At 45.3% G+C, this 144179-nt stretch overlaps 1 protein-coding gene across 1 annotated transcript; it reads right to left on the bottom strand.

The window, feature by feature from the left end:
- Positions 1-29770: 29770 nt before the first annotated feature.
- Positions 29771-109803, bottom strand: CUNH14orf132 (chromosome unknown C14orf132 homolog). The gene is made up of 2 exons (XM_088464363.1): positions 109390-109803; positions 29771-32869 (listed from the first exon to the last, which is right to left on the bottom strand). Exons 1-2 carry the CDS (start codon positions 109414-109416, stop codon positions 32645-32647), a joined length of 252 nt encoding a protein of 83 aa, XP_088320489.1. The 5' UTR covers positions 109417-109803; the 3' UTR covers positions 29771-32644.
- Between the last annotated feature and the right edge of the window lie 34376 nt (positions 109804-144179).

Below are 144179 nucleotides of genomic sequence, written 5' to 3'. Positions count from 1 at the left end.
GCGCTGTCAGCAGATCACACACATGCGCTGTCAGCAGATCACACACACGCGCTGTCAGCAGATCACACACACGCGCTGTCAGCAGGTCACACACGCGCTGTCAGCAGATCACACACACGCGCTGTCAGCAGATCACACACACGCGCTGTCAGCAGATCACACACATGCGCTGTCAGCAGATCACACATGCGCTGTCAGCAGGTCACACACGCGCTGTCAGCAGATCACACACACGCGCTGTCAGCAGATCACACACATGCGCTGTCAGCAGATCACACACGCGCTGTCAGCAGATCACACACGCGCTGTCAGCAGATCACACACGCGCTGTCAGCAGGTCACACACGCGCGCTGTCAGCAGATCACACATGCGCAGTAGCATAATGGGGAAGAGAAGTGGCTGCATCAGTGGTCACTTCACTTCTAACAAATCGCAGGGACGGGCTTCTTGTGTAGCCTCTGTCCCTGGATGTTTTTTGATACATCTGGCCGATCCTTAATTATAATTACTGGATCTAAAGACCGATAATTGAAAAATACAGTTCATCCACTTGTCTCCCTAAAGAGCTATCCTTAATTTACTATTTACAGTACAGTTCTTCCCCCCTCCTCTAGATAAATGATCTGAATTCAAAGTATTCACTAAACTGATATGATGTAAAGCTTAGCAGTATCATCTTCCAACAAACATCTGGATCCCACATCCTGATGGCAGGCAGAGGAAAGTTCTATTAGACACTGTCTGACGGTACAGATTATCCCACTGAGTAGATAGAATTGTTCTGTAGTCCAGCCGCGGTCACCTGAGTTCATCCTGCCAGCCGCGAACTTGACTCATCCAGACATTTAACCCTCTCAGTCACATACTGAACATCAGCAGACAAAACGGCATTCACCTTCTTATTGCTTAATGTTGCAAAGTGTCATTCATTTCTAAGTAGGACGCACGTTAATATTATATTCAGGACTCCCTGTCTGAAATCTATAAAGGTATTTGCACAATGACAGGCTGTTCCAGCGCATATTCAGAAATGTATTATGGATAAAGCTCGATGACCGTAATCCGCATGTGACAGCGGGTTCTCCAGAATAAATAGTTTGTAAATGGATATAATGTTATAGATGAATAAATTGTCCATCTACACATGTGAAGCTGTAAAAAGGGTTCTTTTAAATGAAAAGTAAAAATGCTAATTGTGTAAAAAATAAAATAACACTCAGAACATAATATATATTTATTTAGATTTCATGACATAAGAAACAGAAAGTACATACAGTATATACTGTAGAATGTACACGCATGACACATTAGAAGTACAGTATACTGTACATATATTGGATTGCCATATTTGGGACATACATGAATTACACAGGTTTTGTGGTTGACTGACTTTTAGAGGTATATTTACTAAAGTGAGAGTTTTTAGAATAGGAGATGTTGCCCATAGCAACCAATCAGATTCTACTAAACATTTAACTAGTACCTTCTAGAAGATAATAGCTAGAATCTGATTGGTTGCTATGGGCAACATCTCCACATCTCTGAAAACTCTCACTTTAGTAAATATACCCCCAAGTCTCCATTTCACCTGGTTTTAATCAGCCACAGAACCTGTGTAATTCGCATGTGTCCTGAAATAAAGAGATGATATGGCAAGCCTGTGTATATATATATATATTATATATACACAGTATAGATCTATTTCCAGCAGGGAGGAGGCATGGACAGCGCACACGTTAGTTGAAATAACATATAAACAACATGTTTGGAGTATATATGAAATAAAAGGACACTCACTGTTTTTCAGTGACGATTTTATCAAGATCACCAACTTCACAGCAACATCACCATGGTGAGCTAACACAAAGCCTAAACATATATACACATGTACAGTACTTACACACACTACATATTGTGAAAAGAATAGTGTTTGAGGGCAGGTATATTAGTCCCAGGTTTCTTACCTACATGGTTTAAAAACCCCAGGAAGATGTTTGTTGTTGTTAAAACAGCTGGTTGAGAGCTTTTGAGCTTTGGTAAAAGCCAGTTAAGGGTTCCTGGGGTTATGAATGGAGAGTGAGGATGGGCTCCATTAATTAGGGTCATTTTAGGTCTTTACTGCCTCTAGCCCAAGAGCAGGCTGATTAGTATTTGCACCTGTGTGAGTATGTAGAAAAGCTGCCAGGCTGGACATCCTGTCTCTCTCACTGCCTGGGGATCGGGACTGCAGAGTCTCGTGTGAGAGAAAACCTGCTACTTGATACAAGTGAGCTATACGTGCTAAAACTTGCAATGTTTTTGTAGTCAAGAACGATTTATGTCTAGTTAGTGCAGGACAAACAAGGTGTTTATTGTGAAATTGTATTATTTCTCAGCTTGCTAAAACTGGCTGAGGTCAGTTGTACCTGAAAACCTGGACTGCTGTTCACTACTTTCTACACAAGGAGATTGTACCTGTCCCCCTAACCCTGTTACATATATAGATAGATAGAGCTATTTTAATGAACTGATGAATTTGGGATGATTTTAGGCCCTCTATATGGCCGGGATGTACTAAGGTGGCGGTGACCATTCCGCCAGTCACCGCAACCTTGCTAATCGCATATGTACATATGCCTGTCATTTTACAGATGCAAAGTGATGCCAGGTGCCGAGCGCGGACAGCCGCGGGGGGGGAGGGTTTTTAGGGCTCCCGGGGGGGGGGGACTTAGGGATAGGCACCCCCCCGGGTGGTTAGGGTTAGGCTAGGGGGAGGGAGGGTTAGGGTTAGGCACCCTGGGGGGGGACTTAGCGTTAGGCAACCCCCCGGGGGACTTAGGTTCAGGCAGCGGGGAAGGGGGGGTTAGCTTTAGGCACTTAGAGGGGGGATTAGGTTTTGGCACTGGGGGGAAGGTGAGGGTTAGGCACCCCTAAGGAGGGTTAGGGTTAGGGGGGAGGTTATGTTAGTAAATACTTACCTGGGGACAATCGGGATTTTCACCCATGTCGGGCGTCCGGCGGTAATTCATACCGATTCCAGTGGATCAAGTCCAATACATTGTATTGCATACCGAAGGTTTTTAACTGTCATCTGGGGTCAGCATGCTTATCTAAGCGCTTACTGAAGAACAGGTACAAAACCACTTACCATCCCCACATGTCAGTAATTGTTTTTTTTTTTTTTTTTGAGCCATCTATTTAAGAAAGCATTCTGGGGAAATATAAAGCTTGATCAGATCACAGCACTGAATTGTATCAACTTTTATATTTTATTTGTTTGATGTTTGTTACTTTATTTTAATAAATATATTGTTTCTATAATTGTGTGGTTACTTAAACCAGCGCTCCACATCCATCTATATTATTCTATATAACTGCAAAACAGGTTGTGGTCGGGTGCACTATAACTTGCAGCTCGTTTGTCAGTCTACCCCACAGGGACAGTGCTCCCATTACCCTAGAAAATCAGAATACTGTATAAAATATAAAATGTATTAAGCATATCCTAGAAAGAGAGAGACAGAGAGAAATATAAGGGGGGAGGAGGCTCGATTCATTGGAACATTGGCACAGTTAATACATTGGGAACATTGTAATATTCAATAGCATCCTAGCATAACAGATGCATAAGAGCAGAGAGCCTCAGGCAGTTTGGGATCCTCATGGGTCAGTGAGATTCATGGCTGTCAGACCACTCCGGTGCCGAATGTGATTGCAGACCAGAATAAACCTATTTATACAACCAGGTGAATTGCATTGTGCCATTGAGGAGAATAAATACTGATGCACCGAGTAATAGATTTGTTTGCATCAGAAAATCTCCTGGTAGAGTTCCGCGTCCATGATCTCTGCTGTGCACTTGGTTCAGAGGAGTTCATGCACAATCAGGCTGCATCTGCTCCAAAATATGTGCATGGAGGAAACACAATCCCTGTTATTAAACATCTGGTGCTTAGGAAGAAACACAGATTGCATCCACGTTCAGTGAGAGATTGCTAGCTTTGTCTGATGGGCAGCAAACGGGACAAAACCATTTATGTAGTTCCCATTTATGTACAGTATTGGGACAATGATAGACTGACAGCTGCCTGAGCATGCTGTTCAATGTATCAGTTCCTGGCCTGACCCCCCTGTTTGATTATCAATAAGAACCTTTGTGTATGGATATAGCCAAAATGAACATGATCAAATTGCTACTTTTCAAATGTATTAAAATAGACAATGATTTACTATTAGAGATGTGCGCCGACCTCCCATGTCATCGCTGTGTTTTGGTTGGAATTCGAATTTGGGTTTAAAAAAAAATATATATAAAATCAGCCAAAATCATTGAATTTGGACATGTTTTTGGACCCCTAGTATTATTTATTGCAATAACAGTAATTTTAAGTCAATTCCAGTGAATTTTGACCACCTCGCAGCACCTGAAATCACGAGGGACATGCAACCCAAAACACGCCAGATCCAGTTTTTAAATCTGAGTTGTGAATTGCGCGAAGACCCGAATAAGGACTTGGTTCTACGTAAAACCCCAAAGTGATTCCGAACTGGGACTCGATTTGACCCGGAACCTCTAAGTTCAGGTGTGGTTGGTTTTCTCCAGAACCGAACTGCTGACTTCTATTTGATGTTTAACAGAAAGTGATGTCAAAAGGCAAGTGATGATTTAGGGGCATATTTATTATCAGGATGTGTGTAAAAGTTAAGTAATCGCTAATGCGAATACTCATTAAGGGCCACATGGGCCTGGGGCTGAAATGGTTCAATGGCCTATATTGAGAAGGGGAGGAGCTGTAACCAGTGCTGTGTGGGTGTGGCCAGAGCCACGTCCATGTGTACACCCCCTACACTATCAGCCCCACTGTCTCCCTAAATAGATAAAAAAGAAAGACTGCATCATTGTGTGAGTAAACTAGAAAAACAATTTTAATACTTATAATTTATGGCTGACTGTGTGACCAGCTAGGCAGCCGCACATCATCAGGCTGATGATGGGCCTATTTGTTATGTGGAGGCCTGGAGCTGGAGCTTCATTCGCCCCATTGTTAATCTGGCTTTGTGAATACTTTAATTCTGGGTTCGGAGACTTGGCCGTACTACTGTGCATCATAGGCAACAATGGCTAGCGCTTGGTAAATATATATAGAAAGAACCTGCTTTTGCAGTTGAAAACGGGGAATTGCAGCAGATAGATCCAATATCTGCTACAGTCCCCTGTGCATACAGTCAGGGGATCCTTAGTATTTGCTGGTGGCCCCTGAAAATGGGTGTTTTCCTGGGATGTCTGGCATATATGTATTGATAAATACGCCCCAAAGTGTTTAGGTAACTGTGGGGTGTAACAAATGGCCCTTGGTTAAAAATCTGAGCTGCACCATCCCTACGCACCCCGTGCGCCCTGTAGCAGCTTCTGTCTGCTCCTGTAATATACAGTATACTGAATAATGAAAGCAGCGTTGCAGGTCCATCCTTTTACAGAGATCCCGCTTTTCTTTTGCACAGCTAGTGCCATATTTGCTCCACTTCCCTACTTTTTTTTTTTGCAGGCAGCAAGGCCAAATACAATAGCCTCCAGGTTGCCGAAAGTGACGATGTTTTGGCAATTTTGCCGCAAGAGTAGCTAGAGTCCTGCTATAGCACCAGTTTATGGGGTCTAGTTACTAAGCAGTATTAGAAGAAAGTGATAAGGTACCAGCCAATCAGCTCCCAACTGTCATTTTTCAAACACAGCCTGTGCGATGACAGTTGGCAGCTGATTGGTTGGCAAATTATCACTTTCTTACACTTTTCACTCTGTCTCCTAACACTGCTTAGTAAATAGACTCCTATGGGGTCTATTTACTAAGAAGTGTTAGGAGACAGAGTGAAAAGTGATAAGAAAGTGATAAGATGCCAACCAATCAGCTGCCAACTGTCATTTTTCAAACACAGCCTGTGAGATGACAGTTAGGAGCTGATTGGCTGGCACCTTATCACTTTTCACCCTGTCTCCTAATACTGCTTAGTAAATAGACCCCTATATCTTATATGTCCATGTTTTATGTACAGTTTTCACACTGTATGGCTTTGCAGAGCATTGTTACACCTTACAAATCAATGTAGTAATGACCTATACTGTATTGTATTTTAGCCTAATCACTTGCTGATGGGCAGTACGGTCATTCTTGTCTAAATATTAAAGAATTGTCTGGTTTGGTCACCTATTACTACCCCTCCCATATTATACATTTGTACTTATATATCTGACAGTCTAGTGGTGACCTAGAAGAGGTGTACAGACACATAATAGCATTTAGCATCATCCTAAGGGATAACAGTTTTAATTCCCCTGTGGATCCACATTTCCAGCTTGTCTAATAAACTGCCCTCTGCCATATACAGTAATACATTATGGATAAATCTAGCACATTGTAGTGTTTTTATGAGAGGCGCGAGAGTCTACCGTGTGCTCACCGCTCAGTCAGCGCTGGATCCCCACATTGTGCCTCAGTGATTTTACTAATTCATAGTTAATGGCTGAAACTTGTTTTACTAACAATTAACACTAACATAGCCGGGATGTAATCAGTATCATCCCGGCTCACAGGATGCCAACTGCCAGAATACCGGCTGCGGAATCCCAATGGTCATTAGTATAACGGCTCCGGAATCCCAATGGTCATTAGTTTAACGGCTCCGGAATCCCAATGGTCATTAGTATAACGGCTCCGGAATCCAGATGGTCATTAGTATAACGGCTGCGGAATCCCAATGGTCATTAGTATAACGGCTCCGGAATCCCAATGGTCATTAGTATAACGGCTCCGGAATCCAGATGGTCATTAGTATAACGGCTCCGGAATCCAGATGGTCGGAATCCTGACAGTAAGTATTAGGTTTAGGGTTAGGTACTGGGGGAGGGTTAGGGTTAGGCTGCGGGAGGGAGAGTTAGGATTAACCTGCGGGAGGGGTGGGTTAGGTTTAGGGGGAGAGTTTGGGTAAAGGTTAGAGTACTCACCAACATGTGATGGGATGTTGACTGTCGGGATTCAGGAGCTGACATTGTCCCCATTGGGATTCTGACCTCTCTGATCATGTACGCAAACCCACATAGCTACCACCATTAAAAATGATTCACTGGGAAACATTGCCGGTGAGCTGGTGTATATAACCACGTCACTTTCTGTATTGTCTTAGTGAATGGACTTGTTATCCACTGATTGCCATTATCAGATATTTAATATGTGGTGCATTTAGTGGCACTGCAGGGGGTGCTGTGGCTACAGGGCTCTGGAGGTGAAGGTGGACCAGTGATGTCAGTCAATCTGTTGCTGAGAGTTCCGCCCCCTGATCTTCTAACCATCTGGATTTCTGAAACCTGAACATGTGCTGGTTCCTGTGTCATGCTGACAAGAGCAGAGCGGGGGCCGCAGGGGAATGGATTGCCCTTGCCGGCTTCCTGCCCCTCCAAACAAAAATTTAACTACAGTAGAGATTTTATACTTTAAGGGGCCTATTCATCATCACTTAATTTTGACAAAAGCAGGTGAAAATGAACATTGTGCGTATGTGTGACCCGTCTCTACTCAGAAAGCCGCAGTGAAAAGATTCACTGCTCCAAAAAGCCGCTCGCGGCAACAGCTGATATTGCATCGGCTGTCCCCGTGCCGGAACAATGATGAATTGCTCCGGATTCTGCGGCGAGTTAGAATGTTAATTATCGGGGTCAGTTCGGACCCCGATAATTAACATCATGAATAGGCGCCTAAGAGCCTAAATTACACTAATGATAGATATTTTGATTGTTTTGCCCTGGGCACAGAAGTTATTAGTTATGCCCCCCAAAATGTTTGTGCCACGATAACTTTTTATTTGCTATGTCACCCAAGGTCATGCCAAGTAGGAATATGTAGTTGTCATTATATAGAGATAAAAAAAGATTCTGATAATTCCAAAACTGTGTTATCACATTCATTTCTAACCCCTTCTCAGTAAGGAGGGACATCGGAAGCCCAGCATTGAATGGTTGCTGGGCCTCCAACATCAAATCCAGTGATGTGATGGCAATGAGCCATCGCATCATCACAACCATTCGATGGTTATACTTTGTGCATGCGCAGAAGCAGTCACAGCTTAGCACAGGTGCACTAGATGCAGGACATAGTGCACGCCTTCGTTGTGCATCTGAAAGGGGGCAGAGCATCTGGTAAAGGGGCAGAGCCTTGGTGCACCCCCCATACACTTCTCCAGCAGCGTTTCTAGAAAGGAGGGGGCCCATCTGCAGTCTCCGACACGGGCCCCCTCCTCTCCACCCAGCAGCCAGCAGCGCACTGAGCTGTGCATGGCCAGCGCCGGAGTTATAGACTCTGGGCACCAGAGTGTACCCAGAGTCTATAGTGTATGCACAGGGCACCAGGTAAATGGCCACGGTGGCAATTTTCCCTGTACTGCGCATGTACAAACGACAGGAAAATAGCCGCCGTGGCCATTTTTCAGTCGTTTTACAGCACTGGTCCCCCACGCCAACGTGGGGCTCCAGAGAGGTAAGTAATATTATGGGTGTAGGGTGTGCGGTGCAGGGCCCCCCTGGACCCAGGGACCCGTGTTCCCAGCACCCCCTGCACCCATTGTAGATATGCCCAGCACTCTCCTTGATGCCTGACTACCTTCAGGCTTTCTCTACCCTGTGAATAGATTACGTGTGCATGTGCACAGTATTTATTCTCCCGCTACTTACCTGCTGTGGGAGAGTTGGGAGATATGTTTTAGCTGAGCTGGGGACACCACTTCCAGTGTCCGCAGCTGAAAAATCAGCCAGCCCTCGGATGGGTATCGGAAAACTGCATCCGATGGCTTGCAACCATCGAATTCCTGCTATTCGATGGAAAAAGTACTTCCATTGAATCGGAAACTTCGATGGTTGCCAACCATCGGCTTCTGATGTCCACCCCTAATCCTCAGTTTGTCTACAGCCTAAGCTTATGGCCCATTCCGTCCACGCCTAACAACTCCTCTGAACAGTTCTGAAGCATTAAGAAAACGTTCTCTGTCTACTGTGCATCCATTTTGTTAAGCCATTGGATTCTGATATGCAGTAGCTCAGATTTTTTTGGACCTTTGATGGAAGAAATCTTTATCTCACATTTAAGCAGAATATGACAGAGCAGTGAATTATTGATGCTTTACCCAGTCGTAATGCATTCTGTTTGACTCATATCCCTTCGTGTAGGTGATTAAAATAGAATGTACATTTAATTCTCAGGAGAACTTATTATGGTTGAATGAAGACTGTAAATAAACCTTTTAGCTGTTTCCTGACGTCAGGAGTTCAAAGGAGCAGAACGTGTCTTAAACGGTTAGTGCGCCTGGGAAGTGATCAGGGAATGCAAAATGCAGCTCTTGGAAGTTGGAACTAATAATGCTGAATTAGTGCAGGTTCCACAAATAAGAAAACATGAAACAGTCCTAATATGTTATCTAATCAATATGGGAATACTGAAAAAATTGTGGCCCTGATTCAGAGCCGGACGCTCTGACCAGAGCGCACGCTCTGAATAAGGGCCCACCTCCATAATTATGGAGCGTCCTCCTGGACGCTCGTATAGCTGTGGGTCACCACCCACAGCCTATACGAGCGTGCAGGTTGATGGTCGCGATGGTCTTGACCATCGTGACCATCGCCACTGCGAGCCGGAGCCTGCGGTTGAGTTTCTCAACCGCAAGGCCCGGAGTGATTTTGGCTCTATCAGAGCCAAAATCACTCCCACTGACATCACTAGTGATGTCACTACCGGCTTCTGACGGTAGGCGTTCCCTTGGGAATGCCTCCGTCTGGGAGGCACGCCCCCGGCACGCCCACCAAAGGGGGCGTGCTGTCAATCAACATCGACAGCACGCCCCCTTTGATCAGACACAACGAGCGAAGGAAAGTCCTTTGCTCGTCGCGTCTCGCGCATGCGCACGACGGAGCTCCCTCCGTCGTGCGCATGCTCAGTGCACACCATCGACACACTTGCGAGCGGACAGCCGCTCGCGAGTGGGTCTGAATCAGGCCCTGTGAGCCAAGAGCAATAACAACAATATTGTCACAGAGCAGCTATTAAGTCTAAAGTCAATAAAAGATCAATATATATAAAACCTGTAATATCCAATGTACTTACAGGGTAGCAAAGAGGGGGGGGGGGCAGTTACTTATTACCCCGGCCCGGACCTGTTGGGGACCTGAGCCAGCCGCTGAGTGAGATAAATGTATGCCTTTGCAGCGTGCGGCACAGCGTAGAGTATTTTTCATGTTTTTGTTTTTTGTTGCTTTGGCCACAAACCATCTCCGCTCAGTACCCGGGTCTAGTTGATCTCTCAACGGCTCTGTGTACATACTGTATAGCAGAGGTATAACAAATTTACACATCCAACATATAAAAAGAAGTTACTATGTACACCCAATTTTTCACCCTCCTCAAAAAAAGACATAAATCTTCCCAAACAGGTGCTGATCTAGACTTATACCTCTTTTCCACCAAAAACCCAGGTCCGACCTGGGTTTTTGGACATGGTTCCAACCCTGGTCAGACCCAGGTCAGACCCATTTACACTGCACCTTTGATCTGGGTTACTCCCAGGTCAGCCCTGTTCACACTGAACTCAGGTCTGCCCTGCTAAACCTGTGAGGTCATAAAAAGTGGGAGGTGAATGCTCCACAACCACCAATCCGCTCATTTTAGGCATGATCCAGATCAGATAACCTGGGTTGCACCGTTTACACTGCACCATTACCTGGGTCCATCCTGGGTCCAACCCTGGTAGCTACCTGGGTTGGATTGCAGGGTCACTTGACCCAGGTTATTTTTCAGGGACCCTTTTACACTGAGCTGCGACCCGGGTAGACCCAGCAAAAACCCAGGTTTTTGCTCTGGTGTAAAAGGGGTATAATAAGGCCGGTGGTTTAGCAGAGTTTCCTTCTCAAATCTGTGTAATAATACAAAATCAGACCCTCAGATCTCTGGAGATATAATAATACACAGTCCTCACTCTTTCCTTCCCGCATGCGCACATCATCCATCAGTGCCGCTCGCCGCTCGGTGACAGCTCTGCCATTTTGGTATCACCACCTCGGATGGTGTTACCTGGTGCAGTCCGTACCCACCCCCACCCCGCAGCCCGTACCCACCACCCCAGCCCGTACTCACCACCCCCCCCAGCCCGTACCCACCACTCCAGCCTGTCCTCATCCCAAATGGCACTAGCCTGCACCTGCGTCCTGCATACCCGGTGACTCATTATGACTTGGATCAGCTGAACTGCTTACCGGGTGCCTCCACTGATTCTCTCGCATCAGCAGAACTGTGCTTTACGTATAGCTATCCTGATTATGCCCCCTCTTGATCCTACCGCCCATTGATTGTTTTTTGTTACATACATATACAATTACATGTGTATCCCATTATGTTACTTCACCCATACCTAACTGTCTCTGTGATTCTACTGCCATCAATATACCTCATTACTTCACTGTTGTGTGCCTTGTCATATCATCGTAGCATTATCTTATTGCACTGTTATCATCTCCAATGTGATTTATACTAACGGTGTCATGTAACAGCTATCTGACATTGATGAACAACTGCAACTTCAAGTTTACAATTGCTTTGACGTTAATATATGCACCTACCACATCTTCTCATGCACCCCCTTTCACATTCTCTTCCCTCTCTGACCTCACAATGCTTCTCCATTACAATGCTCCGCTCCCCCAACCCTGTCACTCCTCACAATGCTTCTCCGTTACAATGCTCCGCTCCCCCAACCCTGTCACTCCTCACAATGCTTCTCCGTTACAATGCTCCGCTCCCCCAACCCTGTCACTCCTCACAATGCTTCTCCGTTACAATGCTCCGCTCCCCCAACCCTGTCACTCCTCACAATGCTTCTCCGTTACAATGCTCCGCTCCCCCAACCCTGTCACTCCTCACAATGCTTCTCCGTTACAATGCTCCGCTCCCCCAACCCTGTCACTCCTCACAATGCTTCTCAGTTACAATGCTCCGCTCCCCCAACCCTGTCACTCCTCACAATGCTGCTCCGCTCCCCCAACCCTGTCACTCCTCACAATGCTTCTCCATTACAATGCTCCGCTCCCCCAACCCTGTCACTCCTCACAATGCTTCTCCACTACAACGCTCCGTTCCCCCAACCCTGTCACTCCTCACAATGCTTCTCCATTACAATGCTCCGCTCCCCCAACCCTGTCACTCCTCACAATGCTTCTCCGTTACAATGCTCCGCTCCCCCAACCCTGTCACTCCTCACAATGCTTCTCCATTACAATGCTCCGCTCCCCCAACCCTGTGACTCCTCACAATGCTTCTCCATTACAATGCTCCACTCCCCAAACCCTGTCACTCCTCACAATGCTTCTCCGTTACAATGCTCCGCTCCCCCAACCCTGTCACTCCTCACAATGCTTCTCCATTACAATGCTCCGCTCCCCCAACCCTGTCACTCCTCACAATGCTTCTCCGTTACAATGCTCCGCTCCCCCAACCCTGTCACTCCTCACAATGCTTCTCCGTTACAATGCTCCGCTCCCCCAACCCTGTCACTCCTCACAATGCTTCTCCATTACAATGCTCCACTCCCCCAACCCTGTCACTCCTCACAATGCTTCTCCGTTACAATGCTCCGTTCCCCCAACCCTGTCACTCCTCACAATGCTTCTCCGTTACAATGCTCCGTTCCCCCAACCCTGTCACTCCTCACAATGCTTCTCCGTTACAATGCTCCGTTCCCCCAACCCTGTCACTCCTCACAATGCTTCTCCCTTACAATGCTCCGCTCCCCCAACCCTGTCACTCCTCACAATGCTTCTCCACTACAATGCTCCATTCCCCCAACCCTGTCACTCCTCACAATGCTTCTCCATTACAATGCTCCGCTCCCCCAACCCTGTCACTCCTCACAATGCTTCTCCATTACAATGCTCCGCTCCCCCAACCCTGTCACTCCTCACAATGCTTCTCCATTACAATGCTCCGCTCCCCCAACCCTGTCACTCCTCACAATGCTTCTCCGTTACAATGCTCCGCTCCCCCAACCCTGTCACTCCTCACAATGCTTCTCCGTTACAATGCTCCGCTCCCCTAACCCTGTCACTCCTCACAATGCTTCTCCGTTACAATGCTCCGCTCCCCCAACCCTGTCACTCCTCACAATGCTTCTCCGTTACAATGCTCCGCTCCCCCAACCCTGTCACTCCTCACAATGCTTCTCCGTTACAATGCTCCGCTCCCCCAAACCTGTCACTCCTCACAATGCTTCTCCGTTACAATGCTCCGCTCCCCCAACCCTGTCACTCCTCACAATGCTTCTCCGTTACAATGCTCCGCTCCCCCAACCCTGTCACTCCTCACAATGCTTCTCCGTTACAATGCTCCGCTCCCCCAACCCTGTCACTCCTCACAATGCTTCTCCGTTACAATGCTCCGCTCCCCCAACCCTGTCACTCCTCACAATGCTTCTCCGTTACAATGCTCCGCTCCCCCAACCCTGTCACTCCTCACAATGCTTCTCCATTACAATGCTCCGCTCCCCCAACCCTGTCACTCCTCACAATGCTTCTCCATTACAATGCTCCGCTCCCCCAACCCTGTCACTCCTCATAATGCTTCTCCACTACAATGCTCCGTTCCCCCAACCCTGTCACTCCTCACAATGCTTCTCCACTACAATGCCCCAACCCTGTCACTCCTCACAATGCTTCTCCGCTACAATGCTCCGCTCCCCCATCCCTGTCACTCCTCACAATGCTTCTCCGTTACAATGCTCCGCTCCCCCAACCCTGTCACTCCTCACAATGCTTCTCCATTACAATGCTCCGCTCCCCCAACCCTGTCACTCCTCACAATGCTGCTCCGCTCCCCCAACCCTGTCACTCCTCACAATGCTGCTCCGCTCCCCCAACCCTGTCACTCCTCACAATGCTTCTCCATTACAATGCTCCGCTCCCCCAACCCTGTCACTCCTCACAATGCTTCTCCACTACAATGCTCCGTTCCCCCAACCCTGTCACTCCTCACAATGCTTCTCCATTACAATGCTCCGCTCCCCCAACCCTGTCACTCCTCACAATGCTTCTCCATTACAATGCTCCGCTCCCCCAACCCTGTCACTCCTCACAATGCTTCTCCATTACAATGCTCTGCTCCCCCAACCCTGTCACTCCTCACAATGCTTCTCCATTACAATGCTCCGCTCCCCCAACCCTGTCACTCCTCACAATGCTTCTCCGTTACAATGCTCCGCTCCCCCAACCCTGTCACTCCTCACAATGCTGCTCCGCTCCCCCAACCCTGTCACTCCTCACAATGCTTCTCCATTACAATGCTCCGCTCCCCCAACCCTGTCACTCCTCACAATGCTTCTCCGTTACAATGCTCCGCTCCCCCAACCCTGTCACTCCTCACAATGCTTCTCCGTTACAATGCTCCGCTCCCCCAACCCTGTCACTCCTCACAATGCTTCTCCGTTACAATGCTCCGTTCCCCCAACCCTGTCACTCCTCACAATGCTGCTCCGCTCCCCCAACCCTGTCACTCCTCACAATGCTTCTCCATTACAATGCTCCACTCCCCCAACCCTGTCACTCCTCACAATGCTTCTCCACTACAATGCTCCGCTCCCCCAACCCTGTCACTCCTCACAATGCTTTTCCATTACAATGCTCCGCTCCCCCAACCCTTTCACTCCTCACAATGCTTCTCCGTTACAATGCTCCGCTCCCCCAACCCTGTCACTCCTCACAATTCTATCACCAGAGCGTAACTAGACTTTTTGGTGCCCTGTGCCAAAAATAGCATTGGCGAACCCCTCATTTTTCAAAGGGACATAATGCACCCAAAAAAGGGCCAGGGAAGGGATAGGAGAGGCCAGGAGATGCTAGGGATGAAATAAGAGGCTGAAGCTACAAGCAAGAATGATAATAAACAGAAATTTGAAAGGCCCTAACAGCGCCCCCTGCCCTGTGGTGCCCTGTGTGATAGTACCGGCCGCACTACCCTAGCCACGGCCCTGGCTCTCACTCCTACCACCCTCTGACCTCTATCTATGTCCCTCCTTGGCCCTCCTCCCCCCTTTCCTACTCATCTTTGCTATCCTTGCCGTCTGCCCCTTCCCAGAACCCCTCACCTACTCCACATCATGCTCCCATTTACATCATCTCATTTCCCAACTCTTGTGGTGCTTATTCACTCCCATCGGTACAATGAGACATGAAATCCATCAGCTCTGTACTGAGGATGGGTACTCCATTAGCATAATGCCATACTCGATTACCCCAATATTTCAGCATCTCTGCAAAGGTGATAAAGGGGCTACTATGTACCCCACTTTTAGCACCCCCCATCTCACCTAGCTCCCCCCACCCCCTATCCTTTACTAGCCCTCAGCATTTCCCTCCCACTGCACTGCAAGCTGTAGTGGGTGGGGTCCTCTCCCACTGATATGTCCTATAGGTCTTGCATTAACACTACTGCTATGTACTGTACATAAGTTGTCTCTGCTAACTGTGCTTGTGTCTACATAATTCATACCCCTGCTTGCATAATGTATGACCTGTAACTCTGTATGGCACTGAGCAATGTGTATTGCATCCTTACAAACAAGCTTTGATATTGATAATGATGATGATGATCTGCCCATGTAGGCTCCTGATTCCACTATTCAGGTCTCTATGCCTCACTTCCATAGCTTAGTGCTGAGTTCACCCCCCTCTGTCTACATCACAAGTCAGCACAACCATTTTCTCTAACTTACCCTTTTGTCCCCTGCCCACCTCTGACTCTATTGTCCCCTCTGTTTTACCCCTTTTACACTGACTGAAAAATCCGGGGTTGATGCACGTGAACCCGCATCAACCTGGGATTTTTGTTAGTGTAAACGGATCAACCCAGGTCCAGTGACCCGCAGATCCAACCAGGCTAGCTTGCAGGGTTGAGCACGGGTCATTCCCATGTCACGATGCAATATAAATGGTGGGGCCCGGGTCCTTCCGCATGCTACCTGATTACCTGGCTTCAGTGGCTCTTGGAGATGACATTATCTCCAAGCGTCCACTTCAACCAGCACCGGCCCGACCAGAACGGAGCAGTGCACCCACCCGCCCTCCCTGCCTCCAGACCGCTGATGAGTAAGGTAAGAGGGTCACAGAGGGGGAGGGAGGGGAAGAAGCACCGCTCACCTGCGCTGGAAGAGCAGGGTCAGTGCTGACCCGGCTCCGGTCTGAATGGTGCCGACCCGGGTTAGCGCCGAGGTGTAGAAAGGGGTCTGTGCCATGTCTGATCCGGGTTGAAAACGTGTTCCAAAGGTCAGACCTGGGACTTTGGTGTATAAAGCTGGCCACACACCAGACCAACTTACATCCAACCAGCCAACTTGTTGATTGGTTGGAATGAAAGTCTGGAAACGTATTGGAATAAATGATGATCAGCAATTTGCTCCTAAATGCCAGAAAACAGATGAAAATGGTCTTTCAGACAAGTTTGTTAAATGTTTGATCTAAACAATTTGTTCAAACAACAGTTGTCGTCCACTTTCTAGTGTTTGGGAGCAAATTGCTGATTGTATACCTTACCAGATTTTCATTCCAACCAATCAACTAGTTGGCTGGTTGGACAGATAATCTTTAGATGTGTGGCCAGTTTAAGGGGTATTAGTCTTAAGCTGGCCACACACTAGACCAACTTACATCCAACCAGCCAACTTGTTGATTGGTTGGAATGAAAATCTGGTAACATATGGGAGTAACTAATGATCAGCAATTTGCTCCTAAATGCCAGAAAACAGATGAAAATGGTCTTTCAGACAAATTTGTTAAATGTTTGATCTAAACTATTTGTTCAAACAACAGTTTTGGTCCATTTTCCAGTGTTTGGGAGCAAATTGCTGATTGTGGCCCTCATTCAGAGCCGTACGCTCTGAGCAGAGCGCACGCTCTGAATGAGGGCCGCCCTCCATAATTATGGAGCGTCCTCCTGGATGCTCGTATAGCTGTGGGTCACCACCCACAGCCTATACGAGCGTGCAGTTTGATGGCCGCGATGGTCGTGACCATCGCGACCATCGCCACTGCGAGCCGGAGCCTGAGGTTGAGGTTTTCAACTGCAAGGCCCAGAGTGATTTTGGCTCTATCAGAGCCAAAATCACTCCCACTGACATCACTAGTGATGTCAGTGGGCCGGCTTCTGACGGTAGGCGTTCCCTTGGGAACGCCCCCGTCAGGGAGGCACGCCCACCAAAGGGGGCGTGCTGTCAATCAACATCGACAGCACGCCCCCTTTGATCAGACACAACGAGCGAAGGAAAGTCCTTCGCTCGTCGCGTCTGGCGCATGCGCACGACGGAGCTACCTCCGTCATGCGCATGCTCAATGCAGGCCATCGACCCACTTGCGAGCGGACAGCTGCTCGCGAGTGGGTCTGAATCAGGCCCAGTATTCCTTACCAGATTTTCATTCCAACCAATCAACTAGTTGGCTGGTTGGACAGATAATCTTTAGATGTGTGGCCAGCTTTACCCTTTATGTCATGAAACCCCTGGGTGTGGTTGAGCAACAAGTTACATAATATAGTAATATTTTCAAAAGGATGTTTATTGAGGGAGACTAAAATGGCAGGGGAATGCAGATAATCATAGATAAGTACACTTGGAAATGTAAATAATAATACAGAGGCAGAAAAAATAAAGTCCTGTACAACTGCAAAAAGAACAGACGGAAGGTAGCCAGATGAATGGCAGTAGTTTTTTAGCTTGGCAGGCACACAATGAAGGTGGTCACAGGAACACAAATCCAGAAACATTGATAACCCAGCAAAGAGTACTGGGATCAGGCAAACAAAATAGCTACTTAGCCAGGTGTCAGGTGTAATCCATGCTGATGACTGAGCAATCAATCACCTGACACCTGGCTGCAGAGCCAGCAGAGCAGCTTCTCCAGAACTGCAGCTCACATAACATGAGGCCTCCAGATAGTGAGGAAACACTGCCAGGAAACATACAGTAGCAAAACAGAGTCCTCTCACTCAATTAAACCCTTTTACACCTACAGTAAATTCTGGGTCTGACCCGGAGTTGGAACAGGGTTCCAATCCGGATCAGACCCGGAATTTAGCCGGCGCCAACCCAGGATATTCCCGAGTCGACGGCGTTCACGCGGGAGTCGGGTCTGCAGTGACCCGGCTTTTCCGCCGTTGAAGTGGACACTTGGAGATGATGTCATCTCCAAGCGCCACTGAAGCCGGCCCAATCCGTCTGCATGCGGCGCGCTCCAGGTTATCGGGACCAGGAGTGCGCCGTTCACACTGCAGGGTTTCACGGGTTACTCCCCCATGTTAAACCCTGCAAGTTTCCATGGGTTGGATTGCTGGGTCACCCGACCCGGCGATCCAACCCTCTCCCCTTTTACACCAAGGAGCTACCCGGATTAACCCTGCAATAACCCGGGTTTTAGCTCTGGTGTAAAAGGGGTATAAATGTCTCTGGCTCTCTGTTCCCATTTCCCACATGTGTGTGTCTCTCTCATCTCCTGTCTCTCCCATTTTGCTTTTATCTGTCTCCAAAGTTGGATGTCTGCCTCCGCATTACGGTACTGTACCCGTCTCTTTTTTTTTTTCCCTCCCTTTTCGTTTATTCCTCTTATTACTTGTTTCATCCGGCATAACCTTCTACCTTTCATTTGTGCAACATTTTCTCCATCCTCGTATTGTACTGCCCCCCTTTTTATGTGGAGTTTATTGCCCTGGGCAGGGGGGGAGGGGAGGGAGGGGGTAAAACAAAAATTTCACTTATGGACACTGGGGAGTGTAGGGGGGTTAATGTTACAATTGAAATCTATTGGCACCAGGGTGGGGGTAATGCCAGAAAGATTTATGGTAACAAATGATGGTATAACGCTACATGAATCTGCTAGAACCCTCCTAGATACCCCTTCAGCACTTTTTTTTACTGAATTGTGAATCAGGATTAAATGAATGTTCTTGACTTCAGAAAAATTACAATTTCTGATGACATTTTATTTGTAAAAATAATCATCAGTTAAGTTGTTAATATACCTATATAATAATCAGCTATGGCATGTCCTGAGATTGGTATGCAGTCGGGAAGCCGGCGGACCTAATCCCGACAGCCGGCTTCCCGACTGTCATATCCCGGCAAGGGTCTAAAGACAGGCGTCAATATACCATAGACATACGCCGGGAGCCCGACGCCCGGCATCCCGATCGAAGAGACGCCGGGCGCCGAACGCGGATAGCTGTGGGGGGGAAGGATTAGGTTTAGGGTTGCTGGGGGGGACTTAGGGTTAGGCACCCCCCCGGGAGGTTAGGTTTAGGCTAGGGGAAGGGGGGGTTAGCATTAAGCACCCCCTGGGGGGGACATAGGGTTAGGCACCCCCCCCCTAGGAACTTAGGTTTAGACTGCGGGTAAGGGGGGTTAAGTATAGGCACTTAGAGGGGGGATTAGGGTTAGGCACCCCTAAGGGAGGGTTAGGGTTAGGGGGTAGAAATAGGTTAGTATATACTTACCTTTGACGATCGGGATTTCCTCCTCAGCCGGGATGCCACTGTCGGGATTCCAACCGCCGGGCATGGGTCCAGTGCTAAATCATACCGATTCCCTGAGATTGACATGCACAGTGGGAGTGGAGGTTCTATTTTTTTTTCCATGTGCATTAATAAAAGTGGGTAGAATGTATCACTTTTCCTAATATGATGATGTCATGCTGGTTATTTTGTAATCATTAATCTCTGCGGATGAGGAAATCTCCAGGTGTCCTGTACATAGAATCATTTGCGCTTTTAGCCCAATAATTCCACCCTCGTGGAGCCATTTGTCGTTTTTTTTTTTTTTTTTAAATACAAAAAAGTAATTTAGAAGTTTGTGGATTACACAATAATAAGAATATACAGTGTATTTGTTCTATTTTTTCTGTGTTATTCTATGTTTCGAAATGAGTTCTTCAAAAATGGTATGTTAAATTAAATCTTTAGCGATTCAATTTATCAGTAATCCCCTGTAAAAAAAAAAAAAAAAAAAGTTCTGAGCTTTGAGTTCCCTGGCCAAAATCTGATCTAGATTCCAACATCTCTGTTTCCACCCAGTAATAAAGTATTTAGCCAGAAGTTCTAAAAGTTTTAAAATTTGATGTTACTTTTCTTTTGAAGATGTGTGTGTATATATATAGAGAGAGAGACAGAGGGGTAAATTTACTAAAGTGAGAGTTTTTAGAAGTGGAGATGTTGCCCATAGCAACCAATTAGATTCTAGCTATTATATTCTAGAAGGTGCTTTTTAAATGTTAAGTAGAACCTTATTGGTTGCTATGGGCAACATCTCCACTTCTAAAAACTCTCACTTTAGTAAATTTACCCCAGAGAGAGATGGAGAGAGGGGGAGGAGCGGGAGGAGAGGGGGAGAGGGAGGGAGAGGGGGGGAGAAAGAGAGAGAGAGAGAAAAGGAAACAGAGAGAGGGAGACAGAGAGATGGAGAGGGAGGGAGACAGACAGAGCGGGGGAGACGGATAGAGAAGGAGATGGAGACAGAGAGGGTGAGAAGGAGAGAGAAGGAGAGGGAGACAGAGAGAGGGAGAGAGAGATGGAGAGCGAGGGAGACAGACAGAGAGAGGGAGGGAGACAGACAGAGAGAGGGAGACAGGGAGAAGGAGAGGGAGACAGAGAGAAGGAGAGGGAGACAGAGAGAGGGAGACAGGGAGGGGGAGACAGATTGAGGGAGTGGGAGACAGACAGACAGAGAGAGGGAGACAGGGAGAATGTCATCGTCTAATGTGTAGCAGCCAGAAAGACACATTAGGTGCTCGCTACACTCTATATTATAATAATCCTGATTATGAGAGGTTTGAGGAAGGGAGCTGGCTCACACTGTGATACAGTCATTCTGCTAAGTGGGACTAAATACCAGATGCAAAGACTAACATAAACTACATTTATGACAGTACTTATATTAACAGCCCATGTGACATATGTATAACGCTCAAAATGTGATAGAGATGTTTCCTCATACGCTGTTGTCTAATTCGCGACAAATAGCCCCTCTTCCCGCGTCAGGTCCTGGGAGACTTAGCTGCACAAAATGTGCATCTTATGCGCATAAATAAAACTGGATGCAATCAGGAAGCCGGTGGTCGAAATGCCGACCGCTGGCTTCCCGACTGTCAAATCCCGGCGGGGGACTAATAACAGGCGTCTTAATCTTGACGCCTGTCATTATACCTACGCCAGGAGCCTGACGCCCGGCATACCGAACGAAGGTAAGCCGGCCGGCGGACGTGGATAGACGCGGGGGGAGAGGGTTAGGTTAAGGGCTCCTGGGGGAAACTAAGGGATAGGCACCCCCTGGGAGGGTTAGGGTCAGGCTAGGGGAAGTGGGGATTAGAGTTAGGCACCTCCGGGGGTGGTTAGGGTGCCTCCCCCCCTGGGAGGCACCCCTAAAGGAGGATTAGGGTTAGGGGGGGCATAGGGTTAGTGTTACTTACCTTAATCCCCTGCCGGGATCTTCACCGCTGCAGGTCTTCCGGCGTCAGGATTTGAACCGCCATACATAGGTCCAGCGGTATTTCATACTGAACCCATTAAAACAACTGGGAGCACAAAACTACTCTGCTAGATTGCACTGATCAATTGTTGTGGTACATTTGTATATCTGTGTAAGTCTGCAATGCAGTGACCGCTGCCTTTTCTATCGCCAAGTTCTGCTTCATCTGCGACTTTGTACGTGTTCTAAATGTATTTCTGTGCAAAAGCAAATTACACAGTACTGTAACTCGGTTCACAAGTGTCTGATCAGAACTACTGTGTTACTTTACTATGGCAGACGGATTTCGGGCTTTTCCTGTGTTGTATTCTTGTCCTGTGTTGTAAAGAGAAATCAACTGAGGAATAGCTCACAGGTCCTATTGATGTGTATAGTGCACGGCCACACCGGTCCATACAGACAGAAGTGATAGACAGTGCTCTGAGGATGCCCACATCATTTTATCTCCATCACCGAGTCACATATGGCATTACACCATTGAGGGATTTTTGTGTTCTCCTATCTCACTGACCCATTTTTCGGAGTTGGGTTCCTTATGAAACGCAGTTCACGAAGTCACTTGTGTGGATGAGCCCTCAAAACAATACACTGTTGCAGAGTTGTTAGATTGTTGGTAAAATGGATGTGAATTACTTATAGTGAAAGTGCACCCAAAAATAGCGCATTTACGCACGTACAGTAGGTAGAACCATGCAATTCCCGCAATGCGTACACCTCCTGATTAGCAGCGCATACACCTCTTTATGGCAAGTCATCATCATTAGCATATATTTCCACCAGTGGTGGATCCAGGGGGGTAGGAGGAGTTTGATCAGGGCGATCGCTCCCATAACACAAACACCTTCTTTGGCCGGTCGTGAAATAACGCAAGGTATGCTACACAAACTGGCGCTTAACTTATCCTGCACCATCCCTTTGTCTGTGTAAAGATAACACTGTATAAACACACAGAGACTGGACAGATGTTCTAGGTTCCATCTAAATATTTTATCAATGAACATATCCATCTGAGATCAACACCCCTTTTACCTACGTTTAATTAGGTTCCCTTTTTGGAACGGTTTGGAAAGAACTAATTAAAATACCAGGATCTACATTCCACTAAGACTGCACATTAAATATTGATTGTCCTTTCAGACTGTAGTACATCAAAGATGTAAGTAATCAATAATACATTTAAGCTTAAAACGCAACATACAGCTTATTTAAAATTATGTAGCCCTATCCGCAGAAATGTATATCAATTTGTGTAGAAACATAGTATGTCATTTTGTTTTATCATAAAAATCTTTTTCAAAGCCCTTGGAGTCCCTTCATCATATATTCAGTAACACTGTAAGATTGTTGCATCTACTCTATAAAACAAAATCATTTTAAATATACTATATTTATTTTAATAAAATGGCCTGTTGTAATGTCTTTTCTTCAAATAAAATGTATAGTTTTATCTCTGTTTCAATTTCATTGGTTTCTGTTTTCTGCAGGTTGGTTTAGAAATTAGGTTCACCTACAGGCTTAGCCACATTGCCCATTGGCAAGTTAGTCTTTTTTGTGATAAATGAAGGAGGACGGGGCCCAAATCCATATGTTACAGTACCTATAGTCCCTTGGACAGGGCCACCATCAGGGAGGTACAGCCGGTGCTAATGAGGGGGCCCACAGTGTGCCGATGACCTCACCTGTGAACTGCTTCTTATTCACAAGCAGATACTGAGTTTGCTGTAAGAATGATCAGTACGCTGTAGACCCCCACTGCCAGTATCCAACGTTCTGCTGTTGTGTGGGAGGAGGGCAGGCAAGCTGGATATGGGCATCTTCAGATACATTCCCCTTTATTTAAAATACTAATTTCTCAGAAATGTCATACCCAGGACTCAAACCCAGTACATCATACATTGCGTTCAAGCACCTTACACATGGAGTTGTTTGCTCCTGCATAGCGAGTGTGATATTTCTAACTATATAAAGCTAATTCTCATTATAAGACCGTTGCAGCTGAGCAGATCTATGCAGTGGGTGGCTGCACACTACATAGATCTGCTGGGAGTAATCATGGGCATAACTACCATAGGCGCTAGGGGTGCAGCTGCTATGGGCCCCAGAGCTTGGGGGGGGGGCATCTTCCTTGTCAAAGTCACATATGTTATATACATTTTTCACCATTGGGTGGTTCATAGGGGCCTGTACAAACTTTTGCTATGGGGCCTTCAAATACCTAGTTATGCTCCTGGCTGCATTGGTACTGACAATTGCAGCTACCTTAATATAGCTAGATTTACCATGCTTCCTATTCATGAGTAAATAGCTTCATATATAAGGTGTCTGAGTCTTTGGCATGGATGTACTAAATGAAAAATGCAGTAAAAACCTAGTTTAAGCCCCAGCCACCTGATTTTCCATGCGAAGGGTACCGTCAGGTTTTCCTGGCATCACCCTATAGAAGCCTATGGGCTTCTTACCACATCCCGCTCCCCTCTGCCACCTCACCACTGCACAGTCGCCCAGCAACCCTCCCTGCCCACCCCTCCTTACCTCAGCCTCCTTCTGGGTCCATGCCTCCTTCTCCTAATCCTTTCTTCCGGGTGCGGGGAGGAGGAGGAGGAGCCCAGGATTTTTTCATTATTATTGATGGAAATAGTTCTAAGTAAGAACTATTTGCTCTTTGAAAATTCATTTAATTTGTAATTAATGGGGAATGCTATGGGGTCCAATATGGCCCCAGAATATGCTAACCTCTTTATGCATATGTATGAGAAACAACACATATTAGCCAATGAGATGTTTTCTCGATATATACACTTTTATGTGCGCTATATTGATGACCTCTTTTTGGTGTGGACAGGTTGTGTGAGACTCCTCACTGAGTTAATTGATCTACTCAATATACTTGATATCAATATTAGGTTCACCTTGTCCTTCAGTGAGACCACCATTAGTTATCTCGATGTTTGTGTGTATAAATCTGGCGATGTGTTGTCTACCAGGCTATACAGGAAATCTACAAATAAAAACACCCTGTTACAAGCTGACAGCTTCCATCCTTTTCCTCTTTTACCTCGATACCAATGAAGTGCCTTTGGCATTACAACAAATGGGAGATAGATTTATTGACAGAGGCTATCCTAAGAAAGAGATTCATGAGGCTATTTCACATTGTTTAACTTTGACACAGGATCAAGCATTGGCTAGTAGTGATCGTAGAAACCAGACTTTACATCTACCTAATCTATTGCATCCAAGCATATCCGAGAAGCTGTGTTGCAACATTGGCATATCATCCAATCTGATGAAACCATAGGCCATCTATGTAAAGAAAAACCCTTGTTTTGCTACAAAAGAAGTAGTAATATCAGAGACACAGTGGCTAAAACTGATATTGGAGCAAACAAGATCAGCACATGGCTATGGCGGAAATATGGAGCCTTTAAATGTCATGGTTGTGTGAACTGCCCATTTCTCCTAACCAGAGCACAGTTCATTAATCCGAGTACTAACATCTCATATGATATTGGGCATCATCTGAATTGTGACAGCCGTTTCATAATATATCTCATCAAATGCCCTTGTCACTTACTTTATGTTGGGAATACCATCAGGTTATTAAAGGAAAGGATTGCGTTACACCGGTTCTCTATTAAAAAGGCCTTATTAGTGGTAGATTCCAATACACCACCAGTAGCGAGACATTTTGCAGCACTAGGACACACTATGAGAGACTTTTTATTTTTTCCTATTGACCATATCGCCCCATTGAGGAGGGTAGGAGATCGTAATAAATTGTTACTACAAAGAGAGTGTTTCTGGATCAGTCGTCTCAATACAATTACCCCCCATGGACTCAATGAGGGTCTGTCATTGAGTTGTTTCCTATGATAACTCTCATGCTCTATGTGATTTATGGTGGTTTCACTGAATGCTATGTATAATATATTATATATTCTTTCTGTATTTTTTGTTTTTTGTATTTATTATTTATATGTTTGCTTGTAATACTGATTTTCTTATTTTTAATTTTTTAATTTTGATACTTTTTACGCTACTTTTCACTTGGTATACACACATCATTATTGTGGACTTTTTTGCCTTGTTATAATATGTATAACTATGCTGGAGTAACCTATTATATCTGCCTTTTTTTCTATGTCTGCGACACTACGAGATTTGTGCTTTTGTTTATGTTTATAGGGTACTATGGTTACCCATGACTGTTTCTGGCAGTATGCTCCGTATCCAGGTTTGTATAGCCGTACTGTTGAGCGCTCTCGTAGAGGTGTTATGTTTCTATGGTTACGAATGACTAGATCCGGTCCCGGATCGTCACTTACGTGGGTTAGAGATGCGTATCGCTACCTGCTGGCATGGAGTTATCCACAGGTGTGGATGATTATACAGTGATTAGGTTTACTCTAATTGATGTGTGGGTATATAACTGTTTGTCTGGCATTGTGTGATATGCTCATGATAAAGGTGTTGGTTCAATACCGAGATGACTGCCGGGCGCTGCACACTGGAGGGAAACTTGTGATGACTACTCTTATTGATGATGCTATGTTGCTGCTATATACTCTATGTTTTATGTTCAACAAGTCCCTCTGAGCCTTGACTATTTTTATGGATAGGCACTTTATAGTATACATATCATTTATTTACTGCCCAGTGAATACAGCAATCTTGAATATTGGGTATAGTCCATCATCATACGGTCAGCTGCAGTTCTGAAGCCGAAAAACTAAAAGAGGGAGAGCAACACAAACTGCACCCCTAAACGCTGCCTGGCCACCACTATGGTGAGGGCAGATAGTTAGCTAGCCAATGGAAGCAGGCTGGCAACAGCATCTAGGGGTGGATAATCTATGGCTGCTCTGTCCTGTGTGTGCTATACCCGGCTGGTCCCCAGTGACTTCCCGCTTTTTCCGGTCGGCAATGTTGGGGTAGCCAGGTAGCATTTGGGGGTGCAGTTAGTGTGGATCCCCCTCTTTTAGTTTTTGACGGCTCTGTCGCCCCAGCTTCAGAATCCCCACTGGTCAGTGGTATAAATGTCATGTGGAAAGGGACATCATAGCGTTTGCTTGCTCTGGGCGCCAAGCCTTGTTGGACCTCTATGATTGTTGGGTCGGATGTCAGGAGGGGAGGGATGAGGGGGGCACTGTCTGTTTCATCTGTACTGAGCTCCACAATTTCTGATGGCAGCCCCGCCCATGGATCTTAATCCATCTATGCCCGCAGATATCATGAGGTGTATTGAGATGGACTGTAGGGGCTGAGATACTGAAGGCATATTCATTCTCCTGCAGATATTATTTGTTTTGTCTTTCTTCCAGCCCTAATAGGACACCATAGTGGCAAATATAATTCCAGCAAGCTGGTAAGAGGTCATGCCTAAGTGAATTGCCCTTCTGGGGCTTCGTGCATTCCATAGAAGGCTGATAAAATGAGAACACTAAAATCACATCTGATATAATCAAAAGCATTTATTAGAATTTCAATGAGCTGAATTGGCAATTAAAATATGATTTTGTACTGCGCAACACATTACAATGTATTTTCCTTAAATATTTAATATATACAGAACAATTACAAAATACTTGTATAAATTAACAAAAAAGTAATTTGTGGAAGTCAACTTTTTTTTTTCTCTTTCTATTATGGGCCCGATTTAGAGTTAAATGTAAGAACCCAAATTTGACGTGAACACTAAATACATTGGTACACTTACATTTGTGAAGGGTCCATTTATCATCACTTAGGGGTAAATTTACTAAGATGGGAGTTCTATTAAGAAGTGATGTTGCCCATAGCAACCAATCAGATTCCAGGTATTATCTTTTAGAAGGTGTTAGATAAATGAGAAGTAGAATCTGAATGGTTGCTATGGGCAACATCACTTCTTAAATAGAGCTCCCATCTTAGTAAATTTACTCCTTACTGTAAGCGAAAATAGTAATTTTCACTTACATTTGTGCAATCGAAGCATTGGTCATAGGTAATGCAGGAGACATCAATGATCCCAGCATGTGTGCTAGCCCTGATGCAGTCCCCAGTCCCCAGTCCCCATACACTAATATGGGAACTTACTTTCAGTTTTTGGAGTTTGACTGCAGGAACAGAAGCCAACTCCTCCGTGCGCATGGGGTGAACTCAGATCGCGCATGCCCACTGCCGGGACAGACTTGGCAGCGCAAAGTGATGTCGCTACAAATTAGCAGCGTAACTGTCAAGCTGGCCACACACATAGCGATATTTTACCTGATCTGGCCGATTCCGACACATTGGAACGACAGATCGTGTAAAATATGGCCAAATCCTCAGTAAATCGTTAGTCCCCACTCATGATCACGATGCGATGTGCGTCCCCGCTGGTCGCACATCTGCCGTGCAGTAGGGCGATCTAGGAGGCGGTGCACTGTGAAAATCTCACTGCAGGAGAGATCGTATGAAGATTGGACACCAAATTGTATGCAGACCATGTGGAGATCGTGTGCAAAGCTGCCGGGGAGAGTTTCAAGGGAAATCGTACACAAATCGTACACATGGGCTGATCGTGTGCAGATTGCCATGTGTGGGTCAGCATCAGTGAGAGGGCTTGTGGGGACAGCTGCTTTTCACAGCTATGGTAATATGCTATCCAACGTCGCAATTCACGGGCAGTCGGATACCAAAGTATTAGGGGGAGGGGGTGCAGATTGGACATCTTGATGAATATGTCCCCTCTGCATTTTGTATCTTAGAACATCTGCAACTTTAAATTTAGCATATAGATACAGTAAATCTGGTGCAAAGATGTACAGTAGCCATCGTCATCATAAGTCTGGAAACTTGCACCTGATCTATGAGATACTCAAAGAAAAGTCTCCTGAAAGGAGTATCTTAAAATCTGGCACATACCTAAGGGGCTGACCTATGTGTAAACGCCCCTACTGTACTGCAATTATACATGTAGACGTCACCGATCAGTCTCCACCAATTGCAAGAAGATGCAAGTATAACATATGGGCTTAGGTTGTGCGTATAAGTTCTGTGACACAAACCTCACACAAATCACATTTTTAATCAGTGCGAATGGACTTACACCCAGCTCTAAATCAAGTCCTGTGTGTGCAAAATAAACATACCCAAAAACGTTGTGTCTAACTGATTTTAATTAAACGTGTCGGCGTAAGTCTCTCTAATTTTGGTCATTTACTCACTGTGGTAGTTTGACATGCTGTTCAGGAAACCACTACCCTACACCGACGAGCCATAAACAGGCTGAAACAGTATTGGGCTGATGCGGAATTGAGCGCAAGTCAGTTTGGCGTTTGTTTTCAGCCTTGCGCCTGCTCTGCAAATGAGAGTACACAATACGAGAGCAGGGTAGTACAACTTAGTCGTACCTCCATTTGGAGCTGAATGGGTCTAACTGGTGGTTACTTGGCACATGCACGCAGACTAAGGGGTATATAAGATGTTGCCCATAGCAACCAATCAGATTCTAGCTATTATCTTCTATAAGGTGCTAGATAAATGTTAAATAGAATCTGATTGGGTGCTATGGGCAACATCTCCACTTCTAAAAAGCAGCACTTTAGTAAATATACCCCTTAAGTTTAGTGAGGGAGCGCTGAGGGCGTGTCAATGAAACTGCATACAATACAGAGATCTTGCGCCAAGGATAGTCGCTGATAATGAAGATGGCTATAAATCTAAGAGTTCGGGTAGAAGCATATAGGATGCATAAATGCACGCAGCCTAATATAAAGTATAGGGGAATGTCTGCGTTTTTCTCAGTGCACCCAATGCAGATGTAAGTACGACCGACTTGCTTTCAATTCTGTTACAGAATAAGGCCCTCATTCAGAGCCGTACGCTCTGAGCAGAGCGCACGCTCTGAATGAGGGCCGTCCTCCATAATTCTGGAGCGTCCTCCTGGACGCTCGTATAGCTGTGGGTCACCACCCACAGCCTATACGAGCGTGCAGGTTGATGGCCGCGATGGTCTTGACCATCGCAACCATCGCCACTGCGAGCCGGAGCCTGCGGTTGAGTTTTTCAGCCGCAAGGCCCGGAGTGATTTTGGCTCTATCAGAGCCAAAATCACTCCCACTGACATCACCGTCAGGAGGCACGCCCCCAGCACGCCCACCAAAGGGGGCGTGCTGTCAATCAACATCGACAGCACGCCCCCTTTGATCAGACACAACGAGCGAAGGAAAGTCCTTCGCTCGTCGCGTCTGGCGCATGCGCACGACGGAGCTCCCGCCGTCGTGCGCATGCGCAGTGCACAATATCGACCCACTTGCAAGCGGACAGCCGCTTGCGAGTGGGTCTGAATCAGGCCCTAAGTTTCCAAAGCTACTTATTTGCCAGATAATCAAAGCCCAGTGTGCAAATCTATGACAAACCTTTTTTTTTCAGCTTGTAAAATGGGAAATGGGAACCACAATGTAATAAATCCTTTACATTTTTTTTTTTATTAGAGTATATACATACGCACAAAAATACATTAAAAATTTTCATAGACAATAGACAGCACATGATAAAAGAAATCACATGACCTGGAAATATTATTAACCCCATAACTGCTTTAACATTCTTGTTATAGTGGAAAATGGAAATGTTGTATTTTTTTATGGAAGCAATGACCTATTGATCATTATGCGCTCACAGCGAACGCAATTACGGCATAAATACTGCGACAAGTAAGGTAGTGGTGACTGCCCCTCCACCACCATCTCCTAGTTATGGTTCATTTATCTGTCACTGTATGACCAGGCTTGTGGGCTTATCCTTAGAAATCCTACTGATGAGGGAACAGGTAGAAAAATGTTCAAATATCTATGAAATTCAATAATAAAAATAATTTCAATTGAAAATATTGTTCATCTTGAGTCAACCTTGTAGACTTTAAAAGTTTTGATTACATGTTAAAAAAAAGGAAATATCTCCTTTTAATATATATACACATTTCAATTAGACCTTTTTAAATCGCGATAAAGGACCCCCCTCGCATATTGGTTTGCAGATCGGTTCTTTGCCTTAACTCAACAGGATTAAAAAAAACAGCACAAATTTATATTTTTGCTATTGAGCATCTTATGATGATGTCAAATCCTCTATCAATCCATACCTCCCTATTTCATGCTATAGGAAAGGAACATGGAACCTGCCAGCAGTCTTATGGCTTATGTTTATTTGGCATTATTGGTCCCTGTGGTTTAGTTCTACTTTTTTTTTTTTTTTTAACAAAAACAGTTTTCTCCTTTCTACAACACCTGTGGTTAAATCCACCCGACCCACGTCCTGCGCAAAGTGAGAGCTGCTTAAGTTCCATTTGGATTAAGGATGGTTGATCCCTATATAGTACACACATAGGGGGAGATGTATCACACCTTCCAAACAGGACTAGTGGAGAAGTAACCATAGCAACCAATCAGCATCTACCAATCATTTTGATAGAACATACTTGATAGATGATAACTAGAAGCTGATTGGTTACTATGGTTACTTCTCCACTTGTCCTCCTGTATTTGATACATCCCCCTCGAAATGTATTTCCTGAACGTGTATAAGTGCAAATACTGTTTTGTGCCATCACGTGTCTAAGTGTGAAAAAATGCACCGGTCTACTTTACATGGGGAAGTACAAAATAAATGATAGCTATAGTATAGTTATATTATGGGCCAGATTGCTACTAATTTTGGATCTCTCTGTATTACAGTACAGTGTATGTGCTCATTCTGTGTGCTGGAATGGCTTTATTACACTTATTGAAGTACACCTAGAAATGCGCAATTGAAGTTGCAAAACGCGTCGCATTGAAAGTATAGGATGATGGCCAATTTTGACCATGTAAGAAGAGGTAGACAGGGTCTTGTTGAGGGGAGATAAATGTTGCGCCCTACTTGAAATTAGGGAATGCCCCTTATTTTGCTAAATGTAACCTTGTCGCTTTCTGCATGTGGTGGCTGGCACTAGTCGCCCACGATTCAGCCAGCTGCTCCCATGTGAGTGCATATCCACAAATGCAGCTAACATGTCCAGCAAATCATTTATTTTGTGCGGTAAAAAAAATTGCATTTGAACTATACTTCCTGCTTTATGAATCAATCTTAATGACTTGTAATATTTGATGGACACTTACATAAATATGGCAGCAGACAGTGAGCAATTTCTGAATTAGTTTGTGAGTAAATAGATATTCTACTAGATGTTAATTCAAGAACACCACTTCAAATATTGTCTTTTTCAGGAATGTCTTCATCTTAGTTAAAAAATAAAAATGATAGATACAGTAATTCCATTATATAGCCTCAGTAATATTAGGCTTGTATACAATATACCCACAACATGTATTAAAAATAAGAAAGGTATTTTGCTTCAAAATTCCCTTAAAGTTATTTATTTAAATTACTAAAACTGACCATCTCTGACATTCTGTGTAAATGTATTTTTCATACAAATATCAAAACGACCAGAAAAAAAAGAGCTAACACTGTTATACAGAGCCCTTGGTAAAAGATACATATCTGTTAAGATAAGAATAAACGAGTTTGGTTTAATTCAGGGATTGCGTTGTGCTGTTCCATTCGCCCTTTGTTTACTAGGTCATATTTCTGAGAGCCAGATAATTAGCTAATTAGACCATGACACATGTTTTGATTTGTGTTCCCTATAGTTGTACAGCTGGAGACCCAGTTAAATTAATATTCCTTAGAGAATACCAAATAAGAAATTAGAACTTTTGTCAAAAAAAAAAAAATGTTTGTTTTTGAAAGTATTGTTGCTCTGTAAACACTGATAAAAGCTGTGGTAGTACAGTATTTTATGAAGCAACATCAATTATCCACTCACATGAATCTAGTTTAGCAGAGGAGGCTTCCATTTCCGAAAGCGGTATATCGGTGCGGACCCTTAGGCTATTGAACCAGGGTAACCCCAGAGCACTTTAGCCTGTTCACTTCCCACAATGAAATATCATTCCTTTTGTTAAATGTTTTATGGACTTTTCATTTTAGGCCTGACAGGGCTTAAATAATAAACAACGTCTGTACATCAATAAAAAATACTGTTTGTGCCTCCAAGCGCCATTGTCTGAAGTCTCAGCCTTCTTAGAATGTGAATGCGTAGACCACTCCAACGACCACAATATTTCCAATGGTGGCGATGATGGCAATCCATAATAATATGGCGTCATTCGAGGAATGTGCTGGTTCTTCTGGTGGGCTTTGGGCGTAGGAGGCGGCATGTACGTTGGCTGAGGAGTTGAATAAGGAATATTCCGTCCCAAATTCATCGTTGGGTGAATCCATGAAGGCCCCACCCATGACAGGGAGCTGTAGATTGAAATGAACATAAAGTATAACACTTGGTTCTTAAGTGACCTCATTTTACATGTTTAAAATAGGGATGTGCAGGCTCGGATTAGTTCGGATTTTCCTGCCAAATTCAGATATTTTTTTTTTCCCGCCAAAAATCAGGTCTGAGAAAGAGGCAAAACGTTATCTTTCATGGACAAACATCATCTTTCATGATGATGTTTGTCCATGAAAGATGATGTTTTGCCTCTTTCTGAGATCCGATTTTTGGCGGGAAAAAAAAAAATCGGAATATGGCGGGAAAATACGAACCAATCTGAGCCTGCACAACCCTAGTTTAAAATCATCCACAAATACATTGACGTTGTCATATTTAAACAGGCTGCACATTTAAAAAAACAAAACAAAAACTATGTAAAACCTGACTGCAGGCAAACCTAACAAAACATGGTGCTTGTTCATTCTCCCATTAGTTATGTTCAGTGCTGCAGTTGCTAAGAAAACCGCCAGCTCATGTTAGGGCCTGAACTTGGTGTCACACCCAATAATAATGCCCGGACTGAGGAACCCATTTACCTATGAACCTTAATACGAACGCCATATTTAGTTAGCGATACTAATGAATATGGCACTGGTATTAAACATTACTTAACCCTCCGGCAAGGTCCAACGATGTCCCCCTCCTTGGCGGCATCTTCCACTATATAGCTGGCCAGTCTATTGCTGGTAGTCCATCGCTGCCAGTGACAGGCCGCTGTGTCATGCACTTTATCCCACAGAGACACAGAAAAGCTTGGAAGGCATCACTGATGCTGGAAAGACTATTGCTGGGCCCCTGTTGCCAGCAATGGGGCCCGTAAGAGATGTCCTTTGTGGTGTGGGGACTTCCCAGGTTAATTACAGGGGGAGGATACTATTGGATCCCGCTTGGAAAAGTCAGCGATAAGAAGCCCATAGGCTCCTATTAGGCATCACCATCTATAGATGTCATCCGGGCCGTATCTAGGGTAGTGCGACCAGTGACATGGCACAGGGCACCGCAGGGCAGGGGGCACTGTTTGGGCCTGTCTATTTTCCTGTTTATTATCATTCTCACTCTTCTTTTATCCCCAGCATCTCCTGTCCTCCCCTCTCTCTACCCTGGCCCTTCCCCATGAGGCTATGGCCCTTTTCAGGTGCACTATCTTATGTCCCTATTTAAAAAATGTGGGGGGGCGTCAATACACAGGCCACCAAAAAATCTAGTTACGGGTCTGGATGGCGTTGCTTATCGGGACCAAGCTCAGGAAAGCTTTGCTTTCCGGTGATTGTGGTCAAACCTCAGAAAAGTGAATTTTCGGTGGTTTGAGTGCATTTTTCAGTACAGTGCATCCTGCCCTGTATATCTTAACTTCAGGTAATTTTTAATCTATGGGCAAAATGGATATTTATACTTTCTAAAATAAAAATGAAACAGTTCTGTGCTTAAATTGTTTCACAATGAGTACCAGAGATATTACTGACAGACTCCGGTGGCTTATTAAGTAAGGCGTAGCGCCAGAATCAAATCAATAGTGACAAAAATTGATACAGTAATGCCAAGCTCATCTAAGATCAATGTTTATTGTTACATGGCCCGGAGGATGTAAGAAATGAAGAAATCCAGCTTCTACGCATGTTTATACCACTCTCCACCTTTACCATGGGCCCACAAACAGTTAGGGCTTGATTCAGAGATTAACACAATGGCGATTGCGCAAGCAGATCAAGCAATTGTTTACCATTGTGCATGTATATATTCCGCACTGAGTGTGCGCTGCGTTCACATTGCGTTTACGGACGTACTTTGGAATACATTCCACAATGATTGACAGGTTGTCAGCGTAATGGGGGTGGTGATGGGGTTGTGGCAGAAAAGCGCAGGCGTGCCTGTTCGTTTAAACGCCGTTACATGGACGTGCATAAATTAGCCACTGCGAGTGCACAGGCAGCATGAGAGCCCTCTGCGTGAGAGGAGAGTTCAGAGTCTGCAGCTGGTCCGACCTGCCCCAAGGGCAAGATGGCCGCCGATGTGTGTCGATGGTACCAATATTTCCGCAGGTATGCATTGTTACACGCAGGTAAGAAGGCAGCAGTTGGCGTATTTATGCTCGGGTAGTCTTTGCAGAAATTAGCATATTTTTGCAGCTGCATTGCTTATGAAAATGCAGCTGCGATCGCCTTAGTTCCATCTCTGAATCAAGCCCTTAGTTCAGTAGTGGAGCCCATATGGGGGGAAGGTTATAACGTGCCTCTCCCTAGGCCACCCAGTATCTCATCAAGACCAGAACCTCTATGTTTATAATTTATTTCCTCTTTTAGGGGCTAATTCACACAATTCTGTCTAAATCCACTAGCCCATGAAATTTGCAACATACGCTGATTTCAATGGCTTCAAAGGTGCTCCACGCCTAACGGCATTTTAAATTCCTAGCACAGTAGACAAAATAATATCTATAATGGGAAGTAAAATGCAACAAAACCACATGTAAAAATATCAATATGGTGTTGGTGCATTTTTAATGCATTAATATATATGCATACAAAAATATCCAAGAATAATTGCATAAATGGAGTTAATATGCATGTAAAACTAGTGCATAAAGTGATACTACTGGGAGAATTAACTGCAAAATGCACAGAAATAAATGTGTGTTTTATGGTGCGTACACACGGTCAGATTTCTTGGTCGATTTGAAACGATAAGGATATTGTTTGATCGTTTAAATCAACTTTTTTTTGCCCCCTCAAATGTCCAAACGATGCGTGGGCACGGATGCTCGATATTAATATCGACCATCGCCCGTGCATGCAGGCCAACCTTGTCCATATTGACCAGGGTAGCCTGGTTACTATAGCGACCCTCGATTGTTGATCGAGGGTCTTTTTAGTAGTTGGGGGAATGGAGCATGTGCTGGATGTTCGCTAACGATCATCCAGCACATGCTGGTCGATCAGACAATGATATCTGATCATTGTCTGATCTGACCATGTGTATGCACAGGGCTGTAACTAGGGTGGTGCGACCAGTGCCATGGCACAGGGCACCGCAGGGGGCACTGTTTGGGCCTGTCAATTTTCTGTTTATTATCATTCTCACTTGTAGCTTCCTCTTCTGTTATCCCCAGAATCTCCTGGCCTCCCCTATCTCTTCCCTGGCCCTTCCCCATGAAACCAATGCCCTTTTTCCAGTGCGTGTGTTATGTCCCTAGTTGAAAAATAGGGGGAGGGGGCATGCCAATGCTTTCTCTGGCACAGGGCACCAAAAAGTCTAGTTACGGCTCTGTGTATGCACCATTAGGTTACTATCCTCATGTGCTTAATAAAACGTTATTGTGTTTGTTGAGCGAACAGAATACAATGTATCTCTGCTTCTAATGCAGAACCTCGCACCCCAGGCCGTGAAGAATCTCACTGCTAGATATTATTAAAATTACACAGCTCTGCTAACACCCTTCAACCTTCTACAGCACTCAGAAATCATGGGAAAATGACAGATAATGCCATGACCTAAATCTCTTTCTTCTTAGGTTATGTATTTCCATAATTCCTTAGAAAAAAACAGAAAGAAAATTAAGCAGCATTTTGTTTAAGGGCACGTGACAATCTGATAATGGGGCATGTAACAATATTTGTGACAAACAGATGTATTAAAGTTAAAACATTCACTCCACATAGAGTACTGTATTCCCAGGCACAGTTCATGAGAGATGACGGCTTACTAGCCAGGTACAGGGGCAGCAAAATATCTTCTCGGCGTGAGGTGTGACCTTCAAAGTAAAAGACCTGTCTGGCTCCCTCCTGTCAGCCACCACCTACAGTAGGGAGCAGCCAGTCTCATCCCCCAACAGGCCAGCAAATGAGAAGCGAGAGGTAGAGAAGCACCACCCTTATACTTCGCCAGTGTCTTAATTCAGCCCATGTTCTGCCTATAGAATATAGCAGGGGATACACAGAATGAAGTAGTTCATCTCTAATACAGCCCGTAAATAAATGTTTTTATTTGTGATATGTAGAATTTATTTTATTAATTTAATAAAAAAAAAATGATATTGAAAGAAAGTAAGGACAAACACTACACTCAGTAAAAGTTGAAACAAAGAAAATCTAGGCACAATAGAATGTCAACTTCTCCACTATGTGTACAGATACACCTAAAGCAGCCACCCACAAAATAGCTCTAACCAACTATTAATGTAAGCAGTACAGAATAAGTGAACTCAGGCCCTCATTCAGACCCACTCGCGAGCGGCTGTCCGCTCGCAAGTAGGTCGCTGGTCTGCACTGCGCATGCGCACGACGGAGGGAGCTCTGTCGTGCGCATGCGCGAGACGCGACGAGCGAAGGACTTTCCTTCGCTCGTAGCGTCTCATCAAAGGGGGCGTGCTGTCGATGTTGACTGACAGCACGCCCCCTTTGGTGGGAGTGCTGGGGGCGTGCCTGCCAGACGGAGGCGTTCCCAAGGGAACGCCTACCGTCAGAAGCCGGCCCCACTGACATCACTAGTGATGTCAGTGGGAGTGATTTTGGCTCTGATAGAGCCAAAATCACTCCTGGCCTTGCGGTTGAAAAACTCAACCGCAGGCTTTTGCTCGCAGTTTCGATGGTCAAGACCATCGCGACCATCATCCTGCACGCTCGTATGTGCTGTGGGTGGTGACCCACAGCTATACGAGCGTCCAGGAGGATGCTCCATATTAATGGAGGTGGGCCCTGATTCAGAGCGAGCGCTCTGTTCAGAGCATCCAGCTCTGAATCAGGGCCTCAATTTCAATCACTTAAGGGTTCACTTAGTAAAATCATAAATCATATAGGTATCAGAAAAGCTTATTATGTGAATTTTATTCAAATGCTACGGTGGCTTAGTAATGTAAGCAGTACAGAATAAGTGAACTCAGGCCCTCATTCAGACCCACTCGCGAGCGGCTGTCCGCTCGCAAGTAGGTCGCTGGTCTGCACTGCGCATGCGCACGACGGAGGGAGCTCTGTCGTGCGCATGCGCGAGACGCGACGAGCGAAGGACTTTCCTTCGCTCGTAGCGTCTCATCAAAGGGGGCGTGCTGTCGATGTTGACTGACAGCACGCCCCCTTTGGTGGGAGTGCTGGGGGCGTGCCTGCCAGACGGAGGCGTTCCCAAGGGAACGCCTACCGTCAGAAGCCGGCCCCACTGACATCACTAGTGATGTCAGTGGGAGTGATTTTGGCTCTGATAGAGCCAAAATCACTCCTGGCCTTGCGGTTGAAAAACTCAACCGCAGGCTTTTGCTCGCAGTTTCGATGGTCAAGACCATCGCGACCATCATCCTGCACGCTCGTATGTGCTGTGGGTGGTGACCCACAGCTATACGAGCGTCCAGGAGGATGCTCCATATTAATGGAGGTGGGCCCTGATTCAGAGCGAGCGCTCTGTTCAGAGCATCCAGCTCTGAATCAGGGCCTCAATTTCAATCACTTAAGGGTTCACTTAGTAAAATCATAAATCATATAGGTATCAGAAAAGCTTATTATGTGAATTTTATTCAAATGCTACGGTGGCTTAGTAAGTAAGACGTGGTGCCAGCATCCGATCAATAGTATATAAAAAGGACATTTCTATTTCAATAAAGATCAATGATACAAATGAAGGCCGTTGTTATTTGACAGACTTTGGGTCTGATTCATTACGGATCATAACTGCAACAGTGTACGCAGATCGGCCGATGGTGCATACTGAACATTCGTATGCACCGCAGTGTTTTGGGGGTGGTGATGGGGGAGTGGTCGGAGTAACGCAGGCGTGCCTGTCCTGTTGAACACCGTTGCATGGGCGTACATAAATCAGTCACTGCAACGGCATACGCAGCTTGTGTACTCAGGGCCTGATTCAGAGCCACTCGTAAGCGGCTGCTCGTTCGCTCCGAGCGATGTTTGCCCAACTGCCCATGCGTACGGATCGTTATACGCATGCGCGAACCAGTCAGTGCGGTCGAAATTCATGTGCTCGCAAAATAGTGAATGCCTGATAATTTGAGTGACAGGAGGAGGCGTATGTGGGGGGTAACAGGGGAAGGTGCTTGAAAACGGGGAGTGGAGATCCGAACGCAGGTGTGCTTAAAGGTCAAAACGGGCGTTTTATGGGTGTGCATAATTAATACAGCAGCGTCAGTGACCACGTCATTGGGTTATTTTATAGCCAGAACTGCTCGCAAAATTGTGGTAGGAAAAACCAACCCCAAGAATAGCGAGCAGTTCATACCCTGGTCGATGTACTCGATTAATCTAATAAATAGCGGACATGACGTAGGATGCGAGCGGCCAGGGGGCGTAGTTTCCCAAAAAACGACCACAAGTTTTGTTCGCTCGTTCAGACCTAGAGGCGTGAACAGACCGCAAATAGCGAACGGTTCATTTGAATAGCCACCCCTATTTTCTGGACGAGCGAGCGCTAATTGCGTCCGGCTCTGAATCAGGCCCTCACTGCGTGCGACGAGGTTAGCATTTTCTGAATAAGGTCTGACCTGATGTAATTGTGCGTGAGGGGCCTATGTTACTCGATGTACAGTATATGCAGGATTGCAAGGTATTACGGATGTGAGATAGCGGCAGTGGGCGCCTCTATGCTGGCTGTGCCACGGCATTGTGATAGCATTCAGTAGCATATTTTGGCAGCGGGTCTGCATGTGTAATCGCAGCTGTGATAACAATAGAGATCTGTAGTGATTCAGGCCCTTTGTCAGATTTACCATATCTGCACACATTATGTACTAACATACACTGACTTTAGATTATAAATGATCCTTATTGGACTCCAAGGTGCTTCTTGCTTTAATACATTTTAAAGTCGTAGCACTGTATTCAAGATTATAAAATGCTTTCTGAACTATTTTTAGTACACTAATGTGCATTCATTTGATGATGGGAGGAATCTATGAAATGCAATGATAATAAAATGTAAAAACAAATATATCAATGTACTGTAGTAATAGCGCATTTGTAATGCACTAAGAATAAGCCTACTTCATATAAATGACAAAAAATGCATCATATAGAGTTGAAGCAGCACATTGGAAACGTTTTAGAAAAGCAGGAACCACATGCACATCTGAATGCATTGTATTACATCCAGTCTACACATAATCTGAATGAGGCCCTAAAGTGCACGCTAATGCATGCGCGGCTACAAATGTTTGCGGTATGGCAGCGGGGATTATATACAAATGAAAGTTTCAGCCTTCCCCTTGTGTGTACAAAAGAGTGTCAAGCTCTAAGGCGCCCAGTTTCAATGCTCGCGGTCAGTGCATACTTTCCTGCCCTCCCAATTCGTCCGGGACCCCTGACGCGACTCTCACCAAATCACATAATCTCGGCATTGTGTAGCGGGGACAGGACCAAAATAACGCGATCGCATGGCCATGCCCCCGCTCCGCCCACAAATGCCAGTCACGCCCCCCTGATTTGCCGATCTGGCTGCCCCCTCCCCGGAAATGGCGGCTAGAAAGTCGGCAACCCTGGGTCAGTGCAACTTCACCGGCGGTTGTAAACACTCCATCGGCGCACCATCACTTGCACCATCAACACCTGCCCCAGTCTATGGCCAACGCAGTGTCTCCTTCTGGAAATCCTCTAGACATAACCTCTGTGGCTGTGGATCTGTGTATGGGAATGCAGCCACGGTCACTGACACTTCCAGGACACACCCATATCATGCCCATGTGACAGATTTTTTTCAGCGTTTACTTCAGGCCACCTCCCAGTAACCACCAAGCAACGCCCATGGCTGTCTGTCGTCAGCTCAGATGGGAGGGATCCTATACGCAACAGCGACCTCTGCATACACTCTGGTACGCATGCGCCATAGGGGTTTCCAGGAATTATTGTGGGTGCGTAGTAGCAAATAATCACCCATCTACGCAAACATCGGGACTGCGTCCGCCTCTGAAGGTTTCTTTTTGGTCTGCTAACATCTCATTGAATTTTATGTGATTTTATTGTTGTTTTTATTTGGAGGCAAATCCCCTGACACATAGGTTTTATAGGTCTGATATCGGTAATTAATGTTACATTTCTATGGGCCTAATTCAGAGATGGACGCAGATTACGCAGGTTGGGTATGAAATCCCGGCTGTCGGGATGACACTGGTCAGAATACCGACAGCCAGTGTTTCCTAACTCCTACCCTAACCCTCCCTCCCCGGTGCCAAACCCTAACCTCCCCCCCTAGTGCCTAAGTATAACCTCCCCCTCCCCGCACCCTAAACCTAACATCCCCTCCCCGGTACCTAAACCTAACCCCCCCTAATGCCTGAGCCTAACCTCCCCCTCCCCACACCCTAAACCTAACACCCCCTCCCTGGTACGTAAACCTAACCTCCCTCCCTAGTGCCTAAGCCTAACCTCCCCACACCCTAAACCTAACACCCCCTCCCCAGTGTCTAAACCTAACCTCCCCCTCCCGCACCCTAATCCTAACCCTCCCCCTAGTGTTAAACCTAACCCTGTACCCTAACCCTAACCTCCCCTAACACCCCGATACTACTTGCCTTCGGGATGCCGGCAGTCTGAATACTGTTGCCAGGATCCCGACCTGTCGGGATTTCTGCATCAGTATTCAGACCGTCGGCATCCCGCACCATGCCAACTACATCCCGATCACGCAGTCGCTGTGTCTGGATGCGAATGCCGCAGGAGGCGTCTTGTGTAAGTCCTGTTGGCTTTTGTGATTTGCTGCTTCAGCCAAATACTCAGCATCGGATCATCTGACCGAACATCTGTCTTCTAAATAACCTTCAGGCTAAACAGGATGGCCGGGGTTTTGAAGCAGCTGAAGTCACCCAGAAAATGGGGCTGACATGCCTCCCGTTTACTGGGAAGCTGCCTGAAGCCACCCCCCAAACAGCTGCAGCCTGTCAATCAGGTGGCGGGATCCAGTAGCGGAGATCTGCACATGTGCAGTACCAGCGCATGCTGATGTAAAACTGGGTGAAAACCTGGGACTTTTTTTTTAGTATATAAGCGAAAGGAGAAAAACAAAAGGTGGAATTAAAGACTAAAGACAGAAAGAGGGAGTCTTGTTGAGGCAGACAATGTAATAACTGATCATCTTAATAATTATATTTGTTCAGTATTCACTACTGAGAGAGAGGGAAAGGGGCCACAGGTAAGTTATAGGTGTAATCAGAAAAATTAGGTAGGAACAAGCACATTTACAGAGGAGATGATCCTAACAGAACTCTCAAAACTGAAAGTGGATGAATCAATGGGGCCAGATGGAATACATCCAAGGATACTAAAAGAGCTTAAATGGGTGCTGGTAACACCATTAACAGAATTATTCAACCAGTCACTAGCTACTGGAGTAATTCCAGAGCACTGGAAAAGAGCAAGCGTTGTCCCACTGCACAAAAGTGGAAGCAAGGAAGAGGCCAGTGACGACCGACCAGTGACGACCGACCAGTGACGACCGACCAGTGAGCCTTACATCAGCAGTAGGGAAATTTATGGAAACACTCTTAATAGAAAGAGTCGTAGATTATCTCAAATCCAGCAATTTGCAGGACCCCAAACAGCATGGATTTACTGGGGGGAGATCATGTTAAACAAATCTTATTGTCTTTCTCGACTGGATGACTAAGGAAATAGATAAAGGGGGGGCCATAGATATAGCTTATCTAGACTTTAGTAAGGCTTTTGACACTGTTCCACATCGCAGACTGTTAAATAAACTGGAAAACACGGGGTTGGATACAAAGATAGTTGAATGGATAAGATCATGGCTGCAGGATAGGAAACAGAGAGTTGTAGTAAACGGAGAGCAGTCTCATTAGGGAAATGTTACCAGTGGAGAACCTCAGGGATCTGTACTTGGACCAGTGCTTTTTAATATCTTTATTTGTGACATTGCAAATGGTATTGAAGGGAAACTATGCCTTTTTGCAGATGACACAAAGGTATGCAACAGGGTAGACACACCAGGAGGGGTAAAACAAATGAGTGATGATCTAGGTAGACTAGAGGGATGGGCAAGAACGTGGCAACTACAGTTTAATGCCAAAAAATGCAAAATCATGCACTTGGGTCTCAGAAATCCAAAGGCTAAATATAGTATTAATGGCACTATACTGGAAAGTACTGAAGAGGAAAGGGATCTAGGAGTCACTATTTCAGTTGACTTAAGGGCAACCAAACAGTGTAACAAAGCAATGAGGAAGGCAAGTCAGATGCTTAGTACATAGGGAGAGGAATCAGTAGCAGAAAGAAAGAAGTGATAATACCACTGTATAGGTCATTGGTACGTCCTCATCTCTATACTGTGTTCAGTTCTGGAGGCCATATTTCCAGAAGGATATTAGTACATTAGAGACTGTACAAAGAAGGGCAGCTAAAATGGTGCAAGGTCTACACCACAAAACGTACCAGGAAAGACTAGTTTGGAGCAGAGAAGGGAAAGGGGGGACAAGATAGAAACAATCAAATATATAAAGTGTTTTACCAAGGTAAAGGAAGGAGACATTCTTCAAAGAAAGAGAAGTATTAGAACAAGAGGACATGTTCTGACACTGGAGGGTGATAGGTTCAGGGGAAATTTGAGGAAAAATTAACTTACAGAAAGGGTAGTGGACAAGTGGAATATCCTCCCATCAGAGACAGTAGCGCAATTTAAACATGCATGGGATAGGCATAAGGATATAGGCCCTCATTCAGAGCCGCTCGTTAGCGGCAGTACGCTCGTTCCGAGCGATGTTTGGACATCTGCGCATGCGTACGCTTTTTAGTACGCATGCGCGAACCAGTCAGTGCGGCCGAAAATCGTTTGTACGCTATATAGCGAGTGCCTGCTATTTTGAGTGACAGAATGAGGCGTATGTGGGTGGTAACAGGGGAAGGTGCTTGAAAATGGGGAGTGGAGATCCGAACGCAGGCGTGCTTAAAGGTCAAAACGGGCGTTTTATGGGTGTGCATATTTAAAACAGCAGCGTCATTGACCACGTCACTGGGTTATTTTAGAGCCAGAACTGCTCGCAAATTTGTGGTAGCAAACACCAACCACAAGAATAGCGAGCAGTTCATACGCTGGTCGATGTACTCGATTAATCTAATAAATAGCGGACATGACGTAGGATGCGAGCGGCCAGGGGGCGTTTTTAACAAATAAACGAGCGTATGTTTTGCTCGTTCGTTCAGACTTAGAGGTGTGAACAGACTGCAATGTGCGTACGGATCATTTGAATAGCCACCCCTTGTTTTTAAACGAACGACCGCAAATAGCGAACGGCTCTGAATGAGGGCCATAGTTCAGAAGAAGTAAGGATCTATAAGGGTTTAGGTAACAATATGTTTAAAAATCGAGCAGACTACATGGGCCAAGTGGTTCTTATCTGCCGTCAAATTCTATGTTTCTATGCGCAGGTCTGCAAACATCGTAATTGTATGTAAAGCATCGAATTTGCTTACAAAGCTTTATGCGGTTTAAATATGTTTTACCGCAGTGCGCTTTCAAAACAGAATTTAACGTCTGTCCTATATGAAAATGCTCAGTGTCTTTCAATGGAAAGAATATAATGCAGGTAAATGATTCGCATTTAAACGTTTGCGCCATGATATTAGATGAGAACCATGTTGCTGTCGGCACCAATCTAGGGTCCATTAGAGACTTTGTGGCTGAGGCAGAGATAACCGCGCTCTTTTGGGCTCAGCTTAACTTGTGTTTCTTTCAGCAGAGCAAAGCTGCGAAACTGAGCGCACTCATTCAGAGACCTCCGCCTTTTCCACCACATCTGTACCTTATTCCCAAGAGGAAAAACTGTGGGTCTCATTCAGCAGGACTGTATATTCCATTGAGGAATGAGGGCCTCATTCAGCAGTGCACGCTAGTGCACTCCTGAACGCAGATTCCCGATGTTCCGGAATCTGCGCAGGCGCCAGTCCCGTTCTGCACATAACTGGAAGCAGACTGTCAGTGATTGACATTCTTCTGCCGTTTGTGGGCGGGGAGGGGGCTTCGATGCCCTCCGTTCCCCGAAATGGAGGCATGTCGTCGCCGTTGGGGGAGAGGGAAGAGGCCAGCATCTCAGTTGGCTGACGGAGATTTCTGGGGTTCTTCACCTCAACTGCGGCGGCCGGCTGCGTGACCCCATGGGTCACCTTAGCCGGCCGGTGTCCCGCAAAGTATCGGATACGTAATGCAGCAGGAGGTGTGATGTCTCCTGTGCATTACCATATCAGCACAGATGGAATTGCAAAGCTGCTTTTGCAATTCCGTCTGAAGCTGAATCAGGCCCTGTGTTGTAAGCGGTCACTCTAACACAGACATGCCTCTGTGTGGGGCAGATGTACTAAGCTCTGGAAAGTGATAAAATGGAGAGTGATAAATGACCAGCCAATCAGCTCCTGTTATGTTACAGGCTGTGTTTGAAAAATGACAGGAGCTGATTGGTTGGTCGTTTATCACTCGCCAATGTATCACTTTCCAATGCTTAATACGTCGGCCTCTGTCTCTGATTCGGACGCTCACGCCCCCGGGGCAGTGGCGTGAGGAATCTCACTGCTAGATACAATAACCATTTCAATTTCATGGCTCTGCTGCTAATACCAAACTACGGGGAAATGGCAGATAAAGCCATGACCTACTGCACTTTCTTCTTAAGAAATTTATTTCCATAAGTCCTTAGATAAAAATAAAAGAAACGCTGCAGAATTTTGGTGGGGGACAGACACGCGACCATCTGATAATGGGACATCTAGCAATATTTGTGACAAACGGGAATGTTACACAATTCACTCGGCACAGAATACTGTATTCCCAGGCCCAGTTCATGTGAGGTAATGGCTTAATAGCCAGGGACAGCGGCAGCACAAAATAAAATATTGCCATGGGGTGGATCATGTACCTGCATAGGCTGCCTGGTTCACTCCTCTCACCCACCAGCGGGAGAGCAGCCAATCTCGCCTCCAACAGGCCAGCAAAAGAGAGGTGAAATGCAGAGAAGCACCACCCTTATGCTTCACCAGGGTCCTAACCCCTGCCATGTTCTACCTACAGACTATGGCCCTCATTCAGAGCCGTTCGCTAATTGCGGTCTGTTCACGCCTCTAAGTCTGAACGAGCGAGCAAAACTTGCGGTTGTAATTTTGAAAAATACGCCCCCTTGCCACTCGCACCATACGTCATGTCCGCTATTTATTAGATTAATCGAGTACATCGAACAGCGTATGAACTGCTCGCTATTCTTGTGGCTGGTTTTTTCAACCGCTATTTTGCGAGCAGTTCTGAGTAAAAAAAAAACAAGTGAAATGGTCAATGACGCTGCTGTATTAATTATGCACTCCCTTAAAACACCCGTTTTGACCTTTAAGCACGCCTGTGTTCTGAATTCCACACCCCCGTTTTCAAGCACCTTCCCCTGTTACCACCCACATACGCCTCCTTCTGTCACTCAAAATACCAGGCATTCGCTATATAGCGAACAAACGATTTTCGGCCGCACTGACTGGTTCGTGCATGCATATTAAAATCCGTACGCATGCGCAGATGTGCGAACATCGGTCAGAACGAACGAGCGGCCGCTTACGAGCGGCTCTGAATCAGGGTCTATGCCAGGGGTCACACGGAAGTAGGTTACCTTTAAATCAGCCCATTTGTGTCATATGTAAAAAATATTTTAAGCTAAAAAAAAAATAATACCATAAGTAATAACTGACCCTGTATCCATGCTGCAATCTACAAGGGTCCCCACGGGTTTAAAACCTGTGTTAATTAGGTACGTGGGGAACCTGCAGCCTTTAGAGAAACTTTTTTGTTACTGAAATCTCTCTCTGTCTGAATCACATTTGGGTAAATATTAACCATATTATCCCCATTCATTTTCCTCTCCATATATCCATTATCCTCCGCACACAGCTCATTCTTGCACAGCGCAGGTCCCTCCTCAGCCTGAGACTGAGCTCATAAATCATTCCCATAAATAGTGCGTGATAATAACTGCAGGCTCTCTTACATCCCCCGTAATTACCTGGACCTAGTTACAGCGTAACTGGAGCACCGTAGCCGTAATCTCACATACTGATCCGGCTCTATAATAATACCAGCACATAATGAGGATGTGCACTGATATTGCCTGGGAATGTGAAGGGTTGGATAAATGTATCGTGTAGATTACTCTTTAGTTTAAGGCAAATTTTTGCAAACTCAGGACCTGATTCAGCAAGGAGCGCAATTGCCAAGCTGCACGCAGGCTATAGATATGATGTATGCACGCAGGCTATAGGTATATGATGTATGCACGCAGGCTATAGATATGATGTATACACACAGGCTATAGGTATATGATGTATGCACGCAGGCTATAGATATGATGTATACACGCAGGCTATAGGTATATGATGTATGCACGCAGGCTATAGATATGATGTATACACACAGGCTATAGGTATATGATGTATGCACGCAGGCTATAGATATGATGTATACACGCAGGCTATAGATATGATGTATGCACGCAGGCTATAAATATATGATGTATACACACAGGCTATAGATATATGATGTATGTACGCAGGCTATAAATATATGATGTTTACAAGCAGGCTATAGATATGATGTAGTGCACACAGGCTATAGATATGATGTATGCACGCAGGCTATAAATATATGATGTATGCACGCAGGCTATAGATATATGATGTATACACGCAGGCTATAGATATATGATGTATGCACGCAGGCTATAGATATATGATGTATACAAGCAAGCTATAGATATGATGTAGTGCACACAGGGTAAAGATATGATGTATGCACGCAGGCTATAAATATATGATGTATACACACAGGCTATAGGTATATGATGTATGCACGCAGGCTATAGATATGATGTATACACGCAGGCTATAGGTATATGATGTATGCACGCAGGCTATAGATATGATGTATACACACAGGCTATAGGTATATGATGTATGCACGCAGGCTATAGATATGATGTATGCACGCAGGCTATAAATATATGATGTATACACGCAGGCTATAGATATATGATGTATGTACGCAGGCTATAAATATATGATGTTTACAAGCAGGCTATAGATATGATGTAGTGCACACAGGCTATAGATATGATGTATGCACGCAGGCTATAAATATATGATGTATACACGCAGGCTATAGATATATGATGTATGCACGCAGGCTATAGATATATGATGTATACACGCAGGCTATAGATATATGATGTATGCACGCAGGCTATAGATATATGATGTATACAAGCAAGCTATAGATATGATGTAGTGCACACAGGGTAAAGATATGATGTAGTGCACACAGGGTATAGATATGATGTAGTGCACACAGGGTATAGATATGATGTAGTGCATGCAGGCAGCTTTGTAATTGCGATCCTTGCAGATATGGTATCACGCCTCCTGCTGCATCACTTATCCAAGCTGCGTTGTCCAACGCAGCATCGGATACTCTGCGGGGACATCGGCCGGCTAAGGTGACCCATGTGTCTCGCAGCCGGCCGCCGCAGATGAAGAGGCCAGGAAATCTCCGTCAGCCGACGGAGATCCTGCTCTCTTCCCTCGCTCCCAAAAGCAGCAACACGCCTCCGCTTCGGGAAATGGAGCCTATCGCCGCCCCCTTTCCCGCCCACATACGGCAGCAGACTGTCAGTCTGCGTGCTAGATTGCAGACCAGTTCTGCACATGCGCAGAATGTGTCAGAGGTCTGCGCAGATTCCCGATCATCGGGGACTCTGCATTCAGCAGTGCACTAGCATAAACTGCTGAATCAGGGCCTCAATCCTCAATGTTTATACAGTCCATATTTAAAGGCTGTCCATGCTTAAGCACAAGGTTACATGAAAGAAAACTTCTGAAGCTTGGATATTCTTAAAACAAGGACTGAACCAGAGGTGGACACAAGTAAGAGATCAGACACAAGCTTCCGATGTTATACCTATGCGCATGCATCCAAGGCTAACTGTGCATGCATCCCGATGGTTGCCGTCATCGGATGCAGATTGGAACTGCATGGAGATCCATGCAGTTTCCCATAAGCATTCCTGGGCAGTGACAGGTTTGTGGATTTAGCCGGCGGGCATATCGGGGGCTTGCTGATGTCGGGTACTGCGTCAGGAGATGCAGCTCTGCTGACACAGGAAGCCAAATACCGTTGGGTTGCTTAGTAGCCTGATGATGTGACCGATGTCATGCGCCTTTGTGCGCACAATGGTAGATTAAATCAGGCCCAAAGGGGGAGATGTATCATCCGGGAGAGAGATAAAGTGGAGAAGTTGCCCATACCAACCAATCAGCTTCTTTCATTTTACAGGCTGTGCTAGATAAATGACATTTAGAAGCTGATTGGTTACTATGAACAGGGGTTAAAGTGGCCCGGAACGGGGCAGAACTGCGCTCTGTCACTTCTATTTGGAGACGGAACCAGTTTTGCCTCCTCCGGCCCACCTCAGCCAGGCGTAGCAGGGAGGCTAGATTTGCTGGGTGCCCGGCTCCTTCCCCGCTGCACCAGTGGCAGCCGGAGACTGGAGCTCATTCTCCCCCCACGGGCACATGACGTCTCTCCCATAGTTCAGAGGAGCAGGGCTTAAGGTAAGTATAAGTTTTGGGTTTTTTTGTGTGTGTGTGCGTGGCACTATTACAGGGGGCTTTACTGCAGTGGGCACTAATACAGGGGGCATTTTTTGCCGGTGGCATTACTGCAGGCGGCACTATTACATGGGGCATTACTGCAAGGAATACTATTACAGATGGCATTACTGAAGGGGGCACTATTACAGGGGGCACTATTACAGGGAGCATTATGGCAGGGGGCACTATTACAGGGGGCATTACTTCTACAGGGGGCATTACTATGAGGGGCATTACTACAGAGGGATGGGGCATTACTTCTAAAGGGGGAATTACTTCTAAATGGGGCATTACTATTTGGGGCATTACTGCAGGGGACATTACCATTGTGGGCACTACTACAGGGGGCATTACTGCAGTGGACATTTCTATTGGGGGCATTACTACAGGGGGCATTACTTCTACAAGGGGCATTACTTCTACAGGATGCATTACTATTGGGGAAATTAACACAGGGGGCATTGAATAGGGGGCACTGCATAAGGGGCACCACTACTGTGGGCTCTGCATAAAGGGCACTACCACTGTGGGCACTGCATAACTGGCACCACTACTGGGGCCACTGCATAAGGAGCACTACTGTTGTGGGCATTATGCATAAAGGGCACTACCACTGTGGGCACTGCTTAAGGGGCACCACTACTGGGGGCACTGCATAAGGGGTACCACTCCTGGGGGCATTGCATAAGGGGCACTACTGCTTTGGGCATTATGCATAAGGTGCACTACCACTGTGGGCACTGCAGAAGGGGCACCATATAAGGGGCACTTCTACTGTGGGCATTATGTGTACGGGGCAGGGGCATGTCTATAATGGGTGAAGGGTGTACAGGGCACACAGGCCCCGCACCGCACACCCTGCACCCATAGTATTACTTGCCTCTCCGGAGTCCCACATCGGTGCGAGGGTCTGGCGCTGTAAAAATGACTGGTAAATGGCCGCCGCGCCCATTTTCCCATCATTTGCGCATGCGTAGTACAGGGGAAATGGCCACCGTGGCCATTTTCCCGGTGCAGCCATTTCCCCGGTGACCAGCGCATACTCTATAGACTCTGGGCTCACTCTGGTACCCAAAGTCTATAACTCCGGCGCTGGCCGCGCACAGCTCAGTGCGCTGCCAGCCATCGGGCAGAGAGGAGGGGGCCCATGTTGGAGACTGCACATGGGCTCCCTCCTCTCTAGAAGCGCCCCTTGTAAGGGGCACTACTGTTGTGGGCATTGTATATGGGGCACTACTACTATGAGCAGTATGTGTATTAGGGGCACTACTACTGTTGGCATTGCTTATAAGGGGCACTGCTATGTGTCATAGCATGAATAAGGAACACTACTACTGTATGTGGTGTAATGTGAATCAGTGGCACTATGTGCGGTGTAATGTAAATAAGATTATGCTACTGTGTGGCGTAATTTGTGTGACCACGACCATTTCTTTTAAGACCACGCCCCTTTTTCGGCGCACGTCTATGGTGCACGCTGTCCCTTTGGTAATGAAGCTCCAAGGTGTGTGTATGTGTGTGGGGGTGGTGAGTTCCTTCTCTAGGACCACTTTATACACTGGCTATGAGCAACTTTCTAATTTATCTCTCTACAAGATTTTAGATATCTCCCCCCGTGTCTTTATTTTTATGACCTGTATTATATCTGACTGATTAAGGCTTCCTAGGACCTCGCATTATAGACTAAGCGACTGTAATTGATTGAATCTCTAAAATCTAATTTTCGGGTGATATACCTCTAGTAATGGCCAGAAACACTGGCTAACGTGCGGCCATAGTAACAGCCACTCCTGATAGGATAAGCTGGTCTTCCTGTACTGTAAGCTGAGGAGCTGCAGGAAACAGACACAAAGATGATTTCATTTCTTCCTGCGATACCTAATGTAACTACGTTGCTGTAAGCCAATTCTAACTCTCTTTCTGCCCAGCAACACTTCATTTCTATTGCCAGTACTGTAAAGTTGCAGTATTTCATTTGTGCCACATAGATGACCCGATAGCTGGGATTAATACGCTGAGAGACCTAGAGCCTTACGATCTTTATATGATAAATATAAATGTCCTCATTTTCCTTCCATAGACCACGTTCAGTAATCATTTTGTATCTGGAGAATATCAGATAACAGAATATGGTTTAGAACGCGAGTCTGTGTTGGTGTAAAACGTTCTGAATTATGTATAAAGGCTCAGTAGATCTTTTCACATTACATTAGATCAGCGATGGGAACGCTCAGATTTTTTAGCGAGGGGTAGTAACTTGAATTTAATTTAATAAAACAGATGGCTGGTTCTGCATTTGAAGCCAAATTGAACATTCTCATAGGTTATAACGTAAAATGGCTCTTTCCTATCCTCTGCAGCTCTGACTTCAGACCGTAAGCGCTGGATCGCTTCTCTTGTTAGGTGCTTTGCTTGTAATAAACCTTCGGCCTCAGAAATGAGACTCGTCACCAAATTACATGTATTTGCTTCGGTGATTTGCATTCATTCACCGAGATCAGCAGCACGTGAGTGGGTGATGGCGCGGCACAGTGTGGCGCGGCACGGCATAGCACAGCGCAAATCGCATTCTCTATGGCAGATATTTTATAACATTGTCTTCATTAGCAGTCTATATTGTTATAATGCTATTTATACTTGCACTTATACCTTTCTTTATGCTGATTACTATAAAGTGGTCTTTGTATAGTTGCAACCAATAAAACAGCTGTTTTTTTATCCAATAAATGTGGTGTAGTCGTTTTTTTACCTTATTTTTCTACTGAATGAGAAACTACACATTAAAAAAGTAGAAAATTATCCTGTCTGAAGAGATTATGGGGTCTATGTATTAATAATTGCAGTACTGACGTGATTATTAAAGGTCCAAATCAACGGGGATTTTTTAATTTTTAATAAAAATATCCTTGCTATACACTACGAGGAACTCGCAAGGACAGCGGTTGCGGTAACCGCTGTCTCCTTGAGTTATATCCCCATGATGTAGGAGAAGACTTTCAGAGAGGTGAAATGTGGTACTCCGGGTTCTGGGAGTACCACTTTTGATTGCAAATTGTGATAGTAAAGCTTAATATGTTTCTAAAATAGCTATTTTGATATATATATGTATTTGATAGTCTCCTGTGGACTGTATCTTATAATAGACTGTTGCCTGGGACTGATATATAGCTGCCTTATGTGGGGCAGAGAAGGCACCTTGTGTTCCCCCATGGCGGTGGTCTATCCCACCCCGCCAGGATACCAGCAGTGATGGGGCATGAGCTGATTACTCTCCTATTGAACTGTGGAGGGGATCCCTGCAGCTGGAAGGAGGAAACGCTGGCTGCCGTTGCAGGCATAGCTTGCAGCACGCGACCCCGGCGGGAAGGGAGCCGGCGCGTGCAGGGTACCCGGAGGAAGGACATATAAGGGGCTGTCAGACTGACCGTTAGGTAGTTCCTGAGGCGCTGAGGTAAAGGACAGGGCTATGCCAGAGCGTTCACCGGCGGGACCAAGGTGACAGGCAGGCAGGCTGACTGTAGCGCCAAAACTTCCTGACCTGATTGTGAGGAGCGCTGGACTTGCGCACTCACTGGAGACAGGAGGAGACCGTCGGCAGGAGCCGCGGGTGCCGCTGAGGGAGCCTGAGGTAACAGGAGGGAGAAGGAACACCGCGCTTACCGGAGCGCAGTGAAACTCCCTTCCGGGTACTTCCTACTATCGGCGCTGATCAGGAGGCGGATCGGGGGAGGCGGCTGAGGCAAGAAGGCCGGCTGGTGCAGGACGGAGCTGACTGAGAGACACCCACTGCTGCATGATTGACTTCAGGAGAGGTCGGTACATTGCCTGAGCACCACCTAACACTACCCTTCAGTGTACAGTTCCTCCCTAACCCATTGCTCAGCCAAAGTCACAACTTAATTCCCAGCACTAGAGAGCCCGGTCCTCAAGACATTACCACATGCTAGACTACTAGTGTAGCCAGGCTAGCTACAGTTTCTACAACAAGGGAGAAATATAGACTTCCCTAATCAACCTATTAGGGACTCCTTGCAGCCCTTCTCCGTTAGCAACCTATTGCTCAATGTGTCTGATGCCATAGGACAGTGAAGCGATTGATACTGCTAGCGGACATTAAGTTAAATCCAGGAAAAGCTACTATAATGGTGTTGCAGCATAAACTTAGTTATCCCACCTCGGGGTTAATTACTCCAATCTGGGCCTGCTTGCTTCTCAGTTTACCACTCCTATATTGTGCAGCATAGTATAAACATTTGTGACTGGAGACATTGTTGCTGCTTTGGGATATTCCAACACCATTACAAGTAAATGGAATACAATGTTTCCAATATGCAACGACAGGAAAGGAGAGGAGGTTGTGCTTAATAAATATACCTAACCTGGAGAGAGAGAGAGACAGTACACCCTAACGGAGCATAGGATTATAATATTACAGTAGTGCACCACCGTTAAAGAAATATCTGGCCATCAACTGTTATAAGGTATAGACTTACATCGTTAAAGCTAGCTATTTAGGTTTGCAGAATATATATATTGAGCAAGGTTGTAAAGTTGTACAATATTCTGTTTTCTTTCTGTGTGTCTTAAACTCATCCAATTTCGCAGGCATGCAGACCGGGAAAGGCGGAGGTTCCGGTTTAATAAAACTTAATCGGGACACGTGTGTTTTCTGTGTGAACTCTGAAATTGTAATGTACGTTTTAATGTATCTGTTATTGCTAATTAAAATAGCATTGAGTGCCAATTGGTCTGATATTGCTGGAATCACGGGAGAATTGACATATCCCAGTCTCGGGTAACTTCCCGAAGAGCTCCATTAAACCGAACCCTATAGTGGGGTGTTACAGAAAGACTTCCCCGGGGGAAGCTGACACTGCGCATGCACAGAGCGTCAGCTTCCAGGGCCAGCCAGGGGCTGCGGGGGAAAGATCGAAAAGACTTCTCTCCTTTCCCTGGAGCTCCCATAGACAAACAGTAGTTTACAGTTACACCATCTGTAGGTTTTTATATTAAAAAAATGATGTAGGGTCCCCCCCAAATGCATAACCAGCCCCAGACTTGTCAGCTAGTCCTGGTTCTTAAAATTACGGGAAACAAAACGAGTAGGGTTCCATCGTAATTTAGGAACCAGCACCTGGCTGCAGGGCCAGTTCTGGTTTTAAATATAGAGGAAAAAAATGCGTAGGGTCCCCCTATATTTAAAACTGGCACCGGTCCAACCTGACCGGGGTGTAATGCCACAGCCAGGAGACCCTTACACCGGGGCCCCATGGCCAAAGCATTACAACCCCAAGCTGTTCATGCCAAGCCGGGGATCTCAGGGGAGGTGGGGGCCCCCCAAAAAGGGGTCCCCCCCCAAAACCCCAGGCTTGGTCTTCGTTGAGTCAGGAGCCAGAGCCAATTAGCAGCTGCTCTGGCTGATGGCTGCTGACTCACTGATCAGTTGGGAGCTTGTTAGCGCTGTATGTGGTCACACACATACAGCGCTAGCCTTAGTAAGTGGTTCGGGGGTACGTTTTTTGTTTTTTTTGGCAAAGACCCCCCTGGATGCTATGGTGACCAGCGAGATGGAGGTGGTGAGTATAGAATCTTTATTTCAGGTACTCCTTATGGATTTCTACATTGGAGAAGGGGACGTGATCACCTGGCAGCAGGTAAGTATGCATGAGTGCGTAGGTGTATGCAATAATACTTTTACTTGTCAAAGTGTGCCTGTACTGTGCTTTTTTAACTATTTATTTTACAGTGTGGGTATGGGTGCCGCCCGTCTGCTGGCACTTGTAGTTTCACAAGTGCCAAAGAACAGGCATGCTGGCACCTGTAGTCCCACTGTAAAATACAATAGTTTACTACTATTTAACCCTTCATTACCCCCGTACCCACAGCCCAGGGCTGCGGGGAAGAGCCCCGGGCTTCAGACTAAGCCTGGTGTTTCAGGGGTGACCCCTTTTTTTGGGGGCCCCAACCACCCTGAGATCCCCAGGTTGGCCTGAATGGCTTGGGGTTGTAATGCTTTGGCCAAAGAGACCCGGTGAAAGGGTCTGTGGCATTATACCCCGGTCATGTTGTTCCGGTGTTGGTTTTAAATATAGGGGGACCCTTACACATTTTTTTCCCCCTATATTTAAAACCAGGACTGGCCCTGCAGCCAGGATATGGTTCTTAAATTGAGGTGGAACCCTACTCGTTTTGTTTCTGCCAAACTCGCAGCTCAGGAGGTGGTCTATTTGAAACTTCAATTTAACAGTGAGTTTGCTATAACTCACCAGAGATTGTAAACTTGATTCTTAGTAAATTTGCGAGTTGCATCTTTTCCATGTACTTCCTAGTTTGGCCGATGGTGAGTTTAGTTGAGTTTCAACAGTGAAAAGAGAAAACTCACTTCCAAACTCACACCTGTTTGGTCCTAGTAAATTTGCGAGTTTGAAAAAACAGGCTAAACTCGCATGAGTTTGCAAACACAACCAAACTCGATTCTTAGTAAATATACCCCAAAGAGTAATGTAAGTTAAGAATGCGGATGTGGGGTCCAAAAAAAAATAAATGCAGGTATGTTATATATATATATATATATATATATATAATCGGGTGATCGGCCTGATTTATTGTGTAGTGAGTATTATAGATCATTTTAGCGTTTTAGTGATAAAATGGTTTCAAAACGTCCAAAAAGTCATTCTTTTGATTATCCGATCCGTCGTCCAAGACAGAAAATCTCGGCCTCAGACTCCCGATATGGAGCAGTGTGCACGCGTTCTCGATAATCTGCCCATGTTTCCTACGTTTTCCTGTTACTAATTAATCCGCCTTGTGGGCGGGCATATGCAACATCAGTGTGGTGTGACTGAAAACCGGTAACTTCTAATAAAACAAATTGCATAATGTGTAGCACAGATATTGGGGCTTTCGATTTGCCAAGAAAATCGCCCCGTTTGTCGTCCTGTTCAAAAAAAAAATCGCACAGTGTGTACCTAGCTTTAGGGCTTAATTTAACATTGAGACATAACCCCATTAGCACTCGCTAAAGGGGTCATGTCCTCCTTTCAGAATACAATAAACAGTGGTAAACTAAGATGGCCGCTGTTTGTTACTGTATCGCTTACACCATCTATATTTGGCGAGTGAGATATGGTCCCCCTTGCCGCTAATGTAAACTCAGTACAGCCTTTCCAGCTTCAGCGAAGCCTTCCAGACACTAGTGTCAGGTGCCCGCTGGGTGAAAGTGTGAAGGGCATGTGTAGACTTGCCGTCACGCATGCCCAAGACATAGATGCCCATCACAGGCAGCGTTACATTGCCAAGTGGCCAAGTGGAGGATGGCACCGAGGAGGGGGCTGTCGCTGGACCTCTCTGGAGCAGTAATTAAGTCACCCACAGCTTAGCGAGCGGCCAGAAGGCAGGCTCAAAAACAAAAATGCCGCCCTGATTCAGAGCGAGCGCTCTAAAGAGCGTCTGGCTCTGAATCAGGGCCTTTGACCCCTGGTTGATGACAACCATCTTTGGGTTTGGATCCCTGGCTTGGCCTTAGATTCAATCTCTGCACGTAAAGGTGCATTACCAGTTTCACTAAAGAATGGGACAGAGATGTACCAAGCCTTGGAGAGAGATAAAGTGGAGTAGTTGCCCATAGCAACCACATCTAACTGTCATTCATCTAGCCTGTAAACTGATAGAAGATAACTGCTTGCTTTGGGCAACTTCTCCACTTTATCTCTGTCGAAGGCCTTATTCAGTGTTGATCTGATGCACAATTTTCTGCGCTTGTGCGACTTTTTGGAATCTGATTCTTGTTTTTGTCTCAAGTCTGACAGCTGAGACTCTACAACTAGGGGGCGGAGACCAGGGCTGGAATAAACAGGGAAGCGTGGGAAGTGGGCGTGAATATGACTGCAGTGGACGGTCGCAACCAAAGTGCAGGAACAGAGTGTTGTAGTCGTCTATTGAGACTAACGTGGCTGCCGAAAAGTCTCAAACGCAGCCTTTGGAAACGGTTTGACTTGCGCCAGCTCTGCCTCTGGTATAAGTGTAACGTTGATAGTGATGACTGCGTCTGATTGGTCACAAATGTGAAAGACACACCCATTTATTCAAATACATGATAACTGCAAAAATCACTTTACATGAATAATGATTTGCCGCAGCCAAGGGGAGGGAGTCTCATCTCAGCAAGGTAGGACAAGGGGAGGGAGTCTCATCTCAGCCAGGTAGGACAAGGGGAGGGAGTCTCATCTCAGCCTGGTAGGACAAGGGGAGGAAGTCTCATCTCAGACAGGTAGGACAAGGGGAGGGAGTCTCATCTCAGCCAGGTAGGACAAGGGGAGGGTCTCATCTCAGCCAGGTAGGACAAGGGGAGGGAGTCTCATCTCAGCCAGGTAGGACAAGGGGAGGGAGTCTCATCTCAGCCAGGCAGGACAAGGGGAGGGAGTCTCATCTCAGCCAGGTAGGACAAGGGGAGGGAGTCTCATCTCAGCCAGGTAGGACAAGGGGAGGGAGTCTCATCTCAGCCAGGTAGGACAAGGGGAGGGAGTCTCATCTCAGCCAGGTAGGACAAGGGGAGGGAGTCTCATCTCAGCCTGGTAGGACAAGGGGAGGAAGTCTCATCTCAGACAGGTAGGACAAGGGGAGGGAGTCTCATCTCAGCCAGGTAGGACAAGGGGAGGGTCTCATCTCAGCCAGGTAGGACAAGGGGAGGGAGTCTCATCTCAGCCAGGTAGGACAAGGGGAGGGAGTCTCATCTCAGCCAGGCAGGACAAGGGGAGGGAGTCTCATCTCAGCCAGGTAGGACAAGGGGAGGGAGTCTCATCTCAGCCAGGTAGGACAAGGGGAGGGAGTCTCATCTCAGCCAGGTAGGACAAGGGGAGGGAGTCTCATCTCAGCCAGGTAGGACAAGGGGAGGGAGTCTCATCTCAGCCAGGTAGGACAAGGGGAGGGAGTCTCATCTCAGCCAGGTAGGACAGGGGGAGGGAGTCTCATCTCAGCCAGGTAGGACAGGGGGAGGGGGTCTCATCTCAGCCAGGTAGGACAAGGGGAGGGAGTCTCATCTCAGCCAGGTAGGACAAAGGGAGGGAGTCTCATCTCAGCCAGGTAGGACAAGGGGAGGGAGTCTCATCTCAGCCAGGTAGGACAAGGGGAGGGAGTCTCATCTCGGCCAGGTAGGACAAGGGGAGGGAGTCTCATCTCAGCCAGGTAGGACAAGGGGAGGTGAGTCTCATCTCAGCCAAGTAGGACAAGGGGAGGGAGTCTCATCTCAGCCAGGTAGGACAAGGGGAGGGAGCCGCAGCCAAGGGGAGGGAGTCTAATCTCAGCAATGTAGGACAAGGGGAGGGAGTCTCATCTCAGCCAGGTAGGACAAGGGGAGGGAGTCTCATCTCGGCCAGGTAGGACAAGGGGAGGGAGTCTCATCTCAGCCAGGTAGGACAAGGGGAGGGAGTCTCATCTCAGCCAGGTAGGACAAGGGGAGGGAGTCTCATCTCAGCCAGGTAGGACAAGGGGAGGGAGTCTCATCTCAGCCAGGTAGGACAAGGGAAGGGAGTCTCATCTCAGCCAGCTTGGACAAGGAGAGGGAGTCTCATCTCATCCAGGTAGGACAAGGGGAGGGAGTCTCATCTCAGCCAGGTAGGACAAGGGGAGGGGGTCTCATCTCAGTCAGGTAGGACAAGGGGAGGGAGTCTCATCTCAGCCAGGTAGGACAAGGGGAGGGAGTCTCATCTCAGCCAGGTAGGACAAGGGGAGGGAGTCTCATCTCAGCCAGGTAGGACAAGGGGAGGGAGTCTCATCTCAGCCAGGTAGGACAAGGGGAGGGAGTCTCATCTCAGCCAGGTTGGACAAGGGGAGGGAGTCTCATCTCAGCCAGGTAGGACAAGGGGAGGGGGTCTCATCTCAGCCAGGTAGGACAAGGGGAGGGGGTCTCATCTCAGCCAGGTAGGACAAGGGGAGGGGGTCTCATCTCAGCCAGGTAGGACAAGGGGAGGGGGTCTCATCTCAGCCAGGTAGGACAAGGGGAGGGAGTCTCATCCCAGCCAGGTAGGACAAGGGGAGGGAGCCTCATCTCAGCCAGGTAGGACAAGGGGAGGGAGTCTCATCTCAGCCAGGTAGGACAAGGGGAGGGAGTCTCTTCTCAGCCAGGTAGGACAAGGGGAGGGAGCCGCAGCCAAGGGGAGGGAGTCTCATCTCAGCCAGCAGGAGATTCTCAGATGCGACTGACAGAATAGGATGCAGAGATGCTTAATAAAAATGTAATAGTGAAAAAAAAAATAGAATCAACAGGGTGAACAAGAGTAAGAGACATAGACAGTAATATAGGGGTCTATTTACTAAGCAGTGTTAGGAGACAGAGTGAAAAGTGACAAGAAAGTGATAAGATGCCAGCCAATCAGCTTCCAACTGTCATTTTTCAAACACAGCCTGTGAGATGACAGTTGGGAGCTGATTGGCTGGCACCTTATCACTTTCTTATCACTTTGCACTCTGTCTCCTAACACTGATTAGTAAATAGACCCCACAGACAGTAATAGAGTCTGTATGTACAGGAAGCTACAGAAGTAGGTGCTGAGTTTCATAGAACACATATATTTTAGATAATGTACCACATCCTAAGGTTGCCAACAGGAGCAGGTCAGACAGGACAGAGAGAAACACTACACTGACAGCCACCATAGCCCCGAGGCTTAGAACATGCAGATCCTGGGTCTCAGGGCATGAGAAGAGGAATTTTATATATTAAGCTACCGTGGGTTGCTAATGTGAAAATCAGTTTTATATCTCTTACTTGACAAATACAGCAGATGTTTATTACACTTATATATATGTTTTTTTTCTCTACAATTCTGTCTATTTTCAGTTCACCTGTAGTGATCCGTGTCTGTTATATATACATTTTAAAGGGGATATTAGAGACAAAAGGAGCAAGTAAATTAAAATTTGCTACTTTCATGTTAAATCACCTATTTTAGATTCCTGGCGCGGTTACAAGACCAAGGAATTAGAACAGGCATGTCAAACTCAAAATACCAGCCGGGCAGAATATTCAAGGTCTACGAGTGTGTGGGTCGCAACAATAAAAAAAAGTCTTATATGCAATTTTGAAACATTTATTATTAATAAAAACCAATGCAGAGCCCCCTGTAGTAGTGCACCTTATGCAATTCTACCCTGTATTACAGCCCATTATGCAATGCCCCTTAGGCAGTGCCCTATTAGTGCCCAATATGCAGTGCCCCAGTAATGCCCCTTATGTTGTGCCCTCAGTAATGTTCTTAGTAGTGCCCCTTATGCAGAGCCCCCAGTAATGCCCCTTTATGCTGAGCCCCCAGTAATGCCCCTTTATGCAGAGCCCCCAGTAATGTCCCTTATGTTGTTCCCCCAGTAATGTCCTTAGTAGTGCCTCTTTATGCAGAGCCCCCAGTAATGGCCTTAGTAGTGCCTCTTTATGCAGAGCCCCCAGTAATGGCCTTAGTAGTGCCTCTTTATGCAGAGCCCCCAGTAATGGCCTTAGTAGTGCCTCTTTATGCAGAGCCCCCAGTAATGGCCTTAGTAGTGCCTCTTTATGCAGAGCCCCCAGTAATGGCCTTAGTAGTGCCTCTTTATGCAGAGCCCCCAGTAATGGCCTTAGTAGTGCCTCTTTATGCAGAGCCCCCAGTAATGCACCTTATGCAGAGCTCCCAGTAATGCCATTAGTAGTACCCCCATTAATGCCCCTTATGCAGAGCTCCCAGTAACGCCCATTTATGCAGAGCTCCCAGTAATGCCCTTAGTAGTGCCCCCATTAATGCCCATTTACGCAGAGCCCCCAGTAATGCCATTAGTAGTACCCCCATTAATGCCCCTTATGCAGAGCTCCCAGTAATGCCCATTTATGCAGAGCTCCCAGTAATGCCCTTTATGCAGTGCCCCCAGTAATGCCCATTTATGCAGAGCCCCCAGTAATGCCCTTAGTAGTGACCCCAGTAATAAGAGGCTTATGCCCATTTATGCAGAGCCCCCAGTAATGCCCTTAGTAGTGACCAAAGTAATAAGAGGCTTATGCAGAGCCCCCAGTAATGCCCCTTAAGATGTGCCCCCAGTAATGCCCCTTTATGCAGAGCCCCAGTAATGCTGTTAGTAGTGCCCCCAATAATGCCCCTTTATGCAGAGCCCCCAGTAATGCCCTTAGTAGTGCCTCCACTAATGCCCCTTATGCAGAGCCACCAGTAATGCCCCTTTATGCTGAGCCCCCAGGAATGCCCCTTTATGCAGAGCCCCCAGTAATGTCCCTTATGTTGTTCCCCCAGTAATGTCCTTAGTAGTGCCTCTTTATGCAGAGCCCCCAGTAATGGCCTTAGTAGTGCCTCTTTATGCAGAGCCCCCAGTAATGGCCTTAGTAGTGCCTCTTTATGCAGAGCCCCCAGTAATGCACCTTATGCAGAGCCCCCAGTAATGCCATTAGTAGTACCCCAATTAATGCCCCTTATGCAGAGCTCCCAGTAATGCCCATTTATGCAGAGCTCCCAGTAATGCCCTTAGTAGTGCCCCCATTAATGCCCATTTACGCAGAGCCCCCAGTAATGCCATTAGTAGTACCCCCATTAATGCCCCTTATGCAGAGCTCCCAGTAATGCCCATTTATGCAGAGCTCCCAGTAATGCCCTTTATGCAGTGCCCCCAGTAATGCCCATTTACGCAGAGCCCCCAGTAATGCCCTTAGTAGTGACCCCAGTAATAAGAGGCTTATGCCCATTTATGCAGAGCCCCCAGTAATGCCCTTATTAGTGACCAAAGTAATAAGAGGCTTATGCAGAACCCCCAGTAATGCCCCTTAAGATGTGCCCCCAGTAATGCCCCTTTATGCAGAGCCCCAGTAATGCTGTTAGTAGTGCCCCCAATAATGCCCCTTTATGCAGAGCCCCCAGTAATGCCCTTAGTAGTGCCCCCATTAATGCCCCTTATGCAGAGCTTCCAGTATTGCCCCTTTATGCAGAGCCCCCAGTAATGCCTCTTATGCAGAGCCCCCAGTAATGCCCCTTTATGCAGAGCCCCCAGTAATGCCATTAGTAGTGCCCCCAATAATGCCCCTTATATTATTCCGCCAGTAATGCGCCTTATTTTGTGCCTCCAGTAATGCCCTTTATTTTGTGCCTCCAGTAATGCCCCTTATTTTGTGCCCCCAGTAATGCCCCTTATTTTGTGCCTCCAGTAATGCCCCTTATTTTTTGCCCCCAGTAATGCCCCTTATTTTGTGCCCTCTCCCAGTATAGAAATGGCCCCACTCACCTGTCTGTGCAATACTTACCTTTCTTCATGACGGCCGCTGAGCTCCAGACCTCGCCGTCCTGTGTAGACGCTGCCGCTGACATGATCTAATTAGATCCAAAGTGGCAGGCGCAGGCTCTGCTCATCGCGGGTGACGTCATGACATCACCCGCGCGCTGCATCACTGGGAACGCTGGCCTCGGAAGCGATCAGAGGCTTCTGATCGCTTCAGAGACCCAGCGTTGCCAGCCTGGTAAGTAAACTCCGCCCGATCAGAGCTGTGCTCCGCATATTATATATATGTGAGCCCACACTCTGGGGCCGCAGAAATTGTTTATTCAGGCCGCATGCGGCCCGCGGGCCGCATGTTTGACATGCCTGAATTAGAAGAATCTGGCTTCAAGCACTTCCAGGTAAATCACAGGTGCCCAGAGCACGTAGACAAAATGTGGGGCTCAACATAAAGCATAGAGGTGCAGCAAGACACCACCTTATGGGGTCTATTTACTAAGCTATGTTAGGAGATAAAGTGAATGGTGATAAAGTACTAGCCAATCAGCTCCTAACTGTCATTTTTCAAACACAGCCTGTGACATGGCAGTTAGGAGCTGATTGGCTGGTACCTTATCACCGTTTACTTTATCTCCTAACACAGCTTAGTAACAGACCCCTTAATCCTACCGAGCTAATTTTCTGTGGTGGATGCATATACAGTACTAAGCACTACGTGGTATTAAGTTAAACAGAAATGTAAACGCTAAAGACCAGAATGTTAAAGCTTTGTTAGGAAGATGTTACTGAACGGCGAAGTACAAAATTCGGACATTTGTGAGTGTGTGCCACTGCCAATGTACTTGGTGTATGTGGGGGATTTTTTTTTTTGTTACAATAATAGTGGGTATTCATAGATCGTTTAACCCCTCCATTGCGGGTGATCAGTTAATATACCTATACACTGCGGGTGATGAGTCCCATTTGTCATCTGCAGTGAACAGCCCATTAAAAAAGAAAGAAAACATTCTCTAACTTGTTCTGATCACTGTTGAGGATTTGCAGGCGGTCATAAGGATGCTCTCCAGGTATGAGGGGGTTAGGGGAGACTTATCGAGCTTTGGAGAATGATTAAGTTGAGAACTTGCCCAAAGAAACCAATCAGCTGACTGTGCTAGATACGGTTAATGACAGTTAGAAGCTGATTGGCTGCTTCGCAAAGGCGGCATTTATCCCACTCAGCAGTTAGCATGTGCCCCTCCAACAGGAATGGGCCCCTCTAACAGGTAATTAGTACCTCGCCCCCATTTTTGGACCCAAAAGAGGTCATAGGTAAATCAAGGGAGACTATTTGAAAAATTAGGAAGAAGATGAAGTCACAAAGAGCCAGTGTAGGGATTTGCAAAGTTACAATTGCAGATGAAAAGTGCAGAGAAAGGAAGATCAGCATTTAAGATTGATGGAAGCCTGGATAGATGGGTGAGGTGAATGACTGATAGGGAAAGGGTTGTAGTGGTCAAGGAGAAAAATAATGAGAGAATGGTTAAGAGTTCTGGTGCACCTTAAAAAAGAGAAGGATATATTCTGTGCTAGGAGCCACGGTGGCTCACGGCATGTCCCGGCAATTGCTAGGTGACCAGGACGGCATATTACAGCCATAGAGGATCATGGTCCCGACTGGCTCCTAGCAGTGGGGGCTGTGGTCAGCTGATTGGTTATGTCCCGACTGACAAATTGCAGCTGGGACACCTTGCTGTGGACGTACAGCAGCGCAGCTGCTGCTGATTGTTGTGTTACACGGCTGGGATGTGATTGGCTCCTGTATCTGATTTAAGGCAGGGAGGGCTTAGACTCCCTGCCGGTTATAGCTTCTTCACCGTTATCACCTGTGACAGTCATTTATTGCTACACCTGCAGTTTTTATTTATGCACCATTATACTATTCAATTACGATGCATACCAAGTGTTTATCCACTGCTCCAGTTAAGTCAATTGATCACCTGTCTTTCTGTATAAAGCTCTACTACTCTGAGCTTAAGACCTGGCGGCATCTCAGTATTGGTGGGAGTGTTGTTCTCTAAGGGAATAAGGGTGGTTGCCATAAGCGGAAAACCTCAGCTTATGGTTGTAGAGGCTTCATTTCGAAGGTAGAGAAGACAGAAGTGGATGCGAGAAATAAAACAGAGGGCTGGGTCATGTGTGACACCGAAGCAGTGAGCTTAATAGACTTAGGAAATTGTGCCATTATTGATGGAAATGGAGAATTGAGGTGAGGTGATGACCTTGGGAGAAGGGAATACGAGTTTTGTTGATACAAGAGGGAAGGTTTGATTTTGTACGCTGGCTCCTGATTTGAACCCTCAAAGTAATAAATAATCAAAATGACACAATCGTCCAACCCTTCACATTCCCAGGCAATATCAGTGCACATCCTCATTATGTGCTGGTATTATTATAGAGCCGGATCAGTATGTGAGATTACGGCTAGAGTGCTCCAGTTACGCTGTAACTAGGTCCAGGTAATTACGGGGGATGTAAGAGAGCCTGCAGTTATTATCACGCACTATTTATGGGAATGATTTATGAGCTCAGTCTCAGGCTGAGAAGGGACCTGCGCTGTGCAAGAATGAGCTGTGTGCGGAGGATATTTGGATATATGGAGAGGAAATTGAATGGGGAAGAGAATGTGGTTAATATTTATTTACCCAACTCTGATTCAGTCAGAGATTTGAATAACAAAAAGTTTTATCTATAGGCTGTAGGTTTCCCACGTACCTAATAAGCACAGGTTTTAAACCCTGCATTAGTAAAAAAAAAAAAGGCCATGAGGATCGCTGCAGAGGGCATCATGGGTGCAGAGGCAATTCTTACTTACAGTATTAGTCTTTTTCTTTTCTATTAGCCACTGGTATATTCTATGGGTAGTGTACAGTATGGCAGGGTTAGGGTCCTGGTCGAAGGATGGTGCTTCACATTTTCTCACCTCTCATTTGTTGTTGGAGGCGATATGGATGGATGGAGTGGAAAATAAATGGGGGCAGAGAAGACTTATAATATACCCAACTGTGAATCAGTGGCGACTGTAGAGGTGGAGCTGCAGCACAGTTCAACATTCAAACAGGGGAGTCACACCAACTGCCAGTGAGTCCCAGCCAGTGATGTTTGGCTTTGATGGAAATGGCAGTTGGTGGGGCTCCTCCCCTATTTGAATTGTTGAACTGCGCTGCAGCCCCAGCTCTGGAGTCGCCACTTCTGTGATGTCAGTCCGAGAGTTTTGAATAACAAAAAGCTTTATCTACAGGCTGTAGGCTGCACCCATACCTAATAAACACAGCTGTAATTTAAAGTTTGGAAGCTGTGGATTATTGGAAAGGCAACAAGGGTGGTGGCTTAGGGCAGCATGGGTGCTTTCAGTTCCTACTTTCAGTATTGTGATGAGAATCTCAGCAGATACAATAATTAGAGATCAATACACAAAGGAAATTAAAAGGGTAAACAAGGATATGTAACATCCTGGGGAGGCAAGGGGAGGGGGAAGTAAAGCCATACACCAGCAGTTACATATAAAGGAATACAGGTGCAAGACAACTAGTGAAACTGGGAAATATGGAACATAATACATAAACATGGTGTGGAGTAAGGTCATGGTGTGCAGGAGGAGGAACGTGGCAGGTTGGTTTTGCCTTTTAAATGATTCCAACTTTAAAAAAATTGGGCAAACTCACTGGAATCTCACCAATGCCTGTAACAGGGCTCACACATCTTCGATGGATTGCACCAATTCCATGTTCTGCCTACGTGGGGGAACCATGAATCCAACATGTTGGAGATCCTCGACTCGCTGATCCAGACCAAAAAATGATTGGGATCCTCGAGTCTTGTATTTTTAACATGCTGTCTTTTCCATGATCCATCAACCGATTGGCGATCATCGATGTCCGTGGATCTGCATTTTTGATCTCACATCGGTGGATCGGACCAGCGTCGGCAGAATGGGGAAATGGAACGTATGGCCCGCATAAGTCGAAGGCTTTTGCATTTCTCCTTTTGCATATTTCCAAAGATGTTTTTGTGAGTTGAACTTCCTCGTATTTCCAGTCCAAACAGAGAGCTGACACTTCTTCAGCGGTTAGTTAGGGTAATTTAAAGTTTCCTGTTTATGTGATAATTCATTATATGACTACAATATTTTTTTACATATCACAAACATTTAGCTATGGAATTAGAGATAAACTAGTTCCACGTAACCTCTGCCATTTAGTATAGGGGGCTAGGACCCTGGGGAAGCATAAGGGTGTTGCGTCTCTGCCTCTCACCTCTCATGTGCTAGCCTGTTGGGGTGAGAGGTTGGCTTCTTCACACTATATTTGATGGATGAGGGGAGAGAACCAGGCAGATCATTTCCTTTTTTAGGAAGATAGTTTAAAAGGTTATTAAGCCCTTAACCAGGCATTTAACTAGGTATTTGATGGCCCCATAACAAAAGTTTGTAAGGGCCCCTATATAAAACCCAAAGGTGAAAATATTTTTAGAATATATGTAACTTTGACAAAAAGATGAATTATGAAAAACATTTTTGTAAGAAAAAAAAGAGCGTTAGGTCATGGCATTATCTGCCACTTTCACATGATTTATCAGTGCTGTAGAAGGTTGAAAGGTCTCAGCAGAGCCATGAAATTTTAATAGCATCTAGCAGTGAGATTCTTCACGCCACGGTCCGGGGTGTGAAGTTCAGCAGAAGAAGCAGAGATACATTGTATTCTCTTATACAAAAACTTTTATGAAACAAATACCAATAATAACAAGGAACAAGTCTTTTTTTCTATACTGTTTTCAGTTATTTGCTGTAATGTATAATTCAGCTTATTCTCTTGCCAGATTGCAATGTGTCTTGCATGATTTAGGATTTTATGCCTGAGATGCAGTAACAGCTTTTAGGTCAGAAACTTAGCATTGTGTTAGCATATATTTAAGGGTAGTGTTTGGCTCAGAATGGTGTCCTTGCTGGGAATCTTGCACTTTTAATGAATGAAAGATGACTGTTCGCCATACATGCGACATACTTGCTACATTTAATTTATTTGTATGCACCTTTTTTGTTTATTGCTCCTTGCTTAGTGTGCCAGTTTATTGAGCTTCTCAACTTGAACCAGGACTCTGGATCTGGTTGTGGCAGGTTGTGTTTCTTGGATCTTGTATGGCTACCCTCTCTAGCATGTTGTGTTTCTTGGATCTTGGATGGCTACTCTCTCTAGCATGTTGAGTTTCTTGGCTCTTTTATGGCTATACTCTGTAGCATGTTGTGTTTCTTGGCTCTTTTATGGCTATACTCTGTAGCATGTTGTGTTTCTTGGATCTTGTATGGCTACCCTCTCTAGCATGTTGTGCTTCTTGGATCTTGTATGGCTACCCTCTCTAGCATGTTGTGTTTCTTGGATCTTGGATGGCTACTCTCTCTAGCATGTTGAGTTTCTTGGATCTTGGATGGCTACCCTCTCTAGCATGTTGTGCTTCTTGGATCTTGGATGGCTACCCACTCTAGCATGTTGTGTTTCTTGGATCTTGTATGGCTACCCTCTCTAGCATGTTGTGTTTCTTGGATCTTGGATGGCTACTCTCTCTAGCATGTTGAGTTTCTTGGATCTTGGATGGCTACCCTCTCTAGAATGTTGTGCTTCTTGGATCTTGGATGGCTACCCTCTCTAGCATGTTGAGTTTCTTGGATCTTGGATGGCTACCCTCTCTAGCATGTTGTGTTTCTTGGATCTTGTATGGCTACCCTCTCTAGCATGTTGTGTTTCATGGATCTTGGATGGCTACTCTCTCTAGCATGTTGAGTTTCTTGGATCTTGGATGGCTACCCTCTCTAGCATGTTGTGCTTCTTGGATCTTGGATGGCTACCCTCTCTAGCATGTTGAGTTTCTTGGATCTTGGATGGCTACCCTCTCTAGCATGTTGTGCTTCTTGGATCTTGTATGGCTACCCTCTCTAGCATGTTGAGTTTCTTGGATATTGTATGGCTACCCTCTCCAGCATGTTGTGTTTCTTGGATCTTTTATGGCTACCCTCTCTAGCATGTTGTGTTTCTTGGATCTTGGATGGCTACCCTCTCTAGCATGTTTTGTTTCTTGGATGGCTACCCACTCTAGCATATTGTGTTTCTTGGATCTTGTATGGCTACCCTCTCTAGCATGCTGAGTTTCTTGGATCTTGTATGGCTATCCTCTCTAGCATGTTGAGTTTCTTGGATCTTGGATGGCTACCCTCTCTAGCATGTTGTGTTTCTTGGATCTTGTATGGCTACCCTCTCTAGCATGTTGTGTTTCTTGGATCTTGGATGGCTATCCTCTCTAGCTGTAGATCCCTGGCTAATCTCTGACTTGGAAATGGCAGATATATTGTTCGATCAATTGATCAGCCAATATATCTTTTGTGCATCGTCCAGTGTGTACTAGCGATAAGTCTGCAAATCTACGGTAGCAGATTACGTTACCCCAACATCGCCATTTTTTCTGTGCACCTCTATTAGGTATGAGACAAAATTGGCACTGTTATAGGTATCAAATGGGCTGATTCAGAGTTACACAGCTACATGCGACACCTTCTGCCGTAGTCACGTATATGACTTTATGCTACTGTTAGTATCAGCCCTTCCCCTGGTGCACAAGTGTGCGTCTGACTGTGCAAGGACTAAAGCTGCATACACACATAAAGATTTTCTGTCCAACCATCCAACTAGTTGATTGGTTGGAATGAAAATCTGGTAAGGTATGAAAGAAAACAACAATCAGCAATTTGCTCCCAAACACCGGAAAATGGACAAAAACTGTTGTTTGAACAAATTGTTTAGATCAATCATTTAACAAACTTGTCTAACAATGGTTTAACAACCATTTTCATCTGTTTTCTGGCATTTAGGAGCAAATTGCTGATCATCATTTACTCCCATACGTTACCAGATTTTCATTCCAGCCAACAAACTAGTTGGATGGTTGTACAGAAAATCTTTACGTGTGTACCCAGCTTTAGATGCCCACTTTGGCCGACTTTAGACACAATTATTGGACGCACCATCAAAACTTGCTCCTGCTCCATGCTAGGTGCAGATTGTCCATCAGAATATGGCCTCCAAATTAAGTGATTAAGCTCCTTAGTTCGCAACTCATTATGTGACGCGTTCACGACACTCCCATAACACGCCCATTAAACAGTGCATATCTGTGTGTCTGAATGGCCACCTCCCAGCCACTGGCCAGGAACACGTTTCCAAAACATTTCTAAGACTGTGCTTCTCTATGGCTACTGCGCCTCTGTGCGTACACACCGTGGGACACATGGCGCTGTGCAACATTTTGGCCACTTAGACACATGCACAGTTGAAAAGCTATATGCGTGAATATCTGCATTGCGTGTGACTCAAAATCCGGCCCTAATGACTAACATGATAAAGACAGAAGCAGAATGGTGAATGACCAATAGAGGAAATGTAGAATGAGAATGGTCAGCAGAAAACAAGACCAAGGTAGAGTAATCAAAGGGAATGGGTATGAAGTTCTGGCAGCTGAAAAGCAGTCGGTTCATATCCCGAAGCTTGAAGCCCAAAGGCTGAAGATGCCAACAGGGGAGGTAAGTACCCTAACCCTACCCCTCTCCCTCACCTAACCCTCCCTTAGTGCTGCCTAACCCTAACCTCCCCAGGGGGTGCCTAACCATAACCTCCCCCCTGCATTGCCTACCCCTAATCCCCCTTCCCACACCATAAATCTAGGGGGAGGGGGGTGTCTAACACTAGCCTCCCCCCGGGGGTGCCTAAGCCTAACCTCCCCGTAGCCTAACTCTATCCCTCCCCAGAGGGTGCATAACCCTAATCTCCCCCTGGGCCCCTAAAACTAACCCTCTCACCCCCACGGGTAACATTTTACAGGGCCCAGCTTACCTATGTTCGGGATGCTGGCTGTTGGGATCTCATCAAAGGGCTAAAGATACGCGTCAGGATATCAACGCCTACCTTTAGTCCTGGGTTGGGATTCCAGCGGCCGACATCCCGGCTGCCGGTAAATTAACTACATCCCCAATCAAAGAACAAAGGCAGAGTGGTCAGAGACTACAGTTATATGACAAAGGCAATCAGTAACCAACAGAATTTAGGCAAAATGTTTACAGGCCAATATGGCAATAGCAGAATGGTCCTTTAGGGCGAAGAGCAAAAGAACCAACATTGTGAACAAGAGTGACAGAGGGGGAGATATATCAAACTTTGGAGAGAGATAAGATGGCAGTTAGAGGCTGATTGGTTATACTTTATGTCTCTCCAGTTTATCTCTCTCCAATCTTGGATACATCTCGCCCACAGTCTGTCTACTCCAAATAACTCAGCCACAATGATACAGGAAGGTACAGAAGGACGTGATAAGCTTTATAGAAAGAACTTATTTGAGATACCAGAACCTAAAGTTGCCAACAGGAGCAGGACAGACAGGGCAGAGAGAAACACTGCAAGAACATCCAGAATAGCCCCGAGGATAAGAACATGCAGATCCTGGCTCTCCGGGCATTGGTTACTAATCCGAAAAGCCTTGTCTCAATGTGCTGTACAGTTTTATATATAGTTCTCTATAAATGTAGCCGTTGTTTTTAACTTTCCTGTTTTGCTTCTGTGCTCTCCCGTCTAGTCTCTGTACACCAGTAAGGATATGGGTCTGATGACAAAAGCAATCTGGCTGAAAGGAACCACATGTAAGGTCAGACTTAGATAAACGGTGACTCTCCTACCGGTGTAGAACTACAACTGCCAATATGGTCCATGACCACTGTTCATTCTATGTTGAGCAACCAGGAAAAAATAGTGCTAAACATTGAACATGCTTGGAAAAATCTATGATATTGTTATCGGGATTATTCAGTATTAGGGTCCTTATCGTTTTTTTTTTTAACTGTTTATTTATGTTAGTGGGAAGAGTGAACATTTTACAAGCATGGTGGGACATGCCATGTAATAATTATTGGGAACTAATGTGATAATTACTGGGTTTGAAAGATAAAAAAAAAAAAAAAAAAAGTATGTTCAAACGCTAATCTTTTATGGGTTATATAATACACACTGTACATGTTAATAATGATCCGCAGCAAACAAAACCTCTATATGCTTGTGAACATACAGAAAAATGTATTCTTACACATTGACCTAAATGGTCAGCATGTATTAACACAGAACAATGTTAATTTTCGATAATTTGCACTATAAGTAAGTATTAGTATCATGAAGTCTGATATGTGAAATAAAGAATACTTGTATAGTACACAACAAATGTTGTTTTATTTTCTAACACATAAAAGAGTATATAAATTCACATTCAATACAATCTAAAAAAATAGAAACAACCGGTTGTATTCATAAACCATGGTATATATTTCTATACGCACAATTATGTTAATCCTAAAAAGCTATATAAACCAGAGCTGATTGTAAAGAATAAAATCACTCTTAATAGCTGAATTCCTTTTTGTAGCTTTATACAGATATTGTCCTCTTTGTATCAATTAGATGTTCATTTTCACCTGGTCTCTTAATTTTCCCCCGTCATCCCACTGTAGATAAAAGATGTAATGTGTGGACAGGATAAATGGCTGCTGTCAATGAATGACATAATGATCTTCCGTTAGACTATTACATTCTCCAATTATATGGGGTGCTCGATCCCTGATAAGTGGCACAGAATGAATGTCTGGATGCTCAAAAAATGGTGTTTCAAAGGGAGTCGTATTCACATGCCATGTTGCACGGATCTCCCCAAAAGTCCACAAATATATGGGGTTTGTAAAGGTTTGTGCACAACAATGAAGCCGCGGCTTTGCTCTCACCTGACGTCCGGCAATGTAACTCTGCACATCAATCGTGTCCGACCGTCTCTGTTAGGCCTCAAAGACCGGTGCCCGGCTGCAGCTCCCGGAACACTTAATTAATCCACGCGTCCAGCAGCTGACCCCTATCCCAATGGTCTCTACAGGGCAGCTGATATCCCCGTTATACAAAAAAAGGGGAGACAGCCTCAGCAACAAATATTCCAATATGTGTATATATACCAAACAATACCAAGTCCACTCGGTGGCAAAGCAGATAAGTCCTCTAACTAGTTTCATTCCAACCTGGGAACTTTATCAAAGAGTGTTTTTGCTGGGTCTGGATAGACCTCTTATACCTGCCTTGTAGATTGTTTCTGTGTCTCTATTGGTCCAATTGATTTTTACACAGGTGTATTCATTCTTATCCAGGTGAATAATATTTTGTAAGTTTTTCAGCATTTAAATAGTTTTAATATTTATAATTGCAATGTCAAAGTTGCCCAAGATGTTACCATAAATAGCCAGTTGATAAGTATAAATATAGAATCTTCATTTCTACTATAATAGTAAATCTCTATTCAATACATTTTAATCCTTTCAAAAAAATCAAAAATACAAAATTTAAATAATATATAACCATATTATTTATCTCCCGTTAGTGACTCTAACCTATGACCATTAGCTACCTAAACAGTTTCTCTAGCACTACCCCATTCTCCTGATAGTTATTATCATTATATATCACGGAGCTATAAGTAATCTAATTAATAAAAAATAAATAATTGTGAACACTTTATTTTCACAAAATGTAATTTCTCCGTAGAGACTAAACTGTTAAACCATTAGTTTTAATCTCTATACCATAGAGACGAGGATTGTCAAAAGTTGCCCAAGATGTACTTGGTTACTATCCATAACCAATTAAAAACATAAATGTAAATCTTTATTTCTATTATGATGGCAAATTCTCTATTTAATACATTTTAATTCTTGCAAAAAATCAAAGAAAAAAGATTAAATAAAAAAAAATAATAATAATAATAATTAATAAATGGAAAAAAAATATAATGAAATGAAGTACAACCATAACTTTTATATTTATTTAGGGTCTAGAACCTATGACCATTAGCTTACTAAACCATCTCTCTACCTTTACTCTATGCTCATGGCCAGGTCCGCCATCAGGAGTCCCGGGCCCGGACACTTGGCAGAAAGGAGAGGGCCCACCTGCTCCCTTCGCCCACTCCTACCTTCTTTGAATAAAAAGTGAAAGGAGGGCCGCTCCGAATGGCGTGCTGTGTGCGCAACTACCTTTATTGTCCAAGCAATAAAAGTGAATGGCAGGGGACACTGTTGCCTGCTCCTACCCAGCGCGCATGACGTTGTGTGTGCCACTGACTGGAAGAGAGACAGAGGAGCCGCGGCGCTGAGGACTCGGAGCAGCACCAGCAAGAACAAGAGAAGGACAGGTAAGTCATGTTTAGCAGGCTTGCAGCAGCATGTCTTAGGGATGCGAGGAGTGGGACTTCCTGGCTAGGGCTGGAGATGGAGAGTGAAGAGAGAAGATAGTTGAGCTGGCTATGTTACTTATAAGCAGGCGCTCAGTGAGTGAAAGATAGGTACATTAGGGAAGGGATAAAAAAAGAAGATATCTGTGTGTATTATAGGGACAGGTACAGAAAAGGAAAAACGAGAGGAGCCAGGTGCATAGAGGAATATAAAGGGAGAGAGCCATGTTTACTAGACAGGGAAAGCATTATAGACAGCTGTGCATACTGCAGAAAGAGTGACAGACAGAGATACCATCATTCTGATGGTGCATGACAGTGACTGATGTCTGGTGATCTATATCTTTCATGTGGACATTGGTACTGAAGTTTGTCCCTCTACAGAGTTGGTAAGATTGCTGATCTGTCTGTTTTTTATATGCCATGAATAAAAACTTTTTTACTTTGCTATTTGCCTGGAGTCTACCTTGAGATGGTGGCGGACTTGGTAATTTTTTTTTGTTTTTGACGGGGGGTGGGGGGGGGGACAAGGATAAAAGTTTGACACAGACAAAAGTCAGACACACTAAAGTTAGACATGTAAAAAGGTCGACAGGTACAAAGGATCGACAGGGTCAAACTTTCGACATGAAAAAGATCGACACGAAAATGGTCGACACATTTTTGTTTTTTAAGAGTAGGGTTAGGTTTAGGGATAGGCATTTACTGGAGGGTTAGGGTTAGGCACTTACCCAGATGGTTAGGGTTAGGCACCAGGAGGGAGGGTTAGGCACCAAGGGGAGGGTTAGGGATAGGGTGAAGATTAGGGCTTAAAAACAAAAAATAAATAATTGTCGACCATTTTTGTGTCGACCATTTTCGTGTCAAACTTTTGACCATGTCGACCTTTTGTACCTGTCGACCTTTTTACATGTCTAACTTTAATGTATCTGACTTTTGTCTGTGTCTATCTTTTTTCCCTGTCTAACTATTGACTGTCTAACATCTGGTGTCTATCTAGACACTGTCTAATTACTGTCTATCTTATACCACACCCTTAACTGTTAGTTATAGAAAACATTCCTTGGTCTCTATGCCATAAAGGCGAGGATTACTGAGCAAAGAGGTGTAAACATAATACATATCACATGCTTCCCAAACTAATGTGCGTGCCCTTCAAGAAAAGGATTCATAATCGATGTTCTCATTGAGCCCCTGTGGAAACAGAGGCCCTGATTCAGGGCCCGACGCTCTGACAGAGCGCTCGTTCTGAATCAGGGCTGTCCCCTCTCCTTTTTTTAGCGGCCTCCTGGCCGCTCGCATAGCTGTTGGTGACCACCCACAGCTATAGCGAGCGGCCAAAATGATGGTCGCGATGGTTGACCATCGCGACCATCGGGCTTGTGATGAGACCCTGCAGTAGGGTCTCACTGCCGCTAGCCCTGGAGTGATTTTGGCTCTATCAGAGCCAAAATCAGTCCGACTGACATCACTAGTGATGTCAGTGGGGCCAGCCCCAGATGGTAGGCGTTCCCATGGCAACGCCTCTGTCTGGGCAGTCACGCCCCCTGGCACGCCCACCAAAGGGGGCTTGCTGTCAATCACCAACGACAGCACACCCCCTTTGGTGCGAGACCCATAATGACGGCTTGGCCGTCGTTATTCGGGTCTCGTGCATGCGCACGACGGAGCCGCCTCCGTCGTGCGCATGCGCACTTGGGCAACATCGACCCGCTTGCGAGCACTCGCGAGCGGGTCTGAATCAGGCCCAGAGTGCTCAAATTGAACATTCATAAAGCTTCACGTAAACAGAGATTTTTATGTCGCACACCCCCTGGATGTAGGCCCCACATGTTGGACACCAACCATGGTTAACCCCTCTGGGGCACAGTTATGGGATCTAGAAAAATGCGCTGACACACTGTGTTTAAGGAAACCTATTAATATGTTGGACCTCTGGGTATGATTCAGAGCCGCTCGCAAAAAGCGAGCACTCGCTCTGAATCAGAGCGGCCACTTTTAAAAAAAAAACGGCCTCCTGGCTGCTCGCTATGCTGTGGGTGACCACCCACAGCTTTTGCGAGCGGCCAGATGATGGTCGCTACCATTACGATCATCGGGCTTGCGATGAGACCCTTGTGGTAGGGTCTCGTTCCCGCAAGCCCCAGTGAGCTCCCGGCTCTAATAGACCAGGAAGCTCACTACTGACATCACGAAACGGGAACGCCACTGTTTGGCCAGCCACCCCCCTCCCCGCCTACAAAACGGGGTGAGCTGTCGATCAACATTGACAGCCGCCCCGTTTGTATCGAGCCCCAGAGTGAGTGAATTTCTCACTTGCTCCGGGGCTTGCGCACGCGAATTGCGCATGCCGCACCATCAACCCGCTTACGAGCGTATAGCGCTTGTGAGCGGGTCTGAATCAGGCCCTATGTTCCCGAAATCTTTTTAGTATGGATTAAAATGTATTGAATAGAGATTTACTATTATAGTAGAAATGAAGATTCTATATTTATACTTATCAATTGGATATATATAGTAACATCCTGGGCAACTTTGACATTGAAATTCTAAATATAAAAAATATTTGAATGCTGAGCAACTTCCAAAATACTATTCACCAGGATAAGTATGAATACACCTGTGCAAAAATCAATTGGACCAATAGAGACACAGAAACAATCTACAAGGCAGGTATAAGAGGTCTATCTAGACCCAGTAGAAACACTCTTGGAATAATTAAGTGCTCTGGGATCAGCAGCTGGGCACCGGTCTTTGAAGCCTAACGGAGACGGTCAGACGTGATTGATGTGCGGAGTTACATTGCCTGACATCAGGTGAAACCAAAGCCGCAGCTTCATTGCCACCCCGAGCTCACCCACCGCAAGGCCCTGGCCTGTAAGAGAATGGAGATGGGGCCTTACTGTGGCTAAATGTAAAAGAGACCTTACTGTGGCATAATGTGTAAGGGGCATTACTGTGACATAATGTGTAAGGGGCATTACTGTGACATAATGTGTAAGGAGCATTACTGTGACATAACGTGTAAGGGGCATTACTGTGGCATAATGTGTAAGGGGCATTACTGTGACATAATGTGTAAGGGGCATTACTGTGACATAATGTGTAAGGGGCATTACTGTGACATAATGTGTAAGGGGCCTTACTGTGACATAATGTGTATTGGGCATTATTGTGGTGTAATGTGTAAGGGGCCTTACTGTGACATAATGTGTAAGGGGCATTACTGTGGTATAATGTGTAAGGGGCCTTACTGTCGCATAATGTGTAAGGGGCCGTACTGTGACATAATGTGTAAGGGGCCTTACTGTGACATAATGTGTAAGGGGCCTTACTGTGGCATAATGTGTAAGGGGCCTTACTGTGACATAATGTGTAAGGGGCATTACTGTGACATAATGTGTAAGGAGCATTACTGTGACATAACGTGTAAGGGGCATTACTGTGGCATAATGTGTAAGGGGCATTACTGTGACATAATGTGTAAGGGGCATTACTGTGACATAATGTGTAAGGGGCATTACTGTGACATAATGTGTAAGGGGCATTACTGTGACATAATGTGTAAGGGGCCTTACTGTGACATAATGTGTATTGGGCATTATTGTGGTGTAATGTGTAAGGGGCCTTACTGTGACATAATGTGTAAGGGGCATTACTGTGGTATAATGTGTAAGGGGCCTTACTGTCGCATAATGTGTAAGGGGCCGTACTGTGACATAATGTGTAAGGGGCCTTACTGTGACATAATGTGTAAGGGGCCTTACTGTGGCATAATGTGTAAGGGGCCTTACTGTGACATAATGTGTAAGGGGCATTACTGTGACATAATGTGTAAGGGCCATTACTGTGACATAATGTGTATTGGGCATTATTGTGGTGTAATGTGTAAGGGACCTTACTGTGACATAATGTGTAAGGGGCATTACTGTGGTATAATGTGTAAGGGGCCTTACTGTCGCATAATGTGTAAGGGGCCGTACTGTGACATAATGTGTAAGGGGCCTTACTGTGGCATAATGTGTAAGGGGCCTTACTGTGACATAATGTGTAAGGGGCCTTACTGTGACATAATGTGTATTGGGCATTATTGTGGTGTAATGTGTAAGGGGCCTTACTGTGACATAATGTGTAAGGGGCATTACTGTGGTATAATGTGTAAGGGGCCTTACTGTCGCATAATGTGTAAGGGGCCGTACTGTGACATAATGTGTAAGGGGCCTTACTGTGACATAATGTGTAAGGGGCCTTACTGTGGCATAATGTGTAAGGGGCCTTACTGTGACATAATGTGTAAGGGGCATTACTGTGACATAATGTGTAAGGGGCATTACTGTCGCATAATGTGTAAGGGGCCGTACTGTGACATAATGTGTAAGGGGCCTTAATGTGACATAATGTGTAAGGGGCCTTACTGTGACATAATGTGTAAGGGGCATTACTGTGATATAATGTGTAAGGGGCATAACTGTGACATAATGTGTAAGGGGCCTTACTGTGACATAATGTGTAAGGGGCCTTACTGTGACATAATGTGTATTGGGCATTATTGTGGTGTAATGTGTAAGGGGCCTTACTGTGACATAATGTGTAAGGGGCATTACTGTGGTATAATGTGTAAGGGGCCTTACTGTCGCATAATGTGTAAGGGGCCGTACTGTGACATAATGTGTAAGGGGCCTTACTGTGACATAATGTGTAAGGGGCCTTACTGTGGCATAATGTGTAAGGGGCCTTACTGTGACATAATGTGTAAGGGGCATTACTGTGACATAATGTGTAAGGGGCATTACTGTCGCATAATGTGTAAGGGGCCGTACTGTGACATAATGTGTAAGGGGCCTTACTGTGACATAATGTGTAAGGGGCCTTACTGTGACATAATGTGTAAGGGGCATTACTGTGATATAATGTGTAAGGGGCATAACTGTGACATAATGTGTAAGGGGCCTTACTGTGACATAATGTGTAAGGGGCATTACTGTGACATAATGTGTAAGGGACATTACTGTGACATAATGTGTAAGGGGCCTTACTGTGACATAATGTGTAAGGGGCCTTACTGTGACATAATGTGTAAGGGGCCTTACTGTGACATAATGTGTAAGGAGCATTACTGTGACATAATGTGTAAAGGGCATTACTGTGGCATAATGTGTAAGGAGCATTACTGTGGCATAATGTGTAAGGGGCCTTACTGTGGCATAATGTGTAAGGGGCCTTACTGTGACATAATGTGTAAGGGGCATTACTGTGACATAATGTGTAAGGGACATTACTGTGGTATAATGTGTAAGGGGCATTACTGTGACATAATGTGTAAGGGGCATTACTGTGGTATAATGTGTAAGGGTCCTTACTGTGACATAATGTGTAAAGGGCATTACTGTGACATAATGTGTAAGGGGCCTTACTGTGACATAATGTGTAAGGAGCATTACTGTGGTATAATGTGTAAGGGGGCATTACTGTGACATAATGTGTAAGGGGCATTACTGTGACATAATGTGTAAGGAGCATTACTGTGACATAATGTATATGGGGCATTACTGTGGCATAATGTGTAAGGAGCCTTACTGTGACATAATGTGTAAGGGGCATTACTGTGGCATAATGTGTAAGGAGCATTACTGTGGCATAATGTGTAAGGGGCCTTACTGTGACATAATGTGTAAGGGGCCTTACTGTGGTATAATGTGTAAGGAGCATTACTGTGACATAATGTGTAATGAGCATTACTGTGGCATAATGTGTAAGGGGCATTACTGTGACATAATGTGTAAGGGGCATTACTGTGACATGATGTGTAAGGGGCATTACTGTGGTATGATGTGTAAGGGGCCTTACTGTGACATAATGTGTAAGGGGCCTTACTGTGATATAATGTGTAAAGGGCATTACTGTGGCATAATGTGTAAGGAGCATTACTGTGACATAATGTGTAAGGGTCCTTACTGTGACATAATGTGTATTGGGCATTACTGTGGTATAATGTGTAAGGAGCATTACTGTGACATAATGTGTAAGGGTCCTTACTGTGACATAATGTGTAAAGGGCCTTACTGTGGCATAATGTGTAAGGAGCATTACTGTGGCATAATGTGTAAGGGGTCTTACTGTGACATAATGTGTAAGGGGCATTACTGTGACATAATGTGTAAGGGGCCTTACTGTGACATAATGTGTAAGGGGCCTAACTGTGATATAATGTGTAAGGGGCATTACTTTGACATAATGTGTAAGGGACATTACTGTGACATAATGTGTAAGGAGCATTACTGTGACATAATGTGTAAGGGGCATTACTGTGATATAATGTGTAAGGGGCATTACTGTGACATAATGTGTAAGGGGCATTACTGTGATATAATGTGTAAAGGGCATTACTGTGGCATAATGTGTAAGGAGCATTACTGTGGTATAATGTGTAAGGAGCATTACTGTGACATAATGTGTAAGGGGCCTTACTGTGACATAATGTGTAAGGGGCCTTACTGTGATATAATGTGTAAGGGTCCTTACTGTGACATAATGTGTAAGGGGCATTACTGTGGCATAATGTGTAAGGAGCATTACTGTGAAATAATGTGTAAGGGTCCTTACTGTGACATAATGTGTAAAGGGCATTACTGTGGCATAACGTGTAAGGAGCATTACTGTGGTATAATGTGTAAGGAGCCTTACTGTGACATAATGTGTAAGGAGCATTACTGTGACATAATGTGTAAGGGGCCTTACTGTGATATAATGTGTAAGGGGCCTTACTGTGATATAATGTGTAAGGAGCATTACTGTGACATAATGTGTAAGGGGCATTACTGTGGTATAATGTGTAAGGGGCCTTACTGTGACATAATGTGTAAGGGGCATTACTGTGGTATAATGTGTAAGGAGCATTACTGTGACATAATGTGTAAGGAGCGTTACTGTGACATAATGTGTAAGGGGCCTTACTGTGACATAATGTGTAAGGAGCGTTACTGTGACATAATGTGTAAGGAGCATTACTGTGACATAATGTGTAAGAGGCCTTACTGTGGCATAATGTGTAAGGGGCATTACTGTGACATAATGTGTAAGGGGCATTACTGTGGCATAATGTGTAAGGAGCATTACTGTGACATAATGTGTAAGGGTCCTTACTGTGACATAATGTGTAAGGAGCATTACTGTGGTATAATGTGTAAGGAGCGTTACTGTGACATAATGTGTAAGGGGCCTTACTGTGACATAATGTGTAAGGGACATTACTGTGACATAATGTGTAAGGAGCATTACTGTGGTATAATGTGTAAGGAGCGTTACTGTGACATAATGTGTAAGGGGCCTTACTGTGACATAATGTGTAAGGGACATTACTGTGACATAATGTGTAAGGAGCATTACTGTGACATAATGTGTAAGGGGCCTTACTGTGGTATAATGTGTAAGGAGAATTACTGTGACATAATGTGTAAGGGGCCTTACTGTGACATAATGTGTAAGGGTCCTTACTGTGACATAATGTGTAAGGGGCCTTACTGTGATATAATGTGTAAGGAGCATTACTGTGACATAATGTGTATTGGGCATTACTGTGGCATAATGTGTAAGGGGCCTTACTGTGACATAATGTGTAAGGGTCCTTACTGTGACATAATGTGTAAGGGGCCTTACTGTGACATAATGTGTAAGGGTCCTTACTGTGACATAATGTGTAAGGGGCATTACTGTGACATAATGTGTAAAGGGCATTACTGTGACATAATGTGTAAGGGGCCTTACTGTGATATAATGTGTAAGGAGCATTACTGTGACATAATGTGTATTGGGCATTACTGTGGCATAATGTGTAAGGGGCCTTACTGTGACATAATGTGTAAAGGGCATTACTGTGGTATAATATGTAAGGGGCATTACTGTGGCATAATGTGTATTGGGCATTACTGTGGCATAATGTGTAAGGGGCCTTACTGTGACATAATGTGTAAAGGGCATTACTGTGGTATAATATGTAAGGGGCATTACTGTGGCATAATGTGTAAGGAGCATTACTGTGACATAATGTGTAAGGGGCATTACTGTGGCGTAATGTGTAAGGAGCATTACTGTGACATAATGTGTAAGGGGCATTACTGTGACATAATGTGTAAGGGGCATTACTGTGGTATAATGTGTAAGGGGCATTACTGTGACATAATGTGTAAGGAGCGTTACTGTGACATAATATGTAAGGGGCATTACTGTGGCATAATGTGTAAGGGGCATTACTGTGGTATAATGTGTAAGGGGCATTACTGTGGCATAATGTGTAACGGGCATTACTGTGGCATAATGTGTAAGGAGCATTACTGTGGCATAATGTGTAAGGGGCATTACTGTGGCATAATGTGTAACGGGCATTACTGTGGCATAATGTGTAAGGGGCCTTACTGTGGCATAATGTATATGGGGCCTTACCTTGGCATAATGTGTAAGGGGCCTTACTGTGGCATAATGTATATTTGGCATTTCTGTGGCATAAATTGGTTACCGAGCAGCGCCACATAACAATGACGGCAGTACTGACAGTTTCCCAGTGTGTGGCAGCCTCAGCCCGCGCCACCCTGAGCTCACTCACTGCACGGCCCTGGCAGGTAAGAGAAGGGAGATGGGGCCTTACTGTGGCATAATGTACAGTATATTGGGCATTACTGTGCATAATGTATATGGGGCATTACTGTAGCATAATGTATACGGGGCATTACTGTGGCATAATGAATAAGGGGCATTACTGTGGCATAATGTGTAAGGGGCATTACTGTGGCATAATGTATATGGAGCATTACTGTGGCATAATGTACAGTATATTGGGCATTACTGTGGCATAATGAATAAGGGGCATTACTGTGGCATAATGTATATGGAGCATTACTGTGGCATAATGTACAGTATATTGGGCATTACTCTTGCATAATGAATAAGGGGCATTACTGTGGCTTAATGAATAATGGGCATTACTGTGGCATAATGTATATGGGGCATTACTGTGGCATAATGTATATGGGGCATTTCTGTGGCATAATGTATAAGGGGCATTACTGTGGCTTAATGAATAATGGGCATTACTGTGGCATAATGTGTTATAAGGTGCATTACTGTGCCACAAAACCACACACCCTTTTCGTCCTCTATGTTGTTATGGTTTTTCTTTTTTTGGGGGGGGGGCGCCAAATTATGGCCTTGCCCTGAGTGATAAAATTCCTAGTTTCGGCCCTACTGTATGTCTATGTTATTTAGTGCATGGATATGAAATAACATGCAAGAAATAAGGACCCTTTGATCTTCTTCCACACTTGGTACCCATTTTTATTATGCTAAATATATAGCTACTACGTGCTAGATATATAGCTATTAGCACTAATGAGGACAAGTGCTGAGAACATTGTTCTAATTAATTGACTACGCTTGATTTCAAGAAACAATTAAAATGTTAAGAATTAATCTCTGGAAATGTTTGCTAGTGGCACATGCCCTGGTTTAATATTGAAAAATGGTACAATATGAAATGTCTCCATTTGCATGCCTCATGCCGTTCTCAGAATCCGTTATGAAGGCCATTTGTAAACCAATTGTTTTCCATTATTCCAAGCTAAAAATATTGCTAATGTTGACCCAACTGCCTTTCTATCTCTCTCCATGTAGAAAATGAGTCAAGCCTGCCCTTCTTTTCTACCAAACCACCCCCTTTTAGTTCTTATGTGTGTATCTCACAGGGCAAAAGGGTTTCCAAGCAACTGGAACCCCCCCCCTCCCATGACTATGCCTATGGGGTACTCTCCAGACAGGAAGGTAAAAGGGTAATGTAACACCCTGCTAGTTGCAGGCAGCTGCAAGATTTCAGCGATTTGAGCCACTAGATTTAAAGTGGCAATATTTTCAAAGGTAAATCAGGTGGTATTGCCTTTTATTCTTTTAAATGCTGCTTTAAATCTAGTGGTGCAATCCAGTGGCGGATCTAGGGGGGAGCGATCAGGGCAATCCCCCCCCCCCCGTAACACAGCCACTGTGTACAGAGAACTAATCCTGCAGCAGTGCAGTTCCGGATACGGGACCCAGCAACAACTTCAGAAGGGATAGGTCTTTCTTTGACAGTCGGGTCCCGGGGACATCACATGTCACACTGCGCTGCAAAAAAGGTTTTTTTTTCCCTCTTAAGGGGGTGTGACCCACAATTAGGCCACGCCCTCTTGGCCCAGGCCGCCTCTCGATGGCCATAGTGACAGGGTCAGGTAGGCTGCCAGGTTATGTGTGGGAGGAGGGCAGAGACAGATAGTCCAAGGAGGTGAGCAAGCATCCCAGTGACTGGTGGAGTATGGGGGTGCTGCCATCATGGATATATATATATATTTATATGTGTGCATATATACTATATATGTGTGTGTGTATATATATATATATATATATACACACACACCACCACCCCTAAAGCAAGATTCTAGATCCACCCCTGGTTCAATCGTCAAAATCTCATGGCTGCCTGCAAACCGCTGGCTGTTACATTTACCCCAAAGACTCAGGGAGATGATGTTACTGAATGGAATTTCGAGTTATGTGACATTTTAGCGACTGGTTAATAAAAAGTGTGGATGGGAACTGTGAGCTCTGTGTTTAAATCAAATTTGATTTAAAGATTTTTCTACACAAATCTATGATGCAGGACAGCTATGTGAAAGAAGGCAGCGGCTATGACTATATACTGTGTATATATATAGGTATGGACTTCTTCATTATGCCGGGTACTTTGTGGTCCACATAAATTACTATCCAGCAGAGACACCACATCATCAGACCCAATACTAAAAGTTAGGACTGTATGTTCTGTTCTTCTGAGAAGCTGGGTACTAAAGAGACACCCACTCTGATATGATAAGAAAGCACATGGCAACACCTCCAATGAAGCCCCAGCTGGGAGGACAGGACAACAATCACCATCCCCGTAGCGGCTGCACATCCTACAGTAGTGGTAGTTATGTTACTTCTTCCTGGGCCTCCCCCTCTACTAAAGTCATATGGTTACAGTTACTGGGATAAGGGGTATCTCCATACTGCAATATTAGTTGATCAGGCCAGGCAAGTGGGGAACCGTTGCTTGGAATTTCCTGTACAGAAAAACAGCATGGTGGTCGCACCTCTCATATTTACCATGTTCTATGTAGTGCACGTCCCCATGTTGATCATTGCAATCTGTTCTACTTTTCTGATCACTTAGTGCACTAACAGTTCATTTACTTGTGTGATAAAGAGCTGACAGACCGGATTCACATCACTGTAGCTCTCCCAGTTCATGCTGACATGTTCCTCTGTGTCCTAGATTGTGATGCACATTGGACAAGACACAGAGAGACTCAATGTCAGGAAAGGTTTTTAAATTAATCTTAAAGGAGAATCTATGGTGTTGAATGAAGACAATAATTTTATGACGAGTTTGATGGGTTTTTTTTAGTAATTAAAAAAAACCTTCTAATACTGCTCTATATAGGGAGAGATGCACTAAGCCTTGGAAAGAGAGAAAGTGGATGGCGATAAAGTACCAGCCAATCACCTCTTAGCGGCCATTTTTCAGACACAGTATGTAACATGACAGCTTGGAGCGGATTGGTTGGTACTTTATCCCCATCCACTTTTTCTCTCTCCAAGGGCTCTATTCATTATCACTTAATTTCTACAAGAGCAGGTGAAAATGAACATTCTCACCTGCTTTTGTAGAAATTAAGTTTTCGGGCCATTCATCAAAAAGGTAAAACAGAAAATACCACATATATTTCCTGCTTACCTTTATCTCCCGGAATGGCTCGCTGTCCCCATACACTAGTATCACAGATATCTCCTGCTTACCTTCCTCTCCCGGAATGGCTCGCTGTCCCCATACACTAGTATCACAGATATCTCCTACTTACCTTCCTCTCCCAAAATGGCCCGCTGTCCCCATACACTAGTATCACAGATATCTCCTACTTACCTTCCTCTCCCGGAATGGCCGCTATCCCCATACAGTAGTATCACAGATATCTCCTGCTTACCTTCCTCTCCCGGAATATCCCGCTGTCCCCATACACTAGTATCAAAGATATCTCCTGCTTACCTTCCTCTCCCGGAATGTCCCGCTGTCCTCATACACTAGTATCACAGATATCTCCTGCTTACCTTTCTCTCCCGGAATGTCCCGCTGTCCTCATACACTAGTATCACAGATATCTCCTGCTTACCTTCCTCAACCGGAATGTCCCGCTGTCCTCATACACTAGTATCACAGATATCTCCTGCTTACCTTCCTCTCCCGGAATGGCCCACTGTCCCCATACACTAGTATCACAGATATCTCCAGCTTACCTTTCTCTCCCGGAATGTCCCGCTGTCCTCATACACTAGTATCACAGATATCTCCTGCTTACCTTTCTCTCCCGGAATGGCCGCTGTCCCCATACACTAGTATCACAGATATCTCCTAATTACCTTCCTCTCCCGGAATGGCCGCTGTCCTCATACACTAGTATCACAGATATCTCCTGCTTACCTTCCTCTCCCGGAATGGCCGCTGTCCTCATACACTAGTATCACAGATATCTCCTGCTTACCTTCCTCTCCCGGAATGTCCCACTGTCCTCATACACTAGTATCACAGATATCTCCTGCTTATCTTTCTCTCCCGGAATAGCTCGCTGTCCCCATACACTAGTATCACAGATATCTCCTGCTTACCTTCCTCTCCCGGAAGGGCCCGCTATCCACATACACTAGTATCACAGATATCTCCTGCTTACCTTCCTCTCCCGGAATAGTCCGCTGTCGTCATACACTAGTATCACAGATATCTCCTGCTTACCTTCCTCTCCCGGAATGGCCCGCTGTCCTCATACACAAGTATCACAGATAACTCCTGCTTATCTTCCTCTCCCGGAATAGTCCGCTGTCCTCGTACACTAGTATCACAGATATCTCCTGCTTACCTTCCTCTCCCGGAATAGTCCGCTGTCCCCATACACTAGTATCACAGATATCTCCTGCTTACCTTCCTCTCCCGGAATGGTCCGCTGTCCCCATACATTAGTATCACAGATATCTCCTACTTACCTTTCTCTCCAAAAATAGCCCGCTGTCCCCATACACTTGTATCACAGATATCTCCTGCTTACCTCTCTCTCCCGGAATGGCTCTCTGTCCCCATACACTAGTATCACAGATATCTCCTGCTTACCTTCCTCTCCCAGAATGGCCCGCTGTCCTCATACTCAAGTATCACAGATATCTCCTGCTTATCTTCCTCTCCCGGAATAGTCCGCTGTCCTCGTACACTAGTATCACAGATATCTTCTGCTTACCTTCCTCTCCTGGAATAGTCCGCTGTCCCCATACACTAGTATCACAGATATTTCCTGCTTACCTTCCTCTCCTGGAATCGTCCGCTGTCCCCATACACTAGTATCACAGATATCTCCTACTTACCTTTCTCTCCAGAAATAGCCCGCTGTCCCCATACACTTGTATCACAGATATCTCCTGCTTACCTCTCTCTCCCGGAATGGCTCGCTGTCCCCATACACTAGTATCACAGATATCTCCTGCTTACCTTCCTCTCCCGGAATGGCCGCTGTCCTCATACTCTAGTATCACAGATATCTCCTGCTTACCTTCCTCTCCCGGAATGTCCCGCTGTCCTCATACACTAGTATCACAGATATCTCCTGCTTACCTTCCTCTCCCGGAATAGTCCGCTGTCCTCATACACTAGTATCACAGATATCTCCTGCTTACCTTCCTCTCCCGGAATGGGCCACTGTCCTCATACACAAGTAGCACAGATATCTCCTGCTTATCTTCCTCTCGCGGAATAGTCCGCTGTCCTCGTACACTAGTATCACAGATATCTCCTGCTTACCTTCCTCTCCCGGAATGGCCCGCTGTCCCCATACACTAGTATCACAGATATCTCCTGCTTACCTTCCTCTCCCGGAATAGCCCGCTGTCCCCATACACTAGTATCACAGATATCTCCTGCTTACCTTCCTCTCCCGGAATGGCCTGCTGTCCCCATACACTAGTATCACAGATATCTCCTGCTTACCTTTATCTCCCAGAATAGCCCGCTGTCCTCATACACTAGTATCACAGATATCTCCTACTTACCTTCCTCTCCCGGAATGGCCACTGTCCCCATACACTAGTATCACAGATATCTCCTGCTTACCTTTCTCTCCTGGAATGGCCCGCTGTCCTCATACACTAGTATCACAGATATCTCCTGCTTACCTTCCTCTCCCAGACTGGCCCGCTGTCCCAATACACTAGTATCACAGATATCTCCTGCTTACCTTTATCTCCCAGAATAGCCCGCTGTCCCCACACACTAGTATCACAGATATCTCCTGCTTACCTTTCTCTCCCAGAATGGCCCACTGTCCCCATACACTAGTATCACAGATATCTCCTGCTTACCTTCCTCTACCAGAATGGCCCACTGTCCCCATACACTAGTATCACATATATCTCCTGCTTACCTTTAACTCCCAGAATAGCCCGCTGTCCTCATACACTAGTATCACAGATATCTCCTGCTTACCTTTATCTCCCAGAATAGCCCGCTGTCCTCATACACTAGTATCACAAATATCTCCTACTTACCTTCCTCTCCCGGAATGGCCCGCTGTCCTCATACACTAGTATCACAGATATCTCCTGCTGACCTTCCTCTCCCAAACTGGTCCGCTGTCCCCATACACTAGTATCACAGATATCTCCTACTTACCTTACTCTCCCGGAATGGCCACTGTCCCCATACACTAGTATCACAGATATCTCCTGCTTACCTTTCTCTCCTGGAATGGCCCGCTGTCCTCATACACTAGTATCACAGATATCTCCTGCTTACCTTCCTCTCCCAGACTGGCCCGCTGTCCCAATACACTAGTATCACATATCTCCTGCTTACCTTTATCTCCCAGAATAGCCCGCTGTCCCCATACACTAGTATCACAGATATCTCCTGCTTACCTTTCTCTCCCAGAATGGCCCACTGTCCCCATACACTAGTATCACAGATATCTCCTGCTTACCTTCCTCTACCAGAATGGCCCACTGTCCCCATACACTAGTATCACATATATCTCCTGCTTACCTTTAACTCCCAGAATAGCCCGCTGTCCTCATACACTAGTATCACAGATATCTCCTGCTTACCTTTATCTCCCAGAAGAGCCCGCTGTCCTCATACACTAGTATCACAAATATCTCCTACTTACCTTCCTTTCCCGGAATGGCCTGCTGTCCTCATACACTAGTATCACAGATATCTCCTGCTTACCTTCCTCTCCCAAACTGGTCCGCTGTCCCCATACACTAGTATCACAGATATCTCCTGCTTACCTTTATCTCTCGGAATAGCCCGCTGTCCCCATACACTAGTATCACAGATATCTCCTGCTTACCTTTCTCTCCCAGAATGGCCCGCTGTCCCCATACACTAGTATCACAGATATCTCCTGCTTACCTTCCTCTCCCAGAATGGCCCACTGTCCCCATACACTAGTATCACATATATCTCCTGCTTACCTTTATCTCCCGGAATAGCCCGCTGTCCCCATACACTAGTATCACAGATATCTCCTGCTTACCTTTCTCTCCCAGAATGGCCCGCTGTCCCCATACACTAGTATCACAGATATCTCCTGCTTACCTTCCTCTCCCAGAATGGCCCACTGTCCCCATACACTAGTATCACATATATCTCCTGCTTACCTTTAACTCCCAGAATAGCCCGCTGTCTTCATACACTAGTATCACAGATATCTCCTGCTTACCTTCCTCTCCCGGAATGGCCCGCTGTTCCCATACACTAGTATCACAGATATCCCCTGCTTACCTTTCTCTCCCGGTATGGCCCGCTGTCCTCATACACTAGTATCACAGATATCTCCTGCTTACCTTCCTCTCCCGGAATGGTCCGCTGTCCCCATACACTAGTATCACAGATATCTCCTGCTTACCTTCCTCTCCCGGAATAGTCCGCTGTCCCCATACACTAGTATCACAGATATCTCCTGCTTACCTTCCTCTCCCGGAATGGTCCGCTGTCCCCATACATTAGTATCACAGATATCTCCTACTTACCTTTCTCTCCAAAAATAGCCCGCTGTCCCCATACACTTGTATCACAGATATCTCCTGCTTACCTCTCTCTCCCGGAATGGCTCTCTGTCCCCATACACTAGTATCACAGATATCTCCTGCTTACCTTCCTCTCCCAGAATGGCCCGCTGTCCTCATACTCAAGTATCACAGATATCTCCTGCTTATCTTCCTCTCCCGGAATAGTCCGCTGTCCTCGTACACTAGTATCACAGATATCTTCTGCTTACCTTCCTCTCCTGGAATAGTCCGCTGTCCCCATACACTAGTATCACAGATATTTCCTGCTTACCTTCCTCTCCTGGAATCGTCCGCTGTCCCCATACACTAGTATCACAGATATCTCCTACTTACCTTTCTCTCCAGAAATAGCCCGCTGTCCCCATACACTTGTATCACAGATATCTCCTGCTTACCTCTCTCTCCCGGAATGGCTCGCTGTCCCCATACACTAGTATCACAGATATCTCCTGCTTACCTTCCTCTCCCGGAATGGCCGCTGTCCTCATACTCTAGTATCACAGATATCTCCTGCTTACCTTCCTCTCCCGGAATGTCCCGCTGTCCTCATACACTAGTATCACAGATATCTCCTGCTTACCTTCCTCTCCCGGAATAGTCCGCTGTCCTCATACACTAGTATCACAGATATCTCCTGCTTACCTTCCTCTCCCGGAATGGGCCACTGTCCTCATACACAAGTAGCACAGATATCTCCTGCTTATCTTCCTCTCGCGGAATAGTCCGCTGTCCTCGTACACTAGTATCACAGATATCTCCTGCTTACCTTCCTCTCCCGGAATGGCCCGCTGTCCCCATACACTAGTATCACAGATATCTCCTGCTTACCTTCCTCTCCCGGAATAGCCCGCTGTCCCCATACACTAGTATCACAGATATCTCCTGCTTACCTTCCTCTCCCGGAATGGCCTGCTGTCCCCATACACTAGTATCACAGATATCTCCTGCTTACCTTTATCTCCCAGAATAGCCCGCTGTCCTCATACACTAGTATCACAGATATCTCCTACTTACCTTCCTCTCCCGGAATGGCCACTGTCCCCATACACTAGTATCACAGATATCTCCTGCTTACCTTTCTCTCCTGGAATGGCCCGCTGTCCTCATACACTAGTATCACAGATATCTCCTGCTTACCTTCCTCTCCCAGACTGGCCCGCTGTCCCAATACACTAGTATCACAGATATCTCCTGCTTACCTTTATCTCCCAGAATAGCCCGCTGTCCCCATACACTAGTATCACAGATATCTCCTGCTTACCTTTCTCTCCCAGAATGGCCCACTGTCCCCATACACTAGTATCACAGATATCTCCTGCTTACCTTCCTCTACCAGAATGGCCCACTGTCCCCATACACTAGTATCACATATATCTCCTGCTTACCTTTAACTCCCAGAATAGCCCGCTGTCCTCATACACTAGTATCACAGATATCTCCTGCTTACCTTTATCTCCCAGAATAGCCCGCTGTCCTCATACACTAGTATCACAAATATCTCCTACTTACCTTCCTCTCCCGGAATGGCCCGCTGTCCTCATACACTAGTATCACAGATATCTCCTGCTGACCTTCCTCTCCCAAACTGGTCCGCTGTCCCCATACACTAGTATCACAGATATCTCCTACTTACCTTACTCTCCCGGAATGGCCACTGTCCCCATACACTAGTATCACAGATATCTCCTGCTTACCTTTCTCTCCTGGAATGGCCCGCTGTCCTCATACACTAGTATCACAGATATCTCCTGCTTACCTTCCTCTCCCAGACTGGCCCGCTGTCCCAATACACTAGTATCACATATCTCCTGCTTACCTTTATCTCCCAGAATAGCCCGCTGTCCCCATACACTAGTATCACAGATATCTCCTGCTTACCTTTCTCTCCCAGAATGGCCCACTGTCCCCATACACTAGTATCACAGATATCTCCTGCTTACCTTCCTCTACCAGAATGGCCCACTGTCCCCATACACTAGTATCACATATATCTCCTGCTTACCTTTAACTCCCAGAATAGCCCGCTGTCCTCATACACTAGTATCACAGATATCTCCTGCTTACCTTTATCTCCCAGAAGAGCCCGCTGTCCTCATACACTAGTATCACAAATATCTCCTACTTACCTTCCTTTCCCGGAATGGCCTGCTGTCCTCATACACTAGTATCACAGATATCTCCTGCTTACCTTCCTCTCCCAAACTGGTCCGCTGTCCCCATACACTAGTATCACAGATATCTCCTGCTTACCTTTATCTCTCGGAATAGCCCGCTGTCCCCATACACTAGTATCACAGATATCTCCTGCTTACCTTTCTCTCCCAGAATGGCCCGCTGTCCCCATACACTAGTATCACAGATATCTCCTGCTTACCTTCCTCTCCCAGAATGGCCCACTGTCCCCATACACTAGTATCACATATATCTCCTGCTTACCTTTATCTCCCGGAATAGCCCGCTGTCCCCATACACTAGTATCACAGATATCTCCTGCTTACCTTTCTCTCCCAGAATGGCCCGCTGTCCCCATACACTAGTATCACAGATATCTCCTGCTTACCTTCCTCTCCCAGAATGGCCCACTGTCCCCATACACTAGTATCACATATATCTCCTGCTTACCTTTAACTCCCAGAATAGCCCGCTGTCTTCATACACTAGTATCACAGATATCTCCTGCTTACCTTCCTCTCCCGGAATGGCCCGCTGTTCCCATACACTAGTATCACAGATATCCCCTGCTTACCTTTCTCTCCCGGTATGGCCCGCTGTCCTCATACACTAGTATCACAGATATCTCCTGCTTACCTTCCTCTCCCGGAATGGCCCGCTGTCCCCATACACTAGTATCACAGATATCCCCTGCTTGCCTTTCTCTCCCGGAATGGCCCGTTGTCCTCATACACTAGTATCACAGATATCTCCCGCTTACCTTTCTCTCCTGGAATGGCCCGCTGTCCTCATACACTAGTATCACAGATATCTCCTGCTGACCTTCCTCTCCCAAACTGGTCCGCTGTCCCCATACACTAGTATCACAGATATCTCCTGCTTACCTTTATTTCCCGGAATAGCCCGCTGTCCCCATACACTAGTATCACAGATATCTCCTGCTTACCTTTCTCTCCCAGAGTGGCCCGCTGTCCCCATACACTAGTATCACAGATATCTCCTGCTTACCTTCCTCTCCCAGAATGGCCCACTGTCCCCATACACTAGTATCACATATATCTCCTGCTTACCTTTAACTCCCAGAATAGCCCGCTGTCTTCATACACTAGTATCACAGATATCTCCTGCTTACCTTCCTCTCCCGGAATGGCCCGCTGTCCCCATACACTAGTATCACAGATATCCTCTGCTTACCTTTCTCTCCCGGTATGGCCCGCTGTCCTCATACACTAGTATCACAGATATCTCCTGCTTACCTTCCTCTCCCGGAATGGCCCGCTGTCCCCATACACTAGTATCACAGATATCCCCTGCTTGCCTTTCTCTCCCGGAATGGCCCGTTGTCCTCATACACTAGTATCACAGATATCTCCCGCTTACCTTTCTCTCCCGGAATGTCCCGCTGTCCCCATACACTAGTATCACAGATATTTCCTGCTTACCTTCCTCTCCCGGAATGGCCCGCTGTCCCCATACACTAGTATCACAGATATCCCCTGCTTTCCTTTCTCTCCCGGAATGGCCCGCTGTCCCCATACACTAGTATCACAGATATCTCCTGCTTACCTTCCTCTCCCGGAATGGCCCGCTGTCCCCATACACTAGTATCACAGATATCCCCTGCTTACCTTTCTCTCCCGGAATGGCCCGCTGTCCCCATACACTAGTATCACAGATATCTCCTGCTTACCTTCCTCTACCAGAATGGCCCACTGTCCCCATACACTAGTATCACATATATCTCCTGCTTACCTTCCTCTCCCAGACTGGCCCGCTGTCCCAATACACTAGTATCACATATCTCCTGCTTACCTTTATCTCCCAGAATAGCCCGCTGTCCCCATACACTAGTATCACAGATATCTCCTGCTTACCTTTCTCTCCCAGAATGGCCCACTGTCCCCATACACTAGTATCACAGATATCTCCTGCTTACCTTCCTCTACCAGAATGGCCCACTGTCCCCATACACTAGTATCACATATATCTCCTGCTTACCTTTAACTCCCAGAATAGCCCGCTGTCCTCATACACTAGTATCACAGATATCCCCTGCTTACCTTTCTCTCCCGGTATGGCCCGCTGTCCTCATACACTAGTATCACAGATATCTCCTGCTTACCTTCCTCTCCCGGAATGGCCCGCTGTCCCCATACACTAGTATCACAGATATCCCCTGCTTGCCTTTCTCTCCCGGAATGGCCCGTTGTCCTCATACACTAGTATCACAGATATCTCCCGCTTACCTTTCTCTCCTGGAATGGCCCGCTGTCCTCATACACTAGTATCACAGATATCTCCTGCTGACCTTCCTCTCCCAAACTGGTCCGCTGTCCCCATACACTAGTATCACAGATATCTCCTGCTTACCTTTATTTCCCGGAATAGCCCGCTGTCCCCATACACTAGTATCACTGATATCTCCTGCTTACCTTTCTCTCCCAGAGTGGCCCGCTGTCCCCATACACTAGTATCACAGATATCTCCTGCTTACCTTCCTCTCCCAGAATGGCCCACTGTCCCCATACACTAGTATCACATATATCTCCTGCTTACCTTTAACTCCCAGAATAGCCCGCTGTCTTCATACACTAGTATCACAGATATCTCCTGCTTACCTTCCTCTCCCGGAATGGCCCGCTGTCCCCATACACTAGTATCACAGATATCCTCTGCTTACCTTTCTCTCCCGGTATGGCCCGCTGTCCTCATACACTAGTATCACAGATATCTCCTGCTTACCTTCCTCTCCCGGAATGGCCCGCTGTCCCCATACACTAGTATCACAGATATCCCCTGCTTGCCTTTCTCTCCCGGAATGGCCCGTTGTCCTCATACACTAGTATCACAGATATCTCCCGCTTACCTTTCTCTCCCGGAATGTCCCGCTGTCCCCATACACTAGTATCACAGATATTTCCTGCTTACCTTCCTCTCCCGGAATGGCCCGCTGTCCCCATACACTAGTATCACAGATATCTCCTGCTTACCTTCCTCTCCCGGAATGGCCCGCTGTCCCCATACACTAGTATCACAGATATCCCCTGCTTACCTTTCTCTCCCGGAATGGCCCGCTGTCCCCATACACTAGTATCACAGATATCTCCTGCTTACCTTCCTCTCCCGGAATGGCCCGCTGTCCCCATACACTAGTATCACAGATATCTCCTGCTTACCTTTTTCTCCCGGAATGGCCCGCTGTCCCCATACACTAGTATCACAGATATCTCCTGCTTACCTTTCTCTCCCGGAATGTCTCGCTGTCCCCATACACTAGTATTACAGATATCTCCTACTTACCTTTCTCTCCCGGAATGGCCCGCTGTCCCCATACACTAGTATCACAGATATCTCCTGCTTACCTTTCTCTCCCGGAATGTCTCGCTGTCCCCATACACTAGTATCACAGATATCTCCTGCTTACCTTCCTCTGGTGGAATGGCCCTCTGTCCCCATACACTAGTATCACAGATATCTCCTGCTTACCTTTCTCTCCCGGAATGGCCCACTGGCCTCATACACTAGTATCACAGATATCTCCTGCTTACCTTTATCTCCCAAAATAGCCCGCTGCCCCATACACTAGTATGGGGACAGGAATTCATCAAGCTCCAGAAATACTATATTTTCAGAGCTTGACTGCGGGAGCATTCGTCCATCTGAAGATGGCATTTGCTCACACAAGTTGCTCCTTCCCTATGGGAAGAAGCCCCGGATTGTGAAGAGGGTCTTTTTGGATCCCTCCGCCCGTGTCCATCCCCTTTCACCGAATGCCGTGGCTTCTGTGCACATATGTGACCTGTAGGTCATGCAGGCGTACTAGTTTCACTGCCCCGAAAGGAGCAGTGAAAAAAGTTCTGTGGACACAGCTGACTCTCGGATCAGCTTTCTTCGTGCCGGAGCAATGATGAATTGCTTGAGCGCTCGTGGCGAGCTCAAATGTTAATTATGGGGGTCCGTTCGGAACCCAATAATTAACCTGATGAATAGAGCCCCAATGCATAGTACACAGACCCCTGTGTTTGAAAAATGACACTTAGGAGCTGATTGGTTCTATATTTTTTTCTCCTCACTTTACTTGTCTTCAAGGCTTAGTACATGACCCCATCTTTTCTACAGCATAGATATAAATATGTTCCATGTCTAAAATACTTTTAAGCGTTCGGCTGTACCCAACATATTACCACGCTCCCTCTTTGTATCGCCAATTTAAAACACCCTCCTCAGCTTTCAGATATGATCCCTGCACAGCAGTGTATTAAAGAGCACAAACACCATTACTTGTCACCCTCTTTATAATGTCACTGTACTGTATAGTAGCACTGTTTTTTCTCTTTTGTTTGGAGCTAGCTTTATAAATAGTGAGCAACGCACAAAGCAAAATATCCAAGTAAACCCAGTCACATCCACACGTCCAATATTGCATTACTGTTTTTAGAACGTAAAAAAAAACAAAAGTAGATAATTATATGTAGACCATGGACTCGGCAGAAACAGAGGAATGTAACACCACACTGTTATAAATCCTTGCAGGCTGGCCAGATTGCAAACTTTACAGAGAACGCTGCCTGGGGAATTGAAAAATGGGTCAAGAGTAGGTTCTCAGAACTGATACAAGGCAATAAATCTAAATCGTGTGTATAACCTGCTTATAGGTCTGCTAAGGGCTATTTACCAAAGTGGAAGAATAAGCCCCTGCTAGTGCTGTTTTGTGACATCATGCGGTTGCCTATAAGCAGTTATTTATATTGGGCTGCACGGGCAACAAGGTGGCCACTGGCAGGTGCTGCCTGAGGAGGACTGTCATTGTATGTCTTATAATGAGTGGTGGCTTTAATACGAAGAGTCACAAGTTTATTTTCAGAGATCTTGAAGATAAATGACAATGAGGTAAAAAACAAGAGGACAATTCAGTATAAGGCTGACAATTACAGTGTGACACATAATACTAATGGCAACGTAATAAGAATTACAGTGTGACACATAATACTAATGGCAACGTAATAACAATTACAGTGTGACACATAATACTAATGGCAACGTAATAACAATTACAGTGTGACACATAATACTAATGGCAACGTAATAACAATTACAGTGTGACACATAATACTAATGGCAACGTAATAACAATTACAGTGTGACACATAATACTAATGGCAACGTAATAACAATTACAGTGTAACCACCCATCCCGCACAATTTAAACAACAACCCAACATGGGAAAACACTAAATACATAAATAACTTTGGCATGCCGTGTTGCTCACAGAACAGTCACAGTATAACCACCCCCTATTTCCTGACCAGATCATCTGTGCATAGCTTCCCTGTTAGAGCTACAGGTTACACTGCTATATTTAGGCACTACAATAACAGTAAAATACATCAGCACACAATGTATATTTGCACATAATAACAATACTAGTTGCCAGGGCCATAACTAAGGGTGTGCAAGAGATGCCACAGCCCAGGACGCAGGGCCCTTGGGGCAGCATCATTGCTATACCAAGGCATTTGCATTTGGCTTGCAGCTGCTTGGAATAGCACCCTGCATCCAGTAGGGAATCGGTATGTAATGCTGGCGGAGCAAATGCCGACAGCGGCAGCCTGGTGGGTCGAAAGCCCGACACCTCAAGTTAAGTACCTTAACCCTCCCTTAGGAGTGCCTAAACCTAACCTCCCCCCATTAGGGCCTAAACCTAACCCCCCCCTTTGCGCACCCTAAACCTAACCCTACTGGCGGGTGCCTAACCCCTCCCTACCATAACCCTCCCGAGGGGTGCCTAAACCTAAGTCCCCCCGGGGGTCCCTAAACCTAACCCCCCCCCTTTGTGCACCCTAAACCTAACCCTACTGGCGGGTGCCTAACCCCTCACTACCCTAACCCTCCCGAGGGGTGCCTAAACCTAAGTCCCCCCGGGGGTCCCTAAACCTAACCCCCCCACACACAGCTAGACACTGAGACACCCGGCATACCTTCGTTCGGTATGTCGGGTGTCGGGATTCCGTAGTGGGGCTAATGATGGGCGTCGCAATTTCGATGCCTATCTTTAATCCCATGTCGGGATGTAAGTGTCAGGATATCCCGCCCGCCGGTATCCTGACTGCATCCCTCCAGTAGAGCTGCTACAGAGCCTCCGGGAGTTCTAAGGACGCATTGGGCTGTGCTCCTCTTCCTGGTTCTGGCCCTGCTCCAGCGTTGCTAGTAGAAAGTTACAATATGCGTCAGTGACGGCAGTACCCACATTACGGCACTGGTCCTTGCATAATACAATGTCTGTAGTAATACCAGGGCTATAAAAGTATCTTGGCGTGGCCCTTAATACAGTGAGACATGAGGTGCAAGGTAGAGTATCCCCTCATTTCTTTACAGCTCCTGATTAGCACGCAGTTGTCTATACTAATATACTTAGTAACATGGTTTTATGTTTTATTTTATTTTGAGAAAGAAAGGGAGGAGGAGGCCCAAACCAGTATATTGCCTATGGCCTCACAGGGACTTAAACCAGTTCTGCTTCCAGCAGTGTGAAACCTTTTACTCCCTCCAGGTGCATTTCATGTGGGAAAGTTCTGTTGCAGAAATTCCCATGTAATGTACCCAAACTGTATAATAGTGGTAATAAATACAGTCCCAGCAGCCTCTCATTGTCATGACTAATTTAAGATATTATTGCAGCTGAAATTAGTAGACGAGCTGTAAAGTTTTAGATAAAGCAGAAGAGAAAAGAGAAAGATTACTTCATTGTGGGTCTCTCGTGTATTAAAAAATTTGATAATGATTTTTTAATTTAAGTTTAACTTTTATTATTTACAATCAATATATCAACAAGTTACTGGTCAGGCTGCCCAACACAAACATGAACACAAATATTGCCTATATAAAGCGTATGCCCCAAATGCCCATTTACTAACATGTGGTCAGGGAACTAACCTACAAGAAAGTGATGTCGGTGGTCAAGCAATTAAGACCTACCTGGTACGGGCCAAAAAAGTTTAAAAGTAATAAAATATAGGTCCTGCTTCATGGTAATTCTGTCGCAACTGGATCAATTTACACAGCGGAACTCTACCTTTATGCTAATGTCATAGCTGATGGGATTCGTACAGAGACGCCCACCGGCTGTAAATGAATTCCGTCACTTTGTACAAAATGTCGCACCATTGGCTGCACATTGGATGTACCATCGGACAATAGAGAAGCCCTATGGTTGCTTAGAATGTCCGTAGGAACATGGCCGTCTGTGCGAGTACAACTGCGAAAATTAAGCAGTCGCTGGCCGTGACACGACCGCGTCTAGCTAGCCACCCCTCAGTTACCAACCGGGAAGGTCCACTGCAATTGTCTCTCTCTGTGCCCAACTTCCTTCTGCGTCCCCTATCGGTAACCATCGGGATACATGCACAGTGCATCTCTGACACATGCACTGTCTGATAACATTGGCCGTTACAGCCGACATGGACATTGCATCCACCTCTGAATTAGGCCCATAGTCACTTAAAAGTCATACTTCAATCTATACAATAAACAAAATATGCATTAGACAAAAGGACTAATAAATGTATTCTCTTATGATTGTAATTAATAGGAGCATGCATCAAATCTCCTGGAATGAGGGATGATTAAACTGCAAGAAGCTACATTAGTTGCAGTTTAAGGGGTCTATTTACTAAGCAGTGTTAGGAGAAGTGAAAAGTGAAGAGTGAAAAGTGATAAGGTGCCAGCCAATCAGCTTCTAACTGCCATCTCACAGGCTGTGTTTGAAAAATGAGAGTTTGGAGCTGATTGGCTGGCACCTTATCACTTTTCACTCTTCACTTTTCACTTCTCCTAACACTGCTTAGTAAATAGACCCCTAAGAGACGAACGTGTCCTATGGTTAGTCTCCTTGGTTGGATAATCTAAAGTAACAGGATATTTATAGGTGTGATCCTATCACTGCCTTTGTAGAAAAGAGACAACAGAGTATTGTACAATAGTACACAGTATAATACAGTACAATAGTACATAGTATAATACAGTACAATAGTACATAGTACCATCGTACAGGATGCAGTTAACTTATCGCCGCCCGGATTGCTGAGTGTCAGAATCCCGACGCTGGAAGTCCTACCTGGTACTAAATATAGGTGTCTAAATCCCGACGCCTATCTTCAGCCAGATGCCGAAATCCTGATGCTCAACATCCCGAACGAAGGTAATCAGGGGCTGTTAGCTGTTAGCCGCGGGGGGAGGGTTACTTTTAGGCACACTCTGGGGTGGGTTAGTGTTAGGCTAGGGGAAGGGTGGGTTAGGGTTAGGCACCACTGGAGGAAGGTTAAAGTTAGGCACCGCCCTTGGAGGGTTAGGTTTCGGGTGCGGGAAAGGGGGGGTTAGGCACCACCAGGGGATTTAGGGTTAGGCACCACAGGGGGAGATTAGGGTTAGGCACCACTAAGGGAGGGTTAGGGTTAGGAGGGGGGAGAGGGGAGGGTTAGGGTACTTACCAGCCCCAGTCGGGATCTCCACTGTTCGGGCTTCCAGCATCGGTGTTACGTCTGCTGGGAACATCCAGCAGCATTACATAACATACCGATTCCAATGGTACATAGATAATACAGTAACTCATGGAGCTGGGGTGAACAAAGTCACCAAAAACCTCACAAATGTAGCATCAATACCTCTCCCTGGGCAGATCCATAAGAATTAATATGTATTTTTAATTCTGGTGAGTGGTCTTAAATGTATGACCACTAGATACATTTCCTGTATTTCAGTTCCCTGACCACATGTTAGTAAATGAGCATTTAGGGTTCATGCTTTATGTATGTAGTATATGTGTTTGCGTTTGTGTTGTCCGTCTTGACCAGCGCCTTATTGATATTTTGATTGCTGCTAATAAAAGTTGAGTATTAAACACACTAATCATCAAATTTTACAAGAGAGACCCACAAAGAAGTCATCTGTCTCTTTTTTTCTGCTCTGTATACAGTTTACACTGACGTCTGGGAGCACCACCAACTAATTCATATTTTGTTCTCATTTTATAGTTGGTTAATGGTTACACATAATCATTTTTGATCCTTAATCTATACCGCGCATTACGTTTTAGATCCTGGGCAGAATCCCGCCATGCTCTGTTTAAAAGTTTTAGATCATTAAGTTTAATGAAGTTAATGATGTTTTTATATAGTATGTAAATGTAAAGTAGTATAAATGTTTCCATCTAAACTCAGTGCTGCGATTGTTTGGTATGCTCAGAGTAACTTTCTCGAAGCAGTGGACATGAATATGTATAAATATGTGGTATGTCGACATATAATTGATCTGGCACATCCCAAAAAATCTGTATATATAGTTTGCGGTTAGTAAATGCGCCTCGAGATTGACATTATTCATATTTCAGATGCTGCCTTTAAATACTGTATACAATCGCTACATATCAGGGTAGCCCAGTAGATGTTTACGTATGAAATATTCATGCTAAGCTTGATACCAGCAACATCTGTGCTCCTTCAATACAAAAACTATGTTAGGACTCAATTTAGTGCCCAGCAACACAATAGAAATAATTGATATGCTCCATAATATCATCATTTTCTTACTTGTCAACCTGCATTAGTCTTTGTTAAAGTGAATTTGCTGCATACATTTCACCTCTGTAGCGTGGGCACACCCCATATAACAGGCTCTTTGGAGACTGACAGGTGATGCCCAGCTATATAATACCAGCAAAGCTGGAGACCACAAAATCCCTCTATGGTAATCTCTTATTGGGGGGCAGTGATGCCCACATCCAGCTAAACAAGGTATTTGGGGCCCGATTCATTACCGATTGCAACTGTGATTACGCACGCAGTCGGCTGATTGTTGGGTTCTACGCATGCGTATGCATCACAATGCGCCTGTTCGACGGTCTGAGATCGGACTGCGATTGAAGTGACTACCCAGACCCATCGCCGAGTGATTGACAGAAAGTGAACTTTGGGGGTGGTGATGGGGGAGTGGTTGGTGAAATGCAGGTGTCAGTGCGTTTTGAATGCCGTTACAGGGGCGTGCATAAATTACTCACTGCAATGCCATACGCGTCTTTCACTGCATGTGATGAGGATAGCAATTCCTGAGTAAGGTCAGAGCTTATGCAAGTGTGCGTGAGGCTGCGATGGTACTCGCTGTTACCGATGGTTTTAGCAGATTTGCTAAGTATTACGGATGTGTGTAAGGTAAAGTGGGTGTGGTGGCATTGTGATTACAATAATTTGCATATTTTCGCAGTGAGTCTGCGTGCCATTACCAAGCTGCGATCGCAATAGCGATCCGTAATGAATCAGTCCCTTGGTCCCTCAAAAAGGGGGACAAGAAGATGGGGAAACAATCTGGGTCATTAATCACTAATCAAAATCATAAGCACACTGAAAAAGGCACAAAAGACTGAGGGGTCTATTTACTAATAAGTGTTAGGAGACAGAGTGAAAAGTGATAAGAACGTGATAAGGTACCAGCCAATCAGCTCCCAACTGTCATTTTTCAAACACAGCCTGTGAGATGACAGTTAGGAGCTGTCTGGCTGGCACCTTATCATTTTCCACTCTGTCTCCTAACACTGCTTAGTAAATAGACCCCTGACTAATTCAGGATACCTCTTGCCCGGACACAGGTCTGAAGGGTTGGGCGTGTGACTGTGTATATTATTGCCAGTAAAGGCGCATCCACTAGAATACAGTAGGGAGGAGTGCGCACGGGTAATGGCCCTGACGGCTGAAAAACTGACAGCCAGTGATTTGGGAATGTATGTGACAAATAAATGTATTTTGGTATTTTGGCCATATGGCGCTCTTGGTCATTTGACCTCAAATTGCCCATAAAATTTCCAAGACCTGCAGCTCCGAAGCAACCACCAGAATTCTATAGGGTATATCTGCCATAGCTTCTAGAAGTTAAAAGTGGCGGTGTTACCATAGTAACCATACAGATTCTAAGGGGTAAATTTACTAAGATTCGAGTTTGGTCGAGATTGCAATCTCGGGTGAGTTTAGGCAATTTTTCAACTGGTAAATTTACTAAAGACAAAGGGCCTGATTTAAAGCCGGACGCAAGTGGCTGCTCGTTCGCTCCGAGTGATGTTTGCCCAACTGCGCATGCGTACGGATCGTTATACGCATGCGCGAACCACTCAGTGCGTCCGAAATTCATGTGCTCGCAAAATAGCGAATGCCTGATAATTTGAGTGACAGGAGGAGGCGTATGTGGGTGGTAACAGGGGAAGGTGCTTGAAAACGGGGAGAGGAGATCAGAACGCAGGCGTGGTTAAAGGTCAAAACGGGCGTTTTATGGGTGTGCATAATTACTACAGCAGCGTCATTGACCACGTCACTGGGTTATTTTATAGCCAGAACTGCTCGCAAAATTGTGGTAGCAAAAAACAACCACAAGAATAGCGAGCAGCTCATACCCTGGTCGATGTACTCGATTAATCTAATAAATAGCGGACATGACGTAGGATGCGAGCGACCAGGGGGCGTAGTTTCCCAAAAACGAACGCAAGTTTTGTTCGTTCGTTCAGACCTAGAGGCGTGAACAGACCGCAAACAGCGAACGGTTCATTTGAATAGCCACCCCTTCTTTTAGAACGAACGACCGCAAATAGCGACCGGCTCTGAATGAGGGCCAAACTCCAGTGAGCTTTCTCTCTTTCTACTGAAAAACTCGGGTGAGATTGCAAACTCAAACTCACCATCGGTCAAACTCTGCACTTTACATGAAACAGATACAACTCTGGAATTTACTAATAAACAAGATTACAATCTCGGGCGTAATTGTAGCAAACTCGCAGCTAAATTGATGTTTCAAATAGACCACCTCCTGAGCTGTGAGTTTGTCAGAAACATACAGAGATCAGTGTGATTTGTGTATGTTATAATTTCATGTGTCAGATTCTGCAATAGCTGACGACCACCAGTGGATCCTCTGGTAACACGAATGGACTGCAAAGGTCCCTAAAGCAGAGTATGACTGACAACCCAGGGAAAAGTAAGATACATATTTTGCCTTCTCAGTTCTACTAGTTTCCAACACTCAGCAGAAAATAACTTATTAACTTAATATTCACTTACAGTATGTACAGTTGATGTTACTGTGCTTTTATTTTTTTTTATTTTATGTGCTTAGATGCCGTATATATTATTGCTCAAAATTGAATCTAATTTTGTTACTAAATTACACAAAAATTACTTAGTATAATAAACAATATATAATATATACATATTAGATCTGCTATTAGGGTATGCACATGTTTCCATCAAAAATTTATGATTAATGAATTAATAATGGCCCCAATTAACATAAAAACATAATTAGCCCTGTTATTTCATTTATAAATAATATTGGATTCTCATGTTTATTAATAATAATAATATAGTCTACATAGTTAAAATGTTATTTCTTAATTATTATTCTTTTGCCCTCAATAATAAATAAATTAAATAATTGTGCCCCATAAATATATGTATTAATTGTTTGGGCCTTTTAATTAAGTGTTAATTAGTGACAATTAATTACCTATTTTTTATGTGACTCTTTATTGTGTTTTGGTCAGACAGATTGCTCAAACTGAATGTCGCTTCAGAAATCCCATTGGACAGAAATATTTTTTAGTTTACAATCTTTCATCGATTTTTGGACTTTAAAAAGGGTCACAAATTGCTTAAAAGTGCGATTTTTCAAGCGTTGGGTTTTAAATCCAATGGTTTGGAGGCCAAAATTTACATCTACTTGCACCAACTTCTTACTCGCTGCCAAGATTACGGAAGTACTGTTTTCCGAACTATGAGCTGTTATATTAAGTTTGGCACGGAGAGTATTTTATGGTCCAAGCAAACTTTCTGAAATGGGGTGCCCCATATCTGTTTAAAATGATGGAAGTCCTATATATAGCATTATTCCTACCTCATCCACACCCTGACGCTGGCCATACTGAGCCACCCCTGTCATCGTCTGTCATTCGCCATTATCGTTTAAGTTATCTTTTTAAAGATTCCTAAATAAACTTACAAATAGTGTCTCCCCTTACTGCTCCCAAGCTTCTGCCGCCTGTGGTAAAGCGATCACCTCATCTCACTGCAGACACATCCTTAGTATATGTACAGAACTGTACTGATTATATCAAGAGACCTCATCCTAGAACTGGCCAGTCAGCAAAAGCTGAGATTGCAGAACTGACGCGTGTGAGTATAAAATATCTATTTATCATTGTCACTTATGAGTAGATGTCGCTTATGCAAGGTTTCAAAATAAGGTGATGTCACTTTACAATTTAAAAGGAAAATAATTTGTGACCTGAGAATGTTACTAGATGTCCAAGTGGAGCCTGAAAAAGTTGCTCTCAAAACCAATTCTGAAACTTAAAACAACTATTTTACATTTTGTTTGTTTTTAGATAGTTTGTATTACATGCCATGCACTCTCCACTAATGCATACATAATTGTAAAAAAAGAACACAAAAGTACAATAGAGTAAATAGAAATAATTGTTCATCCCTGTACCCTGGAGCCAGTACAGCCTTCAAGTCGATTCCTAAAATTGTTACTAAGTAGCAGTCTATAGACAATATCTACTTTTTGTTTATATAATTTTCACAGATTCATGGTTGATGCTGCTGCTGCCGCCATCTTCACACGGTTGTCCTGGTTGGCCGGTGTAGCTGAGCCCATAGGAAGGAGTCCCGGATGGCGAAGAGGGATCCTAAAGTAGAGGTGATGACGTTCGCTGGGACGGCTGATCTTCGGATCAGCTGTATTCTCGCCGGAGCAAGGATGAATAGCTCCAGTGCTCGCGACAAGACAGAATGTTAATTATTGGGGGCTGCCCAGCTCCCAATAATGAACATAGGCCCTGATTCAGAGCCGGACGCTCTGACCAGAGCGCTCGCTCTGAATCAGGGCCCACCTCCATAAATATGGAGCGTTCTCCTGGACGCTCGTATAGCTGTGGGTCACCACCCACAGCATATACGAGCATGCAGGATGATGGTCGCGATGGTCTTGACCATCGCGACCATCGCCACTGCGAGCAGAAGCCTGCGGTTGAGTTTCTCAACCGCAAGGCCAGGAGTGATTTTGGCTCTATCAGAGCCAAAATCACTCCCACTGACATCACTAGTGATGTCAGTGGGGCCGGCTTCTGACGGTAGGCGTTCCCTTGGGAACGCCTCCGTCTGGCAGGCACGCCCCCGGCACGCCCACCAAAGGGGGCGTGCTGTCAATCAACATCGACAGCACGCCCCCTTTGATCAGACACTACGAGCGAAGGAAAGTCCTTCGCTCGTCGCGTCTCGCGCATGCGCACGACGGAGCTCCCTCCGTCGTGCGCATGCACAGTGCAGACCATCGACCCACTTGCGAGCGGACAGCTGCTCGCGAGTGGGTCTGAATCAGGGCCAGAATGCATAGGCCCCTTTAAGACTACATAGAGATATGACAGTGGGTGCCATTAACCATTTTTAAACCCCAAAGACTCATTATTTATGTTACAATTAATGTTTTATTTGGTTTAAATAGATTCAATGGTTTTAAGTCGTTACTGTTATATCATTGCCATACTTTTAATTTATGAGCAACAACACTAACTGCCTAATTCCATGTGTTTGCTTTCAGCTTTTGTCAAACTGTTACCAGTGCTTTTAATGGCACTGTTTTTCAGTGACTATTACCCATAGCTACCTGTGAGTACCACGGTATCCAACAGGCAACGTAACTCCTTGCTCAGTCTTGCAGCCCAAATGCCATTTTTATGAAGCCTTGCCCATGCCCTTTTTTACTGGAAGGTGCAAAGATCCCTGGGTAAGATTAACTGAAGTTTCTAAACGGCAAAAGAGGGTGTTCTTTAAAGCAACCAATCCGATTCTAGCTATCATTTCTCTAGTGCATAAGAGAAAATGATAGACAGATTCTGATTGGTTACTTTAATCATTAACTAAAACTTCTAAAAAGGAAAAGTGGAAGTAATCTACCACAGAGGAGCTGCCTTTAACTGGGCATTGGCCTATAATTGCAATAGATGCCTACATGCCACCTATGACATGAGTAATTTGTTGGAAGGAGTGCGCTCCTGCCCTGTCTCCTCCCAGTACCCTGATATGGTCATTATGACCTGCCGGAGTCAGGCAGGCCCAACCTCGGTCATGTGCTACTGCACATGCGCAGTGTCTCTGAGAATCTTTACTCCCTGAGGACGGTCGACACCAGGATTCTCGTAGCATACAGAGCTGCAATACCAAACATCAAGTACCGTATATACTGTATCATCACCACTAATATATAGGGCACCAGTGCCACTCCAGTGTACAGATATGCCCAGCTATATCCTTGCCGCTGGCGCGATGCATGCACACATTTGTGGCGCATATATTTATTGCAACCATGACTGGCACACTACAACGCCCAGCAACGCCTTAAGCTCTAGGCTGCTGTTAATTGTATATTTGGCATACTGCCATTACACCTGTGATATCTCCGTGTCACATGCTACTTGGCTGAGCTGTACCACGTGTGGACTAACTGCCATCAACACCTGCGTTACATGTCCTGCACCACATGCACCTTGCCCAAAGTGCATAACACCCTGGTTTAACTTTCTGCCTGGGGGACTACTGCTCCCAGCACATCTGCATCATTTTCATATTGATAGCCACACTAACCCTAACAGGTTGTGTCACCTAATATGCTATCATCGCTTACTCTGGTATTATAAATAAGACCTCATGCCAGTCTCACAACATATTTAAGACATAAAATTACATTGGGACGTGCAGTATTTTAAGAGATCAAATTAGCATAGGGAATGATAGTAGACAGGACCTCAGAGCAGGAGCACTGAGAAGGGAGGGATAAAGTACCAGGATGCAGGACTGGCACACAGGTGCAGTTACACCCCCAAGTTTTGGGACCATGCCCACTACAGTGACCATGCACCATCGTTGGGTGACCCCGGTATGAACTATCGGGCATTTTTATTATTTCCAACATTCATATTTCCATCTTGGCCCACAATCACCCTAATGGTCCCCCAATGTGCTTCCACAGGGGGACCTCTGCAAAACGAATGTGGGGGTACGCCTCTTACTCGTAAGATGGCCAAGCAAGCGCAGTAACCAATATTTACTACACATGCATATTTTTGCACTTTTGTAGACTACAATAGGATAATGACTTCATGCAGAATGGCAGAATACAAGTTTGAAATGACTAATCAATAACCACTCAATAAATCAGGTCTCGCTTATTACACTGCCCACATTTTTTTGCTGCTAGATGAGATGCATGAAATATAAATCACTTCAGCCAAATGCCATGTTCTAGTACAATATAATATGGAAGACAATAGGAACGGGTGACATTGCATGTGGTGTATGGAGAGCAAGGCATGATGAGACTTATAGTTCCACACCAGTCAGAGAGCCACACTCAGCCTTCCGCTGCTCTAGAGCCTTCAGAACACTGATGTTTCTGCATTCATAAATAGCCATTAAATGTAGTCATTTTAAAACGAGCTTGTTGAAGTTTCTATCCAGTTATAACTTGTCCAACACAACACATGGAGGTGAGGGCGGCCTCTAATCTGACCTTTTGGTAAATAGTTCTGTTTTCCAATGTGATGTTTCAGACCTAAAGCATGGAACCAAAATGTAAAGCCAGCAAGTCACTGGGCTGTGTCTACAAATAACACTATCACCGATACTAAGGGGATTGTAATCACGCAATGATGCACAAGTGGTTCATTAAGATTTGTAACAATTCTAAGAGATGACTTCATTAAGCACCATTGTGACATATATTATTTAAAGGAATTGTTGTGTTTGTTTAAAAACAGACACTTGGTTGCTATATGTTTTCATTCCATAGTGTCTTGCAAGATGTATCATTTACAACACCAATGGTAAACACTTAAAATAAGTGACATTGAAATGCCAGTGGAAGACAATACAAATATAATTTATTACAGATATCTTACCTGGGCTGCCATGAAGGAGAGGTCCATGTTTATTTTTTGGCGGTGGCTAAGATCGGTCTACAGAGTCTCATCCACTTAGACCTCAGCTGATATCATTCTCCTTGTATCTTCCCTGTGTTGGGTGGGAGTGTGCAAGTGGCTGGTATATGGATCTGTATCATCCAAGCTGCACTATCCACACAAGACTACTGGCCACCACTGACCAGGCACGCTACTGTGCCTTGCTCACACTGCTTGGGTAGGGTAAACCCCTTGGTTAAGTGGCAGCAGTACCATCCATGATTAACCCTTCACCTGCCAACATCATCACACTGTGGACAGATGAGCAGTCCTCCAAAGCGAGGAGGGTCACCAGGGTGCGTTAGGGAACAACAGAAGCATTGTTTAGATGTTTCTCTCTAGCACGCAACAGCATTCCAGTGTGAAAGCGATTCGTACTCTGTGGCAGAATAATATGCAGCCTGCGTTGGATTGAGTTACATTTCTAAAGTGATTTGATGGTTAACTGTGTTCCTATGGAAACAAAAGCTCCTTAGGGACGGAATGAATGAGCATTGCTACTGACAGGGAAGTTCCGAGCAGATGCAGTCTGTGTTTGGAAGTTGGTGGCGGGCGTCGTTTTGGTCCTCGCTAAAGGGTCGCAATTCCAGGTGTATGCTCTTTAGGCACAGGGAATACTGGGGGGGGGGGGGTTGGGACATGATGTGTCTAATGGTTGCAACATGTGTTAAATTCCACTGAAATTAGGAACTGTTTATGTATTTGCACTGATATCGATTAATGACGAGGTAACAGAATCCTTTGGAAACAGGTTCCTCGAAATGGTGGAAAAAACAAATCAATTCCTTTCATGCTTTAATAATGTCAATTAGATGTCTCTATTGATCAGCACATTTCTACAGTTAATGCGTCTTGGCATATCTTATTGCTGGGTAAAAATTAGATTACCCAATATGGTTTTATGAAGTATAGCGCTGTGTATTCATAGAACAGATAATAAAGACCATGCAAATTACAGTACTTGGTTGGGGTCGTTTCCAGCCTGACAACTTCCTGTTAGATATTATAATTTGACATTTTTATTACTTGCTCTGAATGGAAAGACCAGTTCTTACAGCAATCAGCACCCTTGTAATGGTTAAAGCCTAGTTAGTGATAGTGTTACAATTCTGTTACACAGTGAGAAACCTTATGCTGTTATATGCTAATTATAGGGCACCTTCAACTTGGGCATGGCCCCGTCCACTGTGACCCATTTGAATATCTTGCATGTATGATAAAAACCTCTTTTTGTAATTTTGTCGTGTAAACCAATACATTTTGTCACGGGTTGTGCATCAGTTCCCGGCGGTCGGGATGCCACTGGTCAGAATACCGACAGCGGCATCCCGACAGTGAAAATCCAGACAGCGGAAGGTAAGTATACTAACCCTAACCCATACCTCCCAACTTTCCTTCCTCCACAGGAGGGACAGGTTGCGCGCCTTCGGCGCGTGGGGCCGAAAAGGGGGCATGGCTTAAGAAAAAGGGGCGGAGCTTAAAGAAAATGGGATGGAGTCTTGCAGCTTCCCCTGTTTTCGTCACTTTGGGGGCGTGCCCAGCAGTCTCCGAGATGCTGGGCAGCCCCCAGGCTCTCCCTACACAAGAGAACAGATGCCGTGCGCATGTGCATGGCATCTGTTCTCCTACTGCACACCCGCTGTTCTGAATAGCAAAGCAGCGGTTTGTGCTCTCCCAACTTCCCTCCCACTGCGGGACACTGTGGCCCATGGGCGGGACAGGGGGGCAGTCCCAGAAAAACGGGACTGTCCCGCTTGGGAGGTATGCTAACCCCTGCCCTAACCCTCTCTCCCCGATGCCTAAACCTAACCTCCCCCCACTAGGCCTAAACCTAACCTCCCCCTCCCCGCATCCTAAACCTAACCTTCCCCCTCTAGTGCCTAAACCTAACCTCCCCCTCCCCGCATCCTAAACCTAACCTCCCCCTACTAGTGCCTAAACCTAACCTCCCCCTCCCCGCATCCTAAACCTAACCTTCCCCCACTAGTGCCTAAACCTAACCTCCCCCTCCCCGCATCCTAAACCTAACTTTCCCCCACTAGTGCCTAACCCCTAAACCTAACCACCGATACTTACCTGCTGGCCATCGGGATACTGGAGTCGGGATTCAGGCACCGGTAGTTAGATCGTCGGCATTCTGCACGCTGGAATGCCGACTACTGTACATCCCCTTTGTCACTAAAGCATTATACATAATGCAGGACAAAAACTGCACTCCGATCAGCACAAACATTTGACGTGGTACAAATGGCATGAAACCCATCACATAAAATCAGAACAGAGAATAATTGTGTATTTAGATTAAGCTCTATGTGTTTAGTGCAAGCTTCACAGTTCTGTCGCAGTACTTAGGATCCCATTTATTAATTATCGGTTTTTGACCAATAATTATTTCTACTTGTCATCTGGATGTATTTATTGATTTGCAGGGACGGGGCGTCCAATAGGAGCCCACCCCTGCAAAGTGTATAAGCAAAGTGATGGCATTAGCGTTAACTTTACTTTTAGTTTCAGGGGGCCGCCACACTACTGCGCATGTGCAGTTTGCTGACTGCGCAGATGGTGAGAGCCAGGGAGGGATCTTATGGATCTCTCTCCTAGAACTTCTTGCAAAGTGTAGCTTACAGGCTACAATAAGTAACACCATCTTCAGAATAGGGGTTTTCTGGGGATATCCCACAAATAGTAATTGATAAATAAGCCCCTTAGTGAGAAAGTGGTTTAGGTGAAATTTATTAATGTAAGAAGTGTGTGGATCTGATGCATAGATTAATGGAAATCGGGTGTATGTAGCTCCAGAATTCTATACACAGAAGTATTCGTATATTTATTTTGTGTACGCCAAGGCTGGAACAGTGCTCTTTGCTGCCATGTGCTGGCCCCACCACTAAAACCTGTGACATCATAACATCATGACTAGGGGACAGGGCCACAGGCTGCAGGGTGTCTGCCTGGAGCACCCTGCAAGTCACATGCAGGTGATGGTGCCTCCCCCAAGGCCCTGTGCAATGGCATCGCTCGCACATCCTTAGGTACTGCCATGGTGCACACTTTGTTAGTACTGGTTATCACCAACAGGGCACTTTGGCACCTGCCCTAAACAGGCATACTTACTTTGATGTTCAGATCTGCATAGCCTTCAGTTGCGTTGACACACTCTCACTGAGAATTGCCTACATGAAAATGCCCCATTACAGCTAGAGATGAGCGGGTTCGGATTTCAGAGATCCGAACCCACCCGAACTTTGGGGATCCGAGTCAGATCCGAGTCGGCTCGGGTTTTCCATTCTGACTCTGAAAACGAGGCAAAACGTCATCATCCCGCTGTCGGATTCTCGTGGGTTTTGGATTCTATAAAAGGTCCCGCGCTCGCCGCCATTTTTCATTCTGGCTATGGAGATTGAAGAGGGAGGGAGCTGGGAGCTGTGCTGAGGGAGCTGGGAGCTGTGCTGAGGGAGCTGGGAGCTGTGCTGAGGGAGCTGGGAGCTGTGCCATGCTGTTCTTCTTGCTGTGCATAGAGGCTGGCTACTGTTGTGTCAGGGGCTGGCTGCTTATGTCCATATGTGCATAGGGGCTGGCTAGGCTACTGTTGTGTCAGGGGCTGGCTGCTTATGTCCATATGTGCATAGGGGCTGGCTAGGCTACTGTTGTGTCAGGGGCTGACTGCTTATGTCCATAGTGGGCGGGGCTGGTTGTTGTCCATATAATGAGGCTGGCTTGCTGTTGTTTTGTCCACTCCATAGGGGCTGGCTGCTGACCATAATATCCATACATAGTTAGTTATATTATATACTGAGGCTGGCTGGCTGTTGTCCTGTCCACTCCATAGGGGCTGGCTCTGCTGCTGTGCTGTCCAGGGGGTGCTCTGTCCATCAGCGGTGCTATTAACCCCCAGTGTGAAAAAAAGAAAGTATTTTTATTTTTATTTCTGTGTGTGTGCACGCCTGTTATCCTCACTTATCAGCAACGTAGGTGCGCAGGGGTGCTGTGCTGCCTGTGTCTCATTTATGAAGGGGCTGCTGCCTTGTTCAGGGGTGCTCTTCACCCCCAATGTGAAAAAAATAAAATCGATTTTTTTTGTGTGTGTGCGTGTTAGCCTGCCACACCACCAGTGTTCAAATGAAATTTTTTTTTGTGCGTATGGTTGGTTGTGTGCGTTACAGACAGTCACATGACAGGAGAGCAGGATCCACATACCAGTCTTGTAGCTGCCGAGTGCAGTCATGATGACGATGCAAGGCTGTCAACGTCATCTATGAAGGCCGATGTACCAGGGCTTAAGTCAGGCCAAAAAGTCAGGGTAAAAAAATCTACTTTTTTCCTGTTAAAGAAAAAAAATCTAAAGCTAAGTTAGCTCTAGAGAAACAAAAAATTGGCAATATGCCATTCACTACACGAAGTGGCAAGGAAAGGATAAGGCCTTGGTCTTTATTATTTATGACTGGTGGTTCTAGTGATGATTTAAGTCCTTCTGCTTGTAGGAGAGATACCACAAACATTAAAATTGTTAAGACAAGTAACACATCAGAACCAACTGTGTGCTCCAAAAAATTACAAATCCCTGAGGAGAGTCCAAGTGTGTCCACGGTTGCCATGTGTGAGCCTGACCTTTTGGATCCTCCTTCCACCATTTCTGTGCCCTCTGCAAATGTGGGGATGAGCAGCACAAGTCAACATGCTGACGTAGAAAACGAGGATGCTTATGTGGAATTGCATGAGGAGGATGAGGAGGATATTTATGTAGTTGGCTATAACAACAAGGATGATGAGGAAATTGATGATGATGATGATGAGGATGTTGATGGCAAGGATGTTTGCGTAAAAACTGTAAATCAGGCAATAGTTGTTGCCCATGGTGGGAAAATTCCCATTGTTGCCATGCTTGGGCAAAGGACCAAAAAATCCTCTGCACATGTGTGGAATCATTTCCACCCAAATCCGGACAACCTTTGCCAAGCCTTTTGTAACCATTGCCATGTAACAGTGAGTAGAGGTAAGGACCTTACCCATCTTGGGACCTCCTCCCTGTTATGTCACTTGCAGCGCATTCATCAAATTGGAAAGGGTATAGAAAGAACTTTGTGGAAAAAAACCCTAACAACAATCAGTCCAGTTTCACCTAGCTGCTCCCTTCTATCTGGATCCAAGCGCCTGCAATTTCCACCACCAACACCTGCATCATCATCAACATCCTCATTCATAATCGGAAGTAGTCCTGCATCCAATATCATAAGGACTGACTCCTCTCCTATTCGTTGTTCCTCAGAAGGATCCTTCAGTGTTACGCCTACTTCTACTGCAGTTGCTATGAGTGGATCTTCATTTTCTACAGCTGCCAGGAAAACACTACATTTTCCTAAGAAACCAACTCCTGGTGGTGATGCAGATCAGTTAGCAAAACCTCATGACATCTGGTTGGGTCTGAAAGAACTGCCTACAATGAGTGACATGTCTACCATGACTTTGACTGATACGATCACCATTTAGAGAATGGTGGATCACTATTTTTGGGATATCATCTAAATAGGCATGTCAGACAGTCTGTTTCACTACTGGCAGGAAAAAGAGGCAATTTGGAGTCCCTTACACAAACTGGCTTTGCTGTACTTAAGTTGCCCACCCTCCAGTGTGTACTCTGAAAGGGTTTTAAGTGCAGTCGGGAACCTTGTCAGTGATCGTCGTAGGAGGTTACTTTCCCAAAATGTGGAAAAGATGATCATCAAAATGAATTGCAAATTCAACGAGGAAGACCTTTTTCAGCACTTACGTCCAATATATACAGAAGTGTCTGTAATAGTGGATTCCAGCGGATATGAATTTATATTGTGTGACGAAGAGGAGGATGCACACACTGATGGGGATGACTATGACGATTACAACATCTAATCTAATGTATTGTAAAGCCAGTTTGTGTATGGGATCATTGCCACCAATGTCCACTGGTTGTTTTGTGGGGAGTCCAAACAAACCAATCATTTCAGCCACAAGTGGCAGTCCCTGTCGCTGTAGTGATTGGTTTGTTAAACTGTGAATGTCCTGTTTCACATACAACATAAGGGTGGGTGGGAGGGCCCAAGGACAATTCCTTCATGCACCTTTTTCCTTTCCATTATGTGATGGTTGGGGCATTGCTGCCTGACATTTTTAATGTTATGGTTTATGAATGTCCAGAAATTGTCATGGCCACACACAGCATCTCCTGCATGCCCCTTTCATTTTTTTAAAGAAAAGTCTGAACCAACTGCTGCTTGTTGTGTCAACCTGGAGGCACAAGTCGCACAACAGTGACATTCAGCCAAGGGTTCTCAGCCCTCAAGGCTGCTACACGGCCCAAAGGCCGCATCCTGCTTGACGGGCCAAAGGCCCCATCCTGCGCCAAAGGCCCCATCCTGCTTCACGGCCCAAAGGCCACTTGTCTTCACTCCTCACCAGCCCTCAAGGCTGTAACGGCCGCAACTTGCCAAGAGTTCAAGCCCTCGATTGTCTTGCAGGACTGGTTCCTTCCTAATCATAGCTCTGTATTCCACTACTACTACTCAGCCCGGAGGCTGCATCAACAATTTAACTATCAACTATCAATTCTTCAGCCAGAGGCTGCACCAATTATCAAGTCTCAACTCTTTTTACTTCAGCCAGTGTCTGCGCCAACTATCAATTCTTCAGCCAGTGGCTGCACCAATTATCAAGTATCAACTCTTCTTACTTCAGCCAGTGTCTGCGCCAACTAACAATTCTTCAGCCAGTGTCTGCGCCAACTAACAATTCTTCAGCCTGTGGCTGCACCAATTATCAACTATCAATTCTTCAATCCTCAAGGGGTACACCAACCATCATCTTTGCACAGTCCTCAACTCTATTTATTACTCAGTTTTGAGCAGGTTAGCTGGATGCAACCTTTTGGCCCTTAACTGCTAGATGAAAAAAATCAATATTGTGAGATGTGAGGTGGTCAAAATTGACTGTAAATGAGTGAAAATAAATGTTATTGAGGTTAATAATACTGTAGGAACAAAAACAGGCCCATTTTATGTGATTTTAGCTGTTTTTATGAGGTTTTGGCAAAACCAATCCAGATCCAAACCAGGGGAGATCCAGATCCAAAACCAAAACACGAGGGTCAGCGCTCATCTGTAATTGCAGCCCAGTTATTCTTCTTCAGGTGTAATTGTAGATACGATTAAAATGCACAGAACTCTGCACCACCTGTACTTGTGCCTCCTCAGCTTTGGAACATGCACAGTGCGAATGCATGCAAGAAATGCTCTGCCAGCAGGAATACGCTCAGCTCAGCATCAGCTGGCAAATGTGCTTCACCCAAACTTCTTACCACAGCAGTCATATACACAGAAGAGTAACTTGGGAAGGTTTGCTTATACCCGATTTTTGTGGCAGATTGGAAATCATTACACAATGAATGCGATTTCCAGGTTCGACTGGAGGATTTAATGTCCTGTGGTTTTGAGGCCTAAAATTAAAGCTGCATTCAATGGGTGCAATTCAATTGGTTTGTGGGTGGTAGGGAGCATAAGGTGTATGACACCCCCTGCTGCATTTGCGATCCCAGCACTGCGACTGAGGTGGCAGGCTGGGATCTCCATCGCGACCATCGGTCACGATGGTGGACGGCACCGGGCCAGCAGCTGGCTGGCTTCTGAGGCCAGGAATCTGTCCGTGGAAGCAGCCCCTGGCCTCGCTACTCCTAGAAGATGAGGCGTACATGCCCCGTTTCCAGGACCGCCAACTGTCCATGCCCCCACACTGCTCCTTAAAAGCCTCTGCCTGTCAATCAGGCAGAGGCATAGCAGGGTCTGCGTGCGATCACGCAGGACCCATTCTGCACATGTGCAAGTGCACTACTGATCGCAGATTCCCGATAATTGCCAATCTGCACATGCGCAAGGCCCACTCTGCGAGTGTGCAAAATAGTTCCTGTGTAGTTGCACGCAGCCCCTTCTATGCCTGATTGACAGACAGAGGTAGCTAAGCGGTGGTGCGAGGGCAGGAATTCTCAGAAATTGGTTGTTTTCCGTGAGTTGCAAGCCCAGGAAGTCCTTCTGCGCATACACGACTGTCAGCCAGCGCATGCTCGAGCCCTTGGGAGACTCTGCGAGGGATTCTATTGGAAAGAGTCTCCGAAAAGAAGCCCATAGGCTACTATTAGCAGGGCTGGCTCCAGAGGTGTTTGACCAGTGCGTTCGAACAGGGGCGCCACCCCATAGAGGGCGCAGTCCTGCCAACATCCCTATATCAGCGGGACAGTCCCGTTTTTCGGAACACGCACTATCGCAGGTCTGCTTTTCTAAGCAGAGAGTAGCGGTACCAGTGAAGCTGAATGGATGTCGCGCGCATTGTTCACTCAGTGCAGCGAGACCGCTGGGGGCAGCCCAGCTGCTGACTGAGTTCTGGGCTTGCCCTCAGCATGATGTAAAATGGGAGGCGTGCCTAACTGACACGCCCAAAATGATGTCATTCAGGGGGTGTGGTCTATGGAAATTAAAGTGGAATAGGGGCATCAACCGATACTGGGACAGGGCGCTGCTCCACCTGGAGCCGAGCCTGACTATTTGGCAACTGCATTTTCGGAGGTTTGACCACATTTTTAGTGCTCATGCATCCTGCCTATTATGTCGACATGGCATAATATTGATGTGAATGTTGACAGAGACACTTATAGGATAGGGTTAGATTTAGGATAAGGCTGCAGTTAAGATTAGGGTTTTTAAGACCCCTATGGAAAGCTGCACAGTCGACATGTCAACTGTCAACAATTCTGGAATGTCAACATTGAGAATGTCAACATTTCCCAGGTCGACATCCCACCCATTTCTAAATTGTGAATGTTGACATTCAGACCATGTTGACATTCTGGCACGTCGACTTTTTATACCACACCCGAATATACTAGTATACTTACCATAGACACAATTATCTGGTGACTAATGATTAATACAGAGCCCATTCCTGGTTGCCAGTGTATAATATAACCTATTTCCTTGTGACACAGAGGACAACAGAAACCATTCCCTGGTGGCTCAGTATATACGAAAATGCAGGGGGGGTTCTGGTTGCCTGGAAACCCACCTCCCCAGTCCACACCATGATGACCACAATAGAAGTAGCATATATTACTAAATTTGCATGTTCATAAGATCCCCTCAGTGTCACAAATGAAATAACTAGCAACACCTGTTGATCTTTTAAAATGTATGATTCAATAATGCCGGCCGTCAATATACCAACGACGGAATCCCATCGCCCGGCAAAATACTGACTGCACAATCCAGAATAGGTTCAGAATACCGGCATCGGCATCCCAACCACTGGAATCCCGAACAAGGATCTGGGCAAGTATGCACGGTTAGCCCGGGGAAGGGGGGATAGGTTTAGGCACCCGGGTAGAAATTAGGGTTAGTCACCCCCGGGGAGGGTTTGGCAATCCCGCCTCTACTTACTGCACTGAAAACACACAAGAGTTTAGCATGACATTATTAATGATGCCACGTGAATAGTGTGCAGAAGGAAAATGAACAGCTTTAAGACCCAGAACAAACCTCCGCGAGGTGTACGCTGCTTAGTGGAAAACGCGTGGAATGTAACAGGTACATCAGTTATGTAACGCATTATTTTTCTACCTCGCATACAAACTCTCAGATAGCCCTGCAACTCTGTTGTCATGGAAACCGAGTTAACAATCAGTTAACTGCAGGTAAAATATGAGCTTGTTGTCACATTCTGTCCGCACTCATATGAATAAACCATTTGGCTGCCAACAACATCTACTCACAAGAGAGGGAGAGAGTGAAATATCTATAAATATACCATTTGGAGATCTATGATCTAAAAGGAATGAATACAATTACATGCAGCCCATGGCGTGACACTTGCTTCCGCTCATGTGAAGTCTTTGGCAAATCGTGGTGCATGATGGATTCATTTGGAGGCAGCCATCCCTGTCGACTATGTCATAAAAAAATGTCAAAACTATTATCTCAGAATTCTTTTGGTTCTAAGGGGTAGATGTACTAAGCTCCGGAAAGTGATAAATTGGAGAGTGATAATCTACCAACCAATCAGCTCCTAGCTGTCATTTTTCAAATGCAGCCTGTAAGATGACAGTTAGGAGCTAACTGGGTGGCAGTGTACCATTTTCCAATTTATCACTTTTCAGAGGTTAGTACATCTCCCCCATAGATAAAGCAGAGGGCCACTAGTTGTAAAGTGTGTTCGTTGCCTATTCACAGTTCCAGACAGTCATAAGGATATCCATGCATAGGTGACTTAGGGGTCTATAGTAGAGGTGTGCAGGCAGGGTCAGGTACTAGTTACCCACTTACATCACAACAGCCCAGCACACGCTGCTGTGTGCTAGCTGCACTGGGAGACTGCTAGCAGCAGCAGTCTCCTATGCCTGTGGGCAGAGCAATTACACTGATCGCGTCCCCCACTGGCTATGCGCCGGGTTGAGGGGGCTCACAGCGCAACCCTCCACAGCATACAGCACCGCAAAGCTGCAAAAATGTTATCTTTACTGGTTTTCCCCTAAGGGGGCGTGGCCATGCCATCCGCTATTAGGCCACGCACCCTTTTTACCCAAGCCCGGCACAGCTCTTGGCGCGCCTGTTTGCGATGAACTCCGTGTTTTGGACTTAAATCTAATTCATCATTGTATTTTGGTTTTGAGTCAATTTTGGATTATTTAAAAATCGATAAAAATCAATAAATAGTTGAGATTTGTGGTTCGGTTCTCCAGAAATCCGAATCCACCCGAATTTCGTGAAACCGGGTAAATCTGAGTTGCGGTTCTGATCTCCTGAGGAGGTCCGGGTAAATCCGGGTCGCGGTTCTGAGCTTTTTGCGGTTCGGAATTCTGATTTTAAATCTGAATTTCAGGTTTTTTTATTGCATAAATTATTAGCTGTTTTTAAAACTTTTTTTTATCTATTTTTTTTTTTAAAAATCCAGATCCAAAACCAAAACACTTGAGGGTAGTTTTGCAAAACCAAATATAGATCCAAAACCTTGAAGGAGATACAGATCCAAAATCAAAACACGGTAGTCAGCGCACATCCCTAATAATAGTGATAAATATCAATGAAAAAATGGATAAAACAGCTAAAATCATGTAATTTAGACCTATTTACATGTAATCCAAAACCTGAGTTTGGTTTTAAATCCGAGTTCCGAACTGACTATAGAACCGAACTGGAACTTGATTCGCCTCGGAACCCCTAAGTTCGGGTGTGTTTGAATTTCAGGAAAATCGAACCGCACGTCTCTACTTAATACTGTACCTCAGTCACTTTAATTATACCATCTGTTTACAAACATGGATATCCTTAAAACCTGAACTGTTAGAGGGCCTTAAGGGTTTGGTAAACCCTACTGTAAATTAACATAGAAAATTCCCATCATTGAAGGTACAGGTATATAATTTAGTATAAATTCTTCACTATATATGAACAACTGCATCTTACATACAATTTTGAAGTAATTCTAACATTTATTTTTTAATGTCTTCTAGCTCCGCTTTAGCTGTTTAGAATGAATGAATAATGCATTGTATGCAACATACTTTACTTACACATTTATACTGCCTGCTGCCTAAAAAAAGACATATTAAATACAACTGCAAATCAAAGAATCGACTGCATATCTCCCAACAGATAATGACATCTCCGTATTAGTTAGCACACACATCCTCCGAGTCCACTGTCCTAGGCTTTCTAGTGATGTTAATGGATTAAGTTTAGGATTCATTTGTAATTCTGTATGGGAACACGTACCATGGGACACCGGACAACATATTCCCTGCCTTGCAAAGACATTATGTCAGCAACTGGGAGATGCGTTAACTCTTGTGTCTTCATAGACGGCTACATTCAGTTACATTTCATAGTGTTTAAAAACATGAATTACCCCCTCAAACCCAGATATGGGGTACCCCTGTCCTCTTTGTCCCACTGTTGCAAAAACATTTAAAACTTACAGGCCATATAGATAATGTGCTTGGATTTTCAAATGTTATCCCACAAGTGGACTGAAGTAACGGTGCCGGGGAGGTGGGCCAACATTCCAATGTCTGCACTGGTTACTTTGTGGGGCTTTGCAGGCAGGGAAGCGTGGGGCTGGTGCAAATGCCGATACTAATGAGCGGCATGCAGGGCCTTCTTAACGTATTGTATTGGCACACTGGGCAGCTGTCCAGAGCCCCACGACAGGGCCGTAGCTAGGGTAGTGAGGCCGGTGCCATGGCACAGGGCACCACAGGTCAGGGGGCACTGTTTGGGTCTGTCAAATTTCTATTTATTATCATTCTTGCTTGTAGCTTCCCCTTATTTTATCCCCAGCATCTCCTGGCCTCCCCTATCTCTTCCCTGGCCCCTCCCCATGAGGCCATGGCCCTCTCTCAGGTGCACTATATTATGTCCCTATTTATCCCCAGCATCTCCTGGCCTCCCCTATCTCTTCCCTGGCCCCTCCCCATGAGGCCATGGCCCTCTCTCAGGTGCACTATATTATGTCCCTAGTTCATCCCCAGCATCTCCTGGCCTCCCCTATCTCTTCCCAGGCCCTTCCCCATGAGGCCATGGCCCTCTCTCAGGTGCACTATATTATGTCCCTATTTATCCCCAGCATCTCCTGGCCTCTCCTATCTCTTCCCTGGCCCTTCCCCATGAGGCCATGGCCCTCTCTCAGGTGCACTATATTATGTCCCTATTTATCCCCTACATCTCCTGGCCTCCCCTTCTTCCCTGGTCCTTCCCCATGAGCCCATGGCCCTCTCTCAGATGCACTATATTATGTCCCTATTTATCCCCAGCATCTCCTGGCCTCCCCTATCTCTTCCCTGGCCCCTCCCCATGAGGCCATGGCCCTCTCTCAGGTGCACTATATTATGTCCCTATTTCATCCCCAGCATCTCCTGGCCTCCCCTATCTCTTCCCTGGCCCTTCCCCATGAGGCCATGGCCCTCTCTCAGGTGCACTATATTATGTCCCTATTTATCCCCAGCATCTCCTGGCCTCTCCTATCTCTTCCCTGGCCCTTCCCCATGAGGCCATGGCCCTCTCTCAGGTGCACTATATTATGTCCCTATTTATCCCCAGCATCTCCTGGCCTCCCCTTCTTCCCTGGTCCTTCCCCATGAGCCCATGGCCCTCTCTCAGATGCACTATATTATGTCCCTATTTATCCCCAGCATCTCCTGGCCTCCCCTATCTCTTCCCTGGTCCTTCCCCATGAGGCCATGGCCCTCTCTCAGGTGCACTATATTATGTCCCTATTTATCCCCAGCATCTCCTGGCCTCCCCTATCTCTTCCCTGGCCCTTCCCCATGAGGCCATGGCCCTCTCTCAGGTGCACTATATTATGTCCCTATTTATCCCCAGCATCTCCTGACCTCTCCTATCTCTTCCCTGGCCCTTCCCCATGAGGCCATGGCCCTCTCTCAGGTGCACTATATTATGTCCCTATTTATCCCCAGCGTCTCCTGGCCTCCCCTATCTCTTCCATGGCCCTTCCCCATGAGGCCATGGCCCTCTCTCAGGTGCACAATATTATGTCCCTATTTATCCCCAGCATCTCCTGACCTCCCCTATCTCTTCCCTGGCCCTTCCCCATGAGGCCATGGCCCTCTCTCAGGTGCACTATATTATGTCCCTATTTATCCCCAGCATCTCCTGGCCTCTCCTATCTCTTCCCTGGCCCTTCCCCATGAGGCCATGGCCCTCTCTCAGGTGCACTATATTATGTCCCTATTTATCCCCAGCATCTCCTGGCCTCCCCTTCTTCCCTGGTCCTTCCCCATGAGCCCATGGCCCTCTCTCAGATGCACTATATTATGTCCCTATTTATCCCCAGCATCTCCTGGCCTCCCCTATCTCTTCCCTGGTCCTTCCCCATGAGGCCATGGCCCTCTCTCAGGTGCACTATATTATGTCCCTATTTATCCCCAGCATCTCCTGGCCTCCCCTATCTCTTCCCTGGCCCTTCCCCATGAGGCCATGGCCCTCTCTCAGGTGCACTATATTATGTCCCTATTTATCCCCAGCGTCTCCTGGCCTCCCCTATCTCTTCCATGGCCCTTCCCCATGAGGCCATGGCCCTCTCTCAGGTGCACTATATTATGTCCCTATTTATCCCCAGCATCTCCTGGCCTCTCCTATCTCTTCCCTGGCCCTTCCCCATGAGGCCATGGCCCTCTCTCAGGTGCACTATATTATGTCCCTATTTATCCCCAGCATCTCCTGGCCTCCCCTATCTCTTCCCTGGTCCTTCCCCATGAGGCCATGGCCCTCTCTCAGGTGCACTATATTATGTCCCTATTTATCCCCAGCATCTCCTGGCCTCCCCTATCTCTTCCCTGGCCCTTCCCCATGAGGCCATGGCCCTCTCTCAGGTGCACTATATTATATCCCTATTTATCCCCAGCATCTCCTGGCCTCCCCTATCTCTTCCCTGGCCATTCCCCATGAGGCCATGGCCCTTTTTTGGGAGTATTATGTCCTTTTGAAAAATGAGGGGGGCGCCAATGCTCTTTCTGGCACAGGGCACCAAAAAGTCTAGTTACGGCTCTGCGCCCACGATTCTGGGGTTCTTCAAGCAGGGACAAGGTGGCCCAGGGAGCATCTACATGGAGTGTACAGCCGCTCACTCCATGCATAGGGTATTCACCTGAGAGGCAGGCATCCGACTGAGAGCTAGGCAGGCCTCTCTATTTGTAAATTATACACATTCAGGGTGGCCAGGCAGCATTCACTAACTGCTTTCCAGCCTGCAGCCACAAAGCCAGATTAAGAGTGCCCCCCACACTTTAATCACAGCTACAGTGCTGCACTGCGAGCTGGAGAAGAGAAGAGAGAGGTGGAATTTGTAATCTTCGCTTTACATCCTGTTTATTTATGTTTAAACATTGCATTTTTTCAAAGCACCAATAAATTTAAAGGTTTAATTTTATTGACCGTTTACATTTTTATTCCTGTGAATGGGTGGGTAGTGTCCCCAGTGCATTGCGTAGCCCAGGGCCTACCATGCTGTTAAGACGGCCCTGGAGGCACGGCTTTCCACTTGCAGACACACAGACGACCACATTAGCCCTATGAAATCTCGTACTAGCATAAAGTAATTAATAAGGCTTTTTGTGCAATACTCACCTACAACCACTTTGTGTGCGATTCAGAATCAGCCCCAAAATGTGTTTTAATTAAATTTATGCAAAGCTGGACAAATTGCAAGAACTGCGCCAGTAGTAGTGATTCTTATGGGTATATTTACTAAAGTGCGGGTTTATAGAAGTGGAGTTGTTGTCCATAACAACCAATCAGATTCTAGCTATTGTCTTCTAGAAGGTGCTAGATAAATAAGTAGAATCTGATTGGTTGCTATGGGCAACATCTCCACTTCTATAAACCCGCATTTTAGTAAATATCCCCCTTACACTTTGCTGTAAGTAGATTATTGATCACTTTTGTGGAAATATAGGGCGGAAGCTGAATTGCAGAGAGTAGAAAAGGGAAGGAGAGAAGAGAAGGCTCAAATGAGCTAAATGGGCTAAAATCTCCTCTTACTAATATAACACGATTCTTATTCCTAGAACTCCTAACATTCTGAAGCCTTAAAGCCACTTAGGGACACATCTACCTCATTTCAATGAAGGAATTATCCCCATGTATATTACATAGCTGAGTCATTTAATTTTACCGCCTGAGTTATTTTTTAACAGACAAGACAATTAAGTGATCTAGAAAGAAAAATGTAATCTGTTTTTAGCAATCAGCGTTTAGGCTTCAATTCCCAAACTACATGTACTATACTAAACTTTATTATAGTAAACTCTGCATCACATATACTGTAGAGAACGCTAAACAAAACATAACTTTTGTTCTTTTTTACTGTTTTACTAATTTTATAGAATTATTTTGCACTGACGCTCCCAGTATTTGCACTGGTAGACAGCAAGTAGTCTTATGCTGGGTACCCACTGGCCCATATATTCCCCGATCAATTGATCGGCCAATATATCTGCTGGCTGTCGGCCAGTGTGTATAGGCGATATGTCCGTGAACCGCGTCGTTCAGACTTATTGCATTGGCTGTAATGCACAGCCGATGGACAGATATGTCTGCAGACGTATCTGTCCACCGGCAAGTGTGTACGGGCGGGCTGTAGGCCGCCCGTACACACACTGCCGGATAGACGATGGCCGTTCAGTGTGTATGAACGACCATCATCTAAAGATATATCTGCAGATTGCTCGATATGCAGATATATCGTCCAGGTATGTACCCACCTTAATCCTAACTGGTATGTCTTACTATGGTTCCCTGATGGTCTTTTTCATGGTACAGTCTGGAACTGACCCCATCTCTGCTGTAGATTATTGTAGGATTACCTGTATGCGGTAACTAGGACAGAGGAACATATATGTAAGTTACAAAGCCTGAACAATATTCTTTCAATTGTTTCCACAGAAAAAGAAGAGTAATATGTTATCTGCATATATTTATTAAAAACTAGAGCTGTGAATTTTTGGTTCTAAATCATCGTCGTGCTTCGGTTTTGGCAAAACCACCCTCAAGTGTTTTGGTTTTGCTTTTAGTTTTGGACCTGGATTTCTTTAAAAATGTATAAAAACTGCTAAAATTATGTAACTTGGACCTGTTTTTTTTCCTTACATTATTATTAACATCAATAACATTATTTTCCAGTCAATTTTGACCACCCCACAGCTCACAATATTGTTTTCACCAATCTTGGCCAAAGGCCGCAGCGAGCTAGCTGGCTACACTAAGCGACAGAGCAGCGGCATAAACGCACGGCAGTTATAGCTCATAAATGAAAAATTGTAAGCAAGTGCAGCTCATTGCAAGTTTATTTGTAACAAACAAGAGCCTGTTTGCACTGAATTGCAGACTCTAGCTAGTTTCTGAGAAACATACACAGTGACAAAGATGCCTGCGGTCTCTTACACACTTCCCACCCACTCCATCTGGTATCCGGTCTTTAGGTCTACAGTAAATAGGTAGACAATGTTTAGATAGACAATACAAGTTAGACAGGCAATAGGTCGACAGGGTCTGTATGTCGACACACTAAAGGTCGACTAGTAAGCAGGTTGACAGGCACAGAAGGTCAACAGGGTCATTAGGTGGATACATATTTTTTTTGTTTTTTAGGGTTAGGCAACAGGAGGGAGGGTTAGGGTTAGGAAATTACCGGAGAGTTAGGGTTAGGCACCAGGAGGGAGGGTTAGGGTTAGGCACTTACCGGGTTAGGCACTAGAAGGGACGGTTAGCGTTAGGCACCTACCCTGGCGGTTAGGGTTAGGTACCAGGAGGGAGGGTTAGAGTTAGGCACCAAGGGGAGGGTTAGGGTGAAGATTAGGGCAAGAAAACCAGAAAAATGTGTTGACCATTCTGTGTCAACCATTTGTGTGTTGATCCAATGACCCTGTCGATCTTCTTACTAGTCGACCTCTTGTGTCGACCTTCAGACCCTGTCGACCTATTGTCTGTTATAGCACACACACATATATTATTATTTAATGTAACGCACACAGAGGACTCACACACAATATATATATGATATAACACACACACAAAAAGAATTGCCCGTCAGAGGGAATTCTGGGTACTCAGCTTCCCCCTCCACATGTGCTCTTTATACATACATAAATAGGAACAGATACTGATTAGGTCATTTATGAGTCACAGAATGATCACTGTGCCATGCAAGATCAGCTTGGTACTCCGTGAGCCACCAAATTCCTGCCAAGGTGCCTAGGTTAATAGTAGAAATGTGTGTGGACCCCCATGTTTTGGTTTTGCCAAAACCACCCTCAAACGTTATGGAATGCTTTAAAACACAAATTTATAAAAATAGCTAGAAACATGTAACTTGCACCTGTTTTTGTTCCTATACTATTATTAACATCAATAACATTAATTCCCAGTCAAGTTTGACCAATCTTGGAATCTGACATCACGAGGTAGGGACTTACATGCAATCAAAAACACGTGAGATTCGTTCTTTAGATGTGAGATCTGACTTGTGGGAACAGGGCCGCCATCAGGGGGGGACTGCGGGGACTCCAGTCCCGGGCCCACAGAGGGAGGGGGCCCGGGTAGCGGAAGTGATTGGCTGGCTGCCGTTCCGCGAGCTGTGATTGGCTTGCGACCGGCTCCATGTATTAGATGCCACCGAGACTCTTCTCCTCTTCTCTGGCAGCTGCCGGTGCATTCCACCAGTGACAGGCGGTACCGCACATCACTCTGCGCTGAGGGAGCTCCCAGAGTCACGGAGATGGCCGAGTGTCCAGGTAAGTTTGGGCCCTGTTGTAGGGAGGGAGTGCCTAATTTATGTATTATATACAGTATATATATATATATATATATATATATATGTATATACATACACACACAGTGTATATACTGTGTGTGTGTGTGTGTATATATATATATATATATATATACACACAGTATATATACTGTGTGTGTGTATATATATATATATATATATATATATATATATACACTGTATATATATATATATATATATATACATATATATATATATATATAAAATTATACACCTACATGTGGGTAAGTTCTGTTATATTACTTGCTGTGCTGACATTTTTATTTGCATGCCTTTAATTTAATATAGCTAAGCACCAGAGGCTTTTGTTTGTTGTATGTATGTTATATATATATATATATATATATATTTATATATATTTATATATATATATATATACACACACACACACACAAAACATCTTGTGCTTAGATATGTTAAATTAAAAACATGCAACTAAAAATGTCAGCACAGCAAGTAATATAACAGAACTTACAAACGATTAATCTGTGCCCCCAATAGGTCCAGCCCTCCCTGTCTCTCACCCCCAAAGTAGCTCCCCCCACATCTCCACCCACTTCTGCCCCATACCCCGGGGTGAGGGGGGCCCTGCCTAATTTGTCAGTACCGGGCCCCACCATTTCTGATGGCAGCCCTGTGTGGGAATACCCGAGCTGGGACTTGGTTCTACTCAGAATCCCAAAAGTGATCCAAATCGGGACTAGATTTGAGTCGGATCCCCAAAGTTCTGGTGTGTTCTGTTTTCAGCAAAGCCAAACCGCTCACCTCTAGTTAACAGATGAAGATGCCAGGATTTGTGGAGGACAGGCTGAGGAGGAGGATGCTTCTGCACAGTGCAGAGTGGGGGTCTGTTTTTCAGAGCAAAGCAGAAAGTGAAATAGAGCTGAGTGAATAGAGATAGAAGGTGCACAGAGTGTATTGTCACAGGCCGTCCTTGTTCTGTGGAGAATACTCACACAATTTTTTACAACACAACAGATCTTGAATTTAGCACCAGATCCGAATCATTCAGTCTTCAGATCTCATCTTTTATTATGACTGAATTTTATCCCCATGTTTCACATTGGCAGAGAATCGTATTTCTAGGTGATGGAGCAATGTAATCAAAATCTTCACATGCACCAAATTGCTCCACATAGCAAATATAGTTCCCCTATCTCTTCACTGTCATGATAAATGTAAGCCATTAATGAGGGCATACTTTTGCACAGCCCCCTATGGAGACTCATCCACTTTCCAAACACCTAGGTGCAGAGTCGTAACTAGACTTTTTGGTGCCCTGTGCCAGAAAGAGCATTGGCGCCCCCTCATTTTTCAAAGGGACATAATGCACCCAAAAAAGGGCCATGGCCTCATGGGGAAGGGCCAGGGAAGAGATAGGGGAGGCCAGGAGATGCTGGGGATGAAGTAGGAGAAGCTACAAGCAAGAATGATAATAAACAGAAATTTGACAGGCCCAAACAGTGCCCCCTGCCCTGTGGTGCCCTGTGCGATGGCACAGGTCGCACTACCCTAGCTACGGCCCTGCCTAGGTGCACTTATAGGCCGCAGCTGTATTTCCAGGGAGCGGATGGTAACTGTACAATTTTATGCACGCTGGCCACACGCAGTCATGCAAAACCAAGTAGATTGAATCAGTCATACAAATCAAGGCATTTACATTATGCAATGTGGGTAAAAGCATCCACAAGCGTAACATTGCAGGATACATAAAATTGACATATGGAGGAGATGGCTAAAAATTTTCAAACTTTTATTAATAACTGGTGGCAAAAATTAGTGGATAGGTACATCAAACATGCAATAGTTATGGCTGATATTCAGAATGGGAATCCATGAACAAGTCATAGGAGTCTATTCACTAAGCCTTGGAACGAGATAAACTGCCAACCAATCAGCTCCTAACTGTCATTTTTCAAACACAGCCTGTAACATGACAGTTAGGAGCTGATTGGTTGGTACTTTATCTCTCTCCACTTTATCTCCTTCCAAGGCTTAGGGAATAGACCCCATAATATCAAAGTTCTTATCACTTGATCATATTGTATATAAATGATTAAGCTGTATTGCGTAGAATGAGTAGCTTACTGCATAAAAGCAGAGCTTATTATATGGATGGTGATTATCTTAAAATCCACTGCCCCCTCCTCTATATTGCCAGATTTATTTACTGTCAAATCCTCCAGTTCAGAAGGTTGTGTACGTGTATTTACTATAAGCCTAGGAACATGATGGAAATATAGAAAGTGAAGAAGCTGCCACAGACTAAGTTTAGTATAGAGGATCACCAAACCTACAGTGCAAGTTGATACATAAGAGCTACTAAGTAGATGTACAGATAAATATATAAATGGAAATTATTAGAGGTAAAGATAAAGATATTTAAAATAAAGTTTTGGTCCTGGTATGATGGTATTTAATTTACCAGTACTACAGTGAGGTTATAGTAAGTTAGTTAGCTGGGTTAAATAAAGTATACAGTATATTAATGGAAAACATTTTAACTCATGGTATGGTATGGCATGGGAACTGAAATATGTATCTTTGTGAATGGAGAATTATGCTTTCAATAATTGATTCAAATTGACTCAATTTTAAATGTACTTTTCAATAAATGATTTTTCATGCTTCAGAAAAGATACAAACCTGCAGCAAAATGTGGACTTTTCCCCAGGCGCACAGGTGAAAATCTTATCTGCATAGGATCACGTGTTACATTGGTTGAACCAAATACAAAGACACTTGTTTTTCTGAACCTTCATTCACGTACATCTGCAAACAACAGTTATGTACTATACCTGCTAGGAAGGTACTGGGGAAGCTGAAGCAAACCTTCTAAAGAGTACACATTAGAAATTGCCCATAGCAACCAATCCTTGCTATCTTTTATCTAGTACATTCTATAAAATGATAGGTAGAAGCTGATTGGTTGCTACGGCTTTTCCTTCTGTCCCCTTTTGAAACATCTCCCCCTTTGTAGTAAGATACAGTGTATCGCTACCAGATTTCAGCACCAGCCTTGTGGACAGCGATTTGCAAACCCCACATAGGAAGTAAGTGCTATCTTGCAACAGAGACAGCCAAGCTGATACAGCAGTCCCTGTCCTATCAGAATCACCATTCACTGTCACCCTTTGATGGGACTTGTAGCATCTGGTAAACTATAGGGTGACAGTCTGTCCCACAGAGGGAGGCACACAGCTAGAACATTTTGAAAACAGGGCAGAATGAAGACAGTCTTTATAAGCAAAGGTCTTTTCTTTTATTCTTTGTACATTCTGTAATACAGTATAGACCCTTTTTTTATTGAAGGAATTCTATTACGTAAAATGTCATGTATATTTGAATCTCTTCTTGGTAAGTAAAACAAGGAGCTTCCCTGTATGAGAGATGCTTTGTTCAGATGTTTGGTCAGGTCATCGAGTGTCTTCTAGTTTCACAATAATGTAACCACTGGGCACACTGCTATCTGTGGGTGCTTTTATCCTGCAGAAAAATCAATAATGCAGCACATCCAAATATATATAATCCGGTAAATTAATTAAACCCCGTACCACATGGTTGCATGGATGTTATATTAGTTTAGATGCAGACTGTGTGATTGCAGTTGATACTATACAAACCTAGGCCCATGCATTTGATTTAACTGCAGTGGAGAGATAGAGCATGTGGATATCATATCTTATTCTGCTGTAGGTGGTTGATCTTTCAGTCTTGACGGTAATGGATGTAACATGAAGAAATAACATTCTTTATGCCGAACAGCTTAAACCCACAGGTTTTATTGATCAACCGTGGAAAAATAAATTGCTAATTATCCGTAGAATTTGTCTGAGACACTATAGTAAAACAACACATGCGCAAATATATACAAACTGTTAAAGAAAATCACTAAAACATATCTGAGTCTAGGAAGATCAAACACATAGTATATATATATATATATATATATATATATATATATATACTATGTATGTGTGTGTGTATATATATATATATATATATATACACACACACACACACATATGGATATATGGAAGTGCTATATAAATAACTGTTGATAAATAATTAAATATGCACATTTATCTACTATATAAAAGCGAAAAATTGTCCTTCTGTCTTTCTATACAAATCCACAGTTTACTAGCCAAGATCATGAAATGTTACATACGAGCGTATTAACACGCGGCCAAGGCAACTAAAAAATTTTTTAATCAAAATTAATTACTGTTCATTTTTAATTAATTCAAAAACACAATTTTTGCTGGACGCTCATTGTGGGGCCTCACGGCATATGGGTAGGGCCTCGGAGCGAGCGTTCTGTGTTGTTATGTTTTGTCATGATCTTAATGTTTATTATGGAAGAGAGCTATAGCAGGCTTTCCCAGCATTCTCAGCTGTCTGACTATACCAAATTATGCAACAACATTCACTTCTTTCTTCCAACTGTGTAAAAATGATGACTTTGCAAGGACCCTGCTGTACCGTGAGCTGCCAAAATATTACACATGGAATACTTCTCCAAAAGTTTTTATGTGCAGAAAACAGGGAGTCGCTGTAGATGGTCATCCTGGTATCAGAGCAACAGAAGCTCTTGACCGTGTTTACACTGTACATCCTACACATTTTGAATGCTTCTATCTCCGAAGTTTGCTTTACACCATTACAGGTCCTACTTCCTTTGAAGACCTTAGGACTCTTGATGGGGAAGCTTGTCACACTTTTCGTGAGGCCTGCCTAAGGAGAGGTTTGTTGGAGGATGATGTGTAAACAAACATTCTTAAAATCCCGGGCAACGCTGGGTACTCCAGCTAGTGTGTGTGTATATTATACTATAATATATATATATATATATATATATAATATATATATATATATATATACATATATATAGCACTAATCCATGGCACTCACCATTCCTAGATTTGGGGTGAAACATGGTATGTCGCCACATTGTTTACATAGAAAACACAGGGGCTCTGCACTCACCATAATAACTAATAATAATAATAATAATAAACAGTGGGGTTTTGGTTCATGAATTGATCAATGCATTTAACCTTGCAGCCCTCTTCACGGGACCCCACTTTACTGCAAGTCCCTACTCTATTGCTCAGAATTATAACATGGACATAGCCATCACATTAGTGTTAAACTCAGGGTATGCTATCAAGGTTTAAAGCTCACAGCAACTTTGCTTTTAAACGTGAGACAGTTACCAAGCACACCTGTTACAAAGCACCTAGGAAAACAGCTGACACAAATTAACTGGTTAACAGGGGTGCATGAGAAAATGTGATCACAAAAATGATTAATTATAAAAATTAATCAAAATAAACAAAAAGCACTAATCCATGGCACTCACCATTCCTAGATTTGGGGTGCAACATGGCATGTGACCACATTGTTTAAATAGAAATCACAGGGGCTCTGCGCTCACCATAATAACTAACAAACCTTGATAGCATACCCTTAGTTTAACACTAGTGTGATGGCTGTCTCCATATAATTCTGAGCAATAGAGTAGGGACTTGCAGTAAAGTGGGGTCCCGTGAAGGGGGCTGCAAGCTTAAATGCATTGATCAATTCATGAACCAAAACCCCACTGTTTATTATGTTTATTATTATTATTGTCAGTTATTATGGTAAGTGCAGAGCCCCTGTGATTTTTATATATATATATATATATATATATATATATAATTAGGGGTGTGCACCGGCCACATTTTGTGTTTTGGTTTTGGATCTGGATCTTTCTTCGTGTTTTGGATCTGGATTGGTTTTGCCAAAACCACCCTTCCGTGTTTTGGGTTCTGGGTTGTGTGTTTTGGATCTGGATTTTTTCTTAAAAAATAAAAAAAAACACTAAAATCACATAAAATGGGCCTTTTTTTGTTCCTACGCTATTAATAACCCCAATAACATTAATTTCAACTCATTTCCAGTCTATTCTGAACACCTCACACCTCACAATATTGTTTTTAGGCCAAAAGGTTGCACCGAGGTAGCTGGATGACTATGCTAAGCGACACGAGTGGGCGGCACAAAACACGTGGCCCATCTAGGAGTGACACTGCAGTGGCAGACAGGAAGCCAATCAGCGTTATGGTGCCCATTTGCATGTAGCACGGACACGGGAGATCCGTGCTACATGCATCTGTGTGATTGGCACAGAGGGGGTCATTCAGACCCGCTCGCGAGCGCAGGACGCTTGCAAGCGGGTAGATGTTACCCCAATGCGAGGGAGCTCCGTCGTGCGCATGCGCGAGACCCGGACAGCGACAGCCAAGCTGTTGCTCCGGGTCTCGCAACGGGTCGATGGTGACTGACAGCACGCCCCCTTTGGTGGGCGTGCTGGGAGCGTGGCTGCCAGACAGAGGCGTTCCCATGGGAACGCCTACCGTCTGGGTCCGGCCCCACTGACATCACTAAAATCACAAAATCACTCCAGGGCTTGCGGTCACCGAGACCCTACCGCAGGGTCTCGTCGCAAGCCCGATGGTCTTGACCATCGCGACCATCTTTTTGGTCACCCACAGCTATGCGAGCGGCCAGGAGGCTGCTCCATTTTTAGCTAGGAGGGCACTGATTCAAAGCGAGTGCTCTGGTCAGAGCGTCCGGCTCTGAATCAGGCCCAGAGCAATGACAGGTCCGTGAGACCCGTCTGTGGTGCTGTGATCAAAAAAAAAAAACCTGTGTAAAAAAAGAAAAAAAGCACAAATGGAGATCTAATGCGCACTGGACTGATGCAAAGGTATGAGGTATGGCTGCACTTTTGAAAGGGTGTCTAGCCTTTCTACTATAAAGTGAAATACAAAAAGCAGATAAGTGCGCTCTATACCCCTCCTGAATATGTGAGCGTAAATGACTAAATACCATGCATATGAAAGTGGGATTATGAAGAAATTCAAATCAACTGACATCAAAAAAACGTATTTACTTATTATAGACCATACATGGGTGAGTAAACAAACAATTAAATTCAAACAAAGCAGTGTTGCTTGCAGTAGATCAAGCAACAGGATGCACACATATAGTATAAAATATGCAAATTGCCCGATGTTAGAGGTATGCACCTCTCGATTACAGAATCAGTCCCTCAATGTATACAAGTGGGAATGATGGTATGAAATTGTGGGCGTACTGCGGAGATCTGGAGACAATCAGGCTGGATATGGTGAATATGTCGGTGGATTGAATAAGTTGGTGCGGCGTCCCGCACAGCAGAGTCAGTGAACAGCAACGTGTGAGAAAACTCTGGATGCCCGGGGTGATGTTCTGGGGTGATGTTCCTGGTTCTGGAAATACTGGGGAAAAGAATGAGTAGGGTTTCCCTGTATGTTCCAGAACCAGTACTGGACTTTTTCTAGCGGGGGATCTGATGCCACAGCCAGGGGAGCCCTTTCACCGGGCCCCCCAGCCGCAGCATCAGCCCTGACCGCTAGTCAGCCCAGGCCGGGGATCCCTGGAGAGCTGGGGACCCCCCTAATAAAGGGGTCACCCTCTCCAGGGCACCCCAGGCCCTGGCTGATAGCCCGGGGCTATTCCCGCCACCCCTGGTGGCGGTGGGTGGTGGGTTGATAGTGTGGTATGGTGTAAATAAATAATATCAAGCATTATCTTTATAAGTAGAACTGCAAGTCCCAGCAAGCCTGCCCTGCATGCTGGTACTTGGAGAACCACAAGTATCTGTATGCAGGGCATTAAGGGCCCACTAGTACCTGTAGTTCACCTGTAAAAAAAATGTTTAAAAAAAAACACAGGACACACACACCGTGACAGTATAAGTTTATTAAACATACATACACACACACACACAACCATACACAACCCCTACGTCGTTTGTCCCCCGTATTTTGGTAACCAGCGCTGGTTCTGACTAGCCCGGTGCTGGTTGTGCTTAAGTACAGGGGACCCCTATGTTGCACACGCAGCACTGGGTCACTAATGCCCGGGGCTGGTTGCTCTTTTTGGGGGGGGGGGGGGCACGCCATTTTTTCTTTTTTTTTTTACACAGGTTTTTTTTTTTTTTCACCACAGCAGCACAGAAAGGTCTCACGGACCCGTCCGTGCTCTGTGCCAATGACACAGATGCAAGTAGCATGGATCTCCCGGGTCCGTGCTACATGCAAATGAGCACCATAATGCTGATTGGCTGAGAGCCGTGACAGACGGCTCTGTCAGCCAATCAGCACTTTGCCCATTAAAGGCAAAGGCATTTCTTTTAAATGGCCGCTTGAGGCAAAACCTCGAGATCCGACAGCAGATATATATATATATATATATATATATATATATTTATTTATTGTGGCAGTATCACCAGAGGTGGCACTGGTGAGCAGCAGATTCTGTGTGGGGCAGGGGAGATCCACCCATACAGGCTAGAAAAGCATTGTGGGAAGATGTATAATGGCTGCCATATGACCAGAGCCCAGGTGAGGCTGCTTGTGGACACAGCCAGACAGTCCAGGTGGGGCTGCAGTGTGAGTGAAGCAGGCCAGGTGGTCAGGATCATACCTGCAAGGAGGCAGGCAGATCCATATACCTCCAACACTGTCCTTGTGAGAGGCGGCAGCCAACAAGCTGAGAAAGCTATTCCAGGCCAGGAGGCCAGTGTCCAGTCCTGCATGTGGCAGGGAGGACCACAAATCTCAGAGACTGTGAGAGACTTTCATGCAGAGTAGCTGCTTCTGTAGAGAGGGTTCAAGAAGTGAGCTAGTGCCCTAAACAAGGGCTAGGTCTGTTTGTTATTTTTCTGTTTCCTGATTTCACATGCTGGAAGTAAAGCATCACTTATGTTTATTTAACTGGAATGCTACGTGTGGACTCACTGATCACTGGATCAGCTAGGGGTTAAAATAAAGCCAAAAATAAATATAAAGCTGGGTGTAATAGATGTTATATTATCAAATCCCGACACCTGTCATTAGACCTGCGCCAGGAGCCCGACACCTGGCTTACCGATCGAAGGTAAGGTGGGCGCCGGGTGTGGACAGCAGCAGGGGGTGGGATGGTTAGGTTAGGGGCTCCTGGGGGGGGCTTAGGGTTAGGCAACCCCCTGGGGGGGTTAGGGTTAGGATAGGGGAAGAGGAGGTTAGGGTTAGGCACCCCTGGGGGAGGTTAGGGTTAGGCACCCCCCCGGGAGAATTAGGATTAGGCTGCGGGGAAGGGGGGTTAGGTTTAGGCACTTGGGGGTCGAGGTTAGGGTTAGGCACCCCTAAGGGATGGTTAGGGTTAGATGGGGGAGGTTAGGTTAGGAAATACAAAAAATACCTGTAAGGATCTTCACTGCCGGGTTTCCGCTGTCGGGATCCATGCGGCCGGCGGCAAATCGTACTGATTCCATAATTTGCATCTGTTTACATGCAATCCAACACCCGAGATTACGTTTTCAAATCCCAGTTTCGAACCTACAGCAGACCCAATCCGGGACTCCATTCTACTCGGAACCCCAAAAGTGATCTGTAACTGGGTTACAGGATGTTGTTTTCATAATCACATGAAAACTAGTGTAAGAATTCACCTGTAACATCCGTTAAAAAATAAATTTTCCTAATGAAAGTCATTATTCAAATTGCTGGAGTAGCTCCTGTTATGCGAAAACGTAAATACCTAGGGGTATATTTACTAAAGTGAGAGTTTTGAGAAATGGAGATGTTGCCCATAGCAACCAATCAGATTTTATTTCACATTTAACTAGCACCTTCTAGATGATAATAGCTAGAATCTGATCGGTTGCTGTGGGCAACATCTTAACTTCTAAAAACGCTCACTTTAGTAAATATACTTTTGAAATTTCCTGGTGTAACCTTATTCACACAGAGCTGAGCGTAAATCCGCTTTGCGTATGGATCTTACTGGAATTATACACAACTCTGCAAAACTAGCGAGCGTCGGTTGTATGCTTTCTGAAAGTCCCGAGATTTTGGGTTAGTTACTAAATAGTGCTACTTTAAATTTATTTGCTAAAGTAGAACCTGGTTGGCTTTGCCTTACTAAACATTGCTGCTTTAAATGTATCTGCTAACACGCTAAAATCTTGGGACTTTCAGAATTTCGCACCCCATTCCATTTTGCCATGGCAGAGTGATTGACAGGAAGTGCGATTTGTGGGTGGTGACGGGGGGTGGTCGAGCGAACTCAGGCGTGCCAGTGCGTTGGGACAGTGTTGCATGGGCGTGCATAAATTATCCACTGCGATACCAGACGCAGCCTGAAGCCTCATAGCATACGCTGAAATCAGCAATTCCTGAGTGAGGTCTGACCTGCCTTACCTGTGCGTATGGATCCGATGTTACTCGATGTAACCGATTGTTTTGTTATTTTTCCCAAGTAAACAATGTGAATAAGGGGGAGTGGGCATCCTTATGTCAGGGATGCGATCGCAATGCGAATGATATTAGCAACTGAATTGCGTGCGTATAATCCTTGCTGAATCAAGCCCTAAATCCACAGGCACAATTGCCAAAGTCATGCCAATCGCACTCTATTACTCTATTTACTAATCCCTTAGCAACTGGTAGTTACTGATGGATTCTTCAAGAGTGTGGTGCAGACTTCTAGAAGTGGAAAACTAATCCTTACAACTGAAATATAGAAAACTCACATAAAACAAGTTATGGCAGCTAGGGGGCGGGGTCATATTAAGTATTAATAATATGTAAATAAATATTTTTTTTTAATACACAAAATTTAAACATAGCAAAAGGCAAGTTCTGCCCCCAATGAAATTGCAAACCACCGTTTTTAACATGTCAGAAATAAGGAAGAGATTCTTCAAGATAATATTTTGTGAGGACTATAAATACTGTACGTGAGAAATGTCGGTCACCAGATGTGCCCAAACTCTGCAGATTTTGCAGCCTGCACTGTGGTCTCTATAAGGAATTCTCTTCTCCAGAAATCTGTAGAAAACACAGACCGTGGTCTGTGGAGCCGGATTTCTGATGGCTTGGGAGAAAACCCTTTGCGACCCAGCAAGATCAAAGGGAACTTTGCAAGTGTTCAATAAATAATGGTGTTTGGGCCTCGCTGAAGAAGCCCCAGGCTGCTGCCCATGTAGAACTGAACTCTTGCCTGGATTTCAGCGCAAAATGAAAAATATCTTTTTATTTTCCATCTTTAATTGCACAATATACAAGCTGCACTGCAGATATATATTTTTTTTTAGTAACATCTCCTTGGATACAACGGTTTTGCGGCTGTAATTCTCACTTCATATCTGTTATGAAAATAGATAATTTTGAGAAAACACAGAAGCGCAGTTGGAAAATAAAAAGCATTTTTATTACTTGTAGGTTATTAATATAGTTTTAACTAGAAATGCGCAGTCCGACTCTCCAGAAACCCGAATCCTCCCACATGTTTGTGAATCTGGACAGATCCGAATCGCGATTCGGATCCCGTGAGGAGATCTGCAGAGATCTGAGTTGCGGTTCTGATGTTCTCGCAGTTCAGAATTCAGATGTTAAATCCTAATTTTGGGTTTTGGATTGTAAAAATTCAATGATTTTACCTTTTTTAAAAAAAAAAAAACATATTATCAATTAAAAAAAAAAAAATCCAAAACCAAAACACTTGAGGGTGGTTTTGGAAAACCAAATTGAAAACATGAAGTTGAATCCAGATCCAAAACCAAATTCAGAGGTCAGCGCACATCTATAGTTTTAAGTTTAACAAATATGAAGTAATCAAACAAAGCAATTTATCTAAAACTAAAAAATTTATTTTAAGAGCAATGATTGGTAAACGTTAGTTTGGAAGTAGGGATGTGCGCCGACCCCCGTGTCTTGGTTTTGGTTTTGGATCTGTATCTCCTTCAAGGTTTTGTATCTGGATTTGTTTTTGCAAACCACCCTCAAGTGTTTTGGTTTTGGATCTGGATTTTTTAAATAAAAAATTGATAAAAAGTTTTAAAAACAGCTAAAATTATGTAATTTATGCGATCCAAAACCCAAAATTTGGATTTAAAATCTGAATTCCGAATCACAAAAAGATCAGAACCGCGACCCAGATTTACCCGGATTCACGAAATTCAGGTGGATTCGGATTTCTGGAGAACCTAACCGCACATCTAAAATTGGAAGTGTCTGACAAACAGAGGGGTTGTATATCGCTAAGTGCCCAAGAGTCTGCTATGGTCATTTAATAAGAGGGGTAAGTACAGCTGAACACTACAAATGATGTTTCGTCCTCTTGTGATGGCTTGAGTCACAGTTTGCGCCATTCCATCCGTTTGTACAGATTCAGAAAGTTAAAGTTTTAGTTCTTCCCTAGTGGGGGCAAACCACAGATAAGCTGGGTACACAGTCACACGGAATCGGTATGATTCGGTTCGATTCCTGGCAGCGGCAGCCTGACAGTGCTGAAAATCCTGATCGTCCCTAGGTAAGTATTAACTAACCTACCCCCCTAACCCTCCCTTAGGGGTGCCTAACCCTAACCTCCCCCCAAGTGCCTAATCCTAATCCCCCCTCTAAGTGCCTAAACCTAACCTCCCCCCAGGGGTGCCTAACCCTAACCCTCCCTCCCCCTAGCCTAACCCTAACCTCCCCCCAGGGGTGCCTAACCCTAACCTCCCGGGGGGGTGCCTAATCCTAATCCCCCCTCTAAGTGCCTAACCTTAACCTCCCCCCAGGGGTGCCTAACCCTATCCTCCCCCCAGGGGTGCCTAACCCTCCCTACCCCTAGCCTAACCCTAACCTCCCGGGGGGGTGCCTAACCCTGCGTCCCCCCCGGGAACCCTAAACCTAACCCTCCCCCCCTTCGATCGGGATGCCGGGCGCCGGTCTCACGGCGGAAATGAGCGGCGTCTACATCTAGGCACCGGGCATTTCCCCCTCACCGGGATATGACAGTCGGGAAGCCGGCTGTCGGTATAATGTCAGCCGGCTTCCCGATTGCATCCCAGTCACACTGTACAATATATTGAACGTTACATCATTCCAATGTGGTTTAAAACAATACGGATCATGCTGTGTGTACGCCCGTTTGAGGGATGAACGTTCATCGCAACAGTCCATCTGCCGTGCTGCACAGCTGATGGGACGATTTGGTGAATTGACCAGGTGCTGTTACATGCAGCATTTAACAACACATCGCAACACATACACCGGATCGTGCAGTGTGTACAGCACACACGATGTATAGTTATATCGCACCGTCGGCTGGGTACACATCGTATAGTGTGTACCGAGCTTAAGAAACTTCATACCATGCCTGAATGAGCAATGTGACATTTAGGGCCTATTCTGAGTTGGTAATAAAGCACAAAAACCAAGTAACATTGCCCCTGGGTAAAACCGTGCTGCAGGTGGGGCAGATGTAAAATGTGCAGAGAGAGTAAAGCTAGGTACACACTATTATGTAACAAACAGTGCAACGATTGTCCCAAACTCACTTAATAGAGCGTACATACTGTGCAATCTCCCAAACGATGGCAAACGTATCGTGCAAAAGGATTGTATCCAATTAATTAATTCTCCCATACACACTATGCCACAGGTTCTCAAACTCAGTCCTCAGGACCCCAAACAGTGCATGTTCTCCAGGTCTCCTCACAGAATCACAAGATTCACCTCTGGATCTTTTAAAATGTGTCAGTGAGTAATGATTACACCTGTGCTCCTGCTGGGTGACCTGGAAAATGTGAACTGTGTGGGGTCCTGAGGACTGAGTTTGAGAACCACTGCACTATGCTATCATCATGTAGATTACTGGCAGTTCAGGTGATGCTATAAGAAGAAAGATTGGACCAATATATTGTGTGGTCGTGTGATTGTGCATACACTCTACACCATGTGCAACACAGCGTGCGTTGCTTCCTCCCTTTGACGTGCAGCACAGCAGATGAAATGATGCGATGAATGGCTGCCGGGAATGATGGATTGGGCACACGTATATGACGTGTACAATATACCGTTCTGATCTGTGCTGGAACGATATATTGGACTATAGATTTTATAGTGTGTACCCAGCTTTAGATTTGGGAGGGGCGTGTCCAGACTCAGATCTAACCGCACACTTACCGACATTTGAAAAAGCATGTCAGGGAGATTGTGAAAGCAGCACCTATGAGTGCGGCAGTAAAGTGGGCGTGTACTACTACATCTGGGGGCGTGTCATACATGTGATGGGCGTGTACTAATACATCTGGGGGGCGTGTCATAATACTGACTTACATCCAAATGGAAATGGGCCCCAAAGCAGTTAGTAAGATCTGTTTGTTGATGAATTCACACTGATACTTATCTGAAAATATATGTAGCCATAGGGATCATTGGGCCTGATTCAGCAGTGCATGTAGCCATAGGGATCATTGGGCCTGATTCAGCAGTGCAGATGTTCGGGAATCTGCGCAGGCGCCAGACCCGTTCTGCACATATACAGAACGGGTCTGCAAGCCTGCACGTAAACTGGCAGCAGACTGTCAGTGATTGATATTCTGCTGCCATTTGGGGGCGGGGAGGGGGCAGCGATGGCCTCCGTTTCCCAAAACGGAGGTCACCGCCATTGCGGGGGAGGGAAGAAGCCAAGATCTCCGTCGGCTGATGGAGATTTCCTGGCCTCTTACTCTAATCTGCGGCAGCCAAGTGCGGGACCCAATGGGTCTTGCAGTCAGGTAATGGTCCACAGAGTATCTGATGCTGCGTTGGGAAACACAGCTCGAATATGTAATGCAGCTTGGATACGTGATGCCTCCTGCAGCATTACCTTAATTGCAAGGATCACAATTGCAAAGCTGTCTGCATGCATACATCATATATCTATAGCCTGCATGCATACATCATGTCTATAGCCTGCGTGTATACATCATATATCTATAGCCTGCGTGCATAATCATATATACAGCCTGCGTGCATACATCATATATCTATAGCCTGCGTGTATACATCATATACCTATAGCCTGCGTGTATACATAATATATCTATAGCCTGCGTGTATACATCATATATCTATAGCCTGTGTGCATACATCATATACCTATAGCCTGCCTGTATACATCATATATCTATAGCCTGCGTGTATACATCATATATCTATAGCCTGCGTGCATACATCATATATCTATAGCCTGCATGCATACATCAAATACCTATAGCCTGCGTGTATACATCATATACCTATAGCCTGCGTGTATACATCATATATCTATAGCCTGCGTGCATACATCATATACCTATAGCCTGCGTGTATACATCATATATCTATAGCCTGCGTGCATACATCATATACCTATAGCCTGCGTGTATACATCATATATCTATAGCCTGCATGTATACATCATATACCTATAGCCTGCGTGTATACATCATATATCTATAGCCTGCGTGCATACATCATATACCTATAGCCTGCGTGTATACATCATATATCTATAGCCTGCGTCTATACATCATATACCTATAGCCTGCGTGCATACATCATATAGCTATAGCCTCCGTGTATACATCATATATCTATAGCCTGCGTGCAGCTTTGCAATTCCGGTCCTTGCTGAATCAGGCCCATTATACAGAACCTTATAACCAATGCACTGAAATTACACTAATGATCCCATTTGAATGTATAAATCTCTGGGGAGGGGGTTAAATATAACAGCTTCATAATGGGGGTAAGGTGCAATCAGGAAGATTGCTAGACTCTTCAGGGAGTCAGGGAGATCGCTACTATTTCAGGGAGTCTCCCGTACAATGAGGGAGAGCTGGCCAGTATGTCTAAATTGCAGTGTAAAAATAAAGTTGTCCAGCATTTGTGAGCTACATGCAAAAGCAATACACACAATCTTAGGAACAAAGGGCCTGATTCAGACCTGTTCGCAAGGCTGCGTTCGCACGTAACCTGCCGATGTTTGCAATCTGCGCATGCATACAAAACGCAGTGCACGTGCGCAAACTAGTCCATGCGATCGGGAAATGTTCGCACCCTGTACACAAATGCTCCACAAGCATGAGTGACAGGATGAGCCGTTTGTGGGTGGTGACAGGGGGAGGTCAATGGTAACGGGGGTGTGGTGGTGCGAACGCTGGCGTGTCTATGAGTCTGAATGCCGTTTCAGGGGCGTGCATAATTAAGATGCAGCATCAGCATACACGTGACATGGCTGAATTACACACAGCAGCGTTCGCAGTGCTTGCGGAAGGGTATGGTCAGCCACAAGTGCTGCGTATGGGTCCGATGTTACCGATTGTTTAAGACACTTCCTGGAGATGACGTATGTTACTAAGGGAAAGTGGGCGTGATCGCACAGCATGACATAGTGGGCGTGTCTTGCCGTGCGATCACGGGATTTGCATACTTTGGCTGCTGACGGCTCTGTACGAATGCATCCTAGCGACCGAGTCTGAATCAGGC

The sequence above is a fragment of the Taudactylus pleione genome, unplaced genomic scaffold, assembly GCF_031769625.1.
Source record: "Taudactylus pleione unplaced genomic scaffold, aTauple2 ptg001661l, whole genome shotgun sequence".
Taxonomy (NCBI): domain Eukaryota; kingdom Metazoa; phylum Chordata; class Amphibia; order Anura; family Myobatrachidae; genus Taudactylus; species Taudactylus pleione.
Note: the sequence above shows the minus strand (reverse complement) of the source record. Positions and strands in the feature narration are given on the sequence as shown.

What these genes read in the sequence shown, in the direction of transcription:
- CUNH14orf132 (XM_088464363.1), bottom strand. Translation starts at nt 109,416, where the DNA reads ATGGACCTCTCCTTCATGGCAGCCCAG. An exon ending in TCTCCTTCATGGCAGCCCAG is followed by an intron (nt 32,870 to 109,389) that starts GTAAGATATCTG and finishes TTCAATCTACAG; the next exon opens with CTCCCTGTCATGGGTGGGGC.